Genomic DNA, 144,179 nt, shown 5'->3' with positions numbered 1-144,179 from the left:
TCTTGTTAGTCCTCGTTAGTGTCCTATTTAGTTCTCGTTGGTTGTGTTTGTCTTTGTGTGTGATTGCTCTTCTGTTTTCGTGTTGGAGCTACGTACTTCCCTCCAGTGTTTTGGAGAGGTTTTTCGCACATGTTAGTGCGCCTTTTGTTTGACGCCTGTGTGCGCCGTGATTTCGCCTTCGAGCTAATTGTGCTTATTTTCTACGTGAATATTGCACTAAAGTCTTTTGGACTGAGCTTCTGCGTCCTGCGCTTGATTCATGCACCACACCCACCTTCAGCACCCCTTGACAGTCACATGAATGAAACAAAACGGTAATGATGAATTAATTATGCTAAATCATACAAAAATAACTTCTCTGTGTATAGCCGTATATAAGATAACTGCTGGGACTGCCCGGGCAGAGCTCCTGATTGACATGTGTACAATGGTGCATTGAGTTGGTTGGAACCTCTCCAACACGCTGACAATAAACAATGATTCATTTAAGATTGACTTAGAGTGTCCCTGTGTAAGAATTCCCACGACAATTTAGCGTCAACGAACAGGATGATTGATTCTGCCTGCGGAGCTTTCCAGTGGGGGTCTGCAAAGAAAACCAGTGGCGCATTTTATGAAGCATGAGGGAAATTCCTGTCTGACCAAAAGAGGACGAGGACCCGCCCAGACCAGACCCTTACTGTGAGCTGCCCAGGAGGAGACACATCATCCGCAAACAATTGAGGGACAGCAACTGATTTCAGTAAGTCAATTGAAATGAATTTCTATTTTTTTTAATATATAAAACCAATGAAACTAAACATAAAGATGTAGAAGAGGGTACCACAAGCCTTAAGTAATAACATGAGGTGCTATTCTATATGTATGGGAAGCGGCAAGACTATGGAGTCTATAGAGACCATAGCATTTATGACTTTATAAACTATTGATACTATGGATGCTGAGGGACTGCAGATGCTGAGGGAATATAGATGCTGTAGGGACCATAGATGCTATTGGGACTACAGATGCTATTGGGACTACAGATGCTTAGGGACTACAGATGCTCAGGGACTATAGATACTGTAGAGACTATGGCGACTGTAGAGACTATAGCGGAACCGCAGAAGATACATATGATGTGGAAGAAGGCTAGAGCTGGTTTAGAGAGAAGACTAGAGCGAGGGCAAGTAACGGTACCATGCCCCGTAGTCATTTAGTCATTCCGTAGTCATTTATAAGAGAAACATCTACGTGGTCTGCAGCCACTGGTAGAGAATAGCATAAGGTGCACTCTGTGCTATTTTATATGTATAGTGAAGATACATATGGTGCATAGCAAGTAACGACAAGAGAATCGTTGACGATGCACATGGGGTAATGTGGGAGATTACCGAGTGTGTTTGGGAATAGTGCTAAGTGAATGTGGATGTGAAAGTTGTGTGATTGTGAGATATTAAGCTGATATAAATTTGGATAACAAGAGCTGATTGATTGACATTTTTACATTAAGCTGATTGGATAATAAGATTGATTGAAATTATTACTATTAAGATTGGAATTTGGATAACTAAATTGATTGAGAAATGTAGCTATAAATTACTGAGTGAATGAGAGCTGTCAGGGGAATAGCTCCGGTGTGAAATAGGATTATTGGGTGCGTGAAAGAATGGATACCCCAGCCAGTTCTGTGAGCTTTTAGATCTATAACATTATCTAGGGGTTCTGTCTACCACCGGCCATCGATATACGGGTAGTGAGCACTGACAGGAGAAGCCATTGAAATGTTTGAGAGGGTAACAGCTGAGATGAGTAAGGGCTGAACAATGAAGTTCATTGATGCCCCTGGACACTAAGATTTCCTTGAGAAAGATACAGTTGAAGTCAGAAGTTTACATACACTTAGGTTGGAGTCATTAAAACTCGTTTTTCAACCACTCCACAAATTTCTTGTTAACAAACTATAGTTTTGGCAAGTCGGTTAGGACATCTACTTTGTGCATGACACAAGTAATTTTTCCAACAATTGTTTACAGACAGATTATTTCACTTATAATTCACTGTATCCAGTGTAATTCCAGTGGGTCAGAAGTTTACATACACTAAGTTGACTGTGCCTTTAAACAGCTTGGAAAATTCAATGTCATGGCTTTGGAAGTTTCTGATAGGCTAATTGACATCATTTGAGTCATTTGGAGGTATACCTGTGGATGTATTTCAAGGCCTACCTTCAAACTCAGTACCTCTTTGCTTGACATCATGGGAAAATCGAAAGAAATCAGCCAAGACCTCAGAAAAAACATTGTAGACCTCCACAAGTCTGGTTCATCCTTGGGAGCAATTTTCAAACGCCTGAAGGTACAACGTTCATCTGTACAAACAATAGTACGCAAGTATAAACACCATGGGACCAATCAGCCGTCATACCACTCAGGAAGGAGACGCGTTCTGTCTCCTAGAGATGAACGTACTTTGGTGTGAAAAGTGCAAATCAATCCCAGAACAACAGCAAAGGACCTTGTGAAGATGCTGGAGGAAACAGGTACAAAAGTATCTATATCCACAGTAAAACAAGTCCTATATTGACATAACCTGAAAGGCCACTCAGCAAGGAAGAAGCCACTGCTCCACTTCACAAAATAGATGGCATCATGAGGAAGGAAAATCATGTGGATATATTGAAGCAACATCTCAAGACATCAGTCAGGAAGTTAAAGCTTGGTCGCAAATGGGTCTTCCAAATGGACAATGACCCCAAGCATACTTCCAAAGTTGTGGCAAAATGGCTTAAGGACAACAAATTCAAGGTATTGGAGTGGCCATCAAAAAGCCCTGACCTCAATCCTATAGAAAATGTGTGGGCAGAACTGAAAAAGCGTGTGCGAGCAAGGAGGCCTACAAACCTGACTCAGTTACACCAGCTCTGTCAGGAGGAATGGGCCAAAATTCACCCAACTTATTGTGGGAAGCTTGTGGAAGGCCACCCGAAACGTTTGACCCAAGTTAAACAATTTAAAGGCAATGCTACCAAATACTAATTGAGTGTATGTAAACTTCTGACCCACTGGGAATGTGATGAAATAAATAAAAGCTGAAATAAATCATTCTCTCTACTATTATTCTGACATTTCACATTCTTAAAATAAAGTGGTGATCTTAACTGACCTAAGACAAGGAATTTATACTAGGATTAAATGTCAGGAATTGTGGAAAAACTGAGTTTAAATGTATTTGGCTAAGGTGTATGTAAACTTCCGACTTCAACTGTATGTTTACCTCTCGGCCTGCTGCGCTGTGATCGTTGCTGTCGTTTGGAGGTGAAACCCTAAAGATTTATAACATTATAAAGGGATTCTGTATGGAGATATGAAAGGAGAAAGTATTATTTCCGAATATGCTGTTAAATAGAACACTAGTGAATATTTAAACCCCTGTATGAATAGAACACTGATGTAGAGGAGGAATTTGTGATGTAGCACAAATGTATAATGGGTTACTAGAGATCTGATGAAGTAACAATATAAATAATAATAATAATATACAACTTGCACACCCACACGTAGACGTACATAAGTGGTGTAAAAAGTATTCTGTTCAGAGTGGTCCCTTTATGGATCATTTGATGAAAATGAGGTTAAAGCATTGTAAGGGACTTGATTTACCCCTAACCAATAAAACTATACACGCTTATGAGATTTCCTCCACCCTGGTAATACATTTTGAAATAAGCCCATACCCTTTTAAATAGAACCAATGATTTTCTGTATTCACCTACTCAACCGTTTAACGTGCTAGGTAAATACTTATTGTGGACAGAGCATGCCATCTACAGGGGACTGATAGACAGTTAATACATATTGATCCCTCCAAAGCATTACATATTAATCTTAAAATAATAGACATTTAATAAATATTGAAGCAGAAAGTGAATATCCAACAGAGATTGGTACTAACAATATAGAGTAACTTTTTGAAGGTATACTAAAATGAAAACAATGCCTTCCAATATGGAGAAAGTTATATTGTTTTGTTTTTAAATCTTGAAATAGGGGGAAAAGCAGAATGTTGTTTGAGAGCGATCCATGTGTTTAAGCAGTAGTGATTGAGTTCTTCCTATATGGAAGGAAGTCCAAGTTGAGGGAAACATATGGAGACTAGTGAAAGTAACAAAGTGAATGGTAATTGGCTTTCAGATAGCAATCCAATAATGCAATATCTTAGTAATTTGAAGAAGTAAGAAAGAGGGATTGAGCATTGTGACTTAAATTAGAGGCCACTCACTCTTCAAAGCCTGGTCCACTGCTCTCGTCTTTAAGCCATCTGGTGTTTGGGTTAAGAGATAAGCTTCCTGTGGAACAATAAATAGCCACCAGTACACACTCAACTCAAACAAGCTGTAAGAGAGACAGTGGGAAATTTGGGACAGAGGTGAATAACTGAATAAGACACGTTTTTGGGTAGCACCAGGGATTTAAGAGGGGCTCTGGGATTGTTTACTTTAGAAGGTGCCTAATTCAGCTTTAAGGGACACCATTTAATCTGATGTTTCTGAAGTATAAGTGTGTCTGAAGTATAATTCTGTATACGCATGGGTTTATTAAGACTCCCTGCTCAAGATGCAGTAAACTCGATTATGTTTATTTTCTTTCTTCCAGGACTGATGAATGTCCGCTACCAAGTTTTTTAAAACATGTTTATCAATGATTCTGTATCTCTCCCTCTGAAAGGCTTCCTGAGGCAGATGCCTTAGGAGAGCAGTCAAAGGTACCCAGATCCAGCTGTTAAGGGAGCTCCCAAATTAAGCAAGGCCTGCATGTTTACCCTACGATTTTTGCCACACACACGCCAGCACCCACCCACAACACACCTGTTCATTAATATTTGTTAGTGGTTAATACTCTGTTTGATTTAGAAGTGTGGGGTCTTTTTATTTTTTGGTTTTAGTGGGGTTTTCACAGGTTAGAAAGGAGGCTGTACACAAATGAAATGTTCTGAAGTTTCTATTGTCTGAGTTTTGGGTGCACACATGTACATTCTCTTGATTAGAAGAAATGTACTGAAAAACCCAATGTAAACCTGATGCACAAAATGTTTGAAATGTTTGAAATACCTTGAAATAATGTCTGAGGTACAGGAAAACAAACACTCACTTAATAAGGCTGACTGACCTCTGACCTCTGTTCTGACTTCCTGGTTAGGCCTGATCACCCTCACTAGAAAGACAGGATACATTATTTTTTTTGGGCTATGTAAACACTAAATAATTAGGAAGAAGTTTATAGTTTAGCAATAGTCCTATGTGTGATGAATGAGGGACACCTGTCTCTAGTCTATTTTACCATTACCTTATGGGATACAATAATTTCCAGAGTTGTAATTCTAATTTGATTTATTTTAATTTGTTTATTTTTGATTTAACAGGCAGTGTTGTTGTTTCTTTTGGGCGCAAAGGGGGAATTACCAGTCCCCTGGGGCCCTTTGGTAAATATAAAAATTGATGTTCTTCACATGCCTGCCAGTAAAAGGAAAAATATATGTTGGTAATGGTTGACAGTTACTTCAAACGGATTGAAGATTTCCCACCTCTAGGTTTATATAAAGAAGTATATTGCTGTTGTTGTGTTTGTTTGTTTGTTTTTGTCTTGCTTCAATACAAATCTCACCAGATTGGGTCTGCTGGATGGTCGGGATTTCTCTCTAAGGATTAGCCCTCCAACTCCCTGACCTGTAACTCTGCAGTGAGATCGCCATGATGATAGGGCAGTATAAGCCAATTTGGAAAAATAAAAATAAAATGTTTCAACTGTGTTGTTATTTCCTTTGACATTTGTTTTAAAAATCTGAATTTCCTGAATCAGGTAGTAGTAATAACTTGTCATACAGTAAATCATTTGTCTGGATTTCCTAAGTCAGAAATGCCCTAAACTAAACTGTTGTTCTGTTCTGTCCGCTCTCGAGGTTATGGTGAAGGTGACCACAGATGGTATCTAGATGCATGGAAGATAATTCGGCTGAAAACAGTGTGAACCTCAACCCCTCTAACTGGCTGAAGTAATGGCGTTCGCTATGGTCCTTCAACACATGGAACCTGAGTCCGAGCCAGCAACCTGTACACAGCATCCAGTCGAAGCTATCAACTGCCTTTTCTCTCATGCCTTTTCTCTCAGAAGTGCGACATGGGTCCACGTGGAGTGAGCATGGAGAGAGATCCCATACAAGCTCCTCACATGCTGCTGGTGTACTGGTAGGAAAATGGACAAAGACATAATGGACTGGAAAGGACAGTAGCGGCTCAGGTGAGAGACATTATCAAGGGCCATCCACTTTGAACATGTGCCATTAAAAGGACGAACTGAAACACTATCTGAAGAAGAACATGAAGAAACGCCAGAAGGATGAGTGCCGGGACAGAGGGGGGTGGTCAACCGTGCCTGTAATTGATTTAGGCTTATCCAAAATTGTTTATTTGGGGAATTGGGTTGATTGTGGAGGTCTGCACACTGCGAAATGTATAGTAATTTAAACTAAGTATGCATTGAGATACCAATCTGTCATTACCACAAGTGATGAGAAAAGTTAATGCTAGAAATGATGAGATTAATATACTGTATGAAAATGTAAATGTACATTCTGCCAGTATCGGTGTGTGCTAAGTTGAGGGTCTTAAATTAAAGTGATAGAACCAACGTGAAGCACTAAGGACTGTCATTCTAAATTTGGGTTGGATAATTTAACAATAGTTATAATTATGATTTGGAAAGGCGAGGCTTTTATGTGAGGAGAGCCACTAGATTGGAGCTTGGGCTAACCTTGCCCCAATCTCATTCTTATTAAGGTTGGTGTGAAACTGTTATAACGTGTTATCCCTTTCTTCCCTGTGAAATATTATTAACATGCTGTAAGGTGATCTGTGCCTCTCTGGCTGATAAGATTTCAGCAGCTATCATATTTTCTGCTCCTCCAGAGGATGGTGAAGCTAATGAGCTGCCAACTCAGGATGAGCTCCCATTTCCCCCTGTAGATACGGACGATGAGTAATGATTGAAGGTTGTTTTTGTTTAACAAGTTCAGGGTAAGGTCATCTAAACCCTTAACCTGTTTACATTATGTGGAACACTGAGCTGATGAGCCAGCATCAACCTTTTGAAGGTCTTAGCAAAATTGTTAAACAACAGGGTTTATATTTTGACTAAGTTGATGTCCCAGGGACAGTTAGTGAAAAACATAGGTTTATCCAACCCGATTGTGATATGGAAACAATGGTTAACATTGAAAGTTTTCTTCACCTCTAAATCTACAGATCCCTTGTGTATGTATGTGTATTTTTGATACTCACTTCCATTAATAGAAATATAACCTTTATTATGAATATAGTATTACCATACTAATTGGATTGTACAACCCAGAATGAAGGGTTTGAAATGATGAAGTGTCTTTTTTTCTGTGTTGATTTCCCTTACTTTAATAGGAGTATAGAATATTTTGATAGAACCTACTTTGTGGGAAGCTAAAATCTAAATGATTACATTAAAATGTAATTATTATTATCACACAAGTGAATGTTAATGTTGGTGCTTTTCTATTCTATACATTTCTATGTGCTATGTTTGTGCTGTTCTATAAACCAATTTCTGTGTTCATGCAAGTGACTGATTGGACGAATCCTCATTTATCAGTATCTGCAATTTGGCAGTACACCCAGACCTTGTTTTGAGATAGGAAGATATCTTAGTTTCAAGGTCTCAGTTTAGAGAGAAGAAGCCTCATGAGGTATTGGTCTGTCACATGTTATGAACCAGTATTGGTCGGTCACATGAATTAAACAAAACTGTAATTATGAATTAATTATGCTAAATCATGCAAATATAACTTGTCTGTGTATAGCCGTATATAAGACAACTGCTGGGACTGCCCGGGCAGAGCTCCTGATTGACATGTGTACAATGGTGCATTGAGTTGGTTGGAACCTCTCCAGCGCTGACAATAAACAATGATTCATTTAAGATTGACTTCGAGTGTCCTTGTGTAAGAATTTCCACGACAATGTCATTGGTTGATTGAGCCTGCTGTCTGATCTAAAAATGAATGGAGTCATGTTTTGTATCAATTATTATGGCCTTTGTGTTTCACCGATTGCACAATCACGCTATTAGCGAGTAGATATGGTTGTCCTTGTTCAACAGAGCTATTGGACTTGTCTCAACGATGTTCTTATCTGCCACGTCATTGCAGGATATCTAGGTTGACCTATTTTCCCTGGCTTTGTAAAGACTCCAGCCCTAATTCCTTGTCCAATTGTGTTCCCACACTCGAAGGCAGGCTTTTCAAAACAGGGGCGGTACTAGTTTATACAGGTTCACGCGAGCTATGTTTTTTTTTTTTTTTTTTTCTGAGGGGGTGGATCAGCTTAATATTGCAGATAGATTGTATCTTCTATCAATGTAATTGTCTGCATCACTTCCAATCCCCCATGTTTTTTTATTTTTTATATATATATATTCCCCTTTATTACTTTTCAACCCCACCATCCTTTCCCTACTTGGAGTAAATTAGTGAACAACAACGCCCAGGCCTCTACTTCCGGTCTATAATTACTATCTACACCTTATGGACAGAGTTAATTTTACAATAATTCTATATCCATATATATATATATATATATATATATATATATATATTATATTTATTTTTTTTTGCTCCTGAACTTCTTCTACTCTCAACCTCTCCGATCATTTTCATGATGTCCATCCGGTTTGCTTCTAAATGCCATATCTTTCTAACTGTGCTCTTTCCCAAAAGCTCCCAACATACAACCTATATACTTATTATGGACACAGTATGCTTACATTATTAGCTATCTTTGTTATTATTTGTTGTTATTTGTTATTAGTCCCATCCTTCAACTCTATTCAATACCTCCCATCTATCTCTTAACACCATCCATATAGGATTTCTATTTGCCATATATATTTCAACCATACTGTGATGTTTTACAAAAGTTCTGAACCTTTCTATTCTCATTGCTTCTACAGATTGTGAATTAAAAATAAACATTTTTGCTAAAAGTATTATTATATTATTGATTGATTGACTATGACTTTTCAGATCACCCAGTAATGCTATCTGCAAGGTTAGTTCCAGGTAAATATTGCAATCCTTTAGCCATTCCTGGACCTGTGTCCAAAAACAAGCTACAAATGGACAGAACCAAAACAAATGATCTAATGATTCTATCTCTTCACAGCAAAATCTGCAGAGCTGGGAAGATTGTATCCCCCATATAAATAACATTCTATTGGTAGCAAGAATTTTATATAATAATTTAAATTGAAAGATTCTAATTTTTGAATCCGGTGTCGTTTTGCGTGTCAGTTCATAAACACTATGCCATGGGATTGGTACGTCAAAGATCTCTTCCCAACTATTTTGCAATCTATATGGGACGGCTGTCAATCCTTTGGTCCTTAAGTGAAACTGATATACTTTTTTATTTATCACAGTTTTCCTTAACCAATTATGTTCTTTAATGCAAGGCCGACAGACAAGTTCCTTACTTTCTCCCCCTTCAACTTTCCTCTTCCACTTTTGCGGTAAGGCTGCAATTATTTGGTTGTAATTTTGGGTAGAGCAGACATTTCCATATGTTTTTGTTAGCTGCATGTGCGACATAACTCCACCAGTCCTACCGATGATATCATTTACGAAGATTATACCTTTTTTAAACATTCTGTCAAAAAATAAAGGTTTTTTTGTAATTAGTATATTTGAATTTAACCACAATATTTGTTGCATTATTTGTTCTGTCGTTTCTGGAGGATTAAATTGAAATTGCAACCAACTTTCTATGGCTTGTTTTAGAAATAGTGACATTTGGAAGATTATTTCCTTTTCAAATAACTGAAAGTGAGAGATTGTAATCTGAATAAAGGGAAAAAGGCCTTTCTTGAACAGTGGGTGAGACAATCTTACTAATTTGCTTGAGAACCAGTTCGGATTTAAGTATAACTTTTGGATGACTGAAGATTTTAGTGATAGGTCTAATGCTTTAATATTTAATAATTTCTGTCCTCCGAATTCATATTCATTATATAAATATGCTCTTTTAATTTTGTCTGGCTTGCCGTTCCAAATAAAATTGAATATTTTTTTCTCATATATTTTAAAAAACTGTTTGCTAGGCGTAGGCAAGACCATAAGCAAATAGGTAAACTGGGATAATACTAAAGAGTTAATCAGGGTGATTTTTCCACAAATTGACAGGTATTTTCCTTTCCATGGTAGTAAGATCTTATCTATTTTTGCTAACTTTCTATTAAAATTTATTGAAGTGAGATCATTTATTTCCTTTGGGATATGTATTCCGAGTATATCCACATCACCATCAGACCATTTTATTGGTAAACTACATGGTAATGTAAAAATTGTATTTTTTAGTGATCCAATACGTAATATAGTACATTTGTCATAATTTGGTTTTAATCCAGAGAGGTTAGAAAATGTATCTAGATCCTCTATGAGGCTGTGGAGGGATTCTAGTTGTGGATCTAAAAGAAAACATGAATCATCTGCGTACAATGACACCTTTGTTTTTAAGCCCTGTATTTCTAATCCCCTGATATTATTATTGGATCTGATTTTAATAGCTAACATCTCGATGGCCACAATAAATAGATATGCCGATAGTGGACAACCTTGTTTCACTCCTCTTGATAGTTTAAAACTTTCTGAGAAATAGCCATTATTTACTATTTTACACCTAGGGTTACTATACATGATTTTGACCCATTTTATAAGAGATTCTCCAAAATTGAAATGCTCCAGGCATTTATATATAAATTCCAGTCGAACTTTATCAAATGCCTTTTCGAAGTCTGCTATGAATAGCAGGCCTGGTTTCCCATATTTTCCATAGTGTTCTATTGTTTCCAATACTTGCCTTATATTATCTCCAATGTATCTTCCATGTAAAAAACCTGTCTGATTAGAATGAATAATATCCGACAATACCTTTTTAATTCTATGCGCTATACATTTTGCTAGGATTTTTGCATCACAACACTGAAGTGTAAGGGGCCTCCAATTTTGTAAATGGACTGGATCTTTATATTTTCCACTTGTATCCTGTTTCAGTAATAATGAGATCAGACCTTCTTCTTGAGTGTCAGATAATCTACCATTTACATAGGAGTGGTTAAAACATGCTAATAGCGGTCCTCTTAGTATATCAAAAAGGTTTGGTATACCTCGATTGGTATGCCATCCAACCCTGGAGTTTTCCCCGACTTAAAGTCTTTAATTGCATCCAGAAGTTCCTCCTCTGTAATTTCACCTTCACATGAGTCTTTCTGTGTGGCTGTTAATTTGACATTATCAATAGAAAAAAATCTCTACAATTAGCTTCAGTTAGAGGAGATGGAGGCGACTGAAAAGAAAACATATGCTTAAAATACTTTGTTTCTTCCTTCAAAATATCATTAGGTGAATTATGGGTGACTCCGTCAATTGTAACTAGTTTCATTAAGTTCTTTTTGGTAGCATTCCTATGTTGAAGATAAAAAAATAATTTTGTGCATTTTTCCCCATATTCCATCCAGTTTGCTTTATTTTTATAATATATTACACTTGATCTTTCTTGAATAAGTTTTTCCATTTCTTTTAGTTTTTCCTCTAATTTATTCTGAGCCTCTATGTTACAGTTTTTATTGCCATCTATCTGTTCTGTTAGACTTTCTATTTCCTTTCTTAGTATAAACTCTTTTGACCTAAATTGCTTTTGTTTTCGAGATGAGTACTGAATTGCATGGCCTCTAAAGGCACATTTAAAGGTGTCCCATACAATAAGGGGATTCGCTGTACCTATGTTATGTTGGAAAAAGTCAGTTATAAATTCCTTTGTTCTAATTATAAATAAATTATCATCTAATAGGCTTTGATTAAATTTCCAATATCCTCGCCCACGTGGAAATTCAGTCAGAGTAATGTATATGCCTATTATATGATGGTCCGACCGCATTCTGTCCCCTATCAACACTTTTTTAACTTTTGGTGCCAACGAGAATGAGATAAGAAAGAAGTCAAGACGACTAGCTTGATTCAGTCTCCGCCATGTATATCTCACTAGATCAGCATATTTAAGCCTCCATATATCTACTAGTTCTAATGTATCCATGACATTCACAATTTCCTTAAGAGCATGTGGGTGAATGTTTGTGGTGTGATTTCCTTTTCGGTCCATTGAGCTATTTAAAACAGTATTATAATCCCCCACCATAATAATATTGTCTTGAGTTGCTTGCAGGCTTGATAATTTATTATATATATTGTCAAAGAATTGTGGATCATCATTATTTGGTCCGTAAAGGTTAATGAGCCATATCTGTTTATGGTCCAATACCATATTTAAAATAATCCATCTACCTTGCGTATCTATTTGGACAATTTGCACATTTGGATCGAAATTACTATTAATTAATATCATCACCCCTTTTGAATTTCTTTGCCCATGGGAGAAGTATATTTCCCCCCCATTCTTTTTTCCACGCTACTTCATCTCGAATTGTTGAATGAGTTTCCTGTATACAATAGATATTATATTCCTTCTCTTTGAGCCATGTAAATATTGTTCTTCTTTTGTTATTATCAGCTAAGCCATTACAATTATAACTGGCTATACTTATTTTTTTAATGAGATACAAGTTTCAAGTCTATTTATCATTATATATGTTTGTAAATTTATCAATAAAAAATAGCGTAATGATTGAGTGTCCATATAGCTGTACCGTGATATTTGCATTGCTACGGAGTAACCCTTCAATTGTTCTCCACTAATTCCCCCGCTAAAGCCCCTCCCCATCCCAAGTTGAGCCGTCATCCCAGTGATCAGCATCCCACCCACGTCCCTCCGTATCCCTAAGGCCCCGAGAGGCCAGGACCCATCCATCGATAACAGCACACAGTGCCACCCACAAAACAGAAGCAGGTTAACCGCCAAAAGCATTTCCAATGCTTTTACCTCTATATATATATATCTATATAACTATTATTATTATTTTTATTATGCATATCCTATTTTCCATCATTATCAATTAATATGCGTAATAATGTTGGCAGTTCACGCATAGGATTCTAACATATAACCAGGATTGCCATTGTATTACATTTAATTCATTGACAAGCAATTATTATCCTAGCAAATAATTCCCGCGGTCCATCCCATACCCCCCCCCCCCCAACATCCCCACCCCCCCCACAACAGATGCCAGACCAGCACACACGCACATACTCACATACTCCAACACACTCAACCCCCCTCCTCCACAATCCACCATAAAATCCGATACTCAACGGCTGTTATATCCCAGAGCCCAACTCGAGAAATAACTTGATCTACGAGTGCACATACAGTTAAAGCTGATTGAGAAAGCATGCAGATTGAGCAGAAATTGATAACAATGTGAGATTTGATTAATCTACTTAATCTATGTCAAGTCCTAGGTGATGGAGATCAGATCCACCCTCTTCACCTGAGACACAAACACTCTGATCCCCTGTTGTAACCATTTTCCCAAGCATCTCCATGCGGTCAGACCTTTGATTGTTTTGTGCCACCTGGGCCACAATGATAAACCCCCTCTCTGATTGTCCGAGTGTGACCCCCCTCCCCCATGGGTTACTGCAGCCAGTGTTGCCAGCACTGCCACTACCTGGGTGGGCGTACCCCACCGGAATCCCCACCGGCTAGGTAAAAGGTCGTCAAGGTTCTCATTAGCAGCTTTGAGAATTTCCTTGTATATTTTGCTCTCCCATCAGGGGGCTCTGGCTTTGTAGGACCAACCCTGCCAGGCAGGCTCAGAATCTTGAGGGGGCGGTGCTGCTCAAGTAGGTCTCTGACCGCATTTATTTCTCTGTTTAGGCTGCATATTCACAGCAGGTCCATAAAATAGATGGGAACTTCTCTTTGGTGTATGGGTCGCTCAGGTGGGTGTCCAGGTTATAGGGTTAGGGATCTTTCCATCATGATAGGACAATGAATAATTAGATTAGATGTATACTATATTTAAAAATGTATATCCCTCATCTACACAAAATTGAAAGCTCTCTCTCTCACTACCCCTGTTCATAGACCCCCGGTTGGCTCTGGGATATGCAACCATTTCCCCTCTCACTCACTTAACGCCGTACCTTTTAAAATACAAAAATGCACACCACATGGTTGACTGCGGAAGAAATGGGCAGAGCGTGCAAACACACCCGCATCCACATCTGCTGCAAGGGGGAAAGGACGCCAGAGAGAACACAGGACCAACCACAACAACCATCCGCCAAAACAACAATCTCCCGCCAAAAAATCCATGTTCTAATTATTTGTATATAAAGATGTATTATTCTGCTTGTTATATCGTTTTATCCATTTATAAAATACTATACTTACTATAAATGTTATTTAATATTACAATCCCTATCATTGCTAGTATCAGGTGCTCCAATATTTGACTCCTCTATTACAACTTTTAGAATAGCCATGGAGTAGTCTTTGTGTCTCTGAACATTTGGTTGTCAATATATAATTTATCCACCACTAGTGCAACACGTTTCCCTTTTAATCTGTTTTCCTTGAAGATTGGATACAGAACTTTGCGCCTTTCTACAATCTCCTTCGGGAACTGATCATTCATGCCTATTTTCGTGCCAGCAAGTCTTTTTCCCAGGCTTTTCACCATAGCTTTGTCCTTAAAAAAAGCAAATTTGGCAACGATTGGGCGCTCATATTTCTGTCCTCTTTTTCCGAAACGATGTACACGTTCTAGTTGGATTTTATCGACAGCCTCGAGTGGGATTTGTAGCGCTGTATGCAGGAAGTCCTTCATAATATTCTCTGTTATTTCTCCCTCCTTTTCCTGAATACCCGTAAGTACTAGATTTTCCCTCATCGATCTAGTTTGGATGTCTAGTAAGGCTTCTCTCAGAAGATTGTTCTCCTTTTTTAATTCCCTAACGTCCGTTTCCATTTTAGAGACTGTCACTTTTATTTCTTTGGTTTCTTTCTCCATTACCAAAGCTTTTTCGTCACTCATTTGAAGACTCGCTTTCAACTCTTTTACGTCTTTACTGACCAATTCTAATATGCCCAATTTGTCATTTATCGACTTCAACAGGTCGCTTTCCACACTTACCATACCCAGTGGTGAAAAGCATATATCATCTGTATCTGTCGATGAGTCGCGTTTTCTTTTGGGGATCGGCTCTCCACGCTTGTCTTCAGTCATGTTTGGGTGTTGCTTGTTGTAGTAATATTTGTCGATATATTTCTCTAGCCTTATGATCTTATTTCTGTTATTATCCAGATTGAATTATATTAACTGCGAATATATGAAATGCTAATATTTAGTCTAACTTACTGATTTTGAATATTATGTTTTTATCTTGAGGTGTTTTGTACCGATTTCTATTCAATACGCCATCTTGTTTACGCGTGCCCCGCCCACCAGAACACAGCTCTTAGTCTGAGCATTACCATTAACTATCTATCTGAGATGGCTAGCTAAATAATTACAATGGCTGCTTCTAGTGATCCCTCTTTCCAAGAAGAGCTGGACGACAAAACAGTTTTTGATGATCTTTTACATACTAACATAGGAACATACTGCCCTATTTACATTTACATTTTAGTCATTTAGCAGACGGTCTTATCCAGAGCGACTTACAGTTAGTGCATTCATCTTAAGATAGCTAGGTGGGACAACCACATATCACATCAACATTTTCCTCAATAATGTAGCTGTCAATGGAGTTAGAAGGTGGGGTGGGATCAAGTTATGGTCAAGTGTTTTTGTTTTTGTTTTTTGAGGAGGAGGATTATTTAAGATACTGTTTAAAGAGGTAGGGTTTCAGATGTTTTCAGAAGATGGGCAGGGACTCTGCTGTCCTAGCTTCAGGGGAAAGCTGGTTGCACCATTGGGGTGCCAGGACAGAGAAGAGCTTGGACTGGGCTGAGCGGGAGCTGCCCTCCCGTAGGGGTGGGAGGGCCAAGAGACCTGAGGTGGCAGAATGGAGTGCTCGGGTTGGGGTGTAGGGTTTGAGCAAAGCCTGGAGGTAGGGAGGGGCAGTTCCTCTTGCTGTTCCGTAGGTAAGTACCATGGTCTTGTAGTGGATGCGAGCTTCAACTGGAAGCCAGTGGAGTGTGCAGAGGAGTGGGGTCACATGAGAGAACTTGGGAAGATTGAAAACCAGGCGGGCTGCTGCTTCTGGATAAGTTGCAGGGGTTTGATGGCACAAGCGGGGAGCCCAGCCAACAGCGAGTTGCAGTAGTCCAGACGGGAGAGGACAAGTGCCTGGATTAGGACCTGCGCCGCTTCCTGTGTGAGGTAGGGTCGTACTCTACTGATGCTGTAGAGCATGAACCTGCAGGAGCAGGTCACTGCTTTGATGTTTGCAGAGAAGGACAGGGTGTTTTCCAGGGTCACGCCAAGGTTCTTTGCACTCTGGGAAGGTGAAACTGTGGCGTTGTCAACCGTGATGGAGAGATCTTTGAGCGGGCAGGCCTTCCCGGGGAGGAAGAGCAGTTCCGTCTTGTCGAGGTTAAGCTTGAGGTGGTGGGCCGACATCCAAGTTGAGATATCTGCCAGGCATGCAGAAATGCGTGTCGCCACCTGGGTGTCAGAAGGGGGGAAGGACAAAAGTAGTTGTGTCATCTGCATAGCAATGACAGGAGAGACCATGTGAGGATATGACGGATCCGAGTGACTTGGTGTATAGAGAGAAGAGGAGAGGGCCTAGAACCGAGCCCTGGGGGACACCAGTAGTGAGACTACGTGGTGCAGACACAGATCCTCTCCACGTCACCTGGTAGGAGCGGCCTGCCAGGTAGGATGCAATCCAAGTGTGTGCATAGCCTGAGAAGCCCAGCCCTGAGAGGGTGGAGAGGAGGATGGTTCACGGTGTCAAAGGCAGCGGACGGATCTAGGAGGATGAGAACAGAGGAGCGAGAGTCAGCTTTGGCGATGCGGAGAGCCTCCGTGACACAGAGAAGAGCGGTCTCGGTTGAGTGACCTGTCTTGAAGCCTGACTGGTTAGGGTTCTTACTGGAGAGGGTCAATGTAGACCCCATGGAACGTGTGTGTGACAGACCATCGAAGTTGCGACACACATATGGATAGATGTTGTGCTGGAGATGTTCTTCAGAACCTCCAAGATCAACTGGCGGCAGCAGTCTAGACCAGCTGGACCAGAAGGGCAAATGACAAACGAGTAAGCTAACTAGCAATATAGCTAAGCTCTCTTTTCACACGAGGCAGTGTTGTTCAGTACAGTATAATTTTGTGATCGATTCGGCCATAACAGGGCTTGCTAGTACTTCTACAAGCCAAGCTAGCTAGGTTTGTTTGCTATACCTAAAATGTACTGTAGCCTAATGTTATAGCTAGCTAGCTAGCTAACATTAGCTAGCTAGCCTACCTAGCCTCAGTGCATCTCATTAGGAGGACTGGGAGCAAAACTGGAGAAATGTTTTGATGATGATGATGAAGAGTATAGGAATGACAAATATTAGTCTTTCAGTAACTATACCTGTGTGTTGTAGCTAGCTAGCTAACGTGTGTCTGTGAGATGTGTAATATTCTACACCATGCTGCTACAGTAGGAATACAGACAGTACACAACGATTGCCCATGAAAGTCTACTAGTGTTTTTGTCATTCTCTTGTCATTCGCTTAGTGCCCTACAGATGCTTTTTGGAGTTTGTTCTATCTGGGGAGAAGCTAGGCACAGGACACCGAATCTCCTTGCCTGCGTGTGTTGTTGGGGCCATTCGAGCAATTCAAGAGATGTGAAAGGTCCATAACAACAATCTCCCATTGTATCAAAGTGACTCTGAACACCTCACTGCACCCCACAAACACACCATAAGATATGCAAGTATTCCCTTTGTAGATATGTAGTATTTATTATAAGCATTAGTACTATGTTTCTTCTACTGTATATATGTCATACATTGTCTTGAATACAAGCCATGTCTTATTTGCTACATTGACAGACTAATCTGTTTTATTGAAATATGTTTACTTGCCAGCAAATGAAAGTTGAAATGATACACCAACTCCCTGCATCATGTTTTACCAGTAGAACTGTAGCTAGTTACTTCCAAATACACTGCTCAAAAAATAAAGGGAACACTAAAATAACACATCCTAGATCTGAATGAATGAAATAATCTTATTAAATACTTTTTTCTTTACATAGTTGAATGTGCTGACAACAAAATCACACAAAAATTATCAATGGAAATCAAATTTATCAACCCATGGAGGTCTGGATTTGGAGTCACACTCAAAATTAAAGTGGAAAACCACACTACAGGCTGATCCAACTTTGATGTAATGTCCTTAAAACAAGTCAAAATGAGGCTCAGTAGTGTGTGTGGCCTCCACGTGCCTGTATGACCTCCCTACAATGCCTGGGCATGCTCCTGATGAAGTGGCGGATGGTCTCCTGAGGGATCTCCTTCCAGACCTGGACTAAAGCATCCGCCAACTCCTGGACAGTCTGTGATGCAACGTGGCGTTGGTGGATGGAGCGAGACATGATGTCCCAGATGTGCTCAATTGGATTCAGATCTGGGGAACGGGCGGGCCAGTCCATAGCATCAATGCCTTCCTCTTGCAGGAACTGCTGACACACTCCAGCCACATGAGGTCTAGCATTGTCTTGCATTAGGAGGAACCCAGGGCCAACCGCACCAGCATATGGTCTTCAGGCTACCTCTGGCGAGCACATGGAGGGCTGTGCGGCCCCCCAAAGAAATGCTACCCCACACCATGACTGACCCACCGCCAAACCGGTCATGCTGGAGGATGTTGCAGGCAGCAGAACGTTCTCCACGGCGTCTCCAGACTCTGTCACGTCTATCACATGTGCTCAGTGTGAACCTGCTTTCATCTGTGAAGAGCACAGGGCGCATCTTGGTGTTCTCTGGCAAATGCCAAACGTCCTGCACGGTGTTGGGCTGTAAGCACAACCCCCACCTGTGGACGTCGGGCCCTCATACCACCCTCATGGAGTCTGTTTCTGACCGTTTGAGCAGACACATGCACATTTGTGGCCTGCTGGAGGTCATTTTGCAGGGCTCTGGCAGTGCTCCTCTTGCTCCTCCTTGCACAAAGGCGGAGGTAGCGGTCCTGCTGCTGGGTTGTTGCCCTCCTACGGCCTCCTCCACGTCTCCTGATGTACTGGCCTGTCTCCTGGTAGCGCCTCCATGCTCTGGACACTACGCTGACAGACACAGCAAACCTTCTTGCCACAGCTCACATTGATGTGCCATCCTGGATGAGCTGCACTACCTGAGCCACTGTGGGTGTGGGTTGTAGACTCCGTCTCATGCTACCACTAGAGTGAAAGCACCGCCAGCATTCAAAAGTGACCAAAACATCAGCCAGGAAGCATAGGAACTGAGAAGTGGTCTGTGGTCACTACCTGCAAAACCAGTCCTTTATTGGGGGTGTCTTGCTAATTGCCTATAATTTCCACCTGTTGTCTATTCCATTTGCACAACAGCATGTGAAATGTATTGTCAATCAGTGTTGCTTCCTAAGTGGACAGTTTGATTTCACAGAAGTGTGATTGACTTGAAGTTACATTGTGTTGTTTAAGTGTTCCCTTTATTTTTTTGAGCAGTGTACATTTCAGCCCTGATTCCGACCCAAGTTAAGCGTGCATAAATGGAACGTAATTCCCTTTTATGCGCTTTTCTATCTATGCGTATTCTGATCTTGAGCATATTATTCACCCACTATTCATTTGAGGTGGAGCTCAAATAAATGAAGGTGTGGCAGAGGTGTCTACAGACACGCCATATTCTGACCTTGGCTTAATTTCCTCATAATTCCACCACCTTTACGTGCGAGGAAACCATGAGTAAGGTCTATCGAACCTGCTGGTTCCAAGTGGATTTTATTTTTCAGATAGAAATAACAGCATTCTCCATGCACTGTAATTTATCAATTGATAATAGCTATTGATACGAGCTAGGTAAATGGGTAATCAATTTGGAGAAGGGGATTGTAAATAGACAGCAATGGTTTTAGATGATTTTTCCTTATGATCCCTGGAGACTAATGTGAAACCAGCCATATGGAAGCAAACTGAAAATCATAACACAGTGGGGATGACACTTTTCCACAGTGAAATAGGATATAAATAGCTATGCCGTTATTCCGAATTTTAATTGTGTGTCCTCATAATTTGTGTGGATGAAATTTGGAGACCCAAGCTATACGCTTCTGTAAGGCTGAACCTACCGAGTTGATGTATACGCATTATAAATGTTTTGAATATATGCCTTTCTCCATTTTACATTACAATTTGTAGCATGTTAAATATTAGCCACTATCGGGAGCCACCGTCAGTAATAACCACAGACATGTATTTTAGCATCATGCCATTCCATTCCGTTTACCTTTCTCTCCTCTGTCACGTCGTTGTAAGTTGTTCCTGGGGGTCGCTAGCATTAGTGGATCATATTAGGCTAACATTGCACAATAATTTGGGACCTGTAAGCTATTTGAATCATTATGGAATTCGGACCACATGTAGCAGGTTAAACCTGGAGCATGGCGCACGGTTCACAACGACTGGACTGTTGTCATACAGTTCCATGATTAGTGAGAATTAAGGTAGATTTATAGGATTATTGTTCAACACCTATTGTAGAATTTTTTCCACCTTCCAATATTTTATGGCTTACATTTTAATATAACAACATTCAGGATGAATCAAACCACTGTATTTTTTATTCAGCAATATATTTTGTGCTAAGGCTCTGCAAACCGTTTTTTTTATTATTCAAACATACATTCCTAAACCTAAAATTTGCCTAAATAATCTACAAGATCAGACTATTTTTAAATCTACCAGTTGGTGCTGAAACAGAGACAAATATGCATAGATGGCTTTCTTTCATTGATCCCTATATTCTGACCCCATTCTCTCAATGTACTCTATTGAGTCTGTCGACAAAATCCTAATTAAAGGTACACCATATTTAAAGGTATGGTTTAAGATAAATGTATTGAAAACCCCATTGAATGAAAACTCCACGAGAAAATATGTTGGCCAGGAAGTGGGAGGGTTTTCAGCGGTGGAATTACATATATTCAGAGTGCGCAAGGTAGCCACACCTGCAGAGCACGTTACGTGACTGAAAAAGGTAAGTCTGAATACCAAATACTGAGAAGTTCGTAGGAAAGGCATAAATTCATGAATTGGGATTGGGCACTTCATGAATATCACAATGAATTTATCCAGAAGTTGAATCAACACTTTATTGGTTTCTAATGCAACTAGAATCATTTAGTCACTTGTCAGTACATTTTATATCTAAACATTGCATTCGGAAAGTATTCAGACCCATTGACTTTTTCCACATTCTGTTACATTACAGCCTTATTGTAAAATGTATTCAATCGTTTTTTCCCCCCATAATGACAAAGCAAAAACAGGTTTTTAGAAATGTTATCAAAAAAAAGACAGACCTGTATTTGGGGAGTTTCTCCCATTCTTCTCTGCAGATCTTGTCAAACTCTGTCAGGATGGATGGGGAGCGTCACTGCACAGATATTTTCAGGTCTCTCCAGAGACGTTTGATCAGGCTCAAGTCCGGGCTCTGGCTGGGCAACTCAAGGACATTGAGACTTGTGTGCTTACAAACGTCTTCCATTTAGGAATGATGGAGGCCACTGTGTTCTTGGGGACCTTCAATGCTGCAGAAATGTGTTAGTACCCTTCCCCAGATCTGTGCCTCAACACAATCCTGTCTCGGAGCTCTACAGACAATTCCTTCGACCTCATGGCTTGGGTTTTGCTCTGACATGCACTGTCAACTGTGGGACCTTATGTAGACAGGTGTGGACCATTCCAAATCATGTCCAATCAATTGAATTTACCACAGGTGGACTCCAATCAAGTTGTAGAAACATCTCAAGGATGATCAATGGAAACAGGATGCACCTGAGCTCAATTTCGAGTCACATAGCAAAGGGTCTGAATACTTATGTAAATAAGGTATTTAATTTTTTCATTTTTAATACATTAGCTAAAATTTCTAAAAACCTGTTTTTGCTTTGTCATTATGGGGTATTGTGTGTAGATTGATTTGGGGAAAAAACAATTTAATCCGTTATAGAATGAGGCTGTAACGTAACAAAATGTGGAAAAAGTCAAGTGGTTTGAATACTTTCCGAATGCACTGAATATCATGTTGTGAGCTACACACTTGGCTTTGCTGTTTTTCTTATTCACACTTTACAAATCACAATAAAGACTACCATAATGGCTAGACCCTCAATCAATGGCACCGAAGGGGATTGCTGCCGTTTTACGGGCTCCTAACCAACTGTGCTATTTTATTTGTTTGTAACTTATTTTGTACATAAAGTTGCTGCTACCGTCTCTTATGACCGAAAGGAGCTTCTGGACATCAGAACAGTGATTACTCATCTCGAACTGGATGAAGATTATTTATTTAATGACTCTGACGCGAAGGATATACTGCTCTCCAGAGACAAGGCCCAAATCCCTATCATTTACGTGAAGAAAAGGCGGAGATACAGAGGGAGAAGGTCGGGGTGCCTTGTTAGAATTCGAAGGCGAGTGAGTAAATCGCCATTACCTTCAGTTCTATTGGCCAACGTGCAATCACTGGAAAACAAACTCGATGATCTACGGTCGAGACTATCCTACCAACAGGACATTAAAAACTGTGATATCTTATGTTTCACTGAGTCGTGACGACACGGATAATATAGAGCTGGCTGGGTTTTCCATGCATCGGCAGGACAGAGCAGCTACGTCTGGTAAGACGAGGGGCGGGGGTGTGTGTCTATTTGTCAATAACAGCTGGTGTGCGATGTCTAATATTAAAGAAGTCTCAAGGTATTGCTCGCCTGAGGTAGAGTACCTGATGATAAGCTGTGGACCACACTATCTACCAAGAGAGTTCTCATCTATATTATTCGTAGCCGTCCATTTACCACCACAAACCGATGCTGGCACTAAGACAGCACTCAACGAGCTGTATAAGGCCATAAGCAAACAAGAAAATGCTCATCCAGAGGCGGCGCACCTAGTGGCCGGGGACTTTAATGCAGGCAAACTTAAATCCATTTTAACTCATTTCTACCAGCATGTCACATGTGCAACCAGAGGAGAAAAAAAACTCTAGACCACCTTTACTTCACACACAGAGACGCATACAATGCTCTCCCTCGCCCTCCATTTGGCAAATCTGACCATAATTCTATCCTCCTGATTTCTGTTTACAAGCAAAAACTAAAGCAGGAAGTACCAGTGACTCACTCGATATGGAAGTAGTCAGATGATGCGGATGCTACGCTACTGTTTTGCTAGGACAGACTGGAATATGTTCCGTGATTCATCCAATGGCATTGAGTAGTATACCACCTCAGTCACCGGCTTCATCAATAAGTGCATTGACGACGTCGTCCCCACAGTGAACGTACGTACATATCCCAACCAGAAGCCATGGATTACAGGCAACATCAGCACTGAGCTAAAGGCTAGAGCTGCCGATTTCAAGGAGCGGGACACTAATCCGGACGCTTATAAGAAATCCCGCTATGCCCTCAGATGAACCATCAAACAGGCAAAGCGTCAATACAGGACTAAGATTGAATCCTACTACACCGGCTCTGATGCTCGTCGGATGTGGCAGGGCTTGCAAACTATTATGGACTACAAAGGGAAACCCAGCCGCGAGATGCCCACTGATGTGAGCCTACCAGACAAGCTAAATGCCTTTTATGCTCGCTTCGAGGCAAGGAACACTGAAGCATGGATGAGAGCACCAGCTGTTCCGGACGACTGTGTGATCACGCTCCCCGTAGCCGATGTGAGCAAGCCCTTTAAAAGAGGTCAACATTCACAAGGCCGCGGGGCCAGACGGATTACCAGGACGTGTACTCAGAGCATGCGCGGACCAACTGGCAAGTATCTTCACTGACATTTTATACCTCTCCCTGACCGAGTCTGTAATACCCACATGTTTCAAGCAGACCATCATAGTCCCTGTGCCCAAGAATGCGAAGGTAACCTGCCTAAATGACTACCGCCCGTAGCACTCACATCGGTAGCCATGAAGTGCTTTGAAAGGCTGGTCATGGCTCAAATCAACACCATCATCCTGGAAACCCTAGACCCACTCCAATTCTCATACCGCCCCAACAGATCCACAGATGTCGCAATCTCAAACGCAAAAGGAACACCTATATGAGAATGCTGTTCATTGCCTACAGCTCAGCATTCAACACCGTAGTGCCCACAAAGCTCATCACTAAGCTAAGGACCCTGGGACTAAACACCTCCCTCTGCAACTGGATCCTGGACTTCCTGACGGGCCGCCGCCAGGTGGTAAGGGTAGGCAACAACACATCTGCCACGCTGATCCTCAACACCGGGGCCCTTCAGGGTTGCATGCTTAATCCCCTCCTATACTCCCTGTTTACCCATGACCACGTGGCCAAGCATGACTCCAACACCATCATTACGTTTGCTGACGACACAACAGTGGTAGGCCTGATCACCGACAACGATGAGAAAGCCTATAGGGAGGAGGTCAGAGACCTGGCAGTGTGGTGCCAGGACAACAACCTCTCCTTCAATGTGAGCAAGACAAAGGAGATGATCGTGGACTACAGGAAAAGGAGGGCTGAACAGGTCCCCATTAACATCAATGTGGCTGTAGTGGAGCGTGTTGAGAGTTTCAAGTTCCTTAGTGTTCACATCACCATCACACTATCATGGTTAAAACACACCAAGACAGTCGTGAAGAGGGCACGACAACACCTTTTCCCCCTCAGGATACTGAAAAGATTTGTCATGGGTCCCCAGATCCTCAAACAGTTCTACAGTTGCACCATCGAGAGCATCCTGACCGATTGCATCACTGCCTGGTATGGCAACTGATCGTCATCCGACCGTAAGGCGCAACAGAGGGTAGTGCGTACGGCCCCGTACATCACTGGGGCCAAGCTTCCTGCCATCCAGGACCTACAGTGGGGAAAAAAAGTATTTAGTCAGCCACCAATTGTGCAAGTTCTCCCACTTAAAAAGATGAGAGAGGCCTGTAATTTTCATCATAGGTACACGTCAACTATGACAGACAAAATGAGAAAAAAAAATCCAGAAAATCACATTGTAGGATTTTTAATTAATTAATTTGCAAATTATGGTGGAAAATAAGTATTTGGTCACCTACAAACAAGCAAGATTTCTGGCTCTCACAGACCTGTAACTTCTTCTTTAAGAGGCTACTCTGTCCTCCACTCATTACCTGTATTAATGGCACCTGTTTGAACTTGTTATCAGTATAAAAGACACCTGTCCACAACCTCAAACAGTCACACTGCAAACTCCACTATGGCCAAGACCAAAGAGCTGTCAAAGGACACCAGAGCGCCAAGTCTAGGTCCAAACGGCTCCTTAACAGCTTCTACAGCTTCTACCCCCAAGATATAAGACTGCTGAACAATTAATCAAATGGCCACCCGGACTATTTACATTGAACACTTTAGTTTATTTAGTCAATATTTTCTTCACTTTATTTCTTGAACTCCATTGTTGGTTAAGGGCTTGTAAGTAAGCATTTCATGGTAAGATCTACTACGCCTGTTGTATTCGCTGCATGTGACAAGTAAAATTTGATTTTATTTTATTTGAATACATTTACCTAGCCTTGTGTTGTGTAGTGGCCTTTGAATGGAGACCTTCCTGTTTTGGTACATGGGTGAGAATGAGTGTCCAGCTGTAGACAATAAGGACAGACCCCCAAGACATTAACCTAATCTACATAGCTAATGTACAAAGCAGTACAAGTTTACTGAGTGACTGATTCATCTAAGGGCCAGCCGAGCTGCCTTGTTCTGAGCCAATTGCAATTTTCCTCTTTGTGGCACCTGACCACACGACTGAACAGTAGTCCAGGTGCGACAAAACTAGGGCCTGTAGGACCTGCCTTGTTGATAGTGCTGTTAAGAATGCAGAGCAGCACTTTATTATAGACAGACTTCTCCCCATCCTAGCTACTGTTGTATCAATATGTATTGACCATGACAGTTTACAATCCAGGGTTACTCCAAGCAATTTAGACTCCTCAATTTTCTCAATTTCCACATTATTCATTACAAGATTTAGTTGAGGTTTAGGGTTTAGTGAATGATTTGTCCCAAATACAATGCTTTTAGTTTTTGAAATATTTAGGACTAACTTATTCCTTGCCACCCATTCTGAAACTAACTGCAGCTCTTTGTTAAGTGTTGCTGTCATTTCAGTCGCTGTGATAGCTGACGTGTATACTGTTTAGTCATCCGCATATATAGACACACTGTAACGATCCCGGCAGTCTGAGTCGGGTCCTGTCTGTGTACTAGTTTTTCTGCTCGTGATCTCCAGTTTCCCGAGGGTTCTGGAACGCTCCCTGCCTGGTTGCCGGGCAACGTTGCTAGGCGGGAGCTCTCTTGATTTCCGCACCTGCATCCCATCAGCAATCTGCACACCTGGTCCTGATCATCACCCTTCTTAGGCTCTGGCCTAACATCCATTCCCTGCCGGATCGCTAGCCATGAACAGTATGTTTATCAGCGGATCAGTCTTAGAGCTTAGAGCATTAGTTTTGTTGTTTTGCACCTTGTTTGCTTGTTGTATGCTTACCTCCATTTTGTTCTCCCTGCAGTCACTCGTCCGGAACCTTCACCCAACCTCTGCCTGATGGTCGGCGGCTGCCGAGCCATCATTGGACCAACTACTGCACCCTCAACAACTCATCCACGCCGCCCGCTCTGTTCCCTGGATTATTCAGCAGCACTCGTGGATCAGTTAAATAAACACTCACCTTTGACACCACTTACCTTGTCCTGGTCTGCTTCTGGGTTCTGGCTTAGTAAACCGTGACACACACTGGCTTTACTCAAAAATTTGAAAAAATTGAGGGGCCTAGACAGCTGCCATGGGGAATTCCTGATTCTACCTGGATATTTATTATTATTATTATTATTATTATTATTATTTTACCTATATTTAACTAGGCAAGTCAGTTAAGGACAAATTCTTATTTACAATGGCCTACCCCGGCCAAACCCGGACGACGCTGGGCCAATTGAGCGCCGCCCTAAGGGACTCCCAATCACGGCTGGATTGTGATACAGCCTGTGATACAGCCTAGTGATGCCTCCAGCACTGAGATGCAGTGCCTTAGACCGCTGCGCCACTCGGGAGCCCCAACTGGATTTTGTTGGAGAGGCTTCCATTAAAGAACACCCTCTGTGTTCTGTTAGACAGGTAACTCTTTATCCACAATATAGCAGGGGGAGTAAAGCCATTACACATATGTTTTTCCAGCAACAGACTATGATCGATAATGTCAAAAGCCGCACTGAAGTCTAACAAAACAGCCCCCACAATCTATTTATCATCAATTTCTCTCAGCCAATCATCAGTCATTTGTGTATGTGCTTGTTGAATGTCCTTCCCTATAAGCGTGCTGAAAGTTTGTTGTCAATTTGTTTACTGTAAAATAGCATTTTATCTGGTCAAACACAATTTTTCCAAAAGTTTACTAAGGGTTGGTAACAGGCTGATTGGTCGGCTATTTGAGTCAGTTAAGGGGCTTTACTATTCTTAGGCAGGGGAATAACTTTTGCTTCCCTCCAGGCCTGAGGGCACACACTTTCTAGTAGGCTTAAATTGAAGATATGGCAAATAGGAGTGGCAATATCATCTGCTATTGTCCTCAGTAATTTTTCATCCAAGTTGTCAGACCCCGGTGGCTTGTCATTGTTGATTGACAATAATACTTTTTTCACCTCTTCCACACTTACTTTACGGAATTCAAAATTACAATGCTTGTCTTTCATAATTTGGTCAGATATACTTGCATGTGTAGTGTCAGCGTTTATTTCTGGCATGTCATGCCTAAGTTTGCTAATCTTGCCAATGAAAAAATAATTAAAGTAGTTGGCAATATCAGTGGGTTTTGTGATGAATGAGCCATCTGATTCAATGAATGATGGAGCGGAGTTTGTCTTTTTGCCCAGAATTTCATTTAACGTGCTCCAAAGCTTTTTACTATAATTCTTTATGTCATTTATCTTTGTTTCATGGTGTAGTTTCTTCTTCTTTTTATTCAGTTTAGTCACATGATTTCTCAATTTGCAGTACGTTTGCCAATTGGTTGTACAGCCAGACCTATTTGCCATCTCTTTTGCCTCATCCCTCTCAATCATACTTTTTTTCAATTCCTCATCAATCCACTGGGATTTAACCGTTTTTACAGTCATTTTCTTAATGGGTGCATGCTTATTAGTAACTGGGATAAGCAATTTCATAAATGTGTCAAGTGCAGCATCTGGTTGCTCATCATTACACACCACAGACCAACAAATATTCTTCACATCAACAACATAGGAATCACTACAAAACGTATAGTATGACCTCTTATCCACAATATTAGGCCTTTGGAACTTTGGTTTTCCTAGATATGGCTACTATATTGATATCACTACATCCGATGGATTTGGATAATGCTTTCAAACTAATTTATGCAGTATTAGTAAAGATATGATCAATAGTTTGCGCTGTTCTGTGAAGGGAGTAGTACACAGCGTTGTATGAGATCTTCAGTTTTTTTTAAATTTCTCGCATGGAATAGCCTTCATTTCTTACAACACGAATAGACTGACGAGTTTCAGAAGAAAGTTCTTTGTTTCTGGCCATTTTGAGCCTGTAATCGATCCCACAATTGCTGATGCTCCAGATACTCAACTAGTCCAAGAAGGCCAGTTTTATTGCTTCTTTAATCAGCACAACAGTTTTCACCTGTGCTAACATAATTGCAAAAGGGTTTTCTAATGATCAATTAGCCTTTTAAAATGATAAACTTGGATTAGCAAACACAACGTGCCATTGGAACACAGGACTGATGGTTGCTGATAATGGGCCTCTGTACGCCTATGTAGATATTCCATAAAAAATCAGCCGTTTCCAGCTACAATAGCCATTTACAACATTAACAATGTCTACACTGTATTTCTGATCAATTTGATGTTATTTTAATGGACAAAATAATTGCTTTTCTTTCAAAAACAAGGACATTTCTAAGATACCCCAAACTTTTGAACGGTAGTGTATATTATCAAGCATTTCACACATGCTATCCAGATACTGACTGTTAGCACTTGGAGGTCTATAGCAGCTTCCCACCAGAATGGGCTTTAGGTGAGGCAGGTGAACCTGTAGCCATATTACTTCAACAGTATTTAACATGAGATCCTCTCTAAACTTTACAGGAATGTGGTGCAGAGGCATTGCAGAGGCATTCCGGGCAGTAAGAGGGACATAAATTAGGTTATTTACATTGTGTCTTCCAACGCCCCTAGGATAATGTACATTTGCTGAAGCATTATGACAACTCAGTGACACAATGGTAGGGATTAAATGAGCTGGACTTGGGTCATTGATAAGTCATTGTCTCAACGCAGCCTTGTAATGCTGTGAAAGGATCCAGGAACCCAAATGATTTAGGTGGATCCCATCCTCCTTATAATACGAGCTTTGTTTCCAGAAGGTATCAAAATTGTCAATAAACGTTACACCCACAGAGCTGCAATAGTCTCGTAGCCAGTTATGGAGGGCTAAAGGTCTGCTGAACTGTTCAATGTCACAATTTAGGGAGGGCAGAGGGCCAGATATTATGGGGCGTTTGTTGGTGTCAAGTAGAGACCTAATCAGTTCTTTAAATTCCATCTTCAGTTGTTCTGAGCTGCCCTTCATAATGTAATTTGACCCCACATGAACCATGACAGTATCAGCCCCCGGTGACTGACTCATAGCCTCGGGAAGCAACCTGGTGGTATCCTGAACTTTTGCCCAAGGAAAACACAAAGTCTTTGCCTCAATTAGAGGTAACTTAACGTTAGGTAGCTTGCTAGCCTAGCTGGGTAAGTTAGCTAGCTAGCTAACATTACAGTCCTGTATTGAACTCTGAAAGCCATCACCTACTGTAAATCATATAGCTATCTTTTGGTATACACACTGTCAATCAATTTAGCCTTTGCCATGGTAGTCACTGCTATACTAGTAGCTACCTTCAGCAGAGTAAACATGTTTGTTTGTTCATTCTATCTTTGACTGACGTTAGCTAACGTAAGATAGCTAATGTTATCAAAATAAAGAGTATCTCAAACTGGTAGCCATCTATTTCACCCGTATCTAGAAAACACTAAGTTACTAAAAATAGAATTGTCGATATAGCTAACTCACTCTCTGTTTGTTGGCCGATCTCGACAAACCATTTCTGTATGGACCTCGCTTTGTGCACGGGGGCATTGTCATGCTGAAACAGGAAAGTGCCTTCCCCTAACTGTTGCCACAAAGTTGGAAGCGATAACACAATATAAAAATGCTTATTTAGATTATAGTTTTTTTTACAGAATAAAGATGCAATGCCATCTTAGAAAAATGCCAGCCTTGTATATGTAGTGAATTAATGTCAAATTAGAAATGTTGAAATTGTATTGATTTTAGGCAACCAAAGCCTATCAAAGTTTGAATAAAAAAAGATTACAAAGCATCTGTGGAAAGAATTAACAATAATTATTCTAATTATAATAATTATTTCCAATTATAATAACTAAAGATATCTGTCTTGTTCACTGAAACTCAGGATGCCATGGTCAAGATGTTTCATCAGACTGTGTCCCTTTGAAGTCTATTAGCGTACCATACTTTTAATTATGTTAATCGGATAATTAGTTAATTGGTTAATTAGTTAATTAGCCTCCTCCCCCGCGCATCACAAAGCTCCATCTCTCACACATAACCTACACATGTTCAAAGACACACACTTTTTTCTTTACCTATGCAGTTCTTGAACAACCATAAGATCATACATGTTTTAATAAGAGATCTGCACACATAACTGTTAGTTGCATGTGCATATCTATTTGGCCAATAGTGAGTAGCCTGACGGAGCAATTTTGTTTAAGACCTAACCTTTTTTTGTTTTTGTTTGTGTGTCTACTTCACAGATAACATACTCTAATAGACCTACATCATAAAGGTTTGCTGCATTATAAAGTCCAAATGGTATATTGTGAAAGTAATGTAATATTTGTGTGTAACCTGGTTCCTTGGTAGGTCAATATAATCAGCAATTCCCTCCCTACTGCCCCATTCACCTCCTCCTCCCTCCTTTGTCTTAATCGTTGGGACTCTGGACTTGTGTGACCTGTTGTGATCGCTTTAGCTGCTCAGCTCTTTCCAGAAACATTCCTAAAGCTCTTAACAGGGACAGTGGAAAGCTGCTAGGTCTGATACCTAGGGTGAGGATGCCTCACCTTGTGTAACAATCCTGTCTGTGCTGCATTCCCATCCGGAAGGAGGCACATTTTTATGCTCATTTGTATGGTGAATAGCTTAGAATAATCAACAGCAACAACATGATGTGACGATGGTAAAGGTTAGAAATACATGCTTGTCATACTCGAAAATACAGGTGAAAGTGCTGGGTGGTTCATACATCACACATACTGTAGGAGCTGTCTGTGTGCTATAGGGTGTAGGTAGGTCTCTGGAAGCCTTATCAAAGATATTATGTGGGGAAGAAAATATGTACGTATAAGAAGCAGAACTACAGTCTTTACCCACTGTTCCTGACAAACTATCAGCTATCACTGCTAAGCTTATCCAGTCCAACTGATCATCTTCCATCACTAAACCCATTGCGATCTCCAACCTGTCAACGCATGGGGCGGCAGGTAGCTTAGTGGTTAAGAGCGTTGTGCCAGAAACTGAAAGGTCACTGGTTCTAATCCCTGAGCTGACTAGGTGAAAAATCTGTCGATGTGCTCTTGAGCAAGGCACTTAACCTTAATTGTTCCTGTAAATTGCTCTGAATAAGAGTGTTTGCTAAACGACCCAAAAAAAAACATATGCAATTAAAACATCTATTCTAAAGCTAAGACTACCCTCCATTCCTGAAAGACATGTTCCAAGTCTGAATCGTTTTTGTTCAGATGCCTGATTATCTGGCTGTCACAAAATGTTGTCATCATAATATGTTTGACATATTTAAAAAGCAAAATAACAGCAACTGGTATCAGACAGGTTTACTTCTCTTTTTCTTGAGATTAGAAGTCATATTTTACTAGTCATTTTATAAAGCAAAGTAATGCTACCTTTTCCATTACTCTTGTGCCATGCACTCTTTAAAAATACCATGCACTTGTCAATTTAAAATGTTACCTTTATTTAACTAGGCAAGTCAGTTAAAAACAAATTCTTATTTACAATGACGGCCTACACCACTGGGTCAATTGTGCGCCTCCCTATGGGACTCCCAATCACGGCCAGTTGTGATACAGCCTGGAATCGAACCAGGGGGTCTGTAGTGACACCTCAACCACTCAAGCATTGAGATGCAGAGCCTTAGACTGCTGCGTCACTCGGGAGCCCAATGTCTGCATATACTACGAGCAATATACAAAAATGCACATAAGTGCAAATGTATATTGCAAATGTATGTTGTTTCACATCTTAGATTATATGACAGAGGAAAGTTCAAATTTAGGCTAATAGAAAAACAATCAGATAAGTCAAATAAGAAAAGAGTGTAATTGGTATATCCATTTTAATTCAATCACTTTTTAACAGCACCTCTTTTGATTAGAAAGAAACCTTCCATACATATTTGCCCATTGTAGAAGTGCTCAGAAAGTAACTTTTTGGGCCTGAATGCCAAAACATTCAAGAGATAAAGGTTGTCAGAGTTGACCTATTTTGCATACCCCACCATACCATGAGACATCCACTTGCGTAGCGCAGTTTCGCAGGGCACCCAGCAAGGTCCGACCAGTGCACCCAGCAGGTTTTTTTGTGTATTTTTCTTTTTTTCATGGAGCAGAATGGGACAAAATGTGCAGTATTATAGCTAATCTCATGCTATTTTAAACATTTTGCCATGAGGCTGAGAGAAAATGTTGCGGCTTTAGAGCGGGACAATCAACAACAAAAAATATATATATATATTTGTCTTAAAATTAACAAAATGTGAAATATATACTTTGATAGACCAAAGTATTAGCTATCACACCATGTAAAGGAACAACCTCCAAATGCTTTGGGTTTTTTTGTTCATAAATTGCAACTAACTGGATTTATGTCAACTCTGTCAGACACCATAAAAGGCATTACATTTTTACAATTATTGTCCTAGAAGTGTTTAAAGGCCTTGATTGTTTAATTCTAACATTAGATTGTTCAGATATGTAATACAAAACTCTAAACTTATTTTTGTTTTGTTTTATAGCACTATTAAATGCTCCAGGGCTAATTTCGTTAGCATTTTGGAATGTTTTTCTAGATTTTGAACATAAAACAACATTTATAAAGCAAACATTATCCCTTAGGTCTAGCACAGCAAATACTTAACCATTCTATCAGATCTTTCAGCACTCTGAAGGAGTTGACGTTAGAAAAAGATCTGACGGAGCTGATGTTTTACGGAGTTAACAAAAATAGCATTTTCCTTCGTCATTCAAGTGGTATACACAGTAGCAATTTTGTTTTTCCTCTTGCTTTGACTCTAAAACCTAATAAAATGTAAAATATTTGAATCAAAACTAATATTCTATTAGGCAGATGGTTGTGACCATAGTGATTCCAATATTGTTTGTTTAAATATATAAAAAGTGGAGAACTTTACAGACCATGAGTGGACTACAGGAATGTAGCTCAGTTGGTAGAGCATGGCTTTGCAATGCCAGGGTTGTGGGTTCGATTCCCACGGGGGGCCAGTATGAAAAATAAAAAAATAATGTATGCACTCACTAACTGTAAGTCGCTCTGGATAAGAGCGTCTGCTAATTGACTAAAAATGTTTTTTTTTTAATGTAATGAGGACATGAATAAGGGGTCCTTATGGTATAGCTGACCCTGCTCATTCCTGATTAATTTAGGATTTTAGACTAATCTGACAGAGTTGACCAAATCTCCAGACACATCTTTTAGGAATCAAAGTTTTGAGAGAAATATTATTTAAAGTCACATAGGACTATTGCAAAAATCTACATAATAGAATTTTAAACATTTTTTTTTTTAGTTTGAAATTGGTATCCTTTGCTCCGGACAAGGGCATTTCCAGGCATAGAGCTGACATGGAAATGAATAATATTGAAAGTATTTTGAAAATTCCCAAAACAAATATTTTCCCTTATAGAATTGCCTAAATGTACATTTTAAGCGCAAATAATGCAACAAAATCATTTTATATGAAAATAATTATTTCCTGCCAGTCAAGTATTGTCCCGACTTTCAAGAATCTCTGAGCTAATTCCCTGCTATTCTACACATTTTGCCATGAGGCTGAGAGAAAATGTTGCAGTTTTAAAGCTAATTTCCTGTAATTCTAAACATTTATTTCATGGCTTATGGCGTGTTCATACGCTAACTGGGGGACCCCACCATTTTTTTTTCTTCATATTCGCATATGTTGTAGCTTATACCCTATTTTATATCATCTGAGGTTTTTGTGTTGTGCCCGCCATCAGTTGAGACACAACATGCTATACAGGGTGGGGTCAACTTGAATACAGGGTGGGGTCAACTTTCATATGGTAGCATAAAGATGGTTGGAGGTCCACACATCAGAGAATGGGAATATCTGTTGTTTTAAATTAAATCTGTTGTTTGAAATTATACTGTCAATACTCCATAGAAACCTATTGAAATCGTAGAAATATAGATAATAGAATAGACATGCCCAATTAGGTTGACATTTGACGGTGGGTGGGCCGGCGGCCATCTTTGTGGTAGAAATTAGAAGTTAAAATTGAAATGTCAATGGTGCACCAGCTAAATTGCAGTGGTCTGAAGGGATAGGTCCATTCTATGAATTATATTTCTATGATTGAAATAACACCCACCCTGTATTCAAGAGCATGTTTTCTATCAACTGATGGTGGGCACAACACAAAAACCTCAGATTATGTAAAGTAGGGTCTAAACGACAACATATGCGAATGTAAAAAAAATGGAGTTTACGCATTTTCAGATAATTGATGTCAAAGGTTAAAAAAAAGTCATAATTCTTATAAAACTACACTGAACAAAAATATAAATGCAACACGTAATGTGTTGGTCCCATGTTTCAACAGCTGAATTAAAAAATCCCAGAAATGTTCCATATGCACAAAAAGCTAATATCTCTCAAATTTTGTGAGGAGTATTTCTGTCTGTAATAAAGCCCTTTTGTGGGGCTTTATTGGCTGGGCCTGGCTCCCCAGTGGGTGGGCCTATGCCCTCACAGGCCCACCCATGGCTGCACCCCAGCCCAGTCATGTGAAATCCATACATTATGGCCTCATTTATTTATTTAAAATTGACTGATTTCCTTATATGAACTGTAACTCAGTAAAATCTTTCAAATTGTTGCATGTTGCGTTTATATTTTTGTTCAGTATATATTTTTTTAAAGAAATTATTAAATAGTTTGAAAACCCTGTTTGAAAGCTTTTCAATAATTTCAATCTCAACCATTCATATTTTCCAGTGATGAAGACATGGATGTCTCATGGTATGGGCCATGCAAAACGGGTCAAATTTGAGCACCTTTATCTCCTGAATGTTTTGGCATTCAGGTCCAAAAAGTAACTTTCTGACCCCTTCTTTCACAGGCAAACATATATGGAAAGTTTTGTTTAAATCAAAAGGGATGTTGTCAAAAAGTGATTGAATTTAAATGGATTTACCCTAATAAGAAATCCTTAGACAAAGAGGACCAGGTCAGATAAGGATTTTGAACACTGAGGTGAAAACAGAGGAATCGAAGCCAAATGCAGAGAAAGGAGGAGTATCTGCTTGCTATAAAGAAGAAGAGTGCGAGTGGGTTGGCTGGCAGAAATGTTGCTCTGTAATGCTCTCTGTTCCTTCAGCTACATTGTGTGAATTAACTTAACAAATCCCTGTTCTAACTACCTATACATTTCCCATACAGGACTGCACGGGCAATGTGAAAAGGTAGACTCATTTGCACTGTACTCAAATTGCAATTGAGTGCAAAGCATCATGTTATAAGTAAAGCATGCTGGATGCCTAACAGGGATTTGTTTTCACATTTCATGTAGATGAAGGAACAGAGAGGATGAAAGAAAGAACTCTCAGGAGGCACCTGAGACATTTTGCTATGTTAGACTGCCCCCTGCCAACCTTTTGCAAGAACAACAGAAAATGCGGTTCTGTTCCATAGAGGAAAGCGCCCCCATCAGGCAGATGGTTAGAATGTAGACCAAAAGAGCAACAGTCAAAATAGTAGCAAAATGTCTCAAGTGTAAAGGCCTACTGAGAGTACTTTCTTTCCTCCTCTCTGTTCCTTCATCTAAATTTATGAAATGTGAAATGAAATCCCTGTTAGGCATCCAGCATGCTTTACTTACACCATTGAAATTCCATTTCAATTCAATAATTGAAAAGGAATTAATTTTCAACTCTTGAGATTTAATTTCAATTCACTTTATGAATTTACCCTACATCAAATGTACGCTGTTCATAGCCAGGCCTATCTACCTATGCATGAATAGCCTACTGACAGAATAACCTAAAATAGTCCTACCCCCTAGCTGGCTCTTCGAATGTAGACATGTTTTATCTATGTTCCTCAGCATTTTTGTTGGAATTATGTTTTAATGTAAGAAAATAAACACATACCAAAAACCACAGATGAAAATGCTTATCCGTTGCAATAATCCAATAATAATTGGTCATGAACAGTCAAAATCATGTTTTTCATGAAATTGGACGATATTTTAAGGAAACCAGATCAAAGGATGATGACCAAAATATGAAAAATGACTGTTGCTTCTACATTGACAAAGTTTGATCAAAAAGTTACTGGTCCCCTGCCCCATAATGAAAAGTTTACCCTGTTCATCTATGGCAAAGATACGTTACCCCTTTGATCTGTTTCTGATGTTAGGTAGTTACTGGCTAGCCAGCAAGGGAAAAAAGGGGGAAAGGGTCATTCAAAACTCAGACGCAGTTGTCAAGTCAACACATCTGCCAGTGCTGCGGTGAACCGCATCACAAGAGACATGCCAAACGGGAGATGTACAGTGCATTCTGAAAGTATTCAGACCCCTTGACTTTATCCACATTGTTACGTTACAGCCTTATTCTAAAATTGAGTCAAATTATTTTTTTGCTCATCGATCTACATTTTACATTTAAGTCATTTAGCAGACGCTCTTATCCAGAGTGACTTACAGTTAGTGAGTGCATACATTTTCATACTGGCCCCCTGTGGGAAACGAACCCTCAACCTTGGCGTTGCAAGCGCCATGCTCTACCAACTGAGCTACAGGGGAAGCCCATGTACAGGGGAAGCCCAATCTACACACAACACCCCATAATGATAAAGCAAAAACAGGTTTTTAGGAATGTTTGTAAATTTAACTGAAATATCACATTTACATACGTTTTCAGACACTTTCCACTGACCACCTTCCGGAGACACTTGAAACCCTACCTCTTTAAGGAATACCTGGAATAAAATAAAGTAATCCTTCTTCCCCCACCCCCCATTAAAAAAAAGGAGGTTGTCCCACTGGCTATCATAAGTTGAATGCACCAATTTGTAAGTCGCTCTGGATAAGAGCGTCTGCTAAATGATGTAAATGTAAATATACTTTGTTGAAGCACCTTTGGCAGTGATTACAGCCTTGAGTCTTCTTGGGTATGACGCTACAAGCTTGGCACACCTGTATTTGGGGAGTTTCTCCCATTATTTTCTGCAGATCTTCTCAAGCTCTGTCAGGTTGGATGGGGAGCGTCACAGCACAGCTATCTTCAGGTCTCTCCAGAGATGTTCGATCGGGTTAAAAACTGGGCTCTTGCTGGGCCACTCAAGGACATTCAGAGACTTGTCCCGAAGCCACTCCTGCGTTGTCTTGGCTGTGTGCTTAGGATCGGAACCCTTAAGGAAGGTGAACCTTCACCCCAGTCTGAGGACCTGAGCGCTCTGGAGCAGGTTATCATCAAGGATCTCTCTGTACTTAACTCTGTTCATCTTTCCCTCAATCCTGACTAGTCTCCCAGTCCCTGCTGCTGAAAAACATCCCCACAGCATGATGCTGCCACCACAATGCTTCACCGTAGGGATGGTGCCAGGTTTCCTTCAGATGTAACGCTTGGCTTTCAGGCCAAAGTGTTCAATCTTGGTTTCATCAGACCAGAGAACCTTGTTTCTCATGGTCTGGGAGTCCTTTAGGTGCCTTTTGGCAAACTCCAAGCGGGCTGTCATGTGCCTTTTACTGAGGAGTGGCTTCCGTCTGGCCACTCTACCATAAAGACCTGATTGGTGGAGTGCTGCAGAGATGGTTGTCCTTATTGAAGGTTCTCCCATCTCCACAGAGGAACTCTGGAGCTCTGTCAGAGTGACCGTCGGGTTCTTGGTCACCTCCCTGACCAAGGCCCTTCTCCCCCGATTGCTCAGTTTGGCCGGGTGGCCAACTCTAGGAAGAGTCTTGGTGGTTACAAACGTCTTCCATTTAGGAATGATGGAGGCCACTGTGTTCTTGGGGACCTTCAATGCTGCAGAAATGTTTTGGTACCCTTCCCCAGATCTGTACCTCGACACAATCCCGTCTCGGCGCTCTACTGACAATTCCTTCAACCTCATGGCTTGGTTTTTGCTCTGACATGCACTGTCAACTGTGGGACCTTATATAGACAGGTATGTGCCTTTCCAAATCATGTCCAGTCAATTGAATTTACCAGAGGTGGAATCAAATCAAGTTGCAGAAACATCTCAAGGATGATCAATGGAAAGAGGATGCACCTGAGCTCAATTTCGAGTCTCATAGCAAAGGGTCTGAATAGTTATGTAAATAAGTTATTTCTGTTTTTTATTTTTAACACATTTGCAACAATTTCTAAAAAACTGTTTTCTCTTTGTCATTATGGGATATTGTGTATAGATTAATTAGGATTTTTATTTATTTAATCCATTTTAGAATAAGGCTTTAACGTAACAAAATGTGGAAAAAGTCAAGGGGTTTGAATACTTTCCGAATGCACTGTATAATACTAAATTGATATCATTGACGCAATTTCAATGTTGTTTGAGTTGCTTTGTATATCACCAAATTAGCTTGAGATGATTTTACTGTGACACTGCTCACTGCATCCAAGTTGTTTCAAAGTGCTGTCAGTCAAGGCGAGCTCATGAATATAAGCCCATTCAGCATGTGTTTTACATTTACATTTACGTCATTTAGCAGACGCTCTTATCCAGAGCGACTTACAGTTAGTGCATACATTATTCTTTTTTTATATATTTTTTCTCCATACTGGCCCCCCGTGGGAATCGAACCCACAACCCTGGCGTTGCAAACGCCATGCTCTACCAACTGAGCTACCTCCCTGCCGGCCATTCCCTCCCCTACCCTGGACGAATTGTGCGCCGCCCCATTGGTCTCCCGGTTGCGGCCGGTTACAGCAGAGCCTGGATACGAACCAGGATCTCTAGTGGCACAGCTAGCACTGCGATGCAGAGAAAAAGTGAGAGCCATGAGAGAAAAAGTGCTTTTCAGAATGACTGTTCAGTACCTTTAAGCCCTTTGAAGCTACAGAGTCATGTCCATTGGTCAGTATTGTGCTTTGGGTCTAGCATTTTCCCATGCAGCATGTGCATGCATATACTATCTCTGTTTTTCCCCTCATGTGTTACTTTGCATACAGACAAGAACAAGAAGGGTGAATTGCATTTTTGCAATATTAAAGTGACTGTCTTTATATGGCTTACTGTGTACCGGTAGGGTATTAACCTTTTTGATGCCTTCATGCATACATTCATGCAACATTGAGATACACCAAAACACTTGTGTGTAGGTTTGGTACCACACTATCGCTTTACTGAATGTGGGGGCGTGGCAATTAGCATCCAGTGGGTTGTTGAATGGGACTGTAAAGTCCCCCAAAACAAAATGTTCATAATTCCACCGTTGATTGTGTGTTTTGTTATAAGTAATTTAGAGAACATAAATAGCACATCTCTTATATTTGCTTAATCGTGTACTAAACTGATATAAATATGTGTTAATCGCCATCTTTAGTAAGGGACAATGTAGCCCGTGCAAGTATGATAACTTCCAACGAAATAAAGGAAATGTTTCAGATGTCCAAATGTAAATGCCCATTTCAAATATATAAAATTTAATTACGTAGGTTGTTTTGAAGTCAAAACGCACGTTTAGTTTACTCCAATATGCATTAATTGATAGCGGTTCTATACTAGTCGCCATGTTTGTTTTGGGTGACGCCAAATCGCTGTATTTTCCTCCCCTTTTGGTTGTCAAGAAGATGGCAGCTTCCAGGCAGGCATGAGAGGGAATACTTCTTCACAAATCGAATGAACTTGGGCTAGTGATTCAAGAGTAGACCCCCAAATCGTCTTATTGGAAATAGTGCATCGAAAGAAGTAAGTAATATGTCTTACGGACGTCAGATTTTGTGAATATAGGTGTTTTGTTGTGGCGGACTGTACGGCCATTTTTCTTGAGGGAGCTTAAAAGTAGGCCGATTTTCGAAAAGATGGCTGATTCCAGAGACGGCATGATAAATAACAACACTTTATTTGAAATGTAACATATTGAATTACATTACACTGGCTATATAATGCATGTATATTTATGTAACTGCATTGTATGTAATCGGTACATGACGCTGTGCTAGTAAGCCTCCCATGCTAACATTGTGAGCCAGCTGGCTACGTTAGTCTATTAGCCATAACTATGTAGTGCACGCGCGGTTTTCTAATTGATGTGTTGTGAAAGTTTGACATTTCACGTGATATTGTACATCTGACAGAAATTACATTCGATTAGACTTTAAAGATGTATAAACGTTTAATGAAACGCATAAGTGGCGATAGATTGAATGAATGTGACAAATATGGCGACTCACAGAGAAGCATGAAAATAGCAATCCACAGTAAACGGGTCTAATTACAAATGCTTTGCGTCTATTTGTGGTACACTTCATCCACATATTTAGTAATAGGACTGTAGTGGGATATGGCTAGTGCACCTTATTGTTGAAGCAGTAGGTTAAAGCTTAATTTAGCTAACACAAGTATTTGTCTTTTTAATTTGTATTCTCTTCCGCCATTTTTCAGACTGGCGGAGGTTTGTTTGGTTGTAATACAAGATGGCGGCTCCCATAGAGAGGCACTCTAGGGTTGCTTCAAAACTTTAACTGCAAGATGCAACGGCAAAAAATGACATTTCCAAGGACGCGCAATATAACGTTGTTATGTCGAATACATTTGTATTCTCTTTAGAGTGAGTAGCTATTAGGTGTATCATGATTCATTATAATAATAGCCGGCTTTTTCCCTTTTTGCGAAGCGTCGGTAAAATGGCGGCTTCCCTGGAGTTTACAATTACAATATCATTTTTTCACATCTACGCTCTCAATACATCGCGTTTGGGCCCAGCAATCGATTGCACGTGCAGTCTTCACTTTGCACAATTTGTCTTAGTTTTAGCCTCAATTCGCAAGTATCAATAGACCTGGTCATCAATCTTGCTTTGGAGTTCTCATTTTCTTGTTTAAACAAACCTTTTTTATTTATTTATACTGAAGAGGACATGACTGGTTCCATGGTGTCTGGGACCACTGGTTCAACTCTGCAGCCACGATGGAAGCGGGTATTAGGATGGTCTGGACCTGTCCCTCGGCCCAGACATGGTCACAGAGCCGTTGCTATAAAGGAATTGATGGTTGTTTTTGGAGGAGGAAATGAAGGAATTGTGGATGAATTGCATGTCTACAACACAGGTAAGATAACTTAGTTTAAAATGTTAGCCATGCAGCCGAATCTGCATATTGCCACCAACTCTCCATACACTAATTTATTTTATGTAATCAATTACTGTAGCAGGTACGTCTTTCATTGACAGATACTTTCTGGCTTCTAATCCGATGGGCCCCTCTATATGGTCCATTCGCCCGCTGTTGTCACGAATAGTAGTCTGTTTTGTGTGGTGTGCTGGAGTCTGATCAGATTTAGGGGGAAATGTAGCCTGACATATTCCCCGACAAACTGTCGCCGTCTGGTGGCACAGAACTGAAAGCGCACAAATGAAAATGGCGCGCTAAAATAAAATGGACGACAGGAGCACTGTTTTGAACATTGGATTATTGGATGCACGCAATTTCTGTTCACTGTACTGATATTGTCCCGAGTAGCAAAATTAGTTATTTCAACATTTTGTTCCCAAGAAAGACAGAGTGCAGCAATTCCCTACCTTATTATATTGTGACTTATGCAGTCAACATGCACAGTTATAAAAGTGTTAAATTATAATTTTCTGTTACGTTTTTGAGAGAGCAATGATTGTTACAGTTGAAATTTCAGTTGATGTTTTTAAACTTTGGGTTATGCAGATATAAGTACAATGCATAGGACATACGTCATGCACTTCTCATGTGACACTTTCAAACAGACCTGGCCCGAAGAAGATGCAGGTTGCATTTGTCAGATATGCTTGGATCATGCTCGAGTAAATATTTACTCAAAATAGCATTTGCTTCACATCTCACATCATAGGCCTACCTAGCACTTGACCACCCAACAATGTCTACCTGTACACACAGACTAATCTCTATTTATTTAATCTAGCAACAAACCAATGGTTTATCCCTGCGGTTCGTGGTGATATTCCCCCTGGATGTGCTGCATACGGTTTTGTTTGTGATGGCACACGGCTTCTGGTGTTTGGTGGAATGGTGGAATATGGAAAATACAGCAATGATCTCTATGAGCTACAGGTAATTGAATGCTTACAGCACACTCTTGCTCTAAAGATTGGTAGATATAAAGCCAGGGGTAAAATGGCTGTCTTTAAGTATTTATAAATAGATAATGATTACAGCATGCTATCATCTTTTGCATATGTCTGTCTATGCTTTTTCTTGTTCAGGCCAGCAGATGGGAATGGAAAAAGTTGAAAGCTAAGACCCCAAAAAATGGCCCACCTCCCTGTCCTCGACTTGGCCACAGTTTCTCGCTGGTGGGCAACAAGTGCTACCTGTTTGGAGGACTGGCTAATGACAGCGAGGACCCCAAAAACAACATCCCCAGGTACCGTTTCCTTAAGAAGGAAACGTGGGGTAACAGGATAAACTGATGCTGTGGAATGGAAGCAAACAGATAGTTTGTATTAAGCAATTAGAAAGACATTCTGACTGAAATCTCTCTTTTGTCACTAGATACCTGAATGATCTGTACACCCTGGAGCTTCGTGCTGGCTCCAGTGTTGTGGGCTGGGATATACCAATTACTTATGGCGTTTTGCCGCCTCCTCGCGAGAGCCACACTGCAGTAGTGTACACAGAAAAGGACAGCAAAAAATCTCGCCTGATCATCTATGGAGGGATGAGTGGCTGTCGTCTGGGAGATCTATGGACCCTTGACATCGGTAGGCTCCTTAGTTAACAGTATTGCCATATTATTGTATATAATCACTCTTTGTCTCTTACTCGCATTAATCAGTCTTGTCAATGTATTATCTAAATGATCTTGCTCTGTCTGCAGACACCCTGAACTGGACTAAGCCATCAGTGAATGGCACAGCACCTCTGCCCAGGAGTCTCCACTCTGCCACCACCATCACAAACAAGTGAGATCTCCCCGAATACCTGTTGGAATTATATTATGATCATTTAGATCTCTGGAATAACAATTGGTTAAATCTCTCAGCGGTAGCCTATTTATGATGACTGCTTGATTCTCATTTCTTTGTCTACTTATCATTGTAGGATGTTTGTGTTTGGGGGATGGGTTCCCCTGGTTATGGATGACGTGAAGGTGGCCACACATGAGAAGGAATGGAAGTGCACAAACACACTGGCCTGCCTAAATCTCGGTTCGTCTCCCCATTTTCAGTTATTGTTGCTACTACTTGCATTAAACCTTACACACTGAATAATGTTTATCTAGATTTTATTTGTGTGTTATGAATTGATCTACTTCAACAAACTCTGTCTAAGTGAAAACATTCACTGTGACACTTCCATTGGTAAATGGCACAGTGTCACCTGGTGGTCAAATTATATTGCTGTCAAAAAATTAAATGTAACCCTCATGTTTCTTTTTACCCCAGACTCCATGGCCTGGGAATCAGTGGTGATGGATACTCTGGAGGACAATATCCCAAGGGCCCGGGCAGGACATTGCTCTGTGGCCATCAACTCCAGGTTGTATGTCTGGAGCGGCCGTGACGGTTACCGTAAAGCATGGAACAACCAAGTCTGCTGTAAAGACCTCTGGTACCTTGAGACAGGTGAGTCACCTCTATGTTGCTCATTTACACTGGTAAAACAAGCCGACAGTATTTGCTCAACTGTGCTCTTGGCAAGGCTTACTCTGCTTCTGTTGATTGCTTATAAGAAATGTGACCATTTTGTGTTTTGGTTACAGAGAGGCCACATGCTCCCTCGAGAGTGCAGCTAGTCCGTGCCAACACCAACTCCCTGGAGGTAAGCTGGGGTACTGTGTCCACCGCAGACACATACCTGCTGCAGCTGCAGAAGTACGACATCCCAGCTGCCACTGCTGTCACCTCGCCGGCCCTCAATGCCACCTCCTCTCTGCCAGGGAACTCGCCTAAGAGCCCAGCCACAGCTGCTCCCTCTGCTCAGAACCTACCACACACAGGTATCACTATTGTGCCCCAGGCTTCCTCCCCTACTATCCTTCCCAACATGCCCAGAATCCCGCTGGCTGCCTCCACAGCTCATGGGCCAGGTAAAACCATGGATGTCCTTGTTCTGTGGAGGTTGTTTGTACCATTTTATGGACTATTGTCACAGATCGTTTTCATTGTTCACTTTTACAGCCCATTGTATTTCGATAACCGTATACCAAAATGATATGTAAAAAGCAGACCTCGAAGGCTCCAGACTGAGCCGGTTTTCTGTTGTTTTGACAGCTATCTTGAAGGTTGCAGCGCCGCTGTCTGGCACGGGTACCTCCCTTGTCACTGTGCGACCCAACCAGGCTGGGAAATCCCCTGTCACTGTGACATCACTTCTTCCAGGAGTTCGCATGGTTGTTCCTGCCCAGAACGCCCAAGGAACAGTATGGACAATTGTGAAATGGTTTTGTTATTCAAGGTTAAAGAGTAATGTAAAGAGTATTGTCTCACTCAGGACTGTTTGTTTTCCTTTTAGCCAGTTGGCAGCAGCCCTCAGATGAGTGGCATGGCAGCTTTGGCTGCAGCTGCAGCAGCCACACAGAAGATCCCACCCTCTTCAAGCACTGTACTCAACATTCCAGCAGGTGCCACCCTTGTCAAAACCATGGCTGTCTCCCCTGGCTCCACTACAGTCAAAATGGCATCTCCTCTCATGGTAAAACCTATCAAATATCGGTCTGTAAAAAAAAAAGAAACTCAATGGCAGAATGTGTCCATTTGTCAGGCAGTCTCTGTCATGGCCCAGTTTTGAATTTACACCCTAAACACATTTTGTTTTTTCTGCATCCAGGTTAGTAACCCAGCCACTCGCATGCTGAAGACAGCTGCAGCTCAGGTGGGCACAGCAACCGTATCGTCACCTAACTCTCCCAACAGACCCATCATCACTGTCCACAAGTCAGGCACGGTTACTGTAGCCCAGCAACACCAGGTGGTTACCACCATGGTGGGAGGAGTCACCAAGACCATCACCCTGGTCAAGAGCCCCCTCACAATGGGAGGCAGCGGCACTCTGGTGAGAGAACTAGACAGTCTTACAGAACACGGAGGGGAGGGAGTACAGGGAGAAGGCTGTGAGAAATGTCTCTCCTTATACAAGATCCAACTTAAGAATTTTATATGCATGCCGTGAACTTAGAAATTGTTTTTCACACTTTAGAAATCTTATATGGCCTAGGCATGAACCTGTGATTGAAGATGTGGCTGTGGAAAACGCCAAGAAAAGGAACAGCTTGAGTTCATAGATCTACACGACTGTCAGGGTCAGTTAGATTGGCCACACTCACAGGATAGCCGTACTCACAGTTCAGTTGTCCACATGACACTGATCTCCTGATGCCAAATACTGTGATGTTTTCTGGTGACTCATAAACTTGAGTCTCTCTCCTATGTCAGCAGATCTCCAACCTTGGCAAGATGATGTCTGTGGTACAAACCAAGCCAGTGCAGACATCGGCTGTTACAGGCCAGGCTTCCACTAACCCTCTCACACAGCTCATACAGGTCAGCTATCTGCATGAGTGCAGGAAAAGGAGGTAGCTAAAACTCCATGGACAGGCTCAGCCGGCTTTCAGTTGATCATGCTCATAATCCACTTTGTCTCCCGTAGACTAAGGGTACTCTCCCTGCCGGCACCATACTGAAGCTGGTGACCTCAGCGGACGGCAAGCCCACCACCATCATCACCACGTCCCAGGCAGGAGGCACAGGGAGCAAACCCACCATCCTGAACATCAGCGGCATGTCGCCCACCACAACCAAACAGGGCACCACCATCATCAAGACCATCCCTATGTCTGCTATTATGACCCAGCCTGGAGCCACAGGTCAGAACCAACTGACTTAATGTTTCAGGGACAATACAGCACAATACAATAGGACCATATGCTGACAGTTGTTTTTGTCGCTAACAGTGACCAGCAGCACAGGGAAGACGCCCTACACCATCCTCACCACCAAGATGATGACCACTGGCACGCCAGGCAAAATCATCACTACAATGCCCAAGCTTGGCACTGCAACTGGCCAGCAGGGGCTGACACAGGTACCTCACAGAAATGACCCTTCCAAACTCTTGTAGAATATGCATTAATGATATGTTTATGCATAATATTTATAGGCTATGTGAAACAATTGTAGATGTTTCAGTTTTGACATTGGTGCCCTTTCCCTTAAAAAAAAAAAATAACTTTTAAATATCACCTGGAATTTTATATTTAGTTACATTTGATAAATATCATACGGCTAAGAACAGCAAAGCATTTGGAGCAGTTGAAATGCATGCATACTTCTGGGGACTATATTTGGATCTGCTCTGTTGATTAGTGCTACTAATACTGTACATTTGGCTGTATCAAATGTCTTGCCCCAGTGGATGAGTGTAATAGTGCCCCCTAGTGTCTCAATTATATTATTATACCTACACCTTGGTTTTTTAGGTGGTTTTGAAGGGAGCTCCGGGCCAACCTGGAACCATTTTGCGCACTGTACCCATGGGTGGAGTCCGACTCGTCACCCCTGTTACGATGTCTTCTGTCAAGCCCAATATAACTACACTGGTCGTCAAGGGAACAACTGGTGTGGATAACGTTTCATAATTACACCTTGATTAAAAATGGCAAACAAGTGCTGTCTGTTCAATTCATAAGTAAGCAGTTACATTTTATCAACTGAAGTTCCAGCTGTCTGCCCCTTGTTGATTAGTGCTTGGTTTCCACTAGGTGTCACCACTGTGGGAACAGTCACAGGGACGGTCTCCTCCAGCTTGGCAGGGGGCATTGTAGCCAGTGCTAACGCCTCTCTGGTAACTCCCATCACCACCTTGGGCACCATCGCCACCCTGTCCAGCCAAGTTATCAACCCCACTGCCATCACCGTGTCAGCAGCCCAGACCAGTCTGACCACAGCCACTACCCTTTCCACCTCCATGGTAAGACAGCTCTGTGCTATTCTTTATACAAAAATGTAGATGTAGCTTCAATTATGTTCTTGAGAATTGGAACATGAAATGTCATGCTGCACAATGTGGTTAACTTTTTGATTGGGTTTTCTCAGTCATAATCAATACCTGATGTGCTCTCATTTCAGTCGGCAAACCAGCCAACCCAGGTGACTCTCATCACCACCCCCAGCGGGGTTGAGGCCCAGCCAGTGCAGGACCTGCCCGTGTCTTTCCTGGCCTCCCCCACCTCTGAGCAGCCCTCCTCCACTGAGGTCGGGGATGCCCCTGGTACTGTCACCATGGTCTGCTCTAACCCCCCTTGTGAGACCCACGAAACAGGAACCACCAATACTGCAACCACAGCCTCCTCCGCTATAGGTGGGGTGCAGAGGGTCTGCTCCAACCCTCCCTGCGAGACCCACGAGACCGGAACCACCAACACCGCAACGACCGCCTCCACCGACATGGGCGGGGCAATGAGGGTGTGTACAAGCCCTCCGTCAGAGACCCACGAGACGGGCACCACTAACATCTCAACCATCGCCCACTCCATCATGGGGTCTAACCAATTGGGCACTGTCCAGAGTAGCTCATCCTTTCACCCCTCATCTCTGTCTGCCTCTCCCCCTCAGATGACCACCTCTACTTCCCCTGGAACCTCCACAGGCAACCAGGGACCAGAGAACCTGAGCACTGGCACCACCTTCACCCACACCACGGCACGCTCCAACATGGGCTCAGCCCAGACCGGCACCGTGCAGAGTCCCAAGCCAGCCGTCAGCTCTACGGTCTGCTCTAACCCGCCCTGCGAGACACATGAAACGGGCACAACCAGCACTGCCACTCAGTCCTTGTCCAGCATGGGTAATGGGCAGACTGGCACTGTGCAGAGGGTGTGCTCAAACCCACCCTGTGAGACCCACGAAACAGGGACCACCAACACCCCGTCCCAGGCCAGCTCCAACATGGCCGGGAACCAGACAGGGACGGTGCAGAGGGTGTGTTCCAACCCCCCCTGTGAAACCCACGAGACTGGCACCACCAACACGGCAACTACTGCCACAGGTATACCGCTAGAATAGATACTTGTTGTTTTTAATGTTTTTATTTTAATGTAGGTTTATATTTCATGCCATGTGTTGTGTTTCCTACAGCAGATGGAGCAGACAGTGCCACCAGCAGTACAGAGACTCCCTTCACCACTGCATCAGGAACAACCCCAGCCGCCACCCAGAGCAGAGCCATCACTTCTGTGACCCAGTCCACACCAGCCCCGGGGCCCTCAGTACCTGTAAAGAAACCCCTAACTGAACTAACAATGCTTTGCCAGTCTAGACTCTACTGATACACTAGAAATTCCACAATTGTCATAATAAGAATTTAGTTATAAATTACTCACTGGCATGGTTAGGCAAATTATCAGCAACTAATGCCAAAAATAAATTGATTATATGGAAATAATTAATTAATCTTGTCCATTTGAGAATTTGCACTCATTAATTTCTAACATTAATTTTTTATTTTTTTTACCTCCAGTCCATTTCGTTGATCACTGAGGGTGCAGCAGGTTCCACAGAAGAGCCCATGCAGACAGACGCGGCTACGGAGGGGGGAGGCACAGCTATGGAGACTGAGCTGTCCCCAGAGTTGTCAGAGGGACAGATGGGGACAGGTCTGTCTGCAGAGGAGCTGGCTGTGACTGCAGCGGCGGAGGCAGCGGCGCAGGCTGCAGCCACAGAGGAGGCCCAGGCCCTGGCCATCCAGGCAGTCCTCCAGGCAGCACAGCAGGCAGTCATGAGTAAGTATGGCCCTCAGATTGGCAGTGTATTACCAGGCAATTGTTGGTAAATGATAATGGATTAATCTCAAAATACTTTCAATGTGTGTGAAGACGAGCGCTACCCAACTGCAACAATCTCACAATCAAACTGCTTCTCTGCATGCATAGACGAGGGTGATTCTGGCTCGGCCAGACAGCAGGCCACCACAATTCCCATCGTCCTGACCCAGCAGGAGTTAGCAGCCTTGGTCCAGCAGCAGCACCAGCTCCAGGAAGCTCAGGCCCGGGCTCAGGCCCGGGCTCAGGCCCAGGCTCAGGCCCAGGCCCAGCAGCAAGGAAACGCTCAGGCTCCGCCCACGGAGGGCCTTGCCCCCGCAGACAGCCTCAACGACCCTGCGTCTGAGAGCAACGGACACACCGAGATGGCTGCAGCTGTCTCCAGCGCTGTGGCATCACTGCTGCCGCACACATCCACTGAGAGTAAGTATTTCTTTAAATGATCTTTTAGGAGTGTAATTCTTTGTTCTTACTAATAGTGTTTCTCCAGGTCTTAAATTGACCTCTCCCTCTTGTCCCCTTGAATCTGCAGCCCTGGCCCCCTCAAGCACATTTGCTGTTGCCAGTCCAGCGAAGCTGCAAGCTGCAGCTGCTCTAGCAGAGGTGTCCAATGGCATTGAGGGTGGTGTGAGTACTCATAATGTCCTGCTTTTATCCTGCCTGTTTGATCAGAATTTGAGAGGAACGTTGAATGGCACAGCATGTTCTAAGTCCCTTTATGTCGTGGTCATATACAGAAGCTAAACCTTCAACCAGCCCCTATCAAGACTCTTGTAAAAAAAGAGAACCAGTGGTTCGACGTTGGCATCGTCAAGGTGACAAACATGGTGGTTACGCACTTCTTCATCCCAGGGGACGATTCTCAAGTAGAGGTAAGCCTCAAAGCTGGATTCATGCCTTTTATGGCATAGAGATCAGAGTTCAGTGCAGCACTAACAATGTGTGTGTTGTAGGATGACTCGGGCGCCATCCCAGACTATAACCAGATGAAGAAAATGGAGCTGCAGCCTGGCACAGCCTACAAGTTCCGTGTCGCTGGCATCAACGCTTGTGGTCGTGGTTCCTTCTCAGAGATCTCTGCTTTTAAGACCTGTTTACCAGGCTTCCCTGGAGCACCTTGTGCCATCAAAATCAGCAAGGTAAAACTGCAAACTAGTCATGGAACAATTACTGTATTAGGGCACCCTTAACAAATAATCACGGAGGTTGTCGTTTTTCTAGTCTTGATGGAATGTGGATTGTATTTCTGCTGGTTTTGCGTTAAAACAACGGTTCCATCTTTACCCCTCAGAGCCCAGATGGTGCCCACCTCACCTGGGAGCCTCCCTCGGTGACATCAGGGAAGATCATTGAGTACTCTGTGTACCTGGCCATCCAGAGCACCCAGACAGCTGAGCCCAAGGCCTCCACCCCAGCCCAGCTGGCCTTCATGCGGGTGTACTGTGGGCCCAACCCCTCCTGTCTGGTGCAGTCCTCCAGCCTCTCCAATGCCCACATAGACTACACCACCAAGCCCGCCATCATCTTCCGCATAGCCGCGCGCAACGAGAAGGGCTACGGCCCTGCCACACAAGTCCGATGGCTGCAAGGTGGGTAGACTTTCATTTAAATTCTGCTGTTCAGCAAAATGGAGCAGCGTCTTGTCGATTATAATTATGGTTGTACTTGTTTTAAGTGTTTAACTACGGTTTCTCTTAAATTGATTTTTCCTCTTTTTAGAGTCCAGCAAAGATGGCGCCTTGGCAAAACCTGCCCCAAAAAGACCAGTTTCCTCACCTGATACGTAAGTACCTGGTTCCATCTAATCTAGCCTACATTTCACACACATTATCATCACTAACTGGTTGTGGATTAACATTTCCTCAACAATGGCAAATTATCTTTAAAATAAATGGTTTGCTTTCTGTCTGTCCCTGCAGTAAGGCTGCTGGTCAAAAGAAAGCAAGAACGGACCAGTGAGATCGCACAGATGACCTCCCCCCACTCGCTGTCATGTTTGACCAGGAAGACTCATCCCTCCATCTCTTCATCCTCATCCTGACTTCACCCCATCCTCAAGTTAACCTACATCCAGCCAGCAACATAAGCAAAATGGCAGCAGAAACCCTAGATGAAAGTAAATAAGAGATATGGTTCTGTAGGCAAGACTCCTTTTTCTATAGGTCATACTATTTCTAGAGCAACACAAATTTAAAAAAGCACATTATAGCTTTTACTTCATAATTCTTTTTTCTTCTTTCCCCCCTAGCTACTTTTATTATACATATTTTTGGCTACTTTCAGTAGTTGAGCAGTTGTAGAGAAACATTTACAGCTTCCAAGCTGTGAGCCGGCCTGAGCTTAATGTTACTTTAGTTTTTTGTTTTATCTTTGGGGAATGTAGGGAGAGACTACATGAGATGATGTACAGTTTGAGGATGTGCTGAACAGGAGGCAGTGGTGGCGTTTAGTTTAGATGGTAGGAACAATCAAAATGGGAAAACAAACAAAGGGGGACATTTTTCCCTCAAGCAGAAATGTGCTTCATTTAAGAAACGAATCTATACCGATATCATACTGGACTCCAGTCTCCTAGTAATCTCATCAGTGTGCTTTCCCCCCAAGATGAGGACTGAGGGCTGATGCTATGAAGTGGACAAAGGATCGAATGACGAAGGAAAACATTTGTAGAGAGGGACCGACTTTTCTAGGACTGAAACTTGCAGCATACACATGACACCTTGCAAAAATCTTCCCCAGAAATTAGCAAGCACTGATGCAGAAGATCTTTGTAGTTTATTTTTGTATTTTTTAAGCTTTTCCTTGTGTCACCGTGCATTTTTAAATCGTCAACAACTTTTTTTTATTTTTGTTTACTATTGTTAATCTCCATCGTTTTCAAGTGTTGGTGGGAAGAGGGGTGGCAGTGCTGAGGTAGCCACTAGATTTTTAAATCTTGGTTTGATCAGTTGTAAGTTCATGTTGTATCAGAGGGTATGAAAAATAAAGATTTTTGTATTTGTTCTGATTAGGACCCCAGATGTAATAGGACTGAAGGGAATTTGAAACTGACACAGGCTTTTACTTTGTTTACTACATCTTTCAATGCTTGTGTCACTGTGTGTATGCCAAACATGGAAAATGAATGAATATAATGAACAATCTGATCAGTTCTCAAATTCCTTCCCTCTTTCCCCCCACATTTATTTTAGACCAGGGATGCCCAACTGGCGGCCCACGTTTTCTGAGCCAAAAATAATATATATATAGAGTACCAGTCAAAAGTTTGGACACACCTACTCATTCAAGGGCTTTTCTTTATTTTTTACTATTTTCTACATTGTAGAATAATAGTGAAGACATCAAAACTATGAAATAACACATGGAATCATGTTACCAAAAAAGTGTTAAACAAATCAAAATAGATTTTAGTTTCTTCAAAGTAGCCACCCTTTGCCTTGGTGACTGAATGCACCAATTTGTAAGTCGCTCTGGATAAGGGCGTCTGCTAAATGATGTAAATGTAAATGACTGCTTTGCACACTCTTGGCATTCTCTCAACCAGCTTCATGAGGTAGTCACCTGAAACAGGTGTGCCTTGTTAAAAGTTAATTTGTGGAATTTCTTTCCTTCGTAATGCATTTCAGCCAATCAGTTGTGTTGTGACATGGTAGGGTTGGTATACAGAAGATAGCCCTATTTGGTAAAAGACCAAGTCCATATTATGGAAAGAACAGCTTAATTAAGCAAAGAGAACTGATTGGCTGAAACGCATTACAAAGGAAAGAAATTCCACAAATTAACTTTTAACAAGGCACACCTGTTTCAGATGAAGCTGGTTGAGAGAACGCCAAGAGTGTGCAACGCTGTCATCAAGGCAAAGGGAGGCTACTTTGAAGAATCTCAAAAATAACATTGATTTGTTTAACACTTTTCTGGTTACTACATGATTCCATATGTGTTATTTCATAGTTTTGATGTCTTCACTATTATTCTATAATGTAGAAAATAGTAAAAGTAAAGAAAAACCCTTGAATGAGTAGGTGTGTCCAAACTTTTGACTGATACTGTGTGTATATATATATATACACACTACCGTTCAAAAGTTTGGGGTCACTTAGAAATGTCATTGTTTTTGAAAGAAAATAACTTTTGTTGTCCATTAAAATAGCAAATTGATCAGAAATACAGTGTAGACATTGTTAATGTTGTAAATGGCTATTATAGCTGGAAACGGCTGATTTTTTATGGAATATCTACATAGGCGTACAGAGGCCCATTATCAGCAACCATCAGTCCTGTGTTTCAATGGCACGTTGTGTTTGCTAATCCAAGTTGATCATTTTAAAAGGCTAATTGATCATTAGAAAACCCTTTTGCAATTATGTTAGCACAGCTGAAAACTGTTGTGCTGATTAAAGAAGCAATAAAACTGGCCTTCTTGTGACTAGTTGAGTATCTGGAGCATCAGCAATTGTGGGTTCGATTACAGGCTCAAAATGGCCAGAAACAAATAGCTTTCTTCTGAAACTCGTCAGTCTATTCTTGTTGTGAGAAATGAAGGCTATTCTATGCGAGAAATTGCCAAGAAACTGAAGATCTCGTACAACGCTGTGTACTACTCCCTTCACAGAACACCACAAACTGGCTCTACCCAGAATAGAAAGAGTGGGAGGCACCGGTGCACAACTGAACAAGAGGACAAATACGTTGGTGTCTAGTTTGAGAAACAGACGCCTCACAGGTCCTCAACTGGCAGCTTCATTAAATAATACCCGCAAAACACCAGTCTCAACGTCAACAGTGAAGAGGTGACTCCGGGATGCTGACCTTCTAGGTAGAGTTGCAAAGAAAAAGACATATCTCAGACTGGCCAATAAAAAGATTAAGATGCACAACACTTTTAAGCTCACATAATTGCAAAAGGGTTTTCTAATGATTAATTAGCCTTTTAAAATGATCAACTTGGATTAGCAAACACAACGTGCCATTGGAACACAGGATTGATGGTTGCTGATAATGGGCCTCTGTACGCCTATGTAGATAATCCATTAAAAATCAGCAGTTTCCAGCTACAGTAGCCATTTACGACATTAACAAGGTCTACACTGTATTTCTGATCAATTTGATGTTATTTTACTGGACAAAAAAATTGCTTTTCTTTCGAAAACAAGGACATTTCTAAGTGACAACAAACTTTTGAACGGTGGTATATATATATATATTTTTTATTTTCATTGTTGGCCATAAGACTAAAAACATCAGGAAATCAGCTCTAAGTGATTTTTAATTCAGGAAATCTGTTCCAAAGTATTTCCACGTATAATAGAGAGACGTGATTGTATACAAATGTAAGCAAGGTTTGAAATGATTGTTTAAGTCATATATCTGGTTGGGCTTCTTGCGGTCAATTTGCAGTCTACAAATGATTTGTTATTAAATTCCGGCCTCCCGACCATCCACTTGAAAAAATCTGCCCGCGGCTGAATCGAGTTGATGATCGCTGTTTTAGACTATGAAAAATTATATTGGTAGACTTTCTTTCCTTATACTGTTAAGAACCACCAAATACAATGAAACATTTTTTAAGGCTCTATTTTAACAACTAGAGGTGAGGTGTGCAAGTTAATTGTGAAAGGTATACCTTTAAATTGGGATGTCTTGGTGGGAAGGAAGAAGCATAGCCAGAGTTTGGACTCGCTTGTAAATTAGTTCCTCCATAGCAAGAATAAAATAACATCTTGGCCTTTTTATATAATTACCTGTACCAAAATGTTTTTACATGTTGGTCATTTCTCGATTGCCTTTTGTGTCTTGACTTGTAAAAAAACCTACCATCTCCCTGATTTAATTGCTATGACTTGCATTTATTAAACAGATTTGCAAGTCAAACACAGCAAGGTTCATTACCAAAACATTTGGATTCAGGATAAATCACACTTGGAGTTTTATAAAGAGGGAAATCTTGGGAGTGGGCATGACTGTATTCAGTAGTTGGTGAAATAAAGAGTTTTCAGAATGGAAATGGCCAGAGAAGAAGTGAAGCCAAGGGAGAATGTGTTACCTCTCTTAGGATTGTAGTACTTGCACCTTGGTTTAATTTATTCTCTGGCCATCACCTTAGTCTCCAGATTCTCCTGATTTACTTCTATAATGAAACCCCTATTTCATATACATCCATGATTTTGTATGTGTCAGTGTCTGTTGAGCAAAACTAGACATATGCATGCAACCAGTGTATTTTAGTAGTGATGCCTTAAGTTTGACCATAAGGATCTAAAAAATTAACAATGAGTTTGTTCCTTTCCATGTGGTATACAAATGTGTCCTTTTCTTCCACAGTACCTTTACCGGGTCACTATTTTTGCACCCTTATTAGGTCGGTCATCAGCAGTACCGAGGTCTTTCAGAACTTTTCCTCCCACACTGGGGCAGGTGCTGGTCTTAGCACTGACACTTGTCGTCGCGAGTTTCTTTCTGGCTGTTTGCAGGTTATCTGGAATTGTCCTGTATTTTCCGATGTGTGTTTTTTGTACTGTAGGGAGTAATGTAGCCTTTATCATCAAAATAAACATGTTAAACATCACATTATTTCCAGTCATTGTGGGATAGTTTGATACACTAGCAATACTCTGCACACATGCATAATGCACAGTGATTCGAAGTTTGATACATTTATTATGCCATAGTTTGGATAATAAACTACTGAATAAACACCAGTCCTAGTGGCTGCAGTCATAATCACTTTCACAACTGCAATCCCCAAAGAGACCTAACACTGACTCACTCACCTGTTGTAAAGCTGTGCTGGCTGCATTTGAAAAGGGCTTTGCCACATCAATGTCCCCCTTCGCTCTTCCCTCACAGTACTGTGCACCTATCTCTTCACAGCACAGCTTGCTTCCAGCACACCTGCAAGAAAGGAAAATACGCTTGTTCTGGACAGATAGCTATTTTTAATGGTGACAGAAATCAGGCTGAGGACAACATTTCCACCAACAATGCATTTCAATTGTCTCCAGTGGCTTCCTCTCATCTTCCTTCACCTCCGCTATTGTGAAATAACTGAAGTAATTTCTAGTGAAGTCAGACACGTTTCAGTGTCAACCTTCTTCAGTGTGTGTATAGTGAAGGCAAATATCTGGTAGGTTAGCCTTGGGTCAGGGCATTCGCTACTACTGTTTTCCCCTATCTTGTGTTTTCAGATCAGTGTCAATACAGGAAGGAGAAGATGAGGAAAAAACACTGAAGATCATTAAGATGTACCCTAATGTTTAGTGACTGACCTCACGTTTGTTGCTCAGCTCAGTCTTGTTACCTATCACAATGAATGGAAAGTCAGTCAGGTCACTCTTTTCTCCAAACCTCCAGAGCAGAGAAAGAGGTCTCTGATGTAATGTTAAACATAATTAGGCAACAGTGAGAGCCCCTATACAGGGTCGTACCCAGAGACTGGAAACTCTGCCCCGGCAGTGTCCCAGATCTGAATGAAGGGAGAGACCAATATCAGTCTGGTTATGAGTTGAGACAAGACAGTAGCAGCCACTGTCGACAGCTATTCAATTACTTAATGTGTTGGGACAGATTGGACATAATTAAGATAAGTTCCACAAACAAGTACTCACCTGCAGAATGACTGCACTTCCATCTAGGCTCAGTTCTTTGGTGAGAAAGTCAGTCCCAATGGTTGCTCGGTACATGTTAGTGAAGCGATGATTTACATACTGTATCTGTTCATGAAGGAGGATTTTCCCACCCTGAGCACACACTGAGTTCCCCTTTCACCTCATTTTGGGACTGGGTCACACACAAAATTGAATGACAGTTCACTTTACACAACAGTGATATGGATGCAATTATCATTGATTAATTGAATTTATGATATGAACATTATTTGATACTGTGCTATCATAAACAATAGGCTATAGGCCTACCTTGTCCAAAAACTATTACCTTTATAGTAATTTGACACCGTTTTTATTTTTTTCCAGTAGCCTAATTTGACCCTATGTTGCATCTCAGAAACAAAGGAGGGGATTCCCAAAGATAAAGTGATCTACCCTTTACAAGCTCCTTTCCAGAGAAAAGTCGCACTATGGGGCACATATGGCAACTATAAATAATGACAAACATACATTGGCCAGCATTGTCTAATATAATTTTTCGGACTTATCCAGAATTGCAGAGATTTTCAAATTCTGTCATGAGTTCAGCTGTCTCGTAGCGGATCCTATCTGAAAACAGCCTGACTGCGTGCACCTTTCCCTGTCTTCAATTTACCTGCTATGTATGTCCCATCAAATTCTGTAAACATATTCAACAATGGCAACAACTTTGGTTAAAGGTTTTTAAAAATCCAAGATCTGAGGTAATTATAGATTTACGTTATAGACTTTATCTCACGTTTGTCTTTGGTTCTTATCAGAGGGCAAGGCCAAGTAGAAGCCTATTCCTGGCAGTGTGCGCAATCCCTATTTTAATTTTTAATTTTTAATTGAACCTTTATTTAACCAGATAAGCCAGTTGAGAACAAGTTCTCATTTACAACTGCGACCTGGCCAAGATAAAGCAAAGCAGTGCGATAAAAACAACAACAACACAGAGTTACATATGGGGTAAAACAAAACGTACAGTCAATAACACAATATAAAAATAGAACATCTATATACAGTGTGTGCAAATGTAGTAAGTTATGGAGGTAAGGCAATAAATAGGCTATAGTGCAAAAATAATTACAATTTAGTATTAACACTGGAGTGATAGATGTGCAGAAGATGATGTGCAAATAGAGATACTGGGGTGCAAATTAGCAAAATAAATAACAATATGGGGATGAGGTAGTTGGGTGGGCTAATTACAGATGGGCTGTGTACAGGTACAGTGATCAGTAAGGTGTTCTGACAACTGATGCTTAAAGTTAGTGAGGGAGATAAGAGTCTCCAGCTTCAGAGATTTTTGCAGTTCGTTCCAGTCATTGACAGCAGAGAACTGGAAGGAATGGCGGCCAAAGGAGGTGTTGGCTTTGGGGATGACCAGTGAGATATACCTGCTGGAGCGCAGACTACGGGTGGGTGTTACTATGGTGACCAATGAGCTAAAATAAGGCGGGGATATGCCTAGCAGTGATGTATAGATGACCTGGAGCCAGTGGGTTTGGCGACGAATATGTAGTGAGGGCCAGCCAACGAGAGTGTACAGGTCACAATGGTGGGTAGTATATGGGGCTTTGGTGACAAAACGGATGGCACTGTGATAGACTACATCCAATTTGCTGAGTAGAGTGTTGGAGGCTATTTTGTAAATGACATCGCCGAAGTCGGTAGGATAGTCAGTTTTACGAGGGCATGTTTGGCAGCATGAGTGAAGGAGGCTTTGTTGCGAAATAAGAAGCAGATTCTAGATTTAACTTTGGATTGGAGATGCTTAATGTGACACCTAGGTATTTGTAGTTGTCCACATATTCTAAGTCAGACCCGCCGAGAGTAGTGATTCTAGTCGGGCGGGTGGGTGCAAGCAGCGTTCGAAACACAATGTTCCTCCTTTTTTGTCCACATTTATTTTCTTCATTTATTCAGCTGGTTATTAACTTGAACAATTTGTACTAAAGTTTCTTTAACAATAGGCGTTACATTTTTGTTTTTTTTATTCCTGAGATTTCAATCTTGCATTCACTGCGGTGCAGACAATCCCATCCCAGTGCAGTAAGCTACTAGAAGCCTGGCGCCTTGGCAAGTGTTTCAACAACGGAGTCAATTACATGAAAGTGAATGAAGCCAATTAACCATTGAATGAAGACAACTTGAAATGAAAGAACCCCAGCCACTGAAACAATTCCACCACCAGAGGGTGGTCTGTCATATGATGTAATATATGGGCCTACACAAGGATTTTAGGAATCTTGCTAGGGTTCTATCAGCTCTCTCTGTTCCAAGGTGTGCTGAACGTCACCATCACCATCATCACCATGCCATGATTAATCAAGATTGCATATCATATTATACACTCAAGATTTGATCTTATTTTTGATAAATACATTCAAAATTTTATATCATTATCATAATATTTGTAAAAGACGGGGCTAACAGAGTATCAAATAAGAAATATCTTATCTTTTCCAATAGGAAAGATAAAATTAGACAGTAAAATGGTATGTTATGGTGTTTCAAGCACTTGCAACAGTAGAACAAATCTTTGTTGTTCTGATTTTTATATTTAGAATAACAATTGCTAATTGGAGAACTGCAAAAAAAGTTTTAAAATATATTAAAAACAAAGCTCTGTGAATATGATCTTTGGCTGTTGCTAAGATGTGCTCTTCTCTTCCAGGGCCTGTGTAAGACATGCATATTTTGCATTTATCAGATGAAGCGCAGACATTAGCCTTGCTTAGAGTTCTTTACACACAAATATGTTGGGGTGTGTCAGGGTTTTATGACAGTTGGGGTGTGGTACCAGCCTATAATTTGTGATCGACCATTATTGAGTAAATATTTAATTAGTAATAATTTAAATGATTTGTGTAATAATACCAGTTTTTACTGTTATAACTGTGTAGATGCCCTAGGCTATGTTTCTCTGACAGCGCACACTTCATGTATTTCATGTACACAGAGAGGGGGGGGAGGCTGTAGTCCCGGGTGTATACTAGTGTCTGAGAATGGCTCAGCAGCCTCTGTGTGGTAAAGATAAGACTACTGCATACATAGAAGACGGTTTCTTGGGAATTGGAGGTCTGACCCCAATGGCCACCCGCTGTCTCCCCTGCACCCCCCATCAATAATTTCATAACCATATGATAGAACTGCTTAACTGTATAATATAGGTTATACTTTTTCCATTACATATATATTTCTGTGTGTGTGTTTTTACTGCACATGCCAGTGCAAAGACAGAGATGTATATTTGTGTGTGTAATTTTGTTGTTGTTGTTGCTCATGTACATATGTATTATGAGTGGCATGGCTTTGCAGGGTGCCTTTGTTCCTCTGTGTTTGCTGGGTGACAGTGTAATTCCTGGCCTCCCCCTTTCATCTTGATAACCTCTTATCAGAGACAAGCAGCTCGCTGACAGACTACCACCAGCCACATCCCTCGCCACTACTCTCCACCACTCTCCTTTCCTCACACAAACCCAGCTGAACACAGTCAGGAGGACCTCATCCTCTCTCTCTCATCTTCATTGTTTATCTCTTTCTTTGAGTGAGCCATAAGGCTGAAAAGGATCTCCCCGACTTTGGATTTAATGCTTCATTCATCAATCGATACTGTATATTTCCTCAGAATTGTTTTAATTTCAATATTGTGTATTTGAATGCTCTCTATCACCATGGTAGGAACAGGGACTATACAGCAGTTGTTCAGGTAAAGTCTGTTCCACTTCAAAAAGACAGTTACAAGCAGTGAGCTACAGTAGGATGCGTTTCTCGTGCAATTAAAAGGTTCACTTCTCTCTAACTCTCTCCTAATTTCCCTGAAAACTGTAAATGAACAAAGGAGGAGGAAAGTGGGGGATGCTTTGACTACCAAATGACTGTGAGTGAGGCCTGTCTGAAGCATGCCTGTGTCCAGACCATATCTCTCTCCATGATTGCAGCACCTCTCCCGATTTGCATTACTGTCCTCCACTCTAAGCTGTGCTGAACCACAGAGAAATGTATTCTTTGCATTTTTTATTTGCTTTGTTTAAATGCCCGTCTCCTTTTTCCATGTGGGTCTGGTCTTATCAGCATTGTATGCATATCCATCAACAGACAAAAAAGTCCCTGCTCTAAGCTGACTGCATTACTCAATAAAGATTGTAATTCAGGAGCAAATACTGAGAAGACGTTTCAAAGCACCGAAGTCCAATGGAGGCAGTGAAATTCTGACTTGCATATCTTATTATTCCAAGATATTGGTCTAGATATAACTGAAACAAGTCACATTAATACACACCTGTCATTTTAATACCTGTCAACTCCCCTTTTTTATACAACAGTTCCATGACATAAATCGTATAAAAAGAATGTAAAAAAGTTCATGTTTACCAATCCTGTCAATAACATAGAGGTAAATAATGATGAAAATGAGTTTCTGGGTACATATTTGCTGACAATTTCTAGTTGTCACTGACTGTAGTGAGTCTACCCTAGCAGACAAATTAGATGTCTCTTGGTATAGCTGGACCAGGAGGTGTGTCTTTCAAAAGAGTTCTCCCTAACCCCTCCCATCGCTCCCTTTCTAACGTTAACCTCAGTCAGTTTTTCGAGGGGTACTAGACCTCAGTTATTCTTCTGGCGATTTGCCCACACAGACATAGATACAGACACTGGAACCTCAGGCTGTGCTTTCTCTCAACCTCTCACCTAGCTGGGTATCCTGTACTGCAGCCCTACTCTACTCACCTTTGACATCCACTCCTCACAAGGACCTCAGGTAGGTGCAGCTTTGCTGTCACATTACAGTGCCACTGTACACTCTTAGAAAAAAGGGTTCTAAAAGGGTTCTTCGGCTGTCCCCGTAGGAGAACCCTTTTTGATTCCATGTAGAACCCTTTTGGGTTCCAGATATAACCCTTTTGGGTTCCATGTAGAACCCTCTGTAGAAAGGGGTTATTCAAAGGGTTCTCCTCTGGGGACAGCCGAAGAACCCTTAAAGGTTCTAGATAGCACCTTTTTCTAAGAGTGTACACACTATCAGCCTGAATGATAGTGGATGATCACACGTGTAATGGTGTGAACCTGAAACCTGTGGAAGTTAGCCTTCTGCATTACTCCAGACCGTTAGTTGTTTGATTGGCTGCAACAATATGTGAGATAGTAGTGCTGAGTGGCAATGACCTCTTTAGATAATTTTACATTTTGGTAACTCTACAACTGTAATCCTACAGTTACAGTCAATGAGGAGATGGTTGAATTATTTCTACACAGACAAGTGTACACTTATCAACATGTGTTGTGGAGTAATGGTGTATGGAAGTTCATGCATGTGTCTTTATTGCTAATACCTATAGTACTTCTCTTCATCGTGAATAGTACTTTGAGTTGGATGTGAATTTATCAAGCTTTTTCATTTAATTTATTTACTTTTTAATTTGAACAATTTTACTTTACAACCTTGACATCTATTTATTTTTGCCATAATGGCTGGTATACAATGAGAGTAAATTCCATTGCAAAATGTCACTATTTTCCTAATGTGATTATTAGAGGAAATTGTTTTGTTGTTGTTGTTGCAGTGATAGCATTGATTTATTCTGCACTATTTTGTTATTAAGAGAAGTTAGATGACAGTGGTTTTATATGGTCCGCTGGCTGTTAGTCAGCAGTAATTGTGTGACAATAGATTTCTATTAATCAGATGAGATTAGGGTTGGTGTTCCGTCGTATCACTGGTGCTGAGTATATTTAGTTTGACAATAATGTGCTCTATCTGATTTTCTCAGACTCTATCAGACCCTATCAGGCTCCTCTTTCCTCTTATCACAAGTTAATAAAGATATGGTACAACATTGTCTCTACTACAAACAACATGCACTGTGTGTTACAGAGCAGACACTACTTCTGTTATTTTCAGAGCTGTATCATTTGTTTTGGTTAGAAACACTCTCAGTTACATTATATCATCAATTACCCACTACAGTGAATGTGATAATGTTGTATACAGAAGATAGCCCTATTTGGTAAAAGACCAAGTCCATATTATGGCAAGAACAGCTCAAATAAGCAAAGAGAGACGACAGTCCATCATTACTTTAAGACATGAAGGACAGTCAATACGGAACATTTCAAGAACTTTTAAAGTTTCTTCAAGTGCAGTCGCAAAAACCATCAAGCGCTATGATGAAACTGGCTGTCATGAGGACCGCCACAGGAATGGAAGACCCAGAGTTACCTCTGCTACAGAGGATAAGTTAATTAGAGTTAACAGCCTCAGAAATTGCAGCCCAAATAAATGCTTCACAGAGTTCAAATAACAGACACATCTCAACATCAACTGTTCAGAGGAGACTGTGTGAATCAGGCCTTCATGGTCGAATTGCTGCAAAGAAACCACTACTAAAGGACACCAATAATAAGAAGAGACTTGCTTAGGCTAAGAAACACGAGCAATGGACATTAGACCAGTGGAAATGTGTCCTTTGGTCTGGAGTCCAAATTGGAGATTTTTGGTTCCAACCGCCGTGTCTTTGTGAGACGCAATGTGGGTGAACGGATGATCTCCGCATGTGCATTTCCCACCGTAAAGCATGGAGGAGGAGGTGTTATGGTGTGGGGGTGCTTTGCTGATGACACTGTCTGTGATTTATTTAGAATTCAAGGCACACTTAACCAGCATGGCTACCACAGCATTCTGCAGCGAAACGCCATCCCATCTGGTTTGGGCTTAGTGGTACTATTATTTGTTTTTCAACAGGACAATGACCCAACACACCTCCAGGCTGTGTAAGGGCTATTTGACCAAGAAGGTGAGTGATGGAGTGCTGCATCAGATGACCTGGCCTCCACAATCCCCCGACCTCAACCAAATTGAGATGGTTTGGGATGAGTCGGACCGCAGAGTGAAGGAAAAGCAGCCAATAAGTGCTCAGCATATGTGGGAACTCCTTCAAGACTGTTGGAAAAGCATTCCAGGTGAAGCTGGTTGAGAGAATGCCAAGAGTGTGCAAAGCTGTCATCAAGGCAAAGGGTGGCTATTTGAAGAATCTCAAATATAAAACATATTTTGATATGTTTAACACTTTTTGGGTTACTACATGATTCCATATGTGTTATTTCATAGTTTTGATGTCTTCACTATTATTCTACAATGTAGAAAATAGTAAAAATAAAGAAAAACCCTTGAATGAGTAGGTGTTCTAAAACCTTTGACCGGTAGTGTATATCAAATTATCTAGATGCTGAACATCTAGATTATTTCCATCTAATGAACCTTTTTTCAATTTCCTTTTTACATTTGGATTTCCTTTCCTTAGAACTCACATTCTGTTTTGACAAAACTTATAATAGGAATTTCTATAAAGGTCATTGGTTGTAAGCAAACGTTTGTTCACTGTTTGTAGTTACAGATAGGCCTATTTATTTTTAGGGTCTACTTTCAGCCACAGTCAAATGAGGATCCTTGAAAGGGAAGTTTGAAAACCTGCTGCTGTCAAGTGACCTTCATGTCTTGAAGTTACGTGGGTTTCTTTAAAATGTCAGCCTCACAAACAACAGTATTTGTAAACACTTGACTGTAAATCACATCAGCCTACTGAGATGCTGGTACTGTCTGGTTGTTGCTATAGGTCCTAATCAGGTTCCAACTAGGATCTATTCACTGTGACTGCCTAGGTTTCTCCAAATCCTTTCTGTTGTTTCAGAGTCAGTGGTTATCTCTGTAAGCATGGAGGATTCCTCTGAACAGTCTCACTGGGTGTCTCCGGCTCTGCTCAGCTCTGATCCCCTGGCCAGCTTCTCCTCAGAGCCTGGCTTACTACCTCCAGGAGAGGAGGGAGAGCCCTTCTTATCCAACCCTGAGACTGATGACTTCACCAGCCTGCCCTCCTACTTCTCCAATCCCAGCCACAGCAGGGCTCCAACAGCCTACAGACAGAGCTCAGGTCAGAAGCGAGGAACATAACATAACTTTAAAAAATGTATGTTGACCTTTCATAGTGTAAATTCATATTGAATATAAAATAATGCACAGTTTCTGTAATCAGGGACTCCCCTGACAACTGTGGCCTTCTATTGTATTTCTCTCATACAGTTCGCCAGGTGTACTCCTCGCCCTCTCTCCTGAGCAACCTCCAATGGCTGGACGGGCCTGGCAGCCACTCTCTGAGCTCTCCATACAACCCATCATCCTCTACCTGGACCAGCAACCCTTTCACTAAGACTCCTCTGCACCCATACACCCCAACCTCCCTTTATGCCTCCAGCGCCACATCCACGTTCACCTCCAGAGATGGGTACTCCTCTCCAGGTAGGGATGGCAACGAGAGTCCCAGACTTCAGGAGGCCCTGAAGGCCGAGCGCTTGAGTCCTTTGGGTGGAGGTGGTGGAAGCAGTTTTCTGAATCTGACTTCAGCTGCTGGGAGTGTGTGCACACCATCTCCCCACTCCCACTTGCACATGCTGGGCCCCTACAGCTCGTACATGACCTCTCCACAGGACTACAGCACGGCAGGCCTCTACTCCTCCCCAGGGGCATGGATGAGCCCCTCCTCCTACTCCCCCAAACTACGTAATAAGATGAGGCTGCCCCCACCAGGTGAGTGAGCATCATGCATCATATCCATGCTATCCCATCTAAGTAATTTTACTCTGTCCTCTGAACGTCCTGTGGGATTCCAGATAATTATTTGGGAGCATATGAACAGGAGACTGATGTAGTGTGTCTGTGATTTGTGGCAGAGGCCAGAGAGTGTGTCAACTGTGGGGCCACTGCCACCCCTCTATGGCGTCGAGATGGAACAGGACACTACCTCTGTAACGCCTGTGGGCTTTACCACAAGATGAATGGCCAAAACCGTCCCCTGATCCGGCCAAAGAAAAGACTGGTGTGATACGGCATAAGGATTGGATAAGATATGATAATAATAATTTGTAAATTCCATGGTGTGGACATGCCAATCTATTGATCGAAAAACACAATGAATCCAAATAAACATTGGAGCTTATCTTTAATCCACAGAATTGACTTATCTTTCTCTCTCTCTGTTTCAGATTGTCAGCAAGCGGGCCGGGACACAATGTGCCAACTGTCACACCAGCACCACCACACTGTGGAGACGGAACGCCAGGGGTGAGCCCGTGTGCAACGCCTGTGGACTCTACTTCAAGCTGCACAACGTGAGTCAATGAACAAGATACAGTGACTGTTCTGGATTAGCTAGAGAACTACTATTACCAGCTTGTAGCTAGCACCGCCTCAGTGGTTGAAAAGGCAAAACCCCACACAACCCCAAGCTACTGATTCTGAACCCAAGTCATTGAACTTAAACTCTAACCTCAATAGAGAATCCAAGGGGTACAGAGTTTTTTTTAAAAATCTACCTCCTTTAGTATAGTAGTATCAGGGTAATACCGGAGAAAGAGAATGTACTAACTTAAGTATGTGAATTTAAGGCACACTTGTCTGTTGACAGGTCAACAGACCCCTTACTATGAAGAAAGACGGTATCCAAACGCGAAACCGTAAAGTGTCCAACAAGAACAAGAAGGGCAAGAAGAGCGCCATGTTAGAGCATTACCCTGACCTTTCAAATGGTCCCCCCCTCAATGACCACGGGGGCGCCTACTCCCTGGGTCCAGGGTCAATGCTCTCCTATAGCCACACCCCTCACTTCCTCCCCCCACCCTCCGGCCTGCACCCGTCTGCCAACCTGTCCTACACCAATCACCCAAACACTGGCATGGTGCCCACACTGGTGTGAAACAGACCTGGGCATATGCAGACCCATAAAGGCAACATACAGCATATACAGTACAGACACACACTAGCCTACTGAGGAGTAGCTTCTTTGTAGCAATGGATGCCTTGTACATAAATGCATTTATACTTTTTTCCTTCCAATTTTGTGTGTGAAGTTATCTTGTCTAAACACTGGACATAATACTGCGCATTTTTACAAGATCAAAAAAGAAAAACTTTTATGGAAGAATTTGACTTTATTTTGTTAAAGGCATATACTATTTTTATGAAAAGTAAAACTTTAAAAGTAAAGTTTAAACTTCCCACTGTAATCATTGATATGGGTAATGCTGGTATGAACTTGTAGCTGTATTTTGTAAATACGTACCGAATTTACTTAAATTGCCATATCCCTTTTCAAATATTTATGATTTTAGTAGAAGGTGAAAGGGCATTAAAATGTGAAATTGTTTTTTATTTTCTACATTTCTATATTTTGTAATTTCTTACAAGCTCCACATAAACAATAAAACATGAATGGTAAAATTAAGACAACTTCTATATACTGTTTCTGATTATTTACTATACAAATACCTGGGCTTGAGGCACAAGTTTATCGTTTTGAATGTGTAAATGGTATTTAAATTATCTGCACTCTTTCAGGTGCTGTGGTGAGTCTCACCATAGTGGCATTGTACTCTCACTTGCTGGGGTATAATGGTGTCTTTGTCCAGGCTCTGTTGGGGGTAAGGATGCAAATCCTCCATTTTCCATTCAACTGCAGTAAAGTGACAAAACATTAAACTGAAGTGAGAAACTTGTGCCAGGTTCTAAATTTAGATTGATGTGGCATTATCTACCGTTAGGTCAACAAAAATCGACACACAAGCTGGTACACACACACATGCACACACACACACACAACTAAAAATAACTATATGAAGAACTGTAATATTCTATGTTTCACGGAGTCGTGGCTGAACAAGGATATGGATAATATACATCTCGCTGGCTTTTCCATGCATCGTCAAGACTGGTCGGCAGCCTCTGGTAAGATGAAGGGGGAGGGGTGTGTCTCTTTGTTAAGAAAAGCTGGGGCGTGATCTCTAATGTTAAGGAAGTCTCACCTGAGTTTTTGCTCACCTGAGTTAGAAGACCTCATGATAAGCTGCAGACCATACTATTTACCAAGAGACCTCTATAGGGCCATAAGCAAACAAGAAAATGCACACTCAGAAGCGGTGCTTCTCGTGGCCAGTGATTTTAATGCAGGGAAACTGCAATTTGTTTTACCTCATTTTTTACCAGCATGTCACCTGTGCAACTAGAGGCGACAAAATTCTAGATCATCTTTACTCCACACACAGAAACGCATACAAGACTCTCCCTCGCCCTCCCTTTGGCAAATCTGACCATAAATATATCCTCCTGATTCCTGCTTACAAGCAAACTCAAACAGAAAGTACCAACATGGAAGTGGTCCGATGAAGCGGATGCTAAACTACAGGACTGTTTCGCTAGCACAGACTGGAATATGTTAAGGGATTCATCCGATAACATTGAGGAGTTTATCACATCAGTTACCGGCTTCATTAATAAGCGCATCGACAACATCGTACATACATATCCCACTCAAAAGCCATGGATTACAGGCAACATCCACACTGAGCTAAAGGCTAGAGCTTCCGCTTTCAAGGAGTGAGACACTAATCCAGACGCTTGTAAGAAATCCCGCTACGACCTCCGACGAGCCATCAAACAGGCAAAGCGTGGGCAGGGCTTGCAAACGATCTCAAATTACAAAGGTAAACCGAGCCACGAACTACCCAGTGACGAGTGCCTTCCAGACGAGCTAAATGCCTTCTATGCTCGCTTTGAGGCAAGCAACACTGAACCATGCATGAACAGCACCAGCTGTTCCAGACGACTGTGTGATCTCCCACTCTGTCGCCAATGTGAATAAGATCTTAAACAAGTTGTGGTCCTCTGTAGCTCAGCTGGTAGAGCACGGCGCTTGTAACGCCAAGGTAGTGGGTTTGATTCCCGGGACCACCCATACACAAAAAAATAAAATTATGCACGCATGACTGTAAGTCGCTTTGGATAAAAGCGTCTGCTAAATGGCATATTATTATATTAAGTTAACATTCACAAGGCCGCAAGGCCAGACGGATTACCAGGACGCGTACTCAGAGCATGCGCTGACCAGCTGGCAAGTGTCTTCACTAACATTTTCAACCTCTCCCTGACCCAGTCTGTAATACCTATATGTTTCAAGCAGACCACCATAGTCCCTGTGCCCCAAAACGCCAAGGTAACCTGTCCAAATGACTATGGCCCCCTAGCACTCACATCTGTAGCCATGAAATGCTTTGAAAGGCTGGTCATGGCTCACATCAACACCATCATCCCAGACACCCTGGACCCACCTCAATTTGGATATCGCCCCAACAGATCCATAGATGACGTAATATGTATTACACTCCACACTGCCCTCTCCCACCTGGACAAGAGGAACACCTATGTGAGAATGCTGTTAATCGATTACAGCTCAGCATTCAACACCATAGTGCCCTCCAAGCTCATCACTAAACTCAGGACCCTGGGACTGAACATCTCCCTTTGCAACTGGATCCCGGACCTCCTGACGGGCCGCCCCCGGGTCATGAGGGTAGGCAACAACACATCCGCCACTCTGACCCTCAACACGGGGGCCCCTCAGGGGTGCGTGCTTAGTCCCCTCCTGTTCTCCCTGTTCACCAACGACTGCGTGGCTGCGCAAATCTCCAACACCATCATTAAGTTTGCTGACGACGCGACGGTGGTAGGCCTGATCACCAACGACGATGAGACAGCCTACAGGCAGGAGGTCAGTGACCTGGCAATGTGGTACCAGGACAACAACCTATCCTTCAACATCAGTGAGACAAAGGAGCTGATTGTGGAATACAGGAAACGGAGGGCCGAGCACGCCCACATCCACATCAACGGGGCTGTAGTGGAGCAGGTTGAGAGCTTCAAATTCCTCGATGTCCACATCACTTAGGAATTAATATGGTCCACACACACCAACACAGTCATGAAGAAGGCATGACAACGCCTCCTCCCCCTCAGGAGGCTGAAAAGATTTGGAATGGGCCCTCAGATACTCAAAAAGTTATACAGCTGGGGGGGCGCTGTTGGAAGCCAAGGATGTAGCACGCGTCTCCCTATCGCTCCTGAGTTAGTGACCAAATTTATATATTTAACTTTGCAAAACTGCATACATTTCTGTTTGCCCAGGCGTCTGAAGAGACCCATAAACAACTCAGTTCAAGTTTAATACATTTAAATTCGTAATGACATCAACCCGACCAAAAACAGAGTCTGCAAGAGCAGGCCGCAACAAGCCTGCAACTTCTCCCGACTCACCCCCGCCACCGAACGCTACCAATGCCGGCCCCACGGAAACACTGACTGTGGAGATGCTACAATCCGTGATAGGCACCCTCAAAGCCGACATTTTCGGAAAAATTGACTGTCTCTCTACCAACCTCAGGTCAGAGATATCAACGATCAAAGACGAGCTTAAAAAATCTATCGAGAGTATACAGAATAAGCTCGACGCACATGGGGTGACTTTATCGGATTTGGAGCGAGGGGCTACAGACCACAGCACTCGCATTAGCGAGCTAGAGGCTAACGTCGGCTCATTGACAACTAGGGTGGCATTCCTCGATAATAGATGCGAAGATATGGAAAGTAGAATGCGGAGGAACAACATTCGTCTACTGGGAATACCGGAGGGAGTGGAGGGCCCAAGACCCACGGAGTACATGGCCCAGCTACTTCAGGAGCTGCTCGGGCTAGAGGAGAAGCCATTGCTAGACCGGGCTCACCGCACTCTGCGTAGCCGACCCAGGGATGGAGAACCCCCACGACCATTTGTCATCAGGGTGCATTTCTTTCACGTCCGCAACGACATACTGAGAAGATCGGGAGAAGCATCCCCTCTTCTACATAAGGGTAAAAGAGTCTCGATATTTGCGGACTACACAACAGCTGTGGCTAAGAGGCGGGCTAGCTTTGGAGCTGTGAAACGCCAACTACACACCTGCCCGGGCGTGAAGTTCGGCCTCATCTACCCCTGCGGTTTTGAGACTGACTTTACCGGACGGCTCCATGCACAGATTCGAGGACCCGGCTATAGCGGCAGATTTCATCAACAAGAACGTGAAAGCGGCTGTTGTACCGCATGGTTTGTAACAAATGGTTGGCTAGCTGGTCTTCCTAGCAGGCTAGTTAGCAGGCCGAATGGGTGACTAACGAAGCCATCTCTGCTGGGTTCATCGACATATGAATGTCATTCTCTTCTTTATCTCTTTATTTCCAGCCCAGGTTTGCCGCCTCTAATGCCAATATCTGGGGGTCTGCATGGCTGTTTCAGTCTGATCATTTACCATCTGCGTCGAGGTTAAACCTCTCTTAATCGAGGATAGTTTTCCTTAGACTCTATTGGGGACCATTCTATTCATGTTTGGCTTACTCTAGTTAAATGGTCACTAATCTTAGGTAGCACAGAGTAAGAGTTATCATGCTTAGCTCTAAACTTTCTTCGTATTTAGGGTTTTGCTTGCATCTCATTTGGGGAGATGCTTCGGCAAGGGCGGGTGTGAGGGAAGGGTTTGTTCACTCTCTATTTGTATATAGTATGTATATGTTTTTGTGCCTCTTCGTTTGTCTTTGTTTTTTTACATTTGCGCTTTTAGGTTCAACTAAGATCTTCAGTTTACATTGTACCTTGTCCTTTACACATCCTCTCTCTCTCTTAAGATATGACTCAGCCTAGTGTAGCCCATACTGCTGGAGGGAATGGCTTTAATTTTCTTACTTGGAACTGCAGGGGCATAAATAACCCAGTTAAACGTAGTAAGGTGCTACACCATCTTCATCATTTGAAAGCTCACATCATCTTTCTCCAAGAAACTCATCTGAAGGTATCACAACACTCAAGTCTTAGGTGCAGATGGGTGGGTCAGGTGTTCCATTCCTCATTTCAGAGTAAGGCGAGAGGGGTGGCTATTTTACTTCACAGATCGGTACCTTTTACATGTTCTAAGGTGATCGCAGATCCCCATGGTAGATATATAATTGTCAGTGGTAGGCTGCTCAATACAAAGGTTCTTCTTGTTAATATCTATGCTCCTAATTGGGACAATGGGGATTTTTTCAAATCGGTTTTCTCTACACTCCCAGATATGTCCACCCATATGTTGATTTTAGGAGGTGACTTTAACTGTTGGTTAGACCCACAATTGGATCGATCCTCCACTAAACCTACCACCCTATCAACCTCAGCTAGAGTTGTTCGAACCTTTATGTCTGAATTCGCAGTCTCAGATCCTTGGAGAATGGTTAATCCAGCTGGGAAAGCATACTCTTTTTTCTCATCGGTTCACCACACTTTTACGCGCATAGACTACTTCCTTGTTGATGACCGGCTCCTCCACTCCATAACTTCATGTTCATATAACCCAATTGTTGTATCTGACCACGCCCCTGTTACTATGGAAGTAGCTTTTCAAAATGTTGACAATCAGCGACCGCCTTGGCGACTAAAAACTCAACTGATCAGTAATGAACACTTTGTCAATTTTGTTTTGAGTCAAATCGACTTTTTCATGATTACAAATAGAACCCCAAACATCTCTGCGTCTACTCTCTGGGAAACTTTGAAAGCTTATATCAGAGGTGAAATTATCTCCTACACCGCACATGAGAACAAATTGAAAAGGAATAGGTTATCTATGCTAACACGCTGTATTGCCCAATTAGATGACATTTATGCCGTTTCACCATCCCCCGGATATTTATAAGGAACGTTTAACTCTGCAAGCAGAATTTGACACACTATTAACAGACCAGGTTACTGAAATGCTTGTCAAGTCTAGGAGCACTTACTATGAACAAGGAGAGAAAGCCAGTAAATTATTAGCTCACAAGTTACGTCAACAATCATCATCATCTCAGATTACAAAAATTCGTACATCATCTGGGATATCATTAGATCCTGGGGGATCAATGAGGAGTTCAAGAGATTTTACCAGTCTCTATATACCTCTGAAAGTAAAGCGGATACACTGGAATTGGATAATTTCTTCCACTCACTATCTGTGCCTTCGGTCGGCCGGGATTTGGTAAAAAAATTAGAGCAGCCGATCACTGTTGAAGAACTGTCTAACGCTGTCAAATCCCTTCAATCTGGGAGAAGCCCAGGGCCTGATGGCTACCCGACAGAGTTTTATAAAAAGTTTATCACCAAAATAGCCCCTATTCTAATTGAAATGTACAATGATGCATTTGTAAATGGTGCTCTCCCACATACTCTCACTCAAGCAACCATTTGTGTTATTCTTAAAAAAAACAAAGACCCTCTTGACTGTGCATCATACCGTCCAATTAGCCTGCTAAATGTGGACTATAAAATTCTAGCCAAAATTCTGGCAACGCGGCTAGAAACAGTCCTCCCATCAATTATCTCTCCGGATCAAACAGGATTTATAAAAAATAGACACTCATTCTTCAATCTCCGAAGATTATTTAATATTATATACAATCCTTCTGTCGACAATACCTCTGAAGCCATTATATCCCTGGACGCGGAGAAAGCGTTTGATCGGGTGGAATGGAAATACCTTTTTACACTCTAAATAAATGTGGCTTTGGCTCCAAATTCATGACCTGGATAAAACTTCTGTACTCATCCCCCAAGCCTCTGTCAGGACTAATAACACTCAATCAGATCGCTTCCCTTTGCAAAGATCGACACGTCAGGGTTGCCCTTTAAGTCCCTTACTGTTTGCCCCTCGCCATAGAGCCACTTGCAATAGCACTTCGCTCCAACCCCCTCATCAAAGGCATAGTCAGATACGGGCACGAACACAAACTGTCTTTATATGCAGATGATTTATTAATATACACATCCAATCTTTCTGTCTCTGTCCCTGCTGCCCTTGCCACTTTCGCATCCTTCGGTCACATATCAGGGTATAAACTAAATCTCAGTAAAAGTGAATTGATGCCACTTAACATGGCTGCAAAAAAATCCCCTTTACATAACTTGCCATTTAAAATAGCACACAGCAGTTTTATTTATCTCGGGGTACATGTCACAATTAGGTTTGAAAACCTTTTTCAAGCCAACTTTGCTCCTCTCTTAACCCGTACTAAGGACGATTTGGAACGGTGGTCTTTGCTACACCTCTCCTTAGTTGCTAGAATTAACTCTATTAAAATGAATACTCTCCCTAAATTCTTATACCTCTATCAGTGCCTTCCAATATTTCTACCCAATACATTTTTCAAAAAGATCGACGGCCTAATTCTACCCTTTATATGGGACAAAAAGCCTCCTAGGATGCGAAACAGCTCTTGCAGAGGCCCAAACCAGACGGCGGTCTAGCTCTACCAGATTTCAGATTATATTATTGGGCCGCTAACCTTAGGATCATTCAGTACTGGTTGCAGAGCAGAGTAATATTCCCACCCCCAACTTGGCTGGAGATGGAGGCTGCCTCGTCTACACCGGCATCACTGTCTTCCCTCGCTCACTCCTCTATTACAGGCCCTTACTCCTCCTTCACCAATAATACATGTGTCAAAACAACATTGAAGATCTGGAATCAATTTAGGCGCCACTTTGGGTTTCAAACAACCTCTTCCTTGGCTCCGGTAGCCTCAAACCCAGCTTTTCCCCCATCTATGATTGATGGTGCTTTCTCAACATGGTCTAATCTCGGTATTAAAAGATTCAGAGATCTGTATACTAACAATACATTTAGTACGTTTCAACAACTATCAGCTAAATTTGGTCTCCCCAGACATCATTTTTTTAGATTCTTACAAGTCCGGAGTTACATCCGCAGCATAGATCCAGGATTCCCCAACCTTTCTAGTGGAACACAGTTCGACACATTTCTCACCCCACTTCCTAATCAGAAAGGCACAATGTCAATAATCTATAGTCAAATTTGCTCACTACAAGCCATCTCATTAAACAATATCAAATCCTCTTGGGAGGAGGAACTGGGTGAGGAAATATCTGATGAACTATGGGAAGGGGCACTCAAAAAGGGTACATAGCTCTTCTATTTGCGCTCGACACGGCCTCATCCAATGCAAACTCATTCATAGGGCCCACTGGACCAAAGCAAGACTATCAAAAATTTACAAGGATGTGAACCCTAATTGTGTTCGATGTAACCAGTCCCCTGCTAATCATGTGCACATGTTTTGGTGCTGCCCATCTCTTGTTGGTTTCTGGAAAGACATCTTTAACACACTCTCAGAATTAAGCGGCACACAGATCGAGCCAGACCCTCTCATTGCATTATTTGGAGTTTCCTTACCCACAATACAATTGACCAAAATGAATAAAGATGTAATTGCCTTTGTCACGTTGTTAGCGAGACGATTAATTTTACTTAGATGGAAATCCTCTGCAGCCCCTTCTCATGCTCTTTGGATTAAATCTATTTTGAATTGCATAAAGTTGGAGAAAATAAAACAGACACTCAATGGGTCTGTAGACAAATTTTATGCAAAGTGGGCTCCCTTCTTTTCTTATGTCAAAAGAATACATTTCCCTGCAGTTCCAGAGTGATGTATATTTATATATTGGTGATGTAAGAAGCCTGGTATGTGCATATACGACATCTCGGATGTTAAGGACGGTAATAACTGTGCTAGCTGACCTATAACAACTGGATCAAAACAGATATTCTTCCTTTTTTTTTTTTTTTTTTGTGTTTTATCTTATTTATGTACTTAATGTCTATTTTTTCTTTCATGTCTGTCTCTCCATGTTTTGCTGTATCGTTGTCTTCAAATTGTTGTTCCATATTCATACCAAATAACTTTCAAGTGCAATTATTTACTAAATGCTGGTACTGAAAATTCAATAAACAAAGTATATAAAAAAAAAAAAAAAAAAAAAAAAAAAAAAAAAAAGTTATACAGCTGCACCACTGAGAGCATCTTGACTGGCTGCATCACCACTTGGTATGGCAACTGCTTGGCATATGACTGCAAGGTGCTACAGTGTCACGGTCGTCATCTAAAAAGGACCAAGGCGCAGCGTTGCGAGCGAACATATTACTATTTATTTAAACGTTCACACGAACAAAACAATAAACAACGAAAACGTGACGTCTAATGGTACAACACGAAACCACACGAACAAAATCCCACAAACACAAGGTGAACACAGACAGTTTAAATATGGCTCCCAATCAGAGATAACGAGCCGACAGCTGACACTCGTTACCTCCGATTGGGAGTCATTGACCAAATAAGGGAAACACAAAACCAATGACCACCCAACCAAAACAAAACACAACCAAAACGAACACACCCTGGCTCAAAATACAAAGTCCCGGAGCCAGAGCGTGACAGTACCCCCCCCTAAAGGCGCGGACTGCGACCGCGCCTCAAAACCCCAAATAGGGGAGGGCTGGGTGGGTGTTGCTCCTCGGAGGCGGCTCCGGCTCCGGGCTTGACCACCACCCTACTTCAATCCCCGCATAACGGCCCCGATCCGATCTGACCCAGCTGGCTGGATCAGGACTGACGACGCGCACCCCTGGCTTAGCGCGTGAGGCAGGAACGGACCTCACCAGGCTGACGCCTCGCACCCCTGGCTTGGTGCGAGTAGCAGGAATGGGCTGGACCGGGCTGACGACTCGCACCCTTGGCTTGGTGCGAGTAGCAGGAATGGGCTGGACCGGGCTGACGACTCGCACCCTTGGCTTGGTGCGAGTAGCAGGAACAGACCGGACCAGGCTGACGACTCGCACCCTTGGCTTGGTGCGAGTAGCAGGAACAGACCGGACCAGGCTGACGACTCGCACCCTTGGCTTGGTGCGAGTAGCAGGAACGGGCTGGACCAGGCCGACGATACGCACCCTAGGCTTGGTGCGTGGAGCCGGAACGGACCTCACCAGGCTGACGCCTCGCACCCCTGGCTTGGTGCGAGTAGCAGGAATGGGCTGGACCGGGCTGACGACTCGCACCCTTGGCTTGGTGCGAGTAGCAGGAACAGACCGGACCAGGCTGACGACTCGCACCCTTGGCTTGGTGCGAGTAGCAGGAACAGACCGGACCAGGCTGACGACTCGCACCCTTTGGCTTGGTGCGAGTAGCAGGAACGGGCTGGACCAGGCCGACGACTCGCTTCCCTGGTTTGGTGCGAGTAGCAGGAACGGGCTGGACCAGGCTGACGACTCGCACCCCTGGTTTGGTGCGAGTGGCAGGAACAGGCCGGGTCGGGCTGACGACGCACACCGTAGGCTTTGTGCGTGGAGCAGGGACAGGCCGGGCTGGGCTGGCGACGCACACCACAGGTCTGGTGCGTGGAGCAGGAAGAGGCCGGGCTGGGCTGGCGAAGCGCACCTCAGACTCGGTGCGGAGCGCAGGAACGTGCCGGGCTGGGCTGGCGACGCGCACCACAGACTCGGTGCGGAGCGCAGGAACGGACCGGGCTGGGCTGTCGACGCACACCGTAGGTTTGGTGCGGGGAGCAGGAATAGACCGGACCGTACTGGGGACACACACCACTGGCTCTACACCGGGATCTGGAACGGGCCGGACCGGACTGGCAACACACGCCAGTACCTCTCGCCGTGCCTCTACACCTACCATCCCCTCTTCTACCAGTGGCCCCCGTAACCTGGCGGCCTCCTCTGCAACCCCGCTGGACCGCTCCATAGCGGCCTCCTGCTGCCCCGACGTCGTGAGCCCCCCCCCCTAAAAATTTTCTGGGGGTCTCTCCAGGCCTCCAACATTCTCTCCCATCTCTCGCTCCTCTGTCTCCAACCCTCTTCACTCAGCTCCTCCATGGGCTTGACCCAATCGAAGCTGCCACGGAGATCTATTAGCGATGGCTCTTGGACACGCTGCTTGGTCTGGTCTTGGTGGGATTTTCTGTCACGGTCGTCATCTAAAAAGGACCAAGGCGCAGCGTTGCGAGCGAACATATTACTATTTATTTAAACGTTCACACGAACAAAACAATAAACAACGAAAACGTGACGTCTAATGGTACAACACGAAACCAAACGAACAAAATCCCACAAACACAAGGTGAACACAGACAGTTTAAATATGGCTCCCAATCAGAGATAACGAGCCGACAGCTGACACTCGTTACCTCCGATTGGGAGTCATTGACCAAATAAGGGAAACACAAAACCAATGACCACCCAACCAAAACAAAACACAACCAAAACGAACACACCCTGGCTCAAAATACAAAGTCCCGGAGCCAGAGCGTGACATACAGAGGGTAGTGCATATGGCCCAGTACATCACTGGGGCCAAGCTCCCTGCCATCCAGGACCTCAATACCAGGCAGTGTCAGAGGAAGGCCCTAAATATTGTTAAAGGCTCCAGCCACCCAAGTCATAGACTATTCTCTCTGCTACCTTAGAACAAGCCGTACCGATGCACCAAGTCTGGAACCAACAGGACCCTGAAAAGCTTCTACCCCCAAGCCATGAGACTGCTAAATAGTTAACCAAATAGCTACCCGGACCATCCGTATTGACCCTTTTTGCACTCTTTGAACTCTTCTGACTCATCACATACGCTGCTGCTACTGTTTATTATCTACCCTGTTGCCTAGTCACTTTACCCCTACCTATATGTACATATCTACCTCAATTGCCTCATACTCCTGCACATTTACTCGGTACTGGTATCTGTACATATAGCCAAGTTATAGTTAATCATTGTGTATTTGTTCCTTGTGTTATAATTATAATTTATTCATGTTTATTTTTTATTTCTGCATTGTTGGGAAAGGCCTGTAAGTAAGCATTCACTGTTCATCTACACCTGTTGTTTACGAAGCATGTGACAAATAACATTTGATTTGACACACACGCACAAACGCCTGCATGCTCATGTATGTTTCATGTATAACACAATTTCCCCTCTTTTTGCTATGATGCGTGAATGTAAAAAGGTAATGTACAAACAACAATCATAACTTACTTTGTAATGAATCAGAGACAAATATGATATGAAAGTTTGATATACTGATTAACATTTGCTTACAGATGTAGCCAAAGGCAAAATCTAACTGTAAGTCGCTCTGGATAAAAGAGTCTACTAAATGACTCAAATGTAAAACCATAGTTTTTGGTTTGTTACATGGCTGAACTAGACTAAATTATACAGATTGGTATGGACAAGTACAGCCCAATATAATGTAGAAGTTGTGACCTCGAAAGTGTATTTTTCTGCTCCGTGGTGGGGAGTGGGGTTGGGGTGGTTCAGTACAGTGGCTGTCTGACTACTGATAACTTATCACTGAAGCCACACACTGTAAACCAACCACCTGCTGCCAAAAGCCACTCATCCACACTCCCCCCCAGTTACTCACTCAGAGGCTCTGCAGAGCACACAGGTACTAAGCCCAACGCCCATGCATGCTTAGGCCTAATCAATGCAAATAGTCCAGGTAGCCATGATTAGCTGTTTGGGAGTCTTATGACTTGGGGGTAGAAGCTGTTAAGAAGCCTTTTGGACCGAGTTTTGGCGCTCCGGTACCGCTTGCCGTGCAGTAGCAGAGAGAACAGTCTATGACTAGGGTGGCTGGAGTTTTTGACCATTTTTAGGGCCTTCCTCTGACACCGCCTGGTATAGAGGTCCTGGATGGCAGGAAGCTTGGCCCCAGTGATGTACTGGGCCGTACGCACTTCCCTCTGTAGTGCCTTGCGGTCAGAGGCTGAGCGGTTGCCATACCAGGCGGTGATGCAACCAGTCAGGATGCTCTCGATGGTGCAGCTGTATAACTTTTTGAGGATCTGAGGACCCATACCAAATATTTTCAGTCTCCTGAGGGGGAATAGGCTTTGTCGTGCCCTCTTCACGACTGTCTTGGTGTGTTTGGACCATGATCATTTGTTGGTGATGTGGACACCAAGGAACTTGAATCTCTCAACCTGTTCCACTACAGCCCTGTCGATGAGAATGGGGGCATGCTCAGTCCTCTTTTTTTCCCTGCAGTCCACAATCATCTCCTTTGTCTTGATCACGTTGAGGGAGAGGTTGTTATCCTGGCACCACACGGCCAGGTCTCTGACCTCCTCCCTATAGGCTGTCTCATCGTTGTCGGTGATCAGGCCTACCACCGTTGTTTCGTCGGCAAACTTAATGAAGGTGTTGGAGTCGTGCCTGGCCATGCAGTCATGGGTGAACAGGGAGTACAGGAGGGGACTGAGCACAGACCCCTGAGGGGCCCCAGTGTTGAGGATCAGCGTGGCATATGTGTTGTTACCTACCCTTACCACCTGGGGGCGGCCCGTCAGGAAGTCCAGGATCCAGTTGCAGAGGGAGGTGTTTAGTCCCAGGGTCCTTAGTTTAGTGATGAACTTTGAGGGCACTATGGTATTGAACGCTGAGCTGTAGTCAATGAATAGCATTCTCACATAGGTGTTCGTCTTGTGTAGGTGGGAAAGGGCAGTGTGGAGTGCAATAGAGATTGCATCATCTATGGATCTGTTGCGGCGGTATGCAAATCAAATCAAATCAAATGTTATTAGTCAAATACACGTGTTTAGCAGATTTTTTATTATTTTTTTGTCATTTAGTAGACGCTCTTATCCAGAGCGACTTAAAGTTAGTGAGTGCATACATTTTAATTTTTTATACTGGAATCGAACCCACAACCCTGACGTTGCAAATGCCATGCTCTACCAACTGAGCTACATCCCTGCCGGCCATTCCCTCCCCTACCCTGGACGACGCTGGGCCAATTGTGCGCCGCCCCATGGGTCTCCCGGTCGCGGCCGGCTACGACAGAGCCTGGATGTTATTGCGGGTGTAGCGAAATGCTTGTGCTTCTAGCTCCGACAGTGCAGTAATATCTAACAATTTCACAACATATACCCAATACACACAAATAATATATACAAATATGGACAAGCAATGACAGAGCGGCATGGACTAAGATACAGTAGAATATTATAGAATACAGTATATACATACTGTATGAGATGAGTAATGCAAGATATGTAAACATTATTAAAGTGACTAGTGTTCCATTTCTTAAAGTGGCCAGTGATTTCAATAGGCAGCAGCAGCCTCTAGTGTACTGGTGATGGCTATTTAACAGTCTGATGCCTTGAGATAGAAGCTGTTTTTCATTCTCTCGGTCCCATCTTTGATGCACCTGTACTGACCTCGCCTTCTGGATGATAGCGGAGTGAACAGGCAGTGGCTCGGGTGGTTGATGTCCTTGATGATCTTTTTGGCCTTCCTGTGACATAGGAATGCCATTAGGTGTCCTGGAGGGCGGGTAGTTTGCCCCCGGTAATGCGTTCGGCAGACCGCACCTCTTTGGAGAGCCCTGCGGTTGCGGGTGGTGCAGTTGCCGTACCAGGCGGTGATACAGCCCGACAGGATGCTCTCAATTGTGCATCTGTAAACGTTCGTGAGGGTTTTAGGTCCTGAGGTTGAGTGGGTCTAGGGTTTCTGGGATAATGGTGTTGATGTGAGCCATGACCAGCCTTTCAAAGCACTTCATGCTACGGGTCGGTAGTCATTTAAGCAGGTTATCTTAGTGTTCTTGGGCACAGGGACTATGGTGGTCTGCTTGAAAAATGTTGGTATTACAGACTCAGTCAGGAACATGTTGAAAATGTCAGTGAAGACACTTGCCAGTTGGTCAGCGCATGCTCGGAGTACACGTCCTGGTAATGCGTCTGTGAATGTTGACCTGCTTAAAAGTCTTACTCACATCGGCTAGGAGAGCATGATTACATAGTCATCCGGAACAGCTGATTCTCTCATGCATGCTTCAGTGTTGCTTGCCTTGAAGCAAGCATAGAAGTGATTTAGCTCGTCTGGTAGGCTTGTGTCACTGGGCAGCTCGTGGCTGTGCTTCCCTTTGTTTTCTGTAATAGTTTGCAAGCCCTGCCACATCCGACGAGTGTCAGAGCCGGTGTAGTACGATTCAGTCTTAGTCCTGTATTGACTCTTACCTGTTTGATGGTTCGTCTGAGGGCATAGCGGGATTTCTTATAAGTGTCCGGGTTAGAGTCCCGCTCCTTGAAAGCGGCAGCTCTACCCTTTAGCTCAGTGAGGATGTTGCCTCTAATCCATGGCTTCTGGTTGGGGTATGTACGTACGGTCACTGTGGGGATGACGTCATCAATGCACTTATTGATGAAGCCAGTGACTGATGTGGTGTACTCCTCAATGCTATCGGAAGAATCCCAGAACATATTCCAGTCTGTGCTAGCAAAACAGTCATGTAGCTTAGCATCTGTGTCATCTGACCACTTCCTTATTAACCGAGTCACTGGTGCTTCCTGCTTTAGTTTTTGCTTATAAGCAGGAATCAGGAGGATAGAGTTATGGTCAAAATTGCCTAATGGAGGGCGAGGGAGAGCTTTGTACGCATCTCTGTGTGTGGAGTAAAGGTGGTCTAGAGTTTTATTTTCCTCTGGTTGCACATTTAACATGCTGGTAGATATTAGGTAGAACGGATTTAAGTTTCCCTGCGTTAAAGTCCCCGGCCACTAGGAGCGCTGCCTCTGGATGAGCGTTTTCCTGTTTACTTATGGCCTTATACAGCTCATTGAGTGCAATCTTAGTGCCAGCATTGGTTTGTGGTGGTAAATAGACAGACCGCCACCCCTTGTCTTACCGGAGTCAGCCGTTCTATCCTGCCAATGTAGTGTATATCCCGCCAGCTGTATGTTATCCATGTCGTCGTTCAGCCACAACATTTCTGAGCATCTCTCTGCATAGTGTTGTTACTTCAGTATTACTGTATATTCCTTGCACTTCACACTACATGTCATGCTCTTAACCTACACATGCCGTGGACACAAATCCACTAAAATAGATTCAATGGACCAGATCTAGATGTAAACATTCATTTGCATAGTTGTGTCTCTACAACCTTTGCATCCACGCTTGACTGACGGTCACATGGAGAATCAGGACCTTTATTTATGCAACATTCTGTTTCAGCCTTGTCAGCACACCACCCTGTTGCAAGAAGAACCATTGAACATCTTGGGGATGCCACCTAGGCTCAAGCTTACATCCACTTTCATTATGAGAGGGGTCATAATCATCTTTAGCCTGCTTTTGAAGAATGCATATCCAAAAAATAAACTTCATACAGTATGACTTCCAGGACTCTCGGATGTCCAGGGATCTGACCATAGTGTCAAGCTAATGTATAGCAGGGTTGGGCTCAATTCAGAATTGAATTGAGAATGCCTCATCAATTCCAATTAAATTATTGAATTTGAATTGAAGTAGTCAACAGGATACAGAATTGCAATTTGAATTTGAATGAAAGAAAATATAATTGAATTCAGTGAAATTCAATGAAATTCAAATGCCTCTTCTAGGTGTGGTCTATACAAATATACATCTTGTACATAAAACATCAAACATGTCGTTATATACAGTACCAGTCAAAAGTTTGGACACATCAAGGGTTTTTCTTTATTTGTACTATTTTCTACATTGTAGAATAATAGGGAACACATCGAAACTACGAAATAACACATATGGAATCATGTAGTAACCCAAAAAGTGTTAAACAAATCAAAATATATTTTAGATTCTTCAAAGTAGAGTTCCCACATATGCTGAGCACTTGTTGGCTGCTTTTCCTTTACTCTGCGGTCCAACTCATCCCAAACCATCTTAATTGGGTTGAGGTCGGGTGATTGTGGAGGCCAGGTCATCTGATGCAGCACTCCATCACTCTCCTTCTTGGTCAAATAGCCCTTACACAGCCTGGAGGTGTGTTTTGGGTCATTGTCCTGTTGAAAAAGGTGGAAGTTGGGAGAGTTATATTTGGGTGTTGTGGTGAGGTAGGCCCCGCTCTCTCCTTTCCCAGATGTTTAGTTCATTTCATTCCGATCTCCTTTGCATTATTGTAGCCATTTTCTGCAGCCTGTCAACTATGCCTCTGTCTATCCCTGTTCTCTCCTCTCCGCACAGGCTATACAAACGCCTCACACCGCGTGGCTGCTGCCTCTTTAACCTGGTGGTCCCTGCACACACCACCCACGTGGAGTTCCAGGTCTCAGGCAGCCTCTGGAACTGCCGTTCTGCTGCCAACAAGGCAGAGTTCATCTCAGCCTATGCTACCCTCCAGTCCCTCGACTTCTTGGCACTGACGGAAACATGGATTACCACTGAAAACACTACTACTCTCTCCTCGTCTGACCATGTGTTCTCGCATACCCCGAGAGCATCTGGTCAGCGGGGTGGTGGCACAGGAATCCTCATCTCTCCCAAGTGGACATTCTCTATTTTTCCCCTGACCCATCTGTCTATCTCCTCATTTGAATTCCATGCTGTCACAGTCACTAGCCCATTTAAGCTTAATATCCTTGTCATTTATCGCCCTCCAGGTTCCCTTGGAGAGTTCATCAATGAGCTTGATACCTTGATAAGTTCCTTTCCTGAGGATGGCTCACCCCTCACAGTTCTGGGGAACTTCAACCTCCCTACGTCTACCTTTGACTCATTTCTCTCTGCCTCCTTCTTTCCACTCCTCTCCTCTTTTGACCTCACCCTCTCACCGTCCCCCCCTACTCACAAGGCAGGCAATACGCTTGACCTCATCTTTACTAGATGCTGTTCTTCTACTAATCTCACTGCAACTCCCCTCCATGTCTCCGACCACTACTTTGTATCCTTTTCTCTCTCGCTCTCCTCCAACACTACTCACTCTGCCCCTACTCAGATGGTAATGCGCCGTCGCAACCTTCGCTCTCTCTCTCCCGCTACTCTCTCCTCTTCCATCCTATCATCTCTTCCCTCTGCTCAATCCTTCTCCCTCCAATCTCCTGATTCTGCCTCCTCAACCCTCCTCTCCTCCCTTTCTGCATCCTTTGACTCTCTATGTCCCCTATCCTCCCGGCCGGCTCGGTCCTCCCCTCCAGCTCCGTGGCTTGATGACTCATTGCGAGCTCACAGAACAGGGCTCCGGGCAGCCGAGCGGAAATGGAGGAAAACTAGACTCCCTGCGGACCTGGCATCTTTTCACTCCCTCCTCTCTACATTTTCTTCATCTGTTTCTGCTGCTAAGGCCACTTTCTACCACTCTAAATTCCAAGCATCTGCCTCTAACCCTAGGAAGCTCTTTGCCACCTTCTCCTCCCTGCTGAATCCTCCTCCCCCTCCCCACCCCTCCTCCCTCTCTGTGGATGACTTCGTCAACCATTTTGAAAAGAAGGTTGACAATATCCGATCCTCGTTTGTTAAGTCAAATGACACTGCTGGTCCTGCTCACACTGCCCTACCCTATGCTTTGACTTCTTTCTCCCCTCTCTCTCCAGATAAAATCTTGCGACTTGTGACGGCCGGCTGCCCAACAACCTGCCCGCTTGACCCTATCCCCTCCTCTCTTCTCCAGACCATCTCCGGTGACCTTCTCCCTTACCTCACCTCGCTGATCAACTCATCCTTGACCGCTGGCTATGTCCCTTCCGTCTTCAAGAGAGCGAGAGTTGCACCCCTTCTCAAAAAACCAACACTCGATCCCTCTGATGTCAACAACTACAGACCAGTATCCCTTCTTTCTTTTCTCTCCAAAACTATTGAGCGTGCCGTCTTTAGCCAACTCTCTTGCTATCTCTCTCAGAATGACCTTCTTGATCCAAACCAGTCAGGTTTCAAGACTGGTCATTCAACTGAGACTGCTCTTCTCTGTGTCACGGAGGCTCTCCGCACTGCTAAAGCTAACTATCTCTCCTCTGCTCTTGTCCTTCTAGACCTGTCTGCTGCCTTTGATACTGTGAACCATTAGATCCTCCTCTCCACCCTCTCCGAGCTGGGCATCTCCGGCGCGGCTCACTCTTGGATTGCGTCCTACCTGACCGGTCGCTCCTACCAAGTGGCGTGGCGAGAAACTGTCTCCGCACCACGTGCTCTCACCACTGGTGTCCCCCAGGGCTCAGTTCTAGGCCTTCTCCTATTCTCGCTATACACCAAGTCACTTGGCTCTGTCATATCCTCACATGGCCTCTCCTATCATTGCTACGCAGACGACACACAACTAATCTTCTCCTTTCCCCCTTCTGATAACCAGGTGGCGAATCGCATATCTGCATGTCTGGCAGACATATCAGTATGGATGACAGATCACCACCTCAAGCTGAACCTTGGCAAGACGGAGCTGCTCTTCCTCCTGGGGAAGGACTGCCCATTCCATGATCTCGCATCACGGTTGACAACTCCGTTGTGTCCTCCTCCCAGAGTGCGAAGAGCCTTGGCGTGACCCTGGACAACACCCTGTCGTTCTCCGCTAACATCAAGGCGGTGACCCGATCCTGTAGGTTCATGCTCTACAACATTCGGAGAGTACGACCCTGCCTTACACAGGAAGCGGCACAGGTCCTAATCCAGGCACTTGTCATCTCCCGTCTGGATTACTGCAACTCGCTGTTGGCTGGGCTCCCTGCCTGTGCCATTAAACCCCTACAACTCATCCAGAATGCCGCAGCCTGTCTGGTGTTCAACCTTCCCAAGTTCTCTCACATCACCCCGCTCCTCCGCACACTCCACTGGCTTCCAGTTGAAGCTCGCATCTGCTACAAGACCATGGTGCTTGCCTACGGAGCTGTGAGGGGAACGGCACCTCCGTACCTTCAGGCTCTGATCAGTCCCTACACCCAAACGAGGGCATTGCGTTCATCCACCTCTGGCCTGCTGTGTCCCCTACCTCTGCGGAAGCACAGTTCCCGCTCAGCCCAGTCAAAACTGTTCGCTGCTCTGGCACCCCAATGGTGGAACAAGCTCCCTCACGACGCCAGGACAGCGGAGTCACCCACCACCTTCCGGAGACATTTGAAACCCCACCTCTTTAAGGAATACCTGGGATAGGATAAAGTAATCCTTCTACCCACCACCCCCCCTTACCCCAACCCACCCCCAAAAAACAAAAAAACATTGTAAAGTGGTTATCCCACTGGCTATAAGGTGAATGCACCAATTTGTAAGTCGCTCTGGATAAGAGTGTCTGCTAAATGACGTCAATGTAAATGAAAAAGAAATGACAGTCCAATTAAGCGCAAACCAGATGGGATGGTGTATCGCTGCAGAATGCTGTGGTAGCTATGCTGGTTAAGTGTGCATTGAATTCTAAATAAATCACAGTGTCACCAGCAAAGCACCCCACACCTCCTCCTCCATGCTTCACGGTGGGAACCACACATGCGGAGATCTTCCATTCACCTACTCTGCGTCTCACAAAGACACGGCGGTTGGAACCAAAAACCTTACATTTGGACGCATCAGACCAAAGGACAGATTTCCACCGGTCTAATGTACATTGCTCATGTTTCTAGGCCCAAGCAAGTCTCTTCTTCTTAATGGTGTCCTTTAGTAGTGGTTTCTTTGCAGCAATTCGACCATGAAGGCCTGATTCACACAGTCTCCTCTGAACAGTTAATGTTGAGATGTCTGTTACTTGAACTCTGTGAAGCATTTATTTGGGCTGCAATCTGAGGTGCAGCTAACTTTAATGAACTTATCCTCTGCAGCAGAGGTAACTCTGGGTCTTCCTTTGCTGTGGCGGTCCTCATGAGAGGCAGTTTCATCATAGCGCTTGATGGTTTTTGCGACTGCACTTGAAGAAACTTTCAAAGTTCTTGAAATTGTCCACATTGACTGACCTTCATGTCTTAAAGTAATGATGGACTGTCATTTCTCTTTGCTTATTTGAGCTGTTCTTGCCATAACATGGACTTGGTCTTTTACCAAATAGGGCTATATTCTGTATACCCCACCTACCTTGTCACAACACAACTGATTGGCTCAAATGCATTAAGAAGGAAAGAAATTCCCCAAATTAATTTTTAACAAGGCACACCTGTTAATTGAAATGCATTCCAGGTGACTACCTCATGAAGCTAGTTGAGAGAATGCCAAGAGTGTGCAAAGCTGTCATCAAGGCAAAGGATGACTACTTTGAAGAATCTCAAATATAAAATATATTTTGATTTGTTTAACACCTTTTTGATTTTGATGTCTTAACAATTATTCTACAATGTAGAAAATAGTAAAAATAAAGAAAAACCCTGGAATGAGTAGGTGTGTCCAAACTTTTGACTGGTACTGTACATGCATATAAAATATTGTTGAAACAATTGATTTTCAGGACAAACTCTTAAAATGAATGGTCAAGGAAAACAAAACCTGTATGCGACTATTCTAAATTATTATATTTCATTTATCACTTACATTTTGTTCAATATGGGGAAAATACTAAATTTCCCAGAATGCATTCGTTTAACCCTCAGGTTGACCCCGAGGCCTTAAAAAAGAAGCCAAACAAATGAAAGGGTTGGTGGAAATATAATTGGCTATTCTAAGCACTAAGGTTAAAAGAGTATATGAATATTGTTTCCAGAGAAAAGTGCTATATTCTTTGGTATCTGGAAGTGTGACCTGTCAGATTCAATGAAACTCTCATGTGCTATGACTGAATTTCATTGAGTTTCACTGAACTAAATTCTTCTTCCTGTTACTAAAACTCAAATTCTACATCCTGTGGGGTGTGGCCAATTCGAATTTCAACTCGTGAATTGAGCCCAAGCATGATGTCCAGTGGGGAAAAAAAGTATTTAGTCAGCCACCAATTGTGCAAGTTCTCCCACTTAAAAAGATGAGAGAGGCCTGTAATTTTCATCATAGGTACACGTCAACTATGACAGACAAAATGAGAAAAAAAATTCCTGAAAAATCACATTGTAGGATTTTTAATGAATTTATTTGCAAATTATGGTGGAAAATAAGTATTTGATCAATAACAAAAGTTTCTCAATACTTTGTTATATACCCTTTGTTGGCAATGACACAGGTCAAAAGTTTTCTGTAAGTCTTCACAAGGTTTTCACACACTGTTGCTGGTATTTTGGCCCATTCCTCCATGCAGATCTCCTCTAGAGCAGTGATGTTTTGGGGCTGTCGCTGGGCAACACGGACTTTCAACTCCCTCCAAAGATTTTCTATGGGGTTGAGATCTGGAGACTGGCTAGGCCACTCCAGGACCTTGAAATGCTTCTTACGAAGCCACTCCTTCATTGCCCGGGCGGTGTGTTTGGGATCATTGTCATGCTGAAAGACCCAGCCACGTTTCATCTTCAATGCCCTTGCTGATGGAAGGAGGTTTTCACTCAAAATCTCACGATACATGGCCCCATTCATTCTTTCCTTTACACGGATCAGTCGTCCTGGTCCCTTTGCAGAAAAACAGCCCCAAAGCATGATGTTTCCACCCCCATGCTTCACAGTAGGTATGGTGTTCTTTGGATGCAACTCAGCATTCTTTGTCCTCCAAACACGACCAGTTGAGTTTTTACCAAAAAAGTTATATTTTGGTTTCATCTGACCATATGACATTCTCCCAATCCTCTTCTGGATCATCCAAATGCACTCTAGCAAACTTCAGACGGGCCTGGACATGTACTGGCTTAAGCAGGGGGGACACGTCTGGCACTGCAGGATTTGAGTCCCTGGCGGTGTAGTGTGTTACTGATGGTAGGCTTTGTTACTTTGGTCCCAGCTCTCTGCAGGTCATTCACTAGGTCCCCCCGTGTGGTTCTGGGATTTTTGCTCACCGTTCTTGTGATCATTTTGACCCCACGGGGTGAGATCTTGCGTGGAGCCCCAGATCGAGGGAGATTATCAGTGGTCTTGTATGTCTTCCATTTCCTAATAATTGCTCCCACAGTTGATTTCTTCAAACCAAGCTGCTTACCTATTGCAGATTCAGTCTTCCCAGCCTGGTGCAGGGCTACAATTTTGTTTCTGGTGTCCTTTGACAGCTTTTTGGTCTTGGCCATAGTGGAGTTTGGAGTGTGACTGTTTGAGGTTGTGGACAGGTGTCTTTTATACTGATAACAAGTTCAAACAGGTGCCATTAATACAGGTAACGAGTGGAGGACAGAGGAGCCTCTTAAAGAAGAAGTTACAGGTCTGTGAGAGCCAGAAATCTTGCTTGTTTGTAGGTGACCAAATACTTATTTTCCACCATAATTTGCAAATAAATTCATTCAAAATCCTACAATGTGATTTTCTGGATTTTTTTTCCTCAATTTGTCTGTCATAGTTGACGTGTACATATGATGAAAATTACAGGCCTCTCTCATCTTTTTAAGTGGGAGAACTTGCACAATTGGTGGCTGACTAAATACTTTTTTCCCCCACTGTATAGAGAAGAGTCCTTGTGAAATAAATCACTGAGAATTCAGCCATCTTTATTTCCCATAAATATCACTCCCCATATTATATACAGTATATTCCCTATACATATTCTCTATAATAATATAGTTTTGAATATACAACTCTGCTTCGGCTTCTTCCTCTCAGTTTTGTGAGCTTTCAAAAAGAAGCAAGATTCAGAGGTAGGAAATATGACATGAGAATATGACGAGTAAGAGTTAGATTCTCTGAGAAGCTGGTGTTTCGATAATTTATTTGTCTTTCCTTAACTGGCTTTATCCTCTGGTGCGGCTAGCTATGGTTTGCGGAAAAGGCAACAAATGACAGGGAGAGATTAGCAACCACAGGCTCGGTATAGTCCTTCCATATCTGTCATCTGTCTATTCCATTCACACTTTCAGCCTTCTTCTTTGAGAAGTCATCTCTTCGTGTGTTTTGAATATCATAGGTTCCAATGAACAGATCCAGTAGTATGTTATTATCAGGATATACTTAAAAGTTTATCAGCCTATGTGATTCTTCTTCAGAGTAATACATCAATAAACTATTCTGTATGTGCTCTTGAATAAAAGTGTATGTTGAAAAAAGTATTGACTATATTGTGTAGGATGAGAAAAGGAAGTATACATTATTTACAACTACATACTACAAATATGAAATTCAAAGGGATTACAATGGCTTCTTTTAATTGTGCAAGGGTAGCAGGACTATGATTCCAAACCAAGTTGGATGTTTCACTGCCATCAGTGCTGTAATCAATTTCCAAACTCTACTAGCGAAGACCTTCTAGAGACAATTTGACATTGGCAGTATATTAGAGATACACTTTTCAGAGCAACAGTCTCTGGGAAACAGGAAAAGGTATTCCTGATATGTTGCACTGAGAGTTGAGGCTGAAAAATAGTCACTCCAGAAACTGTATTTGTTGAGCACATGCACCCCCTAATGGCATATGAGAATGCAGTGTGGCCAATCTGGATTCATTACTTTTTCTGTGTTCTCACTCTTTGTGTGGTACTATTGTCAGTGAATCACATAGAACAAAAACACTTTAAACATAAATATGTTTTATTATTTAGAGCATGCCTGAAACTTCAGCACATTAAGGAACAGAACATTTTAAGAAAATGTCAAATGAAAACAGAGGTTTGGTTTAACATCTTGGAGCAAACTAAATAAAAACAATATTTTAGAATCTTCAATGTAATTGGTCAAATGTCCATTTGGAAAGAATGGCTGTAGTTGGTCCTAGGGTATACAGGGTAACACACAAACCTAAAAACACGAAAACAATCTATCACACCAGCTGCATTTTTCCCATTCACTCTTAGCTTATCAGGTCCATTTAAAGCATCTCCAGTCTCGAATGCAACACCCTTTACCAAGGTAAAGAATAAAAATAAAACCAATAATATGAAAAATATCATAAAATGTTATTTTACATATCACTTTTAAAATGTAAAAAGAAGGACGCAGGACATGAGACGCAATCAGTAAAACAGCTCACCAAGCTACATATTGATTGCCCAAAAACTGCAATAGCCAGGGCTATTAATCAGGTTTCTGTCAGTGCACAAGCAGACTGGGCTTATGTAAACATAAACTATTAAGTTCTATTTTCATTGATTTTGCGTTTATATGTGCTGGGGGTAAAGCAGATGTTGCTTGTATTCCACCACTCACTGGCGTTTCTTCATGATGAGAGTGCCGACCAGTACTCCTGAAAGCAGCATCACCCCAACTAGCAGCCATTTTCTTAAGCTCTCCTGGGACCGTCGGACGTCTGCAGCTGCATCTCTGCCGAAGATCTCCGCAAAACAGTCCTTTCAGGGAACAGAGACAGAGGAAGATACATACAGTGAACTATGTGTTCACAACCCATCAGTGTGCCCCCATACCCCACTGTAGCTTCTCCCTTTAGGGTAGTCTATCATAGTATCTTCAATTTCTCTGAGTGGGTGCAGCAAAGGAGGCACACACACACACACACACCATAGTGTTGACAATGAGAATGTATTACTAAATCCTGTAACAAGGATGTATAATGTTTGGATGTATAGTATCAGCTCTAACCTACCCATCCTCCTTGGCTCTGGATCCAGGGCTGGATATGGTTGTCCAGGTAGGTGGCCATCCAGTCTGCGATGCGCGTCACCAGGTGGCTCATATCCTTCTCAACACACTCAATGCACAGGGCCCCGCCGAAAGCAAACAGGCCCACCACGCGACCCCAGTTGACCCCGTCCCTGAACACTTCGTCCATCACGCTCTCAAAGCTGTGGTAGGCTGTGGCAGGGGTGATGTGGAGCTGGGAGGAAAGGTCACTGAAGGCGCGGGTGTAGCGCAGCTCAAACTCATCCACTGAGTCCCGTAGTGCTGCTTTCACTGCCTCAATGCCCCCCTGTGGAGATGAAGGCTTACCCAAATTGCTTCTGCCATTCCTGTTGTTCCCCAAAGACCCATTTGCAATGGCTTCTTCCCCCTCAGTCCGTCCACTTGCACCCTCCAGCACCAATTGACAACATGGATAATTTCTCTGGGACAGTTTATAGCTTATAAAAAACACCACCAGTTCCCTGTTACTGTAAGACATATTTTCCACCTTCTATGCACACTCTTTATCCATTGACTCTACACTATTTGGATTCCCAGGGCTCTCCTGCCATACCTAACACTGTAACTGGGATGTCTGGAATGAAGGCTTGCCGTCTGGCAGTTTCCTCTGGGCTGCAACAAGTAATCACACCCTGGAAGAAAAACACACACTCACACACAAATTCTCAGATGCAGAACACATGAAAACACTGTGGATTCTATTGGTCATTGTCATTAAGAATGAAACTCTCTGCCCCAGCAGCATCACAATCACCTAGAAATAGTGTAATTCAATGTTACGATCTCCTAGTCCTTACATAGACCAATATAGAAAGAGTCTTGCTAAATCCAGGTCTGTTGGGTAAGGTAAAAAAACAAAAAAACATGCATCTCCAAATAAGCCGCTGACACATGTATGAAACTAATTACGCAATTAATACCATTGATGTCAGGTAGCAAGCCAGCTGTCTTTGCTAACTAAATGCAGTGGGCTCCTCAGAGGAGGAAGGGGAGGACCAGCCTCCTCAGTGCATTTCAGATAAATCTCAATCATGAAACATTTAAAAAGTTATCATTTTTAGATAAAACTATACTAAATATATTTACATGTCACCAAATTATGTATTAAAACACACTGTTTTGCGATGAAGGTCTACAGTAGCCTCAACAGCACTCTGTAGGGTAGCACCATGGTGTACCCGGAGGACAGCTAGTTTCCGTCCTCCTCTGGGTACATTGACTTCAATCCAAAACCTAGGAGGCTCATGTTTCTCACCCCCTTCCATAGACTTACACAGTAATTATGAGACCTTCCGGAGGACGGCCTCCAACCTATCAGAGCTCTTACCGCATTAACTGACATGTTGTGCACCCAATCAAAGAATCAGATAATTAATCTAATACTGAAAGCATAAGCTACAGCTAGCTAGCACTGCAGTGCATGAAATGTGGTGAGTAGTTGACTCAAAGAGAGAGAAAGACAATAGTTCAACAGTTTTGAACAAATTAATTTCTTAATTCTTAAAAGAGAGAGCTAGCTATATATTTCACTTTCACTTACTTAGCTAGCGAATACAGCTAAATAGTTTAGCCTACTCAAACAGATAGGGATGCTATGTTAGCTAGCTTGCTGGCTGTGGCTTTCCAACAATGGAACTCTTCCAAGTCAAGGTAAGCTTTTGGTTTTATTAATGTATTGCTACCGGGGCCCGCCGGTGTAACTGCTAGCTAAACTGCTTCCTGACTGTACTGCATGATTGTAGCGGGCTTACTAACGCGTTATTTCTATTAGCTATGTTGACTATGAAGTTAGCTAATATGGTGACAATGTAGGCTGTGTGTAGCAGTTATGATATGAAGGTTAGGCTTGGAATGGTTTTTTCGCCTGGTCACAGACAGCTGATGTGTTGTACACTGAAGTCCACACGTGAAATGAAAAGGTGAGAGGAGAACGCGTAGATGCAAGAAGGAATTATACAAGAGCAAAGTGATCATGCTGCTTGTATATGGCTGCTATGAAAGTGAACTGTGTTTGCGTGTGATCAGATGTGTATTCATTTAGACGATTCTGTTGAAAAACGTTTCTTAAACGGAAGCAAACGTAACAAAACGGGAATAAACACTAGTTTGCAACTGGACTAATGATTACACCCTAGATCAGCTAGATGCAGGCAAGTGTGCAAGACGGTATTGAATGTGTCACGGTCACCTTGATTACTCACATTTTTCTCTCAACATGTGCACCTACGTTGTAAACTTTAATTCATAGGCTAGGTTGTAGCAACCTCGTGATGGGTATAGAGAAAATTCGAGTATCATGTAGTAGCCTAAACCTATCGATGTTACATTGAGCTGGGTGAATGGAATACGAATGGCAGTCGTCCAATGTGCTGTAATAGTAATAAGGCCATGCTCATCTTAAACGGCACCGACCGCCACTGATCTAAAGCGTTTTTCCACAAAACAATGCACTTACTTCGCTAGATACAACGAAACAGCTATTGTTTACATTATGGCACGTTTGACAAGTGCATAACCTAGCGAACAGTAACAAATTGTCAAAATGTGTTTGCTTTCATGCTGCGCAATAGCCATATAAATTGATTTCACAGCTCAAAAACAAACCTATTGAGATTAAGTTCATATCACCTGGAGCAAAAGTGACAACCAAGCAATAATTTCTCAATACGGTATGCATAAAATAAGTGAATGTATGTAGCGAAGTTATACGTATCAAATTAGCATCGTTGCTAGCAAGCTAGAAATGACAGCTTCATATCTTGCTGTACAAGCTTCCCATCTCCATAGTAATATTTTCTAACCTAATCATAAAAAATACCATGGTCTGTCATACTTACAATTGCAAGTAAGACTGAAGTACCTTTCAAGATAGAGGTATCGATTTTTTCAAAAGTGGATTCCTTTTTGTGCATAAAAGCATATAAAATATCGACATATTTGCAGCAGCGAAAAGGCTAATAATGCACGTTGGCCATTGGCCAGTTTTCTCATGTAGATCGGATGTTCTGCCTTCTCACAAAATAAACAACCAATCAGACTAGGCACAACGGAAGTTGAGATTTGTGTTCAAAATGTCACAGGGCAGATATTCCGTGTATTCTGATATTTATGTCAATGTATTCCCCCAAAGATTTTGTACAAATATTTCTCTCAATGAATAATGTACTTATCATTTAATTGAGGGACTATTACTGACTTGACCTTTTCAATTTACCAAACATTTAAACCAAATGTAACAAACATTTTTACTTTAATAAATTAATTGTACAATGGAGTATATTTGTATAACAAGAGGGGCACAATGACATGATACTAGTGTTGGTCAAATGTGAAGGTTAATTGCAAACAGCTTTATTAAACCAATTGTTATTTATTTATACAAAAGTGAACATAGGCATACATGTTACCCTGCTATCTCTAAAATGTAAATGACAATAATACATCATATGGGAGGACAATCCATATGCCTATACGAAGAGTGAAAGTTTTTTTATTTCACTTAAAACTGTGACATACATATTAGTCTGAATGTATGCATAATCTAATGTGGGCCTACTAAATATGTACAATGTTACTGCCAAAATTAGTTACAGACGCCATACATTTTCTTTTTCACCATTGTTTAGCTCACTTCAGCAAACCTTTATCTGGAGCCAGAAGTTTTAATAGTTTGTTTCTATACTTGTGTAGTTCCTAATTCATGAATGAGTCATTTTTCTTTACTTAAACTGCGCATCCCACTGACTTTATGAAGTCTTAATTTGTCCTGTCAGTCTCTCATACCTTCCCAGACTATCCTATAACCGAAGAACTGTAATGTGCAAGAATTACCTGCACCAAACCCTCGTTATACTTCCCATGTACTGCAGGTCTTTTAGGCTGCTCTCATTTTGATGCCTCATGTTACCAAGCCAAGGCACCTTCTCCTCTCTTGAAGGCCCATCAATGCTTGGAGATCTCTCTTCTGGCAGGTTTGATTTCTCTTAAGATGTGACATCCACAGATTTGTGTGTGTCAACTTCCCCATTCTCAATGGAACAGTCCTCTTGTTCTGACTCATTATCAGACGAGTCAATAGATATGGGTTCTGTCACTTCTGTGTAAGTACTTAGCTTGAGGGTACAGTTAATTGTCTCGCATCGTTTGCTTTGGTCTGTGTTAAGTGCCGGCCTAGACTTAAAGGCTTTCTCCACTGAGGTGACAGTGAGCTTGGTTTTCTCCTCAAAGTCCATGTCATGCTTCAGTCCCTTGAGTGCCTGCATGTCAAAGCCAAGTAGCACTTTCATTTTCCTGGTCTCACAGTCCCTCTCACATGACCTCCTCTGGTGAGCGAAGTGACTGGCAATGTCGGACTTCCAGAGCCACAGGCTTGCAGACAGCTTCTCTTCTTCCTGTGAGGTTAGATAGGGGCGACGATTGAAATAGGCTGAGAGGAAGGCTTTTCGTGCCTCATAGGTCTTGTGCTCATAGCTCCTGGGGTCCAACACTAGATCCACAGCCTCCCCTGGCTTGTCCATGGTCATGGGGTAATATCCAACATCATTGTTCATCTTCATCCTCTTGGAGTCAGACATGCTTTGGGTGGGTAGCTGACGCTTTAAGAACCCTGCACCAGAAGAGTTAAGTGTTAAGGCAGACTTTGGTCCCGGGCCCTTCTGGGCCTTGCCCACAGCTCGGCACTGCACAAGGTGCAGAGTGATCGTAGAGGCCACCATGTTGCTGGTGTAGACGCCCAAACAGTGGATGCACTTGTACGTCATCTTCTTCTCCACAGGGTGCATCGTCTGAAGCACTTGGTGTCGTTCCCTCAGATGCTGTGCCAATGCATCAGAGATAGGACCCTTCAGGATGGTGAAACACAGTGGGCATAGGGTCTTGCCAACCTCATTGCTTCCAGATACAGTGGCTTGACTTCTGGCAAGCATGTCATTCTTTCTTTCTGGCATCTTTGAAGGCAGACTCTTCACTGAAGCTTGGAAGCTGTTCTGAGCATGGGAAGCCATAGACTGCTCCTGGGTAGCTACAGGTTCCTTCATGTTATAGGTTATAACAATAAGCTGTATGATCTTGTTCTTAGCCTGCCCAATCGTGAGCTCAAAGGTAAGCGGGGAGGCAGCTGGAGGACCAACAAAGTCATCTGGGTGAGCCTGCCCCACATGATCCAGCATTTTCTCCACATTATTGAAGCTGGCATGACACTGTGAGCAGGTGAGCCCATGGATCAGCATGTGGTTAAGCAATGTGTCACTGGGCAGATATCGGTTGCAAAGCAAACATTTACTGGTGAAGTTGTGGATCTTCATGATGAACTTCGCAATTGCCCATACCTTCTTAGCCTTGTGTGCCTTCTCAAAATGAGCACTGTACAGGTTTTCAGGGAAGAGCTCATTGCAGACCGTGCATATCTTCCACTTCTGTGTTTGGGATGTAAGACTAGCGTTAGCACCAGAAACCTGCTTTCCTGAGGGTGACGTTAAGTTATTGGATAAGGAGGATCTGCCTTCTCCCAACCCACTATGGCCAGGAATGGTCAAACGCTGGCCAGCAATAGAGGACTGACTGGTCATATTCTTCAGTCCAGAAGCCCCCTGCTTTTGATGGGACCCCACCATATGGCTAACCTGTTCAGACGTCAGAGTACGACCCCCAGTCACCACAGAACCCTTCTGGGCCATCCCATAGCTTTGGGGTCTAGACACCACAACATTAGCATGTCCAATCATGGTTGTCACCTGAGAGCCAATGCGCTCATGATATTCAATGACATGCTGCACTAACGCCTCATAGCTACGGGTGGAGAACTGACAGCGCTTACAGAGGATGTTGTTACCATTGACAGCATTAGCCCCATTTTTTACTGATGTTTCTGAGACCATGGCAACATAGGGTGAGACCACATGCTGGAAGTGCTCCCTGTAGATGTGCCGTCGCACAACATTGTACAGAGGGTCCCGGTAGGTACACTTCTTGCAATAGTACATTGCCCTCTCCACCTTGTTATTTGCCCCCACAGCAGCCCCCTGGTAGGCGCCCAGACCCTGACGCACCACACTGGATATGTGGAAGACCTTGACATGCGTTTCCATAGTCTTCTTGCTCGCAGTGAAGGTGCAGTAAGGGCAGTTGAGCAGGATGCGGCTCTCAAAATTGTTCCTGTGGACATTTCGGAAGTGGTTCTTGTAGCCTGAGTAGTACTTGGAAGAGAAGTGGCACTCGGTGCAGCAGAAAGGCTTTGACCGGTACTCCTGTAAGACACACAAATACCCAGGAGAGTTTGAGAATGGGACACTGCACCACATTTTTGTTTTATCTTTCTTTGTTATCACAACAGTTAGAACATTTTAATGATTGCTCCCTCATCCAATGCTAGTTTTATTTATGATTGTGACAAATAAAGAAGAAGCACTATAATCATTACAAGCCCCAGAATAAGTGGTAATTTAATAACCAATCTTTTAAATTGCCTAGTGTGAGTGATTTACCTGTGTTTTGGAGAATGACGGATCCCATGAACAAAGTTCCAGGCAGACAGTATTCTTCACATAGTTCTCATCTGGGCAAAATTCTTTGAGGTCCTATGTGAGAGGGAAGAGCATTTTGATCAGAAATCACAGAGCTGTATGCTGGATCTTGTCAAATTGGATTATATGCCTATTTATTTCTACCACCACAATGTTTTCGAGAGCACAAGTGACTACAAAATTATGAATGAAACACTCACGGAAGTCACAGACACACTTCCACAAAACCTTAGTTCTAGGTAAACATTTAAGCTCACCTCTGCTTGCTCCTTGCAGTACTCCAGTCCAATGTCACTAAGTGCCTTCTTCACCTGTTTCCTTGCTCTTCGTATGCTAGTGAGGTTGTTCACAGGGAGCTGATACATCTTTCTAGTCTGCAAGAAGAATAAATCAGGGAGAATTCTATTAGTACTCATGTCAAACCTATTTGGCCTACATCGTTACAGTTGTTGGTTAGCTGCTAGCAAGCACATTTGAGGCATATTAGCATAGACATGACATCAGTCAAAACAAGACATGATAAAACTAGCTGAAATGAGCTACCTACGATTCCCTGCATGGCAGCTTCATGTCATTGTTGCTAGCTATCTGGCCATCCAGAATCACAACACACAGACTTTTGCCACATTGAATAGTGCGCAGCGTTTGTGACGTTGTCAGCTAACCAGTCTATCAATTTTCTTACATTAATTTATGAATATTGAAAATATTCTATAAATTGTTGAACATAATACAATCTTGTCTACAGGCATATCAAAGTTCCAGAGTGGGATCTCTGCTAGTTAAAAATGATAACTTATGTCCCATATAGTAGGCAATGCACGTTTTAGATTGATTGGTAACTGGCTAGACTAACTTATCTAAACTTGTATTAATCATGGCCGAATACCGACCGGGCACGCACAGCAAGTGCCCAGGGGCGCTGACCTCCAGGGGGCACCCATTGAATTTGATAGTCACTCTCTCTCAGATATCATTAACATAGCATACGTCATGGCAAAATCTGTAGTCCCGTGACACTTGACTTGTGGGGGGTCGTTGTGCAAAACTGAGAACACCATTGTGTTCGTGAGTCTCCCCTTTCCATATTGTGCTAATAACAGTTTCTAGGCCAAACCGTTCGGACCCTACAGACTTTTTTGTGAGAAGACCGATTTTCGGGATGTCTCATGGTCTGACAAACACCGCTGTAGCCCGGCCACCTTACACTACAGATGCGGAAGACCAACATAGGCGGATGCGGTGGAAAACCTGATATCTCTAGCTTAAACTGACGGATTTTGATGGGGATTTTTTTTAAAATGTTACTTAGACTTAAGGATTAAAACTGCAAAAATGTATCTCTGCCCCATGGCAAAATGAGTAGAATTGCTTGAAATGTGTTATAAAATGGAAACATTTTCTCACCGCCCCCATGGCAAAATGTGTAGAACTGCAGAAAACGTGCTTTAAAACTGCAACAATTTCTCTACGCCCCATGGCAAAATGTGTAGAATTGCAGTAAATTAACTTTCAAACGAAAATTTCTCTCCGTGGTCAAGAGGGGGGACACTATATTTTAAAAAGTCCAGATTAGAGCCTCCAAAAAGCTAGAGCCGGCCCTGCCTACAGATGAAACATTATGGAGTCTTTAAAACCTCTTAGATGTAAGGGACCTGCGTGTTTCTGGTACCGGTTCCGACCAACATTTTCAATTATAAATCGATCTGTGGACACCATAGATCGAAATGGCTTGCATCGAGTGATAGCCCTGGTTCCCACAGACACAGTAGTATTTTTTTCTGAGCCTGTGAAATCTGAAACCACTTGAAGCTGGGATGTCCCTCCTACCATTTCATTTGCTTTTTCGACTGTCCATCAACTCCTGGTTGAATCCTACATCACAGCCACCGACAAAGCACATGACTGCAATCCTTACATCATAGTGCAGCAGGGGAGAGTGGTTTCATCACGGTAGCACATTCAAAAGTCAATTTACAGCCACTACTCTAAAATAATTCATACATGTTAAACAAAAAAACCTTTGTTTGTCATAGACGGACAAGATTAATGAGATGAAAGCCGAATTCCTAACGAGTTCAGGAAGCCATGCTAGAGCCCTGTGAGACATTCACAGCTATGGGGGAAGACATTTTGATCAAGAGACCTCCAGAAAAGATTCACATTTTGTCTAACACTAAACATACAAATATGCATTTTACAGTTATAAGGAAGGTGAAATCTTAGTCGTTTTATAATTTGATTATGCTATATTTAGAAAGCATTTAAGTCATTTCAAGCCCTTTTCATACAGTTTTGTTGAATAGGAAATACATTATTAAATATTTCATATTTTCATCATATTTGTACTGGGTACTTGAGCTTCTGTCCTCAAAAGTGACTACACCTCAGCAATTTTTACCAGAAAGGTGAGATTTTAACCTTTCTTTGAATATGCAGTATTACTAGTTGTTGTTTATGACCCTCTCATGATAAATAATTACTTTTGGGGATAACGTAGATGACATTTTCGATTACATTCAGTTACATTTAACTGGTTTAAAGGAGGCCTGGGTAAGGCCAAAACCTCATTAACATACCAACTTGTATTAATTATTTCGCAATTACGCTTTTAGATGCAATGTCAAATATATGTCAACAATCGTTCCTCCGAAAAGGACCATTCTATGGATTACATTTCATGAAAATTCCAAAAAAAAGTCATGGTATTTTTTATGCCCAGGTTTCGTGAAGAATCACTCTGATGCCTTAGCTATAATGTTAGTTATGATTCTTTGCAGTTGAAGATCATAGCTAAGTCACAAGAAAGCCGCATGGATGGCACACAAGTGATGGGACTTCAGTTCTGGCACAACATGATTTATTTTCAACAAATCTATTTGCTTCCTGTATCTATGGGCCTAGCTTGCTAAGTAGTGATATCGTGATTAAAGCAAGCTAAACGTGGTAATGGTAGCGTTCAGTCAAAGATTTTGGGACGACTATCTAGCTAAGTTAGCTAGCTAACTTGGCTTAGTTGTGCCTGCAAGGTAGGCTTTTGAATTTACGGTAGCTAAGCTAGCTAGTTAGGTACATTGTTAACAGTAAAGCTAGCTATTCTTTTCAAAATGTAGTGCACTGAAAAGCATGGGTAGTATATAGCTAGCTATTGTTACCGTGAAAGGGCATCGTTTTTAGCAAGCATAAAAGCCAGCTAACTAACGCGGGACTGAGGAAGAAAATACACAATGGATGCTAGTTACCATTTAACTTACTTGTTAGCTGACGTCTGGGGTTAAGCTTAGTAGAAAGCGAGCTGGCTAGCATGCAGTAGTTAGCCAACGTCTAATCGACCAGCTAGCTAGCGCAGCCGTTTGGTAGCCATGCATGTTTGTTAACTATTTAAACGTCAGTTGCCTCACATACCGCGTAGCTAGCTAATTATGAAACAAATGTTGATTGTTTCCTCCAACCAAACTTACCTGGTATGTCTCCGAACCCGACCACACAAAAACTGGGAGCCCAAATGGTTTACTGAGATCGTATGCTAGCTAACAAGTAACGTTAGCTCGCTAGCTGGCCAACGATTGAATCCAACTCAATGATGCAGTTGTTGTTCGTCCTCGCCAAGCCGGTGTTGCTGCTTAGCTAGCTAGCCGAATCTCTGTGCCATCTGCAATACGTTAGATTAATTTCTAACAGCCAAAATATTTGTGATACATGCTAGTGCATATTAGAAAGCATACATGGCACATTGGACTGTTACAATAAACTCCGATAATCATCAATCGATCCTTCTCTCTCGAATGTTACCAACTAACCCCCAGCCAAATCAACAATTCAATCCAAAATGGCGAGGAGAAAAAGACGGAAGTGAATGTTTAGGGAGATAAGTTTTTAATGTACGATTTTTTCTGAGATACGTTCCTTCTTTAGCACTGAGTATGTATTTGTTTCAAAAGTCTCACCAATGTTTCTTGAGTGTAAAATGAAGGAAAGTTTCATTACAAATATGTTTTACTTGAACTGGACCCACCCACATAATCCACGATATATGGGCCCATAGAATACTGCTGCCTTTTTTATATATACTGAACAAAAATATAAACGCAACAATTTCAAATATTTTACTGACTTACAGTTCATATAAGGAAACCAGTCAATAAATGAATTAGGGCCCAATCTATGGATTTCACATGACTGGGAATACGGATATGCATCTGTATCCCAGTCAGTATCTGGTAGTGGCGTGGATCAGAAAACCAGTCAGTATCTGGTGTGACCACCATCTGCCTCATGCAGCGCCTCCTATGCATAGAGTTGATCAGGCTGTAGATTGTGACCTGTGGAATGTTGTCCTACTCTTCAATGGCTGTGCGAAGTTGCTGGATATTGCCGTGAACTGGAACACGCTGTAGTACACGTCGATCCAGCGCATCCCAAACATACTCAATGGGTGACATGTCTGGTGACTATGCAGGCCATGGAAGAACTGGGACATTTTCAGTTTACAGGAATTGTGTACAGATCCTTGCGCGACATGGTACGGTGCGTTATCATGCTGAAACATGAGGTGATGGCGGCAGATGAATGGCACGACAATGGGCCTCATGATCTTGTCACGATATCTCTGTGTATTCAATTTGCCATCGATCAAATGTAATTGTGTTTATTGTCAGTAGCATATTCCTGCCCATACCATAACCCCACTGCACCATGGGGCACTCTGTTCACAACATTGACATCAGCAAACCACTCACCCACAAGACGCCATACACGTGGTATGTGGTTGTGAGGCCAGTTGGACATCCTGCCAAATTCTCTAAAACAAAGTTGTTGGCGGTTTATGGTAGAGAAATTAACATTACATTCTCTGGCAATAGCTCTGGTGGACATTCCTGCAGTCAGCATGCCAATTGCACACTCCCTCAAAACTTGAGACATTTGTGGCATTGTGTTGTGTGACAAAACTGCACATTTTAGTGCCCTTTTATTGTCCCCAGCATTTTAGTGCCCCTTTTTTGTGCATATGGAACATTTCTGGGATCTTTTGTTTCAGCTCATGAAACATGGGACCAACAGTTTACATGTTGCGTTTATATTTATTTTCAGTATGTATTTTTTCTCTCTCTAGGCTAGCTACTGTAGCTACATCATGAATAGACGTAATAATATTTAACAGGCCGAATCTACAACTCAGCGATCTACAGCCATTGATGCGCAACAACAAAGCCATGCACTGCGATAATTTTTATTTCAAGACATAAGAAATTGGAAGTAGTTTACAGATCTCTTTGTAGGCTACAAGGGCTGGGTTTAGACAGGCAGCCCAATCCTAATATTTTTTCAGTAATTGATCTTTTGACCAATCAGATCAGTGCTGAAAAAGCTCTGATGTGAAAAGATCTGGTTTGATTGGTCAAAAGTACACAGTACTGAGAACATAATACAGATGATGTGGCTACCCTAAGATAGGCTTGTCCTCTGCAAGGGCACTTGTTCCTACGAGATAGAGACCCCCCAGGGTGAACAAAGTAGTTCTTACTGCTCATACAATCGTTGTCCTCGGATGAAGACGTTCACCTCGGTGTTAAATGGAAATGTGCCATCATCCTTAAGGAAACGGTACAGCAATTTTGCATCCTTGAACATAGGGTGCTTGTCACAAACTAAAGAGATCAGAGTGGAAGAGAGACCAATTAGTGGATAAGATCATCATTGGGCTGCCTGTCTAAATGCAGCCAAAGATACCACAACTTTCCCATTTGGCACACAGCACACAATAGTTTAGTTAGTTCAGGAGATTTTGGAGGCTGATTTTGGAGGATTTTGAAGGCACTTCAAGTCACCCCAGTGGTTCCATGACCTCCAACACAACAGTGCGAGGTCCGGTCATCACCAATCTGGTGACCTGGCGGTAATCCAGGTGAAGAACGCTTCGCCCATTCACCTGGCAAACAAACTGACGCACCTAGGCATAGAATTAGAATAACAGGAGAATGTGAAAATAAATACATAGTCATATATTACTGTGTGTGTAACTATTTTTGTGTGTGTTTGTGTTACCTTAACCCCTGCTGCAGCAGCAGGGCTTCCAGGATCAACTGCCTGGACGTAAACTGGAGCCATACCTCTGATCACAAAGCCCCAGCCCACTGCATCTCCCATCACCTGAGATGCAAAACACTGGTATGAGGGGACTAAATACATATTTACTTCCCCAATAGAGAAAAGACTAGAAAGAGGATGGTCATACAGTATATTTGCCTTATAGCTCACCGTCAACACTCTCTTGATGAAGGGTGCACCAGGGGACAGTAGCTCCTCACATGTCACATTCCTCTTAAGCACTGTCAAAACCGATGTAGAGTTTTCATTTCAGTGTTTAAATACATTATTTTATCAATAGCATTGCTAAACCATGTTGCCCTCTGGGAGACTTAACAGGTCAGAAAAAAGTAGGTGCTCTTGCTCAATATATATATATATATATTTAAATGTTGTTATACTTTTCGGTTAAAACATTATGTTTTGGCCCTAATGGCTTTCATCAGAAACGAACTGCTTAGGGAGACTACATCGGTGTAAGCCTGAACAGAATGAATGATGTCAAAAAAGAACAGAGGGACGATCTGACCTGATTTTGGATTGCATCTCACCACTGGGGCAGAGGAGAGTGTGGCAGGGGGTAAATATCCACTAGCATGTAGCTGCAGAGAATTCAAACTGGCCTGATGCACATTGGATATCATCTTCAATGGTTTATTGGGCTGCACTGCTATGAGAGGTCAGACATAAATGCATGCATGTATGCATATACAGCTCATCCACTGTGTCACAACAGTATAGACTACCTTGGAATTATTTTTGCATATAAAGTATTTTAGAGCTCTTGCTTTGTTTTTATGTTTGCATTTACCAGATTGAAACCCACTGCATTCCTCTTGTGGGGGGATCTTGGGCAGGACAAAGGGGCTGTCTGCATGGTTGTCCTCCAGTGCATGCACTGATACGCCTTCCTTTTTGTCTCGCTCAGTTTCATTCAAGAGCTCAGACAGGTGGCGCCGGCGGCAAAAATTGATGCAGAACTGATACAGTAATCTACTGTCAAAGAAGTCGTACTTCTTTGCCACTAATGGGAATTGGGAAGAGGAGAGAGAGGAAAAGCATAGCACTAATTGGTTATGATAGAAGTAATTTGAGTAGGCGATCAACTGTGAGAGGCTAGGGAAACAGTATTACCTCCAATGTTATTAGCCAAAGGTTAAAAGGTAACATAACTCACCATGCTGAATGATGCCATGCTCCAGCAAAGCACGGCAGAACTCCAAACCCTGGCGCCTGCTCTCTGTCTCTCCATTCTGTAACAACCAGTCGATCAACTGGCAGCCAGGGATGGAGCGCTGGTATGCAACACCTTGCTCCTCCCTTAGTTGCAGAATGGAGTCTCTGCCAGTTATTAGACTGCAAAACACAGACACACACAAAACAGGTCACATCCATTTTGCACTCCAGAGACAGAATTAATGGAACAATTACACACAAACTTGTGTATACATTTGGTAAAGTTTGAAGTTTCAGTCCATAATCACCAAAACCAGCACATACTGAGAACATAATACAGATGATGTGGCTACCCTAAGATAGGCTTGTCCTCTGCAAGGGCACTTGTTCCTACGAGATAGAGACCCCCCAGGGTGAACAAAGTAGTTCTTACTGCTCATACAATTGTTGTCCTCGGATGAAGACGTTCACCTCGGTGTTAAATGGAAATGTGCCATCATCCTTACGGAAACGGTACAGCAATTTTGCATCCTTGAACATAGGGTGCTTGTCACAAACTAAAGAGATCAGAGTGGAAGAGAGAGAAAGGAAACGTCCTGAGAGTGTCTTCACATTTCCCTACTTTATGGTTCAGCATTTTGGATCTCCCATATCAATTATCAATGTTAGTATCTTGGCAAAGCTCTTATGCTCTTGTGAGAAAGTGCATTATAGGAGTTGGATATACACTTTGTCCTGTGTCAGGGCTATAGGCTCTTGGAAAAGCTCCTACTATGCATTTTATATCCCCTGAGAGATGCTATTGTGGTGCCCTACCATGGTGCACAATGTCATGGTCCATCAGGTGTTGTATGAGGCAGACCGCTGTGGCCCGATCGGGAGCTTCCTTGTTGCTGATCAGCCAGTCTGTAAGCTCTTGGGCCACAAAGCAGTTGGGGTAAGTGCGCAGATGGTACCGTCGATCCTTGATCAGTTTGCCATCATGTAGCCTCAACCTTGCAATGAGGTAAAACTTTGAATAAAGCAGCTATAATGACTATAAGTGGACAAGGGCACATTAAGAAATATATTCAAACATGAATTGAATCAGTTTCAGTTGACATTTCTATATGATATATTGTATCTCTTATAATTAAATGTTTACATTAAATTGGAAGATCAGCTGAAGGAAATATGCGAACTACTATATCTGAAAGAAATGTAAAAAAATGGAAGGAGCTTGTCGGATTTCCACACAGTATGTTTCAACAGGTAGCATAACCATAAAGAAAGCCAATCTCTCTCTCTCTCTCTCTCTCTCTCTCTCTCTCTCTCTCTCTCTCTCATACCTCAGTTGTTCTCCAGCAATCATAACTTTAGCCTTGTGCAGTCTGGCCATTGATTTTCTGTTAATGTCCATTTTATCCATGTTCCTTTACTGTCACTGGTCTGAAAAAACTACTCATTTCATTAGAAGCCTGTATGTTTACTAAATAACCAGTGCCCAGCAGCACCCTCTGACCAGGTGGGATAGATGTTATCTATAAACACACACACACAAACAGAGGGAGAGAAGGCTACAAGAAAGTACAATATGTGATATGCTGAGGAAATCACAAGCCACCATTATCATACTTACTTGGTATAGGCTACTGTGCATACTCTGTACATTCTTTTGGCAAGGTCATTATAAAAAAGCCAATATACACATTGTTTTTCATGAAAAAATAACAGGGTAGCTATCAGACAATAATACCACACTAGCTTTCATTCACAGTTCAGTATACTCTGAGACAGGCAAGAATGAAGTTTTACCTCATATCACCTCAAGGGGTCAGCATAGATCCATATAATATTTGGCTACCAACTAAGGAGAAACCCCATAGAAATACAGTTATTTAGAATTAGCCTATTTCTAGCTCTATGATCAACCCTTTGTGCTTTTCATATAATATAAGGAGAAATTAAATAATAACACATGCAAGAGGAATATAAAAATGTATTTTCAATGGACTACTCATGGATTAGAGAGAGGATAGGCTATTTGTTTATTATGGGTGGTGTTGGATTATTCAAAATGCACAACAGCTCGATTAGAATTCTGAATTATGTTTTTGCACCGTTGTCCAAATATAATTGTGATTTTTAAACCGTGATGCTTTTATGTTAATTATATGGAAAGTCAGATGGTCATTTAGGGCGACTAAATGTTTATTTACTCACCCTATTGACTACAATATATCCCTGGACATATATGCCACATAATTAACATAGCCTATTTAGTCCTCAGATGCTTTTCATTCCAGCATCAGTTCCTAGATGGTCTTTCACAATAAACACTTTTAATACATCAATTGGCAAGGGAAAGTGTGAAAGAAAGAGAAACGTATGCACAAATTAAAGAAAGAAGTAGGCCACAGTAGCCTAGAAAACGTGTACAATACGTCTGCAGGTCTATGTAAAAAATGTGGGCACCATTCTACATTCAACCTCTGTTGGATTGTCAAAACACATACATCAGCTATTATGCAAATTGCCCTTCTCGCCGTCTTTTTATTGGAGAGGAGCATGGAGGTGTAGTCTATACCGTGTGACATCATGCAACGGTTCTTTATGAAGAAAGTGTGCTCGCAAGCATAAACCAGTAGCGCTACACACATGCAAAGAGCTCTTGGCCCCGCCGTGGACTCAGAGCACTTTTCTTCTGTCCGATTAATAGGCTACTGTATGTGTTTCTAAACTTTTGAGTGAAGAGGACGGGTTTCTTTCAATTTTTGCGCACGCGTATTTTCACTGTAGATTTCATTTGACGGATTTACTGATTGTATAAAACGTCTTATCAATAGTGAAATTGTTGCAAAAGACTGCATGAGAGAATTGAGTTTTGTGACCCTTGGAAGTGGCCAAGACAAATAGATCCAGAAAAGAATGACCGCCGAATCGCATACAAATCTGGGTCTTCCCAAAAACCCTTTGGGTTATGTCAGTGAGTTCGACTTGATGAAGTTTGATGTGAAGAAGGAGACAATGCAGGGGATAGACCGCTCATTCTTTGGGCCGTGTAGCGAGCTCCAGAGACCAGACTCAGTCTCCTCCACCCCGGTCAGCACCCCTTGCAGTTCGGTGCCCTCATCGCCGAGTTATTATCCGGATGAGCAGAGGAACCCTGATGATGATCTTTACTGGACACCCAGCACTGGAGGTTATTCTCAGCAAATGTATCCCAACACTTTTGGCCTGACACCTGAGGATGCAGTGGAGGCCCTCATCGGTAACACAGTCCACGGGCACCAACCCACTCCACACGGTCACCAACAGGCTCTCCAAGCGGAATTCGAAGGGTACGGGGCGGCACATAACCTCAACGGCCATGCCCAGCAGTACCCTGGACTTAACCGTCAACCCGACGCACTCTCGGGTCCCCCTGATATGCAAGATATGCACGGCCAAAATCAATATAACCACAACAAGCACGACCTCGACTGCTCGGCTCCGCACTCACCCGACTCGCAGCTAAGTGCGCACCACCTCCATCAGCAGAATCGCCACGACAGACGACTCAACGTGGAGAGCGCCTTCTCGGACGACCAGCTGGTGTCTATGTCAGTGAGGGAGCTCAATCGGCACTTGAGGGGTCTGACCAAGGACGACGTGATGCGTCTGAAGCAGAAGCGCCGAACCCTGAAAAACCGCGGCTATGCACAATCCTGCCGCTACAAACGTGTTCAGCTGAAGCACGTTCTGGAGCATGAGAAGACCAGCCTCGTCACACAGGTGGAGCAGCTAAAGAACGAGCTCAACCGGCTGGCACGCGAGAGGGACGCATATAAACTCAAATGCGAGAAATTGACTGGTTCGAATGGTTACCATGAAACTGGGTCTACCAGTGACAATCCTTCCTCGCCCGAGTATTTTATGTGAGTTTATTCTTTGTAACAGCTACAAAATCTATTTTACTGATTTTTTTTATTGATAGGCTTATTTGTTTTAACAATATTAATGATTTTTCATACCAGTTCTTGATGCAAACCTATTATCTAATTCAGCTTTTAAAATTATTACGATAATAAGTCAGATTTGTAATATTAATCTATAATCAATCATGCATGCTGGACATGTATGGAACTGTCTATTTAGTAGGCCTAAACTTGTCTGTTGTAGGCTACTTTGCCACACAAATCTTCATGAAAATACTTGAAATAGTTCCTCTTACTTTTGTTAAATTGAATAACCAGTCTGGTTTATGAAATGACATTACATACAAGAATGATAATATTACTTTTGGCTTCATGTAGGCTTCTAGGTCTACTCTCAATTGTGTCTTAAATTGATTCATCCATCAAAACACTTTGAAATGGTTTTACTTTTTTGTGTTCAAATCTTCACTCAAATGCTTTTCTGTGATAATTCTATTCTAACAAATAGAATGAATACATGGGTGATGATGATGTATCTATCTCCTTGTGCTAGATATCCTTTTATGTCGTATTGCATTTTGAGGACCTGGTTCTGCTGGCCAGATGCGTCTAATATTGTGTTGTTTTTCTTTCTCATGCATTTTTGTTAATTGTACAAGAAAAGGAGCCAGATTTCTAAAAAATATTGTTGATGCATTATTGCCTGCAAATAACCATCATTTTTTTGTTAAATGTCCAGCTGTGTTGAAATCATTTGTCATCTGCTTTAGATCAATAAAGCCATTAATACTTTTTTGTGTTTAATCTGTTGAGTAATTGTTGGACCCATTTATAAACATTTTCCTGGCTCACTTATGTATTCTTTCATTGATTACCTGAATAGATCATGGAAGCCAGTGGCTTTAACATTTCATCATATTTTCTTTCTCCAGAATATATATTTTTTATAGAGAAAAAGGTTTGCTTTATGTGGCCATATTGTTTTAACACTTAGCAGTATGATAATTATTTTTCTCATGTCTGTATAAAGGAGAAGTGTAGTGCGACATGCAGACAAAATGTAAAGGAACGTAAGTCATCTTGCTCACTTTTAATTAGGCTAATTGATGTGGAAAGAAAGACAGTCATTACAACAAGACGGAGCTCCATAAAACACAAAATTCAAAGCTGTGACAAATGTGTTTTATAAAAAGGGTTATTGAGTGACTGATTGATTAAAACAAATGTCTCTCCATTTACACTCCTTTCTTTCACCACACTATACCTTCTATGATTCATTCCATCTGGGAAAACACGTGCAAACTTTGCACCTGGTGCAAACACGTTGTAAATCAGGCTCCAAGAAAACTGCGGAAGCCTTTTTAAAAGTCTGGTCTGTGCATACACTAAATCACACAAACAGACCATGATGCATAATACACCATTTATGATCACTAAGACATAATCCTTCACCATCTTACGCATTCACCTGTGTGCAATAAAGAGCAGTGAAAGTCCCAATGTACAGTATAACGTTCCAGGTTATTGGAACTGTGATTTAACAGGAACAAGTTTATTGGCATTTATTGTGAAAATATGAAATTGTATGTATTTATATTTTACACACAGTTATTGCATTTTACACACAGTCAACTGACTTGATAGAAAATAATAATAATAATAATAAAAAAAATAGACCTAATAATAAACACTCTTGCATACAAATGCACTAATTTGGCTTGTGACAAATGAAAGTGGAGTGTCTCTTTTTTCTCTCTGCTAACCTTTGACCTTCGTTGATGGCTTCTTCCTGAGGGACCACTGGATGTGAAGACACTGAAGACTCACTGGCTGGGTCTATCTGGTGGAGATAATGCCCATTTCAGACAGAAGATGTGGTATATTACCTGTAAAATGTTTATATGACCCCCTTTCAAACAGCCCGTTATTTACCACTTTCTTGCAGGTATATCCCTTTTATACATATCAGTGGGTAACTGGCAAAATGGGAGGGGTGGGGGGTGTCAAATTAGGGAGGTGTTAAACAATGGAAGTGTAAATGAATTTACAGTGCCTTCAGAAAGTATTCAGATCCCTTGACTTTTTCCACATTTTGTTACGTTACAGCCTTATTCTAAAATTGATTAAATAAATACAAATCCTCAGCAATCTACACACAATACCCCATAATGACAAAGCAAAAACTGGTTTTTAGACATTTTAGCAAATTTATAAAAAATTAAAAACATAAAAACCTTATTTACATAAGTATTCAGACCCTTTGCTATGAGACTCGAAATTGAGCTCAGGTGCATCCTGTTTCCATTGATCATCCTTGAGATGTTTCTACAGCTTGATTGGAATCCACCTGTGATAAATTAAATTGATAGGACATGATTTGGAAAGGCACACACCTGTCTATATAAGGTCCCAAAGTTGACAGTGCATGTCAGAACATAAACCAAGCCATGAGGTCAAAGGAGTATCCGTGGCTCGGCGACGGGAGACCCATGGGCGGCGCACTGGTACCCAGCGTCGTCCAGGGTAGGGGAGGGAATGGCCGGCAGGGATGTAGCTCAGTTGGTAGAGCATGGCGTTTGCAACGCCAGGGTTGTGGGTTTGATTCCCACGGGGGGCCAGTATGAAAAAAAAAATAATAATATACAGTGGGGAAAAAAAGTATTTAGTCAGCCACCAATTGTGCAAGTTCTCCCACTTAAAAAGATGAGAGAGAGGCCTGTAATTCTCATCATAGGTACACGTCAACTATGACAGACAAAATGAGGAAAATAAATCCAGAAAGTCACATTGTAGGATTTTGAATGAATTTATTTGCAAATTATGGTGGAAAATAAGTATTTGGTCACCTACAAACAAGCAAGATTTCTGGCTCTCACAGACCTGTAACTTCTTCTTTAAGAGGCTCCTCTGTCCTCCACTCATTACCTGTATTAATGGCACCTGTTTGAACTTGTTATCAGTATAAAAGACACCTGTCCACAACCTCAAACAGTCACACTCCAAACTCCACTATGGCCAAGACCAAAGAGCTGTCAAAGGACACCAGAAACAAAATTGTAGACCTGCACCAGGCTGGGAATACTGAATCTGCAATAGGTAAGCAGCTTGGTTTGAAGAAATCAACTGAGGGAGCAATTATTAGGAAATGGAAGACATACAAGACCACTGATAATCTCCCTCGATCTGGGGCTCCACGCAAGATCTCACCCCGTGGGGTGAAAATCCCAGAACCACACGGGGGGACCTAGTGAATGACCTGCAGAGAGCTGGGACCAAAGTAACAAAGCCTACCATCAGTAACACACTACGCCGCCAGGGACTCAAATCCTGCAGTGCCAGACGTGTCCCCCTGCTTAAGCCAGTACATGTCCAGGCCCATCTGAAGTTTGCTAGAGTGCATTTGGATGATCCAGAAGAGGATTGGGAGAATGTCATATGGTCAGATGAAACCAAAATAGAACTTTTTGGTAAAAACTCAACTCGTCGTGTTTGGAGGACAAAGAATGCTGAGTTGCATCCAAAGAACACCATACCTACTGTGAAGCATGGGGGTGGAAACATCATGCTTTGGGGCTGTTTTTCTGCAAAGGGACCAGGACGACTGATCCGTGTAAAGGAAAGAATGAATGGGGCCATGTATCGTGAGATTTTGAGTGAAAACCTCCTTCCATCAGCAAGGGCATTGAAGATGAAACGTGGCTGGTCTTTCAGCATGACAATGATCCCAAACACACCGCCCGGGCAACGAAGGAGTGGCTTCGTAAGAAGCATTTCAAGGTCCTGGAGTGGCCTAGCCAGTCTCCAGATCTCAACCCCATAGAAAATCTTTGGAGGGAGTTGAAAGTCTGTGGTGCCCAGCGACAGCCCCAAAACATCATTGCTCTAGAGGAGATCTGCATGGAGGAATGGGCCAAAATACCACCAACAGTGTGTGAAAATCTTGTCAAGACTTACAGAAAACGTTTGACCTGTGTCATTGCCAACAAAGGGTATAAACAGTGGGGAGAACAAGTATTTGACACACTGCCGATTTTGCAGGTTTTCCTACTTACAAAGCATGTAGAGGTCTGTAATTTATATCATAGGTACACTTCAACTGTGAGAGACGGAATCTAAAACAAAAATCCAGAAAATCACATTGTATGATTTTTAAGTAATTAATTTGCATTTTATTGCATGACATAAGAATTTGATACATCAGAAAAGCAGAACTTAATATTTGGTACAGAAACCTTTGTTTGCAATTACAGAGATCATACGTTTCCTGTAGGTCTTGACCAGGTTTGCACAAACTGCAGCAGGGATTTTGGCCCACTCCTCGATACAGACCTTCTCCAGATCCTTCAGGTTTCGGGGCTGTTGCTGGGCAATACGGACTATCAGCTCCCTCCAAAGATTTTCTATTGGGTTCAGGTTTGGAGACTGACTAGGCCACTCCAGGACCTTGAGATGCTTCTTACGGAGCCACTCCTTAGTTGCCCTGGCTGTGTGTTTCAGGTCGTTGTCATGCTGGAAGACCCAGCCATGACCCATCTTCAATGCTCTTACTGAGGGAAGGAGGTTGTTGGCTAAGATCTCGCGATACATGGCCCCATCCATCCTCCCCTCAATACGGTGCAGTCGTCCTGTCCCCTTTGCAGAAAAGCATCCCCAAAGAATGATGTTTCCACCTCCATGCTTCACGGTTGGGATGGTGTTCTTGGGGTTGTACTCATCCTTCTTCTTCCTCCAAACACAGCGAGTGGAGTTTAGACCAAAAAGCTATATTTTTTGTCTCATCAGACCACTGACCTTCTCCCATTCCTCCTCTGGATCATCCAGATGGTCATTGGCAAACTTCAGACGGGCCTGGACATGCGCTGGCTTGAGCAGGGGGGACCTTGCGTGCGCTGCAGGATTTTAATCCATGACGGCATAGTGTGTTACTAATGGTTTTCTTTGAGGCTGTGGTCCCAGCTCTCTTCAGTTTATTGACCAGGTCCTGCCATGTAGTTCTGGGCTGATCCCTCACCTTCCTCATGATCATTGATGCCCCACGAGGTGAGATCTTGCATGGAGCCCCAGACCGAGGGTGATTGACCGTCATCTTGAACTTCTTCCATTTTCTAATAATTGCGCCAACAGTTGTTGCCTTCTCACCAATATGCTTGCCTATTGTCCTGTAGCCCATCCCAGCCTTGTGCAGGTCTACAATTTTATCCCTGATGTCCTTACACAGCTCTCTAGTCTTGGCCATTGTGGAGAGGTTGGAGTCTGTTTGTTTGAGTGTGTGGACAGGTGTCTTTTATACAGGTAATGAGTTCAAACAGGTGCAGTTAATACAGGTAATGAGTGGAGAACAGGAGGGCTTCTTAAAGAAAAACTAACAGATCTGTGAGAGCCGGAATTCTTACTGGTTGGTAGGTGATCAAATACTTATGTCATGCAATAAAATGCCAATTTTAATTACTAAAAAATCATACAATGTGATTTTCCGTCTCTCCCAGTTGAAGTGTACATATGATAAAAATTACAGACCTCTACATGCTTTGTAAGTAGGAAAACCTGCAAAATAGGCAGTGTATCAAATACTTGTTCTCCCCACTGTAACAAAGTATTGAGAAACTTTTGTTATTGACCAAATACTTATTTTCCACCATAATTTGCAAATAAATTCATTAAAAATCCTACAATGTGATTTTCTGGAAATGTTTTTCTCATTTTGTCTGTCATAGTTGACGTGTACCTATGATGAAAATTACAGGCCTCTCTCATCTTTTTAAGTGGGAGAACTTGCACAATTGGTGGCTGACTAAATACTTTTTTCCCCCACTGTATGTACTCACTAACTGTAAGTCGCTCTGGATAAGAGCGTCTGCTAAGTGACTAAAATGTAAAATGTAAATGTCCGTAGAGCGCCGAGACAGGATTGTGTCAAGGCACAGATCTGGGGAAGTGTACCAAAAAATGTCTGCAGCATTGAAGTTCCCCAAGAACACAGTGGCCTCCATCATTCTTAAATGGAAGAAGTTTGGAACCACCAAGACTCTTCTTAGATTCTCTGGTCTGATGAAACCAAGATTGAACTCTTTGGCCTGAATGCCAAGCCTCACGTCTGGAGGAAACCTGGCACCATCCCTACGGTGAAGCATGTTGGTGGCAGAATCATGCTGTGGGGATGTTTTTCAGCAGCAGGGACTGGGAGACTAGTCAGGATCGAGGGAAAGATGAACGGAGCAAAGTACAGAGAGATCCTTGATGAAAACCTGCTCCAGAGTTCTCGGGACCTCAGACTGGGGCGAAAGTTCACCTTCCAACAGGACAACGACCCAAAGTACACAGCCAAGACAATGCAGGAGTGGCTTCAGGACAAGTCTCTGAATGTCCTTGAGTGGCTCAGCCAGAGCCCAGACTTAAACCTGATCGAACATCTCTGGAGAGACCTGAAAATAGCTGTGCAGCAACGCTCCCCATCCAACATGACAGAGCTTGAGAGGATCTGCAGAGAAGAATGGGAGAAACTCCCCAAATACATGTGTGCCAAGCTTGTAGTGTCATACCCAAGAAGACTTGAGGCTGTAATCACTGCCAAAGGTGCTTCAACAAAGTACTGAGTAAAGGGTCTGAATACTTATGTAAATGTGATATTTCAGTTTATTTTTTATTTTTATAACAATGTCTAAAAACCTGTTTTTGCTTTGTCATTATGGGGTATTGTGTGTAGATTGATGAGGGAAAAAAACAATTTAATCAATTTTTGAATAAGGCTGTAACGTAACAAAATGTGGAAAAAGTCAAGGGGTCTGAATACTTCCCGAAGGCACTGTACCTGCAAAAAAGGGCAAGGGAAAGTGGGATACCTAGTCAGTTGTACAACTGAATGCATTCAAGCAGAGCCGATACCTGTATTTTGGTTACAGGGTCTGTATAAATGCAGGAATCATGACTAGCTCTTTAATGTCCCATGTTTTTTACCCCCTATATACGCAAAAGGAGGTAAAAAGAAGCAGGCATGGTAAATTAGTGGGATCTGTCTGTATATGATAGGGGTAATCAGGCTTCCCGTCTGCTCTCTCCCTCAGACAAACAGGTCACCTCTGCATTCATTAACAGAGCAAAATTAAAACACCAACCCCAGCACATTGTTGCTCACTCATCTCTTTCGTTGAACTCTAGAGGTTATTTTTCATTCGAAATGTTCCAACCTTTTTAGTTATTTTCAAGTTTTGGTAAAAGTTTAATAGGATGAAAGGAGAGTCCAGTCTTACCTTGGTAACCATTTCTGCCTGCTAAACAGTGCTGAAATGCACAGAACCAACCGTATTCACAATACCTGCAGTGAATGTATTTTAGAATGTCTCTTCATAAGATGTCCATGAGATGGTGGCAATCATTTAATAATTTCTGCAGTTCTAAAAGTCCAATGTACAGTGCCTTGCAAAAGTATGCATCCCCGTTGGCGTTTTTCCTATTTTGTTGCATTACAACCTGCAATTTAAATGGATTTTTATTTGGATTTAATGTAATGGACATACACAAAATAGTCCAAATTGGTGAAGTGAAATGAAAAAAATTACTTGTACATACATTTTTTTTTTTTTAAATGGAAAAGTGGTGTGTGCATATGTATTCACCCCCTTTGCTATGAAGCCCCTAAATAAGATCTGGTGCAACCAATTACCTTCAGAAGTCACATAATTAGTTAAATAAAGTCCACCTGTGTGCAATCTAAGTGTCACATGATCTGTCACATGATCTCAGTATATATACACCTGTTCTGAAAGGCCCCAGAGTCTGCAACACCACTAAGGAAGGGGCACCACCAAGCAAGTTGCACCATGGAGACCAAGGAGCTCTCCAAACAGGTCAGGGACAAAGTTGTAGAGAAGAACAGATCAGGGTTGGGCTATAAAAAAAATCAGAAACTTTGAACATCCCACGGAGCACCATTAAATCCATTATTAAACATTTTTAAGAATATGGCACCACAACAAACCTGCCAAGAGAGGGCCGCCCACCAAAACTCACGGACCAGGCAAGGAGGGCATTAATCAGAGAGGCAACAAAGAGACCAAAGATAACCCTGAAGGAGCTGCAAAGCTACACAGCGGAGATTGGAGTATCTGTCCATAGGACCACTTTAAGCCGTACACTCCACAGAGCTGGGCTTTACGGAAGAGTGGCCAGAAAAAAACCATTGCTTAAAGAAAAAAATAAGCAAACACGTTGGTGTTCGCCAAAAGGCAAAAGGGAAATTCTTGAGGGAAACCTGTTTCAGTCTTCCAGAGATTTGAGACTGGGATGGAGGTTCACCTTCCAGCAGGACAATGACCCTAAGCATACTGCTAAAGCAACACTCGAGTGGTTTAAGGGGAAACATTTAAATGTCTTGGAATGGTCTAGTCAAAGGCCAGACCTCAATCCAATTGAGAATCTGTGGTATGACTTAAAGATTGCTATACACCAGCGGAACCCATCCAACTTGAAGGAGCTGGAGCAGTTTTGCCTTGAAGAATGGGGGGGGAGGGGGGTGAATAGTTATGCACGCTCAAGTTTTCCGTTTTTTTGTCTTATTTCTTGTTTTTTTCACAAGAGAAAATATTTTGCATCTTCAAAGTGGTAGGCATGTTGTGTAAATCAAATGATACAAACCCCATTTTAATTTGAGGTTGTAAAGCAACAAAATAGGAAAAATGCCAAGGGGGGTGAATACTTTAGCAAGCCACTGTATGTGATGCAATTACAAACTGCAGTAGTGCAAACTTGTTCGGATTAAGCCGTATATGTATCTACATTGGCTTTAAATGTAATTTAAATTGTTGGCTATTGTCCCACTTTATATTAAGTGTTGTTAAAACATATATTTATGTTGTAGTTACAAACTGTAGGCAGGTGTAATTTTATATGACTGCTTAATTACACATTATATACACATTTGTACAACATGGTTGGTGTGACTGCACATTGAGTATATATATATGTATATATATTTTACATTCATTACATTTGCAAACAAACTTAAATTGATTGTATTAAACCTTCCCTCAATGTTTATCACACTAGTGTTATTGTAAATCTCTGAAATTGGGCAAGTTTCAAAGATATTTAACATTTGTAAGTACTACGTAACAATGTGTAGCCACACTGTACCAGCCAATGTATTTACCATGTAGCCTAAATAGGCTTATATCATTTTTGCTAAACTTTGTAATAAAGTGGGAGAAAAATGTGTAGTTGTTTTTGGTAAGATATTTACATTTACTCACTGATGGCTGTTTAGTAGACACAATAAAATAGCATCCAAGAGAGAGATTTTCAATAGATTGAATGTTGAAAAAAAGTGTTGCCTCAGTGTTGTGTTCTTTTTTCCTTTAACTTTTTTTCTCAAGAGATCAGATGAGCAGGTGTGGTACTAATGGCTCTAACTTTTAACCTGGCTGACTGTTTCTCCTCCACTCATATATGACCTCACAGTGTTGACCATACCCTCTGTGCAGTGTGTGAACTGCCTCAGAAACAGAGCACAGGTGCAAAAGCACTTTCCCACTGAAAACAGCAGGCAGATTCCCGGAAGGTCATTCCACTGCCCAGGGTGAGGATCAAGTGGTCTGTTTGTAGTGTCTTCTGCTTGCCGTCACCAATGGGACACACAGGAGCAGGAATATGTGAATCAGGCATGGACCCACTCCCAAGATCTGAATACATAGCAATCCTTTGATTTACATCTATTTACTGTAATAACCAGCGCAATTACAGTGTATTTGTGTGCGTGTGTGCTTGTGTGTGTGTATGTGTGTGTATGTATGTGTGTGTGTGTGTGTGTGTGTGTGTGTGTGTGTGTGTGTGTGTGTGTGTGCATGCGTGCTTGCTTGCATGTCTGCCTGCATGTGACAGTCACTGTGTTTAGTATGAAGTAGATTGTTGGAAGAGAGGAGACAGCGGTTTGTGGTCCTGTAACACAGCTTGCAGGACACCATTCTAAAAGCCATTAGCCAGCTCTTTTTCATTGCATGTGATAGGCTAGTGTGCCTGATGTGGGAGCCAAGCACTTCCCCCTCCTTGCTCGCTGCCACCAACACCCCCACCCCACACCCACTGCCTCAGGCTGATTACTGAGTCAGCAGGATGAAAAGGTGTCTGCTTCTCTGTGGCGTCAGCGAGAGAGAGTTGAAGAGAGACGGAGAGAGTGGAGAGAATGGTGGATAGAGAAAATAGACAAAAGATGGAGAGAAGGAGATAAATGGTTTATAAACACAATATAGGGATGGAAAGAACTAGAGAAACAGAGATATATTGAGAGAATTGAGAGCAAGAGTGGTTGAGAGGGAGGAAAATATAAAGAGAGGAGGAGGGCAAGCATCATCAGTCACCTTTACTCCTTTCAATGTCACAAACAGTTGACCTTCAATGATACCAGTAGGTCATCACAGTAGACTAGACCATTTTAAAGTGTCATCCTCAGTTATTACTGTTGGTTTAGTTATATTTGTAATGTAATACACCTAAAGGGATTGTATAACTTTAAATTATATTGCTCAATAAAAATTTGTAAACGCAGGTGACAACATGAATTTAGGGTACTGTTCTTGGTTGTAGTGATGGTGACCGTGTGGTGGGGCAGGCAAATGGAGTCCTGCTCTTGGAGCTTTGTGCTGGTTCGCAGAGGCTTGGCTGCTCCACAGACAGTGGGCACAGACATAGGAATGTCAGGGATGTGCACCATTGTGTGGGGAGAGGCAGTGTCACCAATGAACACAGCCAGGGGCGTCAATAAGGGAGGGGTGCGGGGCAAAAGGGGCCTTTTCTACTCAAACTTCAAGCCAATCCACCGTCCTAACAGTCAAACCCATCCTTTACAGATGTAGGATCTTAATTTGATCACCCTGTTGCAGGTGTACTTTCCTGCAATGCAGGAAAATGTCAAACTTGTAGTATATTTGAGGTTTAAAAAGGCTTCTGAAGTTTGTAATTTCCACTTTGAAATAACAGACTTGATTTCTCCTTACGAAAAATGTATTAAACCCTACAGAAATGTCCATTAAATATAATCCACATAAAATAATTCACATTTCCTGATGCTGCAGGATTCTTTTCCTGCTGTAGCAAACTGGATCAAATTAAGATCCTACATCTGTAGCTAACCCCATACAACAGCAAGGCCAGGGGTATAATATTTGACACAGCCGTCATTATCACTAATGCCTCTCCTGCCAACAGTTCCAGTAAAAGTATGATTTTTCATAAATCACCTGCTTGCTGAGGATATTTCCATGATAACACCATCCACTGACCAGACATTTGACCTCTACAGCAGCAGGACGTTACCAGTCAGAGCCAGTTATTTCCAACGTAACTATTGTTATTGTGCAATGGATGACCTGTCTATCTGTGGTTTCACGTGAACAGCACAGCAAAGAGTGGAATAGAGGATGGGATGGGGGGGGGCTTCCTCTTTCACTTCCTATATGAGGGTCCAGTCAAGTGACTCTTTGAGAGAGTGGGTTGTGTGGTGCAGGAAAATGCAGCTCGGGCAGCCGTGGTTTCCTTTCAGGATGTCCAGTCCTATCTGTGCAGAGTTGTGACAGTCTGAATCATGCACAGATTACACATGCACACACACAAACATGTTCAAAAACATGCACATTAGGATCATTATTGAAAGTACTGCATGATCCTAAATGTATTAGTCAAGTCTCTCAAGTCTCAAGTGACACTGTTTTGCTTTGTTTTTATCTAATCCCTTGGGGCTACAATAAAATGCACGTCTTCAAGCCAAGATGGCCACATCTTGAAGGGTTGTATTGTAATTATGATGGCACTGCCGTAAATTACCCAGGTTATAACGGCAGGTTTCAGCAGAGGTGACTCGTGATCCAGATTAATGTGTAGCTCCAGTGCTATAATAAAGGTGGCAAGCTATCTGGTTTGATGTAATAGAGCACCAGGAGACGGTCCTGTGTTCTGCGTGTTTGCAGGCATGAGTCACAGAGGATCTGATAAGGATCCCCCATGATAAAGCAGCAATCACGTTTCTCTGAGCACTACTGAGAGGAATGTGACAATTACTGACCTTGGACTTTGGAGACAGAGCAAAGGTGATGCTCTGCATATAATAATTCACAGTTTAAATGCCCTCAACAACTGTAACAAGAATTCAGTGGAGTTTATGTACAGTTGAAGTCGGAAGTTTACATACACTTAGGTTGGAGTCATTAAAACTTGTTTTTCAACCACTCCACAAATTTCTTGTTAACGAACTATAGTTTTGGCAAGTCGGTTAGGACATCTACTTTGTGCATGAAACAAGTACTTTTTTCCAACAATTGTTTACAGACAGATTATTTTACAGAAATGTACATACACTAAGTTGACTGTGCCTTTAAACAGCTTGGAAAATTCCAGAAAATGATGTCATGGCTTTAGAAGCTTCTGATAGGCTAATTGACTTAATTTGAGTCAATTGGAGGTGTACCTGTGGATGTATTTCAAGGCCTACCTTCAAACTCAGTGCCTCTTTGCTTGACATCATGGGAAAATCAAAAGAAATCAGCCAAGACCTCAGAAAAGAAATTGTAGACCTCCACAAGTCTGGTTCATCCTTGGGAGCAATTTCCAAATGCCTGAATGTACCACGTTCATCTGTACAAACATTAGTACGCAAGTATATACACCATGGGACCACGCAGCCGTCATACCGCTCAGGAAGGAGATGCGTTCTGTCTCCTAGAGATGAACGTACTTTGGTGCGAAAAGTGCAAATCAATCCCAGAACAACAGCAAAGGACCTTGTGAAGATGCTGGAGGAAACAGGTACAAAAGTATCTATATCCACAGTAAAACAAGTCCTATATCGACATAACCTGAAAGGCCGCTCAGCAAAGAAGAAGCCACTGCTCCAAAACCGCCATAAAAAAGCCAGACTACGGTTTGCAACTGCACATGGGTCGTACTTTTTGGAGAAATGTCCTCTGGTCTGATGAAACAAAAATAGAACTGTTTGGCCACAATGACCATCGTTATGTTTGGAGGAAAAGGGGGATAGCTTGCAAGCCGAAGAACACCATCCCAACCGTGAAGCACGGGGGTGGCAGCATCATGCTGTGGGGGTGCTTTGCTGCAGTATGGACTGGTGCACTTCACAAAATAGATGGCATCATGAGGAAGGAAAATTATGTGGATATATTGAAGCAACATCTCAAGACATCAGTCAGGAAGTTAAATGGGTCTTCCAAGTGGACAATGACCCCAAGCATACTTTCAAAGTTGTGGCAAAATGGCTTAAGGACAACAAAGTCAAGGTATTAGAGTGCCCATCACAAAGCCCTGACCTCAATCCTAAGAAACATTTGTGGGCAGAACTGAAAAAGCGTGTGCGAGCAAGGAGGCCTACAAACCTGACTCAGTTACACCAGCTCTGTCAGGAGGAATGGGCCAAAATTCACCTAACTTATTGTGGGAAACTTGTGGAAGGCTACCCGAAACATTTGACCCAATTTAAACAATTTAAAGGCAATGCTACCAAATACTAATTGAGTGTATGTAAACTTCTGACCCACTGGGAATGTGATGAAAGAAATAAAAACTGAAATAAATCATTCTCTCTACTATTATTCTGACATTTCACATTCTTAAAATAAAGTGGTGATCCTAACTGACCTAAGACAGGACATTTTTACTAGGATTAAATGTCAGGAATTGTGAAAAACAGAGTTTAAATGTATTTGGCTAAGGTGTATGTAAACCTCCGACTTCAACTGTATATCATTTGAATATTAGCTCAAAATGAGCACAATGTAACAGTTAAATCAATTGTACAATTCAGAGACCTAAAATCACCTAATGTCCAACTCCCACACTTTCTCTTTTTTCTATTCATAGTGGTGACATAGCAGTTTATTGGCAGAGAGGGGAACATGCAAGTTAATCCATGTAGTGCTTAATAAACAGAGCGCAGCAACAGTACGCTGGAGGTCAAAGATTGAAACTGGTCATGTGAGAGAGACAACAGCGAGAAGAGAGAGAGTAGAGTTGAAGGAGAGAAGAGAAACGACCAGGAGTTCCTCTCTCCTTCACTCTCATTTCCCTGCTAGGATTTCCTGCTCTGTTTTATGGGGGTCACGCAGCTGGCAGGCGCCCTCCTGTTTCAGTCCGTAACGATGACAGGCGTCCATTAGTGCCCCGTAGAAACATGAGCCACAGAGGTTAACTCAGGCTCTTCCCCACTGACTGCCTCTTCCCTTTTCACAGCCTCTGGCCCCTGGCACTTGTTCAGTATCTGGATGGCAAGGGAAGAGTTGGAGCTCTCAGTAATGTTAGCAAAGCACTGCCGATTAAGGGTCATCCCCCATTCAGACGCCAGTCTGCACCCTGTTGAGTTCAACACAAACTGCAAGTCCCGAACTGTCTGGCTGTATGGACTGCAGTTTTGTGTTTGAAGTAATGAGACCGGCATCCTGAAGTCACTGAGGAGATTGGTTATTGGTAAGTAGGATGTTGTTGTAAAGTGAAAGAGCTGTTTCCTATAATAATAATAAAGCAGGACTCTGATTAAGATTAGGATGATGTGAGAGTGAGAATGAATAAGGTAGTGTCAAAACAAATGTTAGAATGTGTGCCTTGCATATGTACGTGTGTGACTGCCTGGCGTATGTACGTGTGTGACTGCCTGGCGTATGTATGTGTGTGACTGCCTGGCATATGTACGTGTCTGACTGCCTGGCGTATGTACGTGTGTGACTGCCTGGCGTATGTACGTGTGTGCATGCTCGCACCTGTGCATGTCTGTTAGTGTGTTTGGAACAGGGTTACATCCTTCTCTGCTGCTGGGGTTGGCTATCAAATCAAATCAAATCAAATCAAATTTTATTGGTCACATGCGCCGAATACAACAGGTGCAGACATTACAGTGAAATGCTTACTTACAGCCCTTAACCAACAGTGCATTTATTTTAAACAAAAAAAGTAAGAATAAAACAACAACAAAAAAGTGTTGAGAAAAAAAGAGCAGAAGTAAAATAAAGTGACAGTAGGGAGGCTATATATACAGTAAAATAAAGTGACAGTAGGGAGGCTATATATACAGGGGGGTACCGTTGCATAGTCAATGTGCGGGGGCATCGGCTAGTTGAGGTAGTTGAGGTAATATGTACATGTGGGTAGAGTTAAAGTGACTATGCATAAATACTTAACAGAGTAGCAGCAGCGTAAAAAGGATGGGGTGGGGGGGCAGTGCAAATATTCCGGGTAGCCATGATTAGCTGTTCAGGAGTCTTATGGCTTGGGGGTAGAAGCTGTTGAGAAGTCTTTTGGACCTAGACTTGGCACTCCGGTACCGCTTGCCGTGCGGTAGCAGAGAGATGCTGGGCAAAATGCTGGATGCTGGGCAAAATGTATTGTGTGTGAGTTGTTTATCCTAAAGGCTACATTCACATATACAGTACGTGAACACTAAGAAGCCTAGTCACAGGCGTCATTTGATTTGTATGACCAACCCCAGATTTAGGGAGGACTTCCTTTAAAGAGCAGATTGTGCAATTTAGAAGTAAAGAGGAAACTTGATCACCATCTGCCACTCTTTGGAAGAAACAAAGGTGATATATATATATATATATATATATATACTACTGGTCAAAAGTTTTAGAACACCTACTCATTCAAGGATTTTTCTTTATTTTTACTATTTTCTACATTGTAGAATAATAGTGAAGACATCAAAACTATGAAATAACACATAAGGAATCATGTAGTGACCAAAAAAGTGTTAAACAAATCAAAATATATTTTATATTTCAGATTCTTCAAATAGCCACCCTTTGCCTTGATGACAGCTTTGCACACTCTTGGCATTCTCTCAACCAGCTTCATGAGGTAGTCACCTGGAATGCATTTCAATTAACAGGTGCCTTCCTAAAAGTTAATTTGTGGAATTCTTAATGCGTTTGAGCCAATCAGTTGTGTCGTGACAAGGTAGGGGGGTATACAGAAGATAGCCCTATTTGTATCCTTTGGTCTGTAGTCCAAATTCGAGATTTTTGGTTCCATCCGCCGTGTCTTTGTGAGATGTGGTGTGGGTGAACGGATGATCTCAGCATGTGTATTTCCCACCGTAAAGCTTGAAGGAGGAGGTGTTATGGTGTGGGGTTGCTTTGCTGGTGACACTGTCTGTGATTTATTTAGAATTCAAGGCACACTTAACCAGCATGACTACCACAGCATTCTGCAGTGATACGCCATCCCATCTGGTTTGGGCTTAGTGGATCATCATTTGTTTTTCAACAGGACAATGACCCAACACACCTCCAGGCTTTGTAAGGGCTATTTGACCAAGAAGACGAGTGATGGAGTGCTGCATCTGATGACCTGGCCTCCACAATCCCTCAACCTCAACCAAATTGAGATGGTTTGGGATGAGTCGGACCGCAGAGTGAAGGAAAAGCCAACAAGTGCTCAGCATATGTGGGAACTCCTTCAAGACTGTTGGAAAAGCACTCCAGGTGAAGCTGGTTGAGAGAATGCCAAGAGTGTGCAAAGCTGTCAGCAAGCTTTGGCTACTTTGAAGAATCTGAAATATAAAATATATTTTGATTTGTTTAACACTTTTTTGGTTACTACATGATTCCTTATGTGTTATTTCATAGTTTTGATGTCTTCACTATTATTCTACTATGTAAAAAATCGTAAAAATAAAGAAAAACCCTGGAATGAGTAGGTGTGTCCAAACGTTTTACTGGTACTGTATGTGTCATATATCTCCCTCCATTTTTCATCAGAAGTTTGTTTTTCTCAGAAGAGCCAAAAAGATATCAAGGCCACTCCTCCCTCTGGTTTCTTCTCGACATCTTTCTCCTTCCTCTTTCTCTTCTTCCTACACAGTCATAACAGCTGAAAGGGTTGCTTTTCCCTTCACACACCCATTCTTTGATTCCAGACACAGTTTTCTCACCATTGTTAAAGCCTGGCTAAAACAACTAAAGCAACCAAAGACGCAAACCAACTCTGTGCTGTGGTCTAGCTGCATGGAGGAGGGTTTTCACTGACACAGCATAGAGCTTATAAGAGTTATATTTAACGCTAAGCCATCCTTTATACAGTACACTCATGTACAGTGCATTCGATAAGTATTCAGACCCCTTGACCTTTTCCACATTTTGTTACGTTACAGCCTTATTCTCTAATGGATTAAATTGTCCCCCCCACCCCCACACTCATCAATCTGCACACAATACCCCATAATGACAAAGCATAAAGAGGTTTTTAGACATTTTTGCAAATGTATTAATAATAAAAAACTGAAATTTGACATTTACATAAGTATTCAGACCCTTTACTCAGTACTTTGTTGAAGCACCTTTTGGCAGCAATTACAGCCTTGAGTCTTCTTGGATATGAGGCTACAAGCTTGGCACACCTGTATTTGGGGTGTTTCTCCAATTCTTCTCTGCAGATCCTCTCAAGCTCTGTCAGGTTGGATGGGGAGTGTCGCTGCACAGCTATTTACTGGTTCAAGTCCGGGCTCTGGCTGGGCCACTCAAGGACATTCAGAGACTTGTCCCGAAGCCACTCCTGCGTTGTCTTGGCTGTGTGCTTAGGGTCATTGTACTGTTGGAAGGTGAACCTTTGCCCCAGTCTGAGGTCCTGGGCGTTTCTGGAGCAGGTTTCCATCAAGGATCTCTCTGACCTTTGCTCCTTTCATCTTTCCCTCAATCCTGACTAGTCTCCCAGTCCCTACTGCTGAAAAACCTCCCTACAGCATGATGCTGCCACCAACATGCTTCACCGTAGGAATGGTGTTGGCCAGGTGATGAGCGGTGCATGGTTTCCTCCAGACATGATGCTTGGCATTCAGGCCAAAGAGTTCAATCTTGGTTTCATCAGACCAGATAATCTTTTTTCTCATGGTCTGAGAGTCCTTTAGGTGCCATTCGGCAAACTCCAAGCGGGCTGTCATGTGCTTTTTACTGAGGAGTGACTTCCATCTGGACACTCTACCATAAAGGCCTGATTGGTGGAGTGTTACAGAGATGGTTGTCCTTCTGGAAGGTTCTCCCATCGCCACAGAGGAACTCTGGAGCTCTGTCAGAGTGACCATCGGGTTCTTGTAAAATGTAAAAATGTTCTTGGTCACCTCCCTGACTAAGGCCCTTCTCCCCCGATTGCTCAGTATGGCCAGGCGGCCAGCTCTAGGAAGAATCTTGGTGGTTCCAAACTTCTTCCATTTAAGAATGATGGAGGCCACTGTGTTCTTGGGGACCTTCAATGCTGCAGAAATCCTGTCTCGGAGCTCAACGGACAATTCCTTCGACCTCATGGCTTGGTTTATGCTCTGACATGCACTGTCAGCTGTGGGACCTTATATAGACAGGTGTGTGCCTTTCCAAATCATGTCCAATCAATTGAATTTACTACAGGTGCACTCCAATCAAGTTGTAGAAACATCTCAAGGATGATCAATAGAAACAGGATGCACCTGAGGTCAATTTCGAGTCTCATAGCAAAGGGTCTGAATACTTTTGTAAATAAGGTATTTCTGTTTTTTATTTATAATACATTTTCTAACATTTCTAAAAACCTGTTTTCTCTTTGTTATTATGGGGTATTGTGTGTAGATTGATGAGAAAAAATAATAACTTAGTCAATTTTAGAATAAGGCTGTAATGTAACAAAATGTGGAAAAAGTGAAGGGGTTTGAATATATTCCGAATGCACAGTACTTTGTTCTGGGATTTTAACAACAGAAAGAAGAAAAAACCCAAGCAGTAATTTCCCAGAGTAGGAAAACAAATGAGAACATTAAAAGTTGAATGACCATGTTTTTTCTAAGTGGTAAACAGTGTTTTGCGGTGTCTAACCATGAAATATACCAAGGGGAAACAATTGAAATTGTCATGCAATGTTTGCATATCATTAAACACTATGCATCCTCTATCTTCTCTCATTCATTTTTATTTATCTCCACTGTCCACTTTGCTTTTCGTATGCTATCTTACTTGATAGCATGCACATACACAAGACACACAGCCTCATACGTGTTAATATAAATATGTTGACATGGCAAAGGACGTGCTAGAAGAGGGAAGGGAGAGTGAGGTCTGTGTAAGTGGATGCAATGCCCACATGTGGCCGAGCAGTGAGCCTGCATCCCTAACAGACAACATGTTGTGTAACTGTGTAACAGGGGTTTACAGACCCCTGACATGTGACCCCACACCCTTTGACCTTAACCTATTCCTGTCAGTTGTTCCGGAACGCTCAAGAGGGCTCCATTGTTGTGGGAATTTCCCAACTGTCTGTCTCCCGTACACTCAGTTAACCTGACACACACAAATTATGTCCAAGAAGTCAGCTACAGAGAGATATTGTATTATGACCAAATCAGCACGTGATAGAATGTTTCCAAGACAGAACAAAATACCAACAATGTAAAGGCTTCGTTAAGAAATTGCGTATATCAAAGAAATGTCATGTGTGTCTCTCTAACTTAATTAGGAATGTCACATTTCTGTTGAGAGTTCCCAGCTAGCACATAACGTTCTGAGAACCATATGTATCCAGTGGCGTGTATTCATGGATGCCAAGGGAATCCAGGCTCCCCCCAAAAATTGACCAAGTAAAAAAGAAAAAAACATACTAAATAATTCATCTTTCGACTCTCTGTGTTTCATAAATGTCCTTCAATTCGCAAGAGGCTAAATGTATCTCACCGGAGAAAGCATGCGAGCAAACGAAACAGCGCCCCTCTGTCTCAGTATGTGTAGCCCGTCTATCTGATTCTGTCTGGTCAAAAAGAGTATGCCATTGTTGTCACCCATAGTGTTGAATGCAAGGGAATCCAGCGAACATTTGGCCTCCCTTGATAAGAAATAAAAATAATAATAGCCAATCAGCGTAGAGCTGAACTGAGTGAGCTCAGCTGTGAATGGTCCTGGCGCACCCAAAAAAGTGTCAAGGGAAGCCAGTTTGGATTTGGCTTCACACCAATCACATTACATCAGAAGCCAAACGTCATTGACAGAAAGAAAAAAATGTGAGTTGTTGCATCTCGTTGTGTCGTTGTCCTCCGGTGGGTAGCTAGCTAAAATTGTCCCTTTCCTAAATTAGCTATGGATGGAGATAGGGATTTGGACTTGTGGTTTTACTTAATTATCTATAGTGTATAACCACAAATTCATACATTGTACCCCTGGCCTGAGAGGATGGAAGTTTAACATGTAGCTAGATGTAGTAGGTTAATGTTAACTAGCTGGCCTGGCGCATTGTTGCCCATAAAAGTGAGCAAGCAAAAACTAAAAGTGTGTACTGTATGACAGAGTCATAGATCGTTTAGGCAACATGAAAGAGGAGGATGGCATTGTCGTTTCTCTACAAGTAGGGTGAGTCATGGGGTCTGTTTGAGTAGACTAAAATAAACAGCTTTGTATGAGTTAAAGTGGTGCAGTGGACTAATTCCATGGATAGAGAACGGAAGATTATAGGTTCGAATTGCACCGACGCCGTGCCGCAACTGTCACACCCTGGCTCTGGGGACTCTATATGTTGAGCCAGGGTGTGTAAATTCTATGTGTTTATGTTCTATGGTGTAAATTCTATGGGTGCTATTTCTATGTTGGCCAGTGTGGTTCTCAATCAGAGGCAACGAGTGTCAGCTGTGGCTGGTTGTCTCTGATTGGGAACCACATTTAAACTGCCAGTTTACCCACAGTAGTTGTGGGATCTTGTTCCGTTTGGTTTGTTCCGTGTTTGAGTTAACCTTAGGACTGCACGTATCGTTTGTTGTTTTTGTATTATCACTAAAGATAATAAATATGTTCGTTCATCACGCTGCGCCTTGGTCTACTCCATATAACGATCAAGACAGAAGATCCCACCATACCAGGACCAAGCAGCGTGTCCAGGAGCAGGCAGCCTGGACATGGGAGGAAGCGCCAGGAAAGGAGCTGGAGAGGTTGGCGATGGCCCAGGTGGGCAAAGGGTGGTCCTGGGAGGACATGCTCGGGGGAAAAGGGCCATGGGCTAAGATTAAGGCCCTGGCGAGAGAGGAGCAACGGCGTCAACAGTGTCGTCGTCGGACGGACGAGAGGCAACCCCAAACATTTTTTAGGGGGGGGGGGGCACACGGCATGGGCGACTGGGCAGCAGGAGGCTGCCACAGGGCGATTTGGGAGGTTGGCAGAGGAGGCCGCCAGGTTACGGGGGCCACTGGTCAAAGAGGGGAAGGAAGGTGTAGAGGCACGGCGAGAGGTACTGGGGTGTGTTACCAGTCCGGTCCGGCCCGTTCCAGATCCCGGCGTAGGGCCAGTGGTGTGTGTCCCCAGTATGGTCCGGTCTGTTCCTGCTCCCTGCACCAAGGTAATGGTGCGCGTCGCCAGCCCGGCCCGGCCTGTTCCTGCTCCTCGCACCAAGCCTACGGTGCGCGTCGCCAGCCCGGCCCGGCCTGTTCCTGCCACTCGCACCAAGCCTACGGTGTGCGTCGCCAGCCCGGCCCGGCCTGTTCCTGCTCCACGCACCAAGCTAACGGTGCGCGTCACCAGCCCGGCCCGGCCTGTTCCTGCCACTCGCACCAAGCCTACGGTGCGCGTCGCCAGCCCGGCCCGGCCTGTTCCTGCCACTCGCACCAAGCCTACGGTGCGCGTCGCCAGCCCGGCCCGGCCTGTTCCTGCCACTCGCACCAAGCCTACGGTGTGCGTCGCCAGCCCGGCCCGGCCTGTTCCTGCCACTCGCACCAAGCCTACGGTGCGCGTCGCCAGCCCGGCCCGGCCTGTTCCTGCCACTCGCACCAAGCCTACGGTGCGCGTCGCCAGCCCGGCCCGGCCTGTTCCTGCCACTCGCACCAAGCCTACGGTGCGCGTCGCCAGCCCGGCCCGGCCTGTTCCTGCCACTCGCACCAAGCCAGGGGTGCGAGTCGTCAGCCCGGTCCGGCCCGTTCCTGCTCCACGCACCAAGCCAGGGGTGCGAGTCGTCAGCCCGGTCCGGCCCGTTCCTGCTCCACGCACCAAGCCAGGGGTGCACATCGTCATCCCGGTCCGGCCCGTTCCTGCTCCACGCACCAAGCCAGGGGTGCGCATCGTCAGCCCGGTACGGCCCGTTCCGGCTCCACGCACCAGGCCATGGGTGCGCATCGTCAGCCTGGTCCGGCCCGTAGCTGCTCCACGCACCAAGCCAGGGGTGCGCATCGTCAGCCCGGTCCGGCCCGTTCCTGCTCCACGCACCAAGCCAGGGGTGCGATCGTCAGCCCAGTCCGGCCCGTTGCTGCTCCACGCACTCGCCAGGGGTGCGCATCGTCAGCCCGGTCCGGCCCGTTCCTGCTCCACGCACCAAGCCAGGGGTGTGCGTCGTCAGTCCGGCACAACCCGTGCCTGGGTCACCGGTGCCCGGTCAGGTACCGGTCAGCTGCTCCACACCGGAGCTGAAGCAAGCCGCTCCTACGATGTCCAGTTCAGCTCCAGCCAGCGGGGCCAGACCGGACCAGGGGCGCTACGGGGGGATTATTGGAGGGTGGTGGTCAAGCCCGGAGCCGGAACCGCCTCCGAGGAGGAATGCCCACCCAGCCCTCCCCTGGTTTGTTTATGTTCAGGCACGGTCGCAGTCCGCGCCTTTGGGGGGGTACTGTCACACCCTGGCTCTGGGGACTCTATATGTTGAGCCAGGGTGTGTAAATTCTATGTGTTTATGTTCTATGGTGTAAATTCTATGGGTGCTATTTCTATGTTGGCCAGTGTGGTTCTCAATCAGAGGCAACGAGTGTCAGCTGTGGCTGGTTGTCTCTGATTGGGAACCACATTTAAACTGCCAGTTTACCCACAGTAGTTGTGGGATCTTGTGCCGTTTGGTTTGTTCCGTGTTGGTTGTGGTTAACCGTAGGACTGCACGTATCGTTTGTTGTTTTGTTTGTATTATCACTTACGATAATAAAATATGTTCGTTCATCACGCTGCGCCTTGGTCTACTCCGTCTAACGATCGTGACAGCAACAAAAAATAAATGTGTTTGCATGATTGCTTAAGCAAATTAATGTGTCCCAACTGTTCTCAGAATGTTAATTAAATCTCCCAGGAAAACTTTCAGGGAACCATAGTAAAATGTTCTCAGAACCTCCCTGCAACCAAAAAATGTATGTTCCCAGAACAGGTGACATTTTCACTCCCGTTCTTAGAACGTTTCAAAAACCTTCAGTTTTACCGGCCAGGAAACGTATGGCTTCGTTCCCAGAACCAATGGGTAACCAAAAATATACGTTCCCACAACTTCCAAGAAACCAAATGTGCTAGCTGGGTTGTACTATGTTGGTGAAAACATTCTGGGTAGTTGTCTGTTCAAAGTCTCCTTTGTGCAGTTGAGTAAAGGTGAAAAGGTCATGCATGATAACATTCTCTGACAGGGGACATGGTGGTGAGGGCTATATCCACTATGTATACAAAAGTATGTGGACACCCCTTCAAATTAGTGGATTTGGCTATTTCAGCCACACCGGTTGCTGAGAGGTGTATAAAATCGAGCACATTGCCATGCAATCTCCATAGACAAACAGTGGCAGTAGAATGGCCTTACTGAAGAGCTCAGTGGCATCGTCATAGGATGCCACCTTTCAAACAAGTCAGTTCATCAACATTCTGCCCTGCTAGAGCTGACCCTGTCAACTGTAAGGGCTGTTACTGTGAAGTGGAAATGTCTAGGAGCAACAACGGCTCAGCCGCAAAGTGGTAGGCCACACAAGCTCACAGAACGGGACCGCCGAGTGCTGGAACACGTAGCGCTTAAAAATCGTCTGTCCTCGGTTGCAACACTCACTACCGAGTTCCAAACTGCCTCTGGAAGCAACGTCAGCACAATAACTGTTAGTCTGGAGCTTAATGAAATGGATTTCCATGGCCAAGCACCCACACACGAGCCTAAGATCACCATGCGCAATACCTAGCGTTGGCTGGAGTGGTGTTAAGCTCGCCGCCATTGGACTCTGGAGCAGTGGAAAGGCGTTATCTGGAGTGATGAATCAGGCTTCACCATCTGGCAGTCTGACAGACAAATCTGGGTTTGGCAGATGTCAGGAGAACGCTACCTGCCCGAATGCATAGTGGCAACTATAAAGTTTGGTGGAGGACGAATAATGGTCTGGTGCTGTTTTTCATGGTTTGGGCTAGGCCTCTTAGTTCCAGTGAAGGGAAATCTTAACACTAAAGCATACAATTACATTCTAAACGATTCTGTGTTTCCAACTTTGTGGCAACAGTTTGGGGAAGGCCCTTTCCTGTTTCAGCATGACAATGCTCCTGTGCACAAAGCGAGGTCCATACAGAAATGGTTTGTCGAGATCGGTGTGGAAGAACTTGACTGGCCTGCACAGAGCCCTGACCTCAACCCCATCAAACACGTTGGGGATGTATTGGAACACCGACTACGAGCCAGGCCTAATCGCCTAACATCAGTGCCCGACATCACTAATGCTCTTGTGGCTGAATGGAAGCAAGTCCCCGTAGCAATGTTCCAACATCTAGTGGAAAGCCTTTGCAGAAGAGTGGAGGCTGTTAAAGCAGCAAAGGGGGGACCAACTCTATATTAATGCCCATGATTTTGGAATGAGATGTTCGACGAGCAGGTGTCCACAGAGAAAGGAATGGCTCTGACTCACATGTGTACAGCATCCCCTTTCCAGTCACAATAACGCAACACCTCTACTGCTTGAGATGCTTAATACAAACCTCACCAACCCACATAAAGCTATATGCTGTTAGTGTTATCTGCATGTGTGACAAAGACCATGAATGGCTCAATTTGTTTGGTGGCAGCCTCTAAACAAAAAGTATGCTAAATAATTTGCTGTGGGACATAACATGTCAGCTATGGAAAGTTCTGTCTTTGTTTACAGTCCATATTTGAAGCTCTAATTTTAAACGTGGATGTCAAGAAAGTGGTCATGCCTCGCTTCAAGATCATATTAGGCTCCTTTACCTACTTTACATGTTTCTCACATGAAGATAAAAAAAATACATATAGGGTGGCAGGTAGCCTAGCAGTTAGAGCGTTGGGACAGTAACCGAAAGGTCATTGGTTCGAGTGGACAAGGTGAAAAATCTGTTGATGTGCCCTTGAGCAAGACACGTCACTCTAATTTGCTCCAGGGGTGCTGTACTACAATGGCTGACCCTGTAAATAAAACTATGATGACTGGATTTGTGAGTTGTGGTTTCTGGTGGAAAGCAGGGTCATTGGGCTTTCCCACAGGATCAGAGGAGATACTTTGAAATAGGAGCAGTCTCTGAACTTTTATCTAGCACTGATCATTTGATAAACCTGTCAAAATCAACCCAGAGACTCCCCCCACAAGTAGTTGTGAAGCCTGAGAAACAGGGGAGCACTCAGTCCTCAGTCTCACAGATAGGGGCTGTCAACTCAGCAGTGACTCCCTTGGCTGTGTTATTAACACTGTGTTTGTTTGTTTTTGTCACCGGAAAGGTGGCAGGAGGAGCCTTCCCACAGGAGTGGAGAGAGAGCTACAGTCCCATACCTTCCTCTCCTCACTCCCCGGCCTGACAGGTGACTTATCACTACCTCAATCTACAGGGCAGATCTGGGTTTGTTTGGCCACTCCACATAGGCGTTTGGGGATTAAAGAGAAGAAACTGCACCCATTGTGGTGTTTATTACAGTTAAAGGGCCTGTTAGGGCTTTCTGCTTGTGACCCAAGACAGTTCTCTCCTAAATGCTGTCATCAATGCTAAAACCTCCTGCTCAAGTATGGACACACAGTACAGATACTGAAATTGTGCAGCCTCAAAAGTAATGCATTATTCAGTGCTTCAACAACAAAACCCCCAAACTGATATTTGGGATATTAGCCTACTGTGTGAATGTGACAATATGTTACAGGGAGCTGTGACAGACAAAGACAGAAAGCAGACACTTATCATCAGATCATCCCACTGGCTATAATGAAATAGCTTTGAATTACAAATGGATGCAAATTATTCATTTTTTACCAGCACTACATTAAATCACCATTCTCCTTGGCCTTGGCTTGAGTTGTGGGGAAAAGATGTTCGTTTATAACTCAAGCAACTACAGACAGTACACACAAACACGCTCACAGTCTAACATTTGATTCCAGCAAAATGCATCATTACATTCCAACAAGAGGACAATAATGGATCAAAGAGAAAGGAGAAAAGTAACATTTAACTGTGTGTTGCACTAAGTTCAGAACGTTCCAATAGAGAAACCAGCGGCATCATCAAAGCAGCGATTCCAACTTTCCTAGTCACCCGCCATTATAAAGAAGAGTTGACCTTGCCTTTGGCCTCTTGGCTGTCTGACAAAGCATTCCCCATGCTCTAGTGCAGTGTGGCTGTCCTCTAAATGAAAGTAGCTGAAAGGGGAAGGGCAGCGAGGCCTTTGGAATATCAATATGTGATGCTCTCAATTAAGATTAAAGCTTCCAATAGACGCCTATGGAGCCGCATCCCTGAGAGATGGTTGATATCGCACCCTTGCTGACTCTGTATAAAATAATTGAGTCCAGATCCACGACTACTACTACCAACTACGACTACTTCTATTGCCTGTCCCTCCTCGGCTACCTCTCTATTTTGCTGGATTCCTGGAATTAATATTGATAGTCACATTTATTAGATAGATGTAAAATTGATCATTTTACTGCTGGTGGATGATAAGAATATTGAAATATGAGAAATGTTTGGATCAGCAAAATGACAAACTGGAAGGAAAATACGAGGCAATCAGAATAAACCTTCAGGCACAAACAAACATCCCTGCAGGTAGATGGAGGGGGGAGGTAGGTTGTTGGGAAAGGTTTTCCTAAAATGTCGTATTATTCTGTACGTAAATCTGAGACACGCCATTTTGCATGATATGTTACATTTCGTATGGTATGTATTAATTTGTGGATGTCCATCATCAATGTCATATGATATGTTACGAATTACAATTTGTATAATATATTATGAATTTGCAAAATGTACAATATGTTGCACATTTTTGTAACATACAATATGTTACGAATTTGCTAAATGTATGATTTGTTACAAATTCTAGCTAGGTGGCTAATGTTAGCTAGCTAGCTAACGTTAGCTAGGCTAGGGGTTAGGGTTAAGGTCAGGGTTAAGTTTAGGAGTTAGGTTAAAGGGTTATGGCTAGTGTTAGGGGAAGGGTTAGCTAACATGCTAAGTAGTTGCAAAGTAGCTAAAAAGTAGTAAGTAGTTGGCCGTGTGGTGCCAGGATAACAACCTCTCCCTCAACGTGATCAAGACAAAAGAGATGATTGTGGACTACAGGAAAAAGAAGAGGACCGAGCACGCCCCCATTCTCATCGACGGGGCTGTAGTGGAGCAGGTTGAGAGCTTCAAGTTCCTTGGTGTCCACGTCATCAACAAACTATCATGGTCCAAACACACCAAGACATGGTCCAAACACACCAAGACAGTCGTGAAGAGGGCACGACAAAGTCTATTCCCCCTCAGGAGACTGAAAAGATTTGGCATGGGTCATCAGATCCTCAAAAAGTTATACAGCTGCACCATCGAGAGCATCTTGACTGGTTGCATCACCGCCTGGTATGGCAACTGCTCGGCCTCCGACTGCAAGGCACTACAGAAGTTAGTGTGTACGGCCCAGTACATCACTGGGGCCAAGCTTCCTGCCATCCAGGACCTCTATACCAGGCGGTGTCAGAGGAAGGCCCTATAAATTGTCAAAGACTCCAGCCACCCTAGTCATAGACTGTTCTCTCTGCTACCGCACGGCAAGCGGTACCGGAGCGCCAAGTGTAGGTCCAAAAGGCTTCTTATCAGCTTCTACCCCCAAGCCATAAGACTCATGAACAGCTAATCAAATGGCTACCCGGACTATTTGCATTGTCCCCCCCACCCCCCCTTTTACGCTGCTGCTACTCTGTTGATTACGCATAGTCACTTTAACTCTACCTACATGTACATATTACCTAAATTACCTTGACTACCTGTGCCCCTGCACATTGACTCTGTACCGGTACCCCCTGTATATAGCCTCGCTACTGTTATTTTACTGCTGCTCTTTTGTTATTTGTTATTTTTTACTTATCTATTTTTTACTTAACACTTATTATTCTTAAGACTGCATTGTTGGTTAAGGGCTTGTAAGTAAGCATTTCACTGTAATGTCTACACCTGTTGTATTCGGCTTATGTGACAAATCAAATTTGATTTGATTTGAAAAGTTGCTAATTAGCTAAAATGCTAAAGTTGTCCGTGATGAGATTCAAACTCACAACCTTTGGGTTACTAGACGTTCACATTATTTGCCTACCCATCCACCCTGACCAGTCCTCCTACTTTAGTTTTTGCCTTAAGTAACCATCTGTCTTATGTAACCATACCAAACGTAACATTTTGAGAGTCCCAGATTTATGTTTGCGATGTTAAGTGTAGTCTATGAGACCAGGCTGAAAATGTCTCTGTCTCCTTGTGACAAACAAGAATACTAGTATCAGACCTTCCACCATAAAGGATAGCCACAGTATTTATGCTAAATATTGTTGACAGAGGCACATTTGCAGTAGATTAAGGCCTTTAATCAATTGATATATTAATGATGTGCTTGCTAGGAAATAAAGACATTGGTAAAATGCATTACAGGCATTTTGTTTAACACCAAAAACATTTCATCAACATCATCCACACATCATTTTATTACACTAATCCTATCAATCCCATGTGCAGCTACACCACACTGTATAACACTACTGCTTACCGTAATAGAGGATAAGATGATTATGGCTATAGTGTAAGAAATGAGAACAAAATGGAGACCAGCGTGTAAACCTCACTCCAATAAACAGAATTCCACATCAAGCTCCAACTCTGCAGTTAACTGAATCAATGCAATTCCAGTTGTGCTGATCTTGCAGTCTGTGCCCCTTCCCCCATCCCTGCACCCCCCTCTCCCTGCGCAGGTCTACCCATCGTAACACATTAGCAGCGGCAGCCATCACACAATCAAGACAAGCTACTGTATGAGATGTCAGCCCAATTTGTTTCCTTCTTCCAGCAACATCACATTAGCTGGGTGGATATACCCTTGAGCTAAATCCAAGTTCACACACAGAAGCAGTGTGCTGTTGGGCAGAAACTGGCTGCATTGTCAGCATTATTGAGACAGCTGCAGACATGTAGAACATGCTTAATGGTTAGAAATGGTTGTTTCATTGTTGTTTTTGGAGCTCCTTCAACATAATACAACGTGGGGTTGTAGCAGGGTTTATACAAGGAAAATAAAACCACTGAGAAATTGGGTCCTGATTCAATTATGAGTGAACCAGATCACTCAAAAAAAATGGTCACATTTCAGTATTATCTCATGCTTCTCATCCAACCCCATACTGTTCTGTACCACACATATAGGACCCCAGGATCTGTAGCTTTATCTGCACCTACTTGTTATTATAAAAGACACATGTTATTAAAAGCCTGTCAATAGTTCAATTATCCAAGGTCCATCAGTTAATTAAACATATAATCGACCATCTAAGGAGTAATGATAGCAATCCCATTACCCATGAATCCATCCGATATGGCACATCCACCATTTGACCCCACTGTGGATTGACTGGCCTCAGTAACAGGGTCAGAGTTTATCCTCTGTTAACTGGACTCTCTATTATTGGCAAAAGATCTGATCTGATTGGTCAACAGACCAATTAGTTGCAGAATTGGGCTGCCTGTGTAAACACAGCCCAAGAAAAGCAGACAATATAAAAGCAATTATTGCAAGACGATTGTTGTTCCTCTGACTTTGTTATTTTACATTACTGGTGACAACATATCACACCTCTTCTTTGAAATCCCCCCTTTTCTCCTTTATATTGAGATGTCCATTTTAATCCACTCTCTTCTCAATCTCTTTATCCCTGCACTATCCACCATGCCTCTGTCTGTGTCTGCATATAAAGGCTATCACCAACCTTTGGACTTCACCACCACTCACCTTAATAGCTCAGTCTGACTGATCATTTAAAAGCCTGCTGAAACAAACAGATGGCCTATGGATTGCAAGGCAAATCAATGCCTGGGTCAATGGAAGACATGCATCAATACATGGATAGAGAGCTGTTGAAATAGACACCAGAGGAGGTGTCACGCAGAACACACACATAATATGTTGTCTAGTTGTTTTGGCTGAAACGATGGCTGGATTTCCTGCGCTTTGAGTCATTACAAAATGAGAGTACATGTATGTGACCCCCCGTGTCATTGGATTTAGGTTAAAAGTTGAGTGACAAAAATATTATATTCCCTTACATTGATGACTTTTTGAAAATCCAATCAGTTTTTCATGTTGATTCAACATCATCACATTACATTTTGGGGTTGAAATGATGTGTAAACAACATTGATTCAACTAGTTTTTGCCCAGTCAGAGGTTGACACAAACAGATGGCACGCTTAAATATTGTTCTAGTTCTTCTTTGTTATAATAAAACGTGCTGGCCCAGTGAGTGTACTAACTCACTGACTCATGTCTCTTTGTGCAAGGCCTTGTCTGTGGGTGGGATTCCATGGAATGACCATACGTGTGTGACTCGGGTTGGGTCCAGGTACTGTTGGCCAGGTTGACTCATCCTTACTGTGACTGTGTGACATCACACGACAGGTGTTAGAGGTCTCAAACATGGTTGTTCCCTGTCAGCAAGTGTGTATCTGCAGAACCAGAGCCAGCACTTCCACGACAGCAAGGACAACAGAAACATTACAACAGTTGCCACTTTAGCGGGCATTCTCCTGGTACTTACCTATTACAAATAAAAATGTAGTAACTTCAAAATATGTAAAGTATAAGCCTATGCATGGGTTTCCCAACACTACAGCTGTTTCACATGGGCTCTTACTATAAATCATTGGTGAATAGCTGATTAAAGGGTGCTGCAGAGGAGCAGCTGGTCTAAAAATAGCAGTCATGCTGTTGTTGGATAGTGTGTAAATGCAGAGCATGCAGTTAGCACAGAGAGTCTATCAACAATACCATCCGCATGCGTTACTATAGTGTGTCATCAGCATTTGAGACCAGGAAGTGACAGAATTTCGTGCATCTGAACCACAATACATGCCACTCTATCTTACTCACCCACCCAAACAACCACAGAACAGCATTAAACCTGACTACATGCTTTAGGCTCACTTTATTTTCCAATGACTTGAAAATGTATTATCTATGTTTTGGAGCCCAAGGCAGAACACTCCCTCTCCAGTGCAGTGACTCGCCCTTGTGTTCCCTCATGGAAAACAAAACAGAGATGGCATTACAAACAAGATTAATCATAACAGGGGCAGTTAAACAAAGCAGGATTCAGCCAACTGAGCAGGTTTTTATCAGTGTTTATATGTCAGGGTGTTTTAACAGTTAGTAGCCTTCTGAAATGAAATGCTTAGACCAAGTTATTCAGGCTGATACCAGATAAGAGGGAGAGCGAGAGTGTGTGTGTGTGTGTGTGGAGAGAGAGGGAGAGATAATTGGTTAAACATGCAGTAAAATTACAGATGAAATTCAGTGGCAATCGCAAATGACACAGAGTGATGCCTATGGGAATGGCCATAACACACAGTCTGGCCAACTGGAGGTCAAGTATTCAACAGCTAATCTCATCAAAAGTGTTCAGGGTAATTGAGAGGTTTACTTTAGGCATCAGGATTGCCATTTAAGTCTGTCACATTAATTAAACACTACCCAAGGAGGGTAAACCAGATAGTTGTGGCGACCAGAAACTGCCTTAACATTTATGTTGGCAGTATAAACCCCAAATTTCAAACTGGTATTAAAACAATTAGAGTAACATTGCACAGAGGATGAGTGTACATACCTCGCGGTGCACTCTTCAAATCACCCTCTAATGAATGTCATTGCAAATGTGTGACTTAGACTACAGAGAGAAGAGCAGTTAATACCTCAGCACCCAGGCACCAAGGGAGCATATATAAATCTACAGGGAGATGGAAACAAATCCAATAATCAATGGGGGTGGCTGTTACTGTCTGTCTCATCCCCCGTCTTCGCTGTTCAATAAGAGATCAGTGTGGGGTGGACAGGATGGAGTTGGTACTGAGATACTTGAAAAAGTAAAGGGCAAGTGCCCCTTGCCCTAAATTTGTCTTATTCCTAAAGATTTCTGCAAATATTGTGTGTGAACTTACATTGTTGATGTTATAGGTGAGAGGAATTCCCCAGCACACACGCACAACACTGTCCACCTTATCTGAGCAATAAAACAATAAATGACCTATCGGACACAAAAAGGTTAATTCACAAAGCATTAGTATGCCTGGCATGCATGCATCATGTCTGTCTCAGTTATAGATTGAAAAAAGTGATTATACAGGAGATCGAGATGTTGCTCTAAAAAAAGACAAGCACAAGGTTAATTCTCATTTACATAATTGTGATTCAAGGTAATACACAACGGTGTACTCTTAGTTACTAATCTGATTACATTTTAATTCAATATGTGTCGGGACACAATGTACACCTTCTGTCAGACACTATGACAGCCAAAATGACTTTACCCAGCATTCATCAGGAAATATTCTGCACTCCTGGGATTACAGAAATGACCTAAAGAGGACACATAAAAGGACTCTAATTGTTGTTTACCTGAGATTCACAAAATCTGTCAATTTAGAAAGAAGTTAAGATCAAATAATTGTGTACAAATTGCAGTGTTTTTCTCCATAGAAATTAATTAGTACAGTATGAATAGAGCTAGCTGGTCATTCTGAAATGCATGTATCAAGTCTAACATTTTAGAAAATTGACTGTTGTATGTAACCAGAGGATATGAAACTGTCCTTGAGTTTTAAAGGAATTGGAGACAGACACAATAGACCACAACATACAGTATGTATTGTTGACATAAACAAGGCTATGGCTCTCTCTGGTGGCAGAGACATGGTACTGTTGATGCAATGAACCATTAGGAAGATCCCTTAAACCCCACACAGTACCTGTTTCAGACAGCATTCACTCTTGGTTTTAGTCATTAGTAACATATAGTAGTTCATAATGAATGCTTTGATTGAACATGGTCGAACTTTGAGACAGTCACAACTTCTACCTCCAAGCAATAAGACTGCTAAATATTATTTAGACTGTGAAATAGTTAATTAAATGGTTACCCAGACTATTCTCACTGACCCTATCTTGCACTGACTCACAAGACTATACACTGGGCGTTCAAAACATTAGGAACACCTTCCTAATATTGAGTTGCACCCCCTTTTGCCCTCAGAACAGCCTCAATTCGTCAGACATGGACTCTACAAGGTGTCGAAAGCGTTCCACAGGAATGCTTCCCACAGTTGTGTCAAGTTGGCTGGATGTCCTTTGGGTGGTGGACCATTCCTGATACACATTTTCCGTCTAGATAGAACTGCCAAAGGGGGCGGAGTTGCAATCTACTGTAGAGATAGCCTGCAGAGCTCTATCATACTATCCAGGTCTGTACCCAAACAGTTTGAGCTTCTACTTCTAAAAATCCACCTTTCCAGAAATAAGTCTCTCACTGTTGCCGCTTGCTACAGACCCCCCTCTGCCCCCAGCTGTGCCCTGGACACCATATTTGAATTGATTGCCCCCCATCTATCCTCAGAGTTCGTACTGCTTAGTGACCTAAACTGGGATATGCTTAACACCCCGGCCATCCTACAATCTAAACTAGATGCCCTCAATCTCACACAAATTATCAAGGAACCTACCAGGTACAACCCTAAATCCGTAAACATGGGCACCCTCATAAATATCATCCTGACTAATTTACCCTCTAAATACACCTCCGCTGTCTTCAACCAGGATCTCAGCGATCACTGCCTCATTGCCTGCGTCCGTAATGGGTCCGCGGTCAACTGTCACTGTCAAACGCTCCCTAAAACACTTCAGCGAGCAGGCCTTTCTAATTGACCTGGCCCGGGTATCCTGGATGGATATTGACCTCATTCCGTCAGTAGAGGATGCCTGGTTGTTCTTTAAAAGTGCTTTCCTCTCCATCTTAAATAAGCATGCCCCATTCAAAAAATTCAGAACTAAGAACAGATATAGCCCCTGGTTCACCCCAGACTTGACTGACCTTGACCAGCACAAAAACATCCTGTGGCGTACTGCATTAGCATCGAACAGCCCCCGCGATATGCAACTTTTCAGGGAAGTAAGGAACAAATATACACAATCAGTTAGGAAAGCAGAGGCTAACTTTTTCAAACAGAAATTTGC

At 42.7% G+C, this 144,179-nt stretch overlaps 6 protein-coding genes across 12 annotated transcripts; 3 read left to right on the top strand and 3 right to left on the bottom strand.

The window, feature by feature from the left end:
• The first annotated feature begins 40,381 nt into the window (after positions 1 to 40,381).
• LOC121578253 (host cell factor 1) lies at positions 40,382 to 52,577 on the top strand. 4 transcript variants are annotated; one of them, XM_041892471.2, is made up of 28 exons: positions 40,382 to 40,510; positions 41,677 to 41,871; positions 42,716 to 42,864; positions 43,017 to 43,177; positions 43,306 to 43,514; positions 43,631 to 43,715; positions 43,855 to 43,961; positions 44,199 to 44,378; positions 44,516 to 44,752; positions 45,027 to 45,175; positions 45,268 to 45,447; positions 45,583 to 45,807; positions 46,191 to 46,295; positions 46,402 to 46,618; positions 46,706 to 46,836; positions 47,231 to 47,369; positions 47,513 to 47,721; positions 47,880 to 48,215; positions 48,366 to 48,798; positions 48,888 to 49,024; positions 49,270 to 49,531; positions 49,682 to 49,993; positions 50,103 to 50,197; positions 50,308 to 50,442; positions 50,524 to 50,709; positions 50,862 to 51,159; positions 51,290 to 51,353; positions 51,490 to 52,577. In XM_041892471.2, the coding sequence occupies exons 2-28, from the start codon at positions 41,682 to 41,684 to the stop codon at positions 51,527 to 51,529; spliced, it is 4,971 nt and encodes a 1,656-aa protein (XP_041748405.1). In that variant the 5' UTR covers positions 40,382 to 40,510; positions 41,677 to 41,681; the 3' UTR covers positions 51,530 to 52,577. The 4 variants fall into 4 exon arrangements, with proteins under 4 accessions (XP_041748405.1, XP_041748407.1, XP_041748404.1 ...); XM_041892473.2 differs by having other exon boundaries at positions 46,188 to 46,295; positions 48,891 to 49,024; XM_041892470.2 differs by having other exon boundaries at positions 46,188 to 46,295.
• Positions 52,578 to 60,689: 8,112 nt separating this feature from the next.
• Positions 60,690 to 67,172, top strand: LOC121578252 (erythroid transcription factor). Of its 4 annotated transcripts, none has more exons than XM_041892467.2 (6): positions 60,690 to 61,963; positions 64,890 to 65,129; positions 65,279 to 65,782; positions 65,926 to 66,071; positions 66,238 to 66,363; positions 66,660 to 67,172. In XM_041892467.2, the coding sequence occupies exons 2-6, from the start codon at positions 64,913 to 64,915 to the stop codon at positions 66,945 to 66,947; spliced, it is 1,281 nt and encodes a 426-aa protein (XP_041748401.1). In that variant the 5' UTR covers positions 60,690 to 61,963; positions 64,890 to 64,912; the 3' UTR covers positions 66,948 to 67,172. The 4 variants fall into 4 exon arrangements, with proteins under 4 accessions (XP_041748401.1, XP_041748402.1, XP_041748400.1 ...); XM_041892468.2 differs by having other exon boundaries at positions 64,629 to 65,129; XM_041892466.2 differs by having other exon boundaries at positions 64,616 to 65,129.
• Positions 67,173 to 91,219: 24,047 nt separating this feature from the next.
• On the bottom strand, positions 91,220 to 95,267 carry LOC121578251 (bcl-2-like protein 1). Its single transcript, XM_041892465.1, has 3 exons — positions 95,122 to 95,267; positions 92,247 to 92,916; positions 91,220 to 91,992 (listed from the first exon to the last, which is right to left on the bottom strand). Exons 2-3 carry the CDS (start codon positions 92,760 to 92,762, stop codon positions 91,849 to 91,851), a joined length of 660 nt encoding a protein of 219 aa, XP_041748399.1. The 5' UTR covers positions 92,763 to 92,916; positions 95,122 to 95,267; the 3' UTR covers positions 91,220 to 91,848.
• A 346-nt stretch (positions 95,268 to 95,613) lies between these two features.
• On the bottom strand, positions 95,614 to 102,637 carry adnpa (activity-dependent neuroprotector homeobox a). Its single transcript, XM_041892464.2, has 4 exons — positions 102,267 to 102,637; positions 99,063 to 99,179; positions 98,767 to 98,859; positions 95,614 to 98,529 (listed from the first exon to the last, which is right to left on the bottom strand). The coding sequence occupies exons 2-4, from the start codon at positions 99,168 to 99,170 to the stop codon at positions 96,268 to 96,270; spliced, it is 2,463 nt and encodes an 820-aa protein (XP_041748398.2). The 5' UTR covers positions 99,171 to 99,179; positions 102,267 to 102,637; the 3' UTR covers positions 95,614 to 96,267.
• Positions 102,638 to 103,872: 1,235 nt separating this feature from the next.
• si:dkeyp-97e7.9 (DEP domain-containing mTOR-interacting protein) lies at positions 103,873 to 108,003 on the bottom strand. The gene is made up of 9 exons (XM_041892461.2): positions 107,397 to 108,003; positions 106,885 to 107,063; positions 106,502 to 106,625; positions 106,070 to 106,248; positions 105,704 to 105,916; positions 105,422 to 105,562; positions 105,064 to 105,134; positions 104,851 to 104,955; positions 103,873 to 104,755 (listed from the first exon to the last, which is right to left on the bottom strand). Exons 1-9 carry the CDS (start codon positions 107,474 to 107,476, stop codon positions 104,630 to 104,632), a joined length of 1,218 nt encoding a protein of 405 aa, XP_041748395.2. The 5' UTR covers positions 107,477 to 108,003; the 3' UTR covers positions 103,873 to 104,629.
• A 684-nt stretch (positions 108,004 to 108,687) lies between these two features.
• On the top strand, positions 108,688 to 110,756 carry LOC121578249 (transcription factor MafB). The gene has a single exon (XM_041892462.2). It carries the CDS (start codon positions 108,976 to 108,978, stop codon positions 109,966 to 109,968), a length of 993 nt encoding a protein of 330 aa, XP_041748396.1. The 5' UTR covers positions 108,688 to 108,975; the 3' UTR covers positions 109,969 to 110,756.
• The last annotated feature ends 33,423 nt before the right edge of the window (positions 110,757 to 144,179 follow it).

The sequence above is a fragment of the Coregonus clupeaformis genome, chromosome 12, assembly GCF_020615455.1.
Source record: "Coregonus clupeaformis isolate EN_2021a chromosome 12, ASM2061545v1, whole genome shotgun sequence".
NCBI lineage: Eukaryota > Metazoa > Chordata > Actinopteri > Salmoniformes > Salmonidae > Coregonus > Coregonus clupeaformis.
This window is presented reverse-complemented; position numbering and strand designations above follow the sequence as displayed.

Coding starts and splice junctions, on each gene's coding strand:
- LOC121578253 (XM_041892470.2), top strand. CDS start 41,682: ATGACTGGTTCCATGGTGTCTGGGACCACTGGTTCAACTCTGCAGCCA. Junction 43,515..43,630: donor TCTATGGACCCTTGACATCG/GTAGGCTCCTTA, acceptor CTCTGTCTGCAG/ACACCCTGAACTGGACTAAG. Junction 43,962..44,198: donor ACTGGCCTGCCTAAATCTCG/GTTCGTCTCCCC, acceptor TTTTTACCCCAG/ACTCCATGGCCTGGGAATCA.
- LOC121578252 (XM_041892467.2), top strand. CDS start 64,913: ATGGAGGATTCCTCTGAACAGTCTCACTGGGTGTCTCCGGCTCTGCTC. Junction 65,130..65,278: donor AGCCTACAGACAGAGCTCAG/GTCAGAAGCGAG, acceptor TCTCTCATACAG/TTCGCCAGGTGTACTCCTCG. Junction 66,364..66,659: donor TCTACTTCAAGCTGCACAAC/GTGAGTCAATGA, acceptor GTCTGTTGACAG/GTCAACAGACCCCTTACTAT.
- LOC121578251 (XM_041892465.1), bottom strand. CDS start 92,762: ATGTCTTACAGTAACAGGGAACTGGTGGTGTTTTTTATAAGCTATAAA. Junction 91,993..92,246: donor TCCAGAGCCAAGGAGGATGG/GTAGGTTAGAGC, acceptor GTTCCCTGAAAG/GACTGTTTTGCGGAGATCTT.
- adnpa (XM_041892464.2), bottom strand. CDS start 99,170: ATGTATCAGCTCCCTGTGAACAACCTCACTAGCATACGAAGAGCAAGG. Junction 98,860..99,062: donor ACTGCAAGGAGCAAGCAGAG/GTGAGCTTAAAT, acceptor CCTCTCACATAG/GACCTCAAAGAATTTTGCCC. Junction 98,530..98,766: donor CGTCATTCTCCAAAACACAG/GTAAATCACTCA, acceptor TGTGTCTTACAG/GAGTACCGGTCAAAGCCTTT.
- si:dkeyp-97e7.9 (XM_041892461.2), bottom strand. CDS start 107,476: ATGGATAAAATGGACATTAACAGAAAATCAATGGCCAGACTGCACAAG. Junction 105,917..106,069: donor GCATGGCATCATTCAGCATG/GTGAGTTATGTT, acceptor AATTCCCATTAG/TGGCAAAGAAGTACGACTTC. Junction 105,563..105,703: donor ATGCAGTGGGTTTCAATCTG/GTAAATGCAAAC, acceptor GACCTCTCATAG/CAGTGCAGCCCAATAAACCA.
- LOC121578249 (XM_041892462.2), top strand. CDS start 108,976: ATGACCGCCGAATCGCATACAAATCTGGGTCTTCCCAAAAACCCTTTG.